The 130,906-nt window shown below is 40.6% G+C and overlaps 7 protein-coding genes, 1 long non-coding RNA gene and 2 other non-coding genes across 16 annotated transcripts in view; 4 read left to right on the top strand and 6 right to left on the bottom strand.

Moving 5' to 3' along the window:
• Nucleotides 1-26,917: 26,917 nt before the first annotated feature.
• Nucleotides 26,918-31,343, bottom strand: rpl18a (ribosomal protein L18a). Its single transcript, XM_056367657.1, has 5 exons — nt 31,262-31,343; nt 29,470-29,649; nt 28,623-28,752; nt 27,374-27,483; nt 26,918-27,070 (listed from the first exon to the last, which is right to left on the bottom strand). Exons 1-5 carry the CDS (start codon nt 31,277-31,279, stop codon nt 26,978-26,980), a joined length of 531 nt encoding a protein of 176 aa, XP_056223632.1. The 5' UTR covers nt 31,280-31,343; the 3' UTR covers nt 26,918-26,977.
• Nucleotides 27,835-27,966, bottom strand: LOC130163875 (small nucleolar RNA SNORA68). Its single transcript, XR_008826535.1, has one exon. It is a non-coding gene; the product is annotated as a small nucleolar RNA SNORA68 (small nucleolar RNA).
• Nucleotides 29,743-29,874, bottom strand: LOC130163874 (small nucleolar RNA SNORA68). Its single transcript, XR_008826534.1, has one exon. It is a non-coding gene; the product is annotated as a small nucleolar RNA SNORA68 (small nucleolar RNA).
• An 881-nt stretch (nt 31,344-32,224) lies between the features above and the next one.
• Nucleotides 32,225-43,766, top strand: xpot (exportin, tRNA (nuclear export receptor for tRNAs)). Of its 2 annotated transcripts, none has more exons than XM_056367639.1 (25): nt 32,225-32,364; nt 34,710-34,863; nt 35,358-35,440; nt 35,570-35,626; nt 35,717-35,786; nt 36,247-36,465; nt 36,919-37,103; nt 37,562-37,730; nt 38,270-38,506; nt 38,585-38,623; nt 38,705-38,767; nt 38,858-38,982; nt 39,249-39,393; nt 39,482-39,601; nt 39,700-39,794; nt 40,333-40,402; nt 40,555-40,793; nt 41,142-41,427; nt 41,546-41,735; nt 41,838-41,954; nt 42,037-42,152; nt 42,237-42,284; nt 42,375-42,446; nt 43,332-43,388; nt 43,517-43,766. In XM_056367639.1, the coding sequence occupies exons 2-25, from the start codon at nt 34,777-34,779 to the stop codon at nt 43,541-43,543; spliced, it is 2,916 nt and encodes a 971-aa protein (XP_056223614.1). In that variant the 5' UTR covers nt 32,225-32,364; nt 34,710-34,776; the 3' UTR covers nt 43,544-43,766. The 2 variants fall into 2 exon arrangements, with proteins under 2 accessions (XP_056223614.1, XP_056223613.1); XM_056367638.1 differs by having other exon boundaries at nt 32,231-32,364; nt 34,680-34,863.
• Nucleotides 43,767-47,804: 4,038 nt separating this feature from the next.
• rtcb (RNA 2',3'-cyclic phosphate and 5'-OH ligase) lies at nt 47,805-52,208 on the bottom strand. Its single transcript, XM_056367650.1, has 12 exons — nt 52,017-52,208; nt 50,793-50,871; nt 50,637-50,704; nt 50,452-50,551; nt 50,077-50,233; nt 49,835-49,991; nt 49,465-49,624; nt 49,149-49,324; nt 48,876-49,064; nt 48,664-48,774; nt 48,428-48,547; nt 47,805-48,163 (listed from the first exon to the last, which is right to left on the bottom strand). The coding sequence occupies exons 1-12, from the start codon at nt 52,107-52,109 to the stop codon at nt 48,056-48,058; spliced, it is 1,518 nt and encodes a 505-aa protein (XP_056223625.1). The 5' UTR covers nt 52,110-52,208; the 3' UTR covers nt 47,805-48,055.
• A 487-nt stretch (nt 52,209-52,695) lies between these two features.
• Nucleotides 52,696-60,334, top strand: fbxo7 (F-box protein 7). The gene is made up of 10 exons (XM_056367647.1): nt 52,696-52,830; nt 54,118-54,240; nt 54,332-54,650; nt 56,838-57,110; nt 57,811-57,955; nt 58,102-58,185; nt 58,280-58,375; nt 58,711-58,887; nt 59,333-59,373; nt 59,467-60,334. The coding sequence occupies exons 2-10, from the start codon at nt 54,119-54,121 to the stop codon at nt 59,767-59,769; spliced, it is 1,560 nt and encodes a 519-aa protein (XP_056223622.1). The 5' UTR covers nt 52,696-52,830; nt 54,118; the 3' UTR covers nt 59,770-60,334.
• Nucleotides 60,335-62,357: 2,023 nt separating this feature from the next.
• Nucleotides 62,358-91,411, top strand: kiaa0930. The gene is made up of 10 exons (XM_056367654.1): nt 62,358-62,763; nt 72,230-72,378; nt 73,849-73,953; nt 74,048-74,125; nt 74,250-74,351; nt 75,490-75,630; nt 76,345-76,533; nt 77,112-77,271; nt 78,110-78,265; nt 90,700-91,411. Exons 1-10 carry the CDS (start codon nt 62,622-62,624, stop codon nt 90,738-90,740), a joined length of 1,263 nt encoding a protein of 420 aa, XP_056223629.1. The 5' UTR covers nt 62,358-62,621; the 3' UTR covers nt 90,741-91,411.
• Nucleotides 91,412-95,152: 3,741 nt separating this feature from the next.
• nup50 (nucleoporin 50) lies at nt 95,153-103,688 on the bottom strand. The gene is made up of 8 exons (XM_056367651.1): nt 103,530-103,688; nt 101,961-102,039; nt 101,364-101,447; nt 100,976-101,189; nt 98,848-99,522; nt 97,487-97,571; nt 96,853-96,971; nt 95,153-96,086 (listed from the first exon to the last, which is right to left on the bottom strand). Exons 2-8 carry the CDS (start codon nt 102,027-102,029, stop codon nt 95,887-95,889), a joined length of 1,446 nt encoding a protein of 481 aa, XP_056223626.1. The 5' UTR covers nt 102,030-102,039; nt 103,530-103,688; the 3' UTR covers nt 95,153-95,886.
• A 1,497-nt stretch (nt 103,689-105,185) lies between these two features.
• LOC130163451 (uncharacterized) lies at nt 105,186-113,701 on the bottom strand. Its single transcript, XR_008826473.1, has 2 exons — nt 113,115-113,701; nt 105,186-108,382 (listed from the first exon to the last, which is right to left on the bottom strand). It is a non-coding gene; the product is annotated as an uncharacterized LOC130163451 (long non-coding RNA).
• Nucleotides 113,702-119,884: 6,183 nt separating this feature from the next.
• Nucleotides 119,885-130,906, top strand: part of phf21b (PHD finger protein 21B) — a 94,497-nt gene continuing 83,475 nt past the window's right edge. The window contains exons 1-2 of one of the 6 annotated variants that reach the window (XM_056367535.1): nt 119,885-119,970; nt 121,719-121,784. Coding sequence is in view for 5 of the 6 variants with exons in the window: in XM_056367533.1 (XP_056223508.1) it covers nt 120,990-121,043; nt 121,719-121,784 (120 nt within the window). In the remaining variant the exon portion in view is untranslated. Of the gene's footprint in view, nt 119,971-120,614; nt 121,044-121,117; nt 121,468-121,718; nt 121,785-130,906 lie in introns of those variants that run through there. The other 5 variants (XM_056367533.1, XM_056367530.1, XM_056367531.1 and 2 more) reach the window with 5 other exon arrangements.

The raw sequence follows: 130,906 nt of genomic DNA, 5'->3' as shown, positions 1-130,906 counted from the left end.
CGCCGGGGCAGCTCCGCCGGGGCAGCTCCGCCGGGGCAGTTCCGCCGGGGCAGCTCCGCCGGGGCAGCTCCGCCGGGGCAGTCGGGGGTTCAGGGCTTCGCTCGAGACTTCAGCTTCTCTAACTCTCACACTTGGAGCGAAGAAATCTGATCAAGCTGTTTTTATTATATTATATATTATATATTGTTATATGTGATCTTTGATCAGGTGATGCATAAACACAAAGATGTATTTCTACTGTTTGTAGACTGGACGAGTGTTTGTGAATCTAATTTCAGCTCTGGAGACTTTTTTTTATAGAAATTAAAAATCCACATTGTTCTGATGATCGCTGCTGCAACAACAGCTGTGATTAAGTGAGTTTATATGAACATTTATTTTATGTTTATATAAATATACTGAACAAACACTTTGAAGGTTTAATGAAGAGAAACTCGTCAGCAGCTGAAATCTGAAGCGGATTTAACATCAAAGACTTGATCTGATTTAAACTGAGAATCAGGATTTTAACATTTTAATCTTTATATTTCACCTTTAATATTTAGTGAATATTCTGACTTTGTTTTACTGCAGCTGAACTGTAAAACTGTGATGTGTTTGTGTGTCCCTGTTCTCCGTCTCATGGTCAACTCTTCACCCCGACACCTGTCAATCATCCTGACGAGCCGCCGTCCCGCCTGAGGCCGAGACGTCACACACGATCAGACGGATCAATCTGAGAGGAGATGAGTCAGTAGGTGAGTCATCAGGATTTATCTGCTGAGGACCAGGAGAATGAAGTCACAGTCAATCACAGTCAGACACAACAGTCTCCAGTCCATTTAAGAGCAGCTGAGTTTTGTTGACAGTAGATTCAGTTTCTGCATCTGCTCAACAGACGAGATAAAACATGGAAATCAGTTTTTAATGGAGCTAGGCTAACAGGCTAAAGCTAAGCTAACAGAGGGGGCTGGTCTTCATCTGCAGCAGCTCGTGTAAGACGACCGACCTCCGCAGCCTCCCAGGTGACTTATCAATTGTCTCTTTCTTAATCCCGATCTTTCCTGAACTCCTCGTCCCCCTGAAGCTCGTCTGATCCCCGCAGACAGCCGGGAGCCGTCCTCCGCCCTCGTCCTGCTAATATCATGAAGATGTGGAAGACTTGGACAGGTAGCGGGGATCAGGATGGCGCAGCGTCTCGGCCGTCGCTGCAGCCAATAAGTGAGTGTGAGGTGACACTTCCCAGACGCTGCTGATGAACTGTCACACCTCCAACGAGACACGGTCGTCTAAATCCGCCCACGCCGCTGGTTTTCACATCAGTCTGGGACTCAGACCGTCCCACACTGACACACACTGAGCTGCCGCTTAATCTCGGAGCCTGGAGCTGGAGGTCAAAGGTCAGTTTCCAGTCTGAACGTCTCGAAAACCAGGAGGCTTCTTTTATTCTACGAGGAGTTTGAAACATTCAGAGTGAAACTGTTTGTTGTCGTGTCCATTTAATTAGAAATATAGTGACAGAATAATATAAAAAGATCTTTGTTCATCTTTTCGTTCACGTCATGTTGAACAGCAACAACAAAAGTTCAAAGAACCGAGTCCTTTACAAATTAATTTACACGTGAAACAAGAAGCTTTATTATAAATCAAACTTTCCAACAGTTTATTCAAGTGAAGCTGAATCAATTACTTTATTAATCGATTAGCTGCTTGACAGAAAATGAATGGAAGCTGTTTTGATAATTGTTTGAGTCATGAAGTCATGAAGCTACATCACGCCTCATCCCTTTATGAGACAACAGCAGCGACTGCTTGGTGTCTCTATGGGACGTTAAAGGGGGTTTATAGTTGTCACTGCAAATTGTGCCAATATGAGGGGCCATCAGGGGCCCCTTCTCCCCCGGGGGACCCCAAGCATCGGCCTGGTCTGCCAGAGGCGGGATTGTAAATATACACCACATGATTATGGTTTGCACAATCTAAGATTAAGAGTCAAATTCATCAACAGTGTCAGATCCTGTTCAGGTTTTTAAACCTGAGATAAATGAAAATGTTCATCTTTATTCATCTGAGTTAAACAGTAAAAAACGTTTACGGTCAGAAAACTGATAAATAAATAAAGTAGGTAAAAGTGAATTTAGTTTAAAATGGACTTAAATTATTCATCAGTTGTTGCTATAAATCATCCGGTTGTTTTCTGGGGAAATGTGGAAACTGATGTGTAGTGGGGGTCGATGGCCCCGGGGCCCCGTCATGTGACAAACAGGTGAAGGCAGCGAGTCCAGTTCACGCTACTGTCGCAGAATCTTTCCTCGATGTGATGGAGGAACAGCGTGGACTCGGTTCTGGTCTGTCGGCTCGCTGTGAGCAGCAGCTGTGAAGCAGCAGGACGGATTGTTTTTCTCTCCGTCCGTCCAGATCGTCCTCGGCTCGACGGCGGAGGATCTGGACCGGCTGGACCGTGGTGGACCAGACGTGTCTGTGTGGCCACCTGGAGTCCCTCAGCCGGTTATTTTTCTTAATGGAGCTCCAGATTTTAAACACAGGAGTCCTCAGAGTGACGGGCCGGGACCGGGACTGACCTCGGCTCCGTGAACTCGACCTTTTTATTTTCAAAGACAGAAAACCACCAACAGACTCGTCTTTCTTCCTGAGCTACAGCTCATCACACACTCCACCTGGACCAGTATTTTTAGACAGGAAGTCCCCGAAACGAGCTCATTAATCAACCAGGAGCTAAATTTAGCTTGACGTGACATCACCTCCACACTGACCCGGGACCAGCTCTGGAGGACGGACTCAGACCCTGAACCCAAAACCAACACGTGTTGAATTCTTATGTGATCGCAGCAACTTTCAAAGTTTCTTAAAGCTGCAGCGCTCACACTCTGGAACACCGGCTTCTCTCATACGACCAGCGGGGGGCGCCAACGGTGACGATTTTCTAATTCTACATACAAACTTTAAATAAAAGTTTTAGTCAAAGAGTAAAAATTTTGGCTTTTAATATTTTACTTAAATATTCACGTTGGTTTCAAAACAAAAGTATCAACATTTAAAGATATTTAAAGTCTTCAGATCCCGAACTTAAAGGTCCTATGTGCCAGTTTTTTATTTAATTAGAGAATCGTTAAACATTGTTGAAAGATGAGCCAATCACAGCCTTGTACATTGCTAATGTTTCCAATGGGAGGTGCCAAGGTTCAGTTTAATTTCATACTTTTACTTTACAACTCAAACCCATGAATTTACCCATTAACAGTGATAATCCGGGATAATTAAGTGGATCGTAATATATACATTACACTAATGTATTTCTTTAATTCTTTCTTTAATTGTTCAGTTTAAAGGCTTTTAAAGAGACAGAAACCCTTAGAAATTGACCAGATGATATTCCTTAATTAATGCCATAAAAAGGCCTTAATTAAAATTTTTAGTAAAGTTGTAACCCTTATATTATTTATCATTTCCTGTCAATCCATCATGTTTATGACGTTAATCTGACAATAAAATGTACTGTGCAGAGAGATAATTATAATTATGTAAATGTATTGAATGTTTTATAATATAAAAGTGTCACAGATAACGTCTGATAAATATCCCACAGATTATAACTTTCCATCATCAACTATAAGGAGGTTTCAACCTTAAACTTCATTGTCAAACATTAAAAATCACGACAATGTTAATTTAAAACGTGGCCTTGAATTCACAGTGTTGCCCCCCTCCATCCTCTTCCTCCTCCCCCAATCAGCGGACAGGAACCTCCTGATGATTACGGCTCTTTGTGCTTGGCTCTTACCTGCATGTGTTTCTGATTTGGACATGAGGCAAAGTGTTTTCATTGGCCGGCGGTGGCGCTCAGTTTCCTGTTACAGACGCTCTTTTGTGCCTCGTCCTCTCCACTTTTATTTCCTGTAACATGGAGGTAAGAGGCCACTCCGCTTTTCTTCATCCAGCTAATTGGGAGCCACTTTACCCCCCAGCCACCCACCCCCCACCCCACCTCCCTGCTCCTCGTTATGACAGGGTTAATGGCTTTACTGAGAGGGTACTTTTTACTGGTCCTGCTGGTTTCTGCTGGGCCTCAGAGCCAATTACAGTAATCAGAGCCAATATGTGGATCCAGAGAGAGGAGCCACATGTGGAGGTTCAGGTGTAAACCAATCTGCGGAGGCCGCGGCTGCAGAATAACTCATTGTTTCTACGGCACAGTGGCAGGAACCGGTCCGTCAACCTCCGCACGACCCGGTCCTCTGACTGGTCGGTCCGATCCGAGCTTCATCAGCTCACAGACTGTGAGTCTCTGAGCTGAAATCACTCCCAGTTATAATCTAATTAAACATCCACAGCAAACAGGAAGTGAATCTGGGAACTGGTTGAACCTCTTCCAGTAGCTGCTGATCAGTCCAGCATCTCTACTGGGTTCAGGTCTGGTCTCCTGAGCTTCAGCAGGTGGACAGACACCTGGAGACCCGGTCCAGGTCCCAGACCCAGATCCTGATGCTCCCTCCACCCTGCTCCACCATGTTGGTGTGCAGAGACCTGTTCACACCTCATCAAACCAAGTGTCACAAATGGTGTCTGAAAAACATCCTACTGATTATAACTTTAAGGTGAAAACTGACAAATGAATTTCATGCTATTTGATAAATTTAAGGAAGTTTAAACCCTGAAAATCCACCTTAAACTCCAGTAATAAAACATTTAAAAAAGATGCCGTGGCTGAGACCTCAGGTCTCAGTTTCTGTCCATCCAGACTACAACACAACCCCAGAGTTTTCAAAATAAAAAACACCCCCAGAGTTTTCAAAATAAAAAACAACCCCAGAGTTTTCAAAATAAAACACCATCCCAGATTTTTCAAATATAAACTGGTCCAGCAGAGTTTCTGAAAGTCTCTTCCCGTACGAGCTTTTTCGGGGCTTGAAAACTCTGGAGTCGTGTGGACGGGCGAAGTAAACAAAGGAAAAGAGATGAGTTCTACAACGAGAACGTAGTCGTGTGGAGGTTCACTTCTACAGAGAGTATCCTCAGAACCGAATCATCTCCATTTACAGTTTATATAGTGAGGACTGATGAAGATCTAAACTCTGTGACTTCTTGAATCTGTTTCTCTTTTTCAGACTTCAGTCTCTGAGCTGTGGCAGGTTTTCTCCCTGGTTCATTTCTGCAGCGACGACGTGTTCACGACGTTCACGATGTGAAGTAAAACAGAAGCTGCTGCAGGTTGAACTGGACGACCCGAACACAAAGAGTGAGAATCTGAACTTTGTGGCTCCGCTGTGATTTCAGACGTTGCTGCTCAGAGTTCAGTCTGGTTCCTTCAGCTCTGTAGAAACGTCTCTGAAAACACATCAGAAACATATTCGAGTCCGGATCCATCCAGTGATTGATCATCGTGTTTTCACCTCCTCCACCATCGGGTTCGTTTCCATCCTCTCGACTTCCTGTGAAAAACACCCCGATGCTCCGAACCCTCCAGGTTCCCACCAGCGACATCCACACGGTGAGAGGTGCCAAATCCGGACCTGCAGCACAGATGTTTGTTTAGTCTGTCAGGTTTATTTTTAGACTGCAGCGGGGTCAAAGGTCAGCTCATGAGGCTTATACCTACAACATCTGTCAGAGAGAGAGAGAGAGAGAGGAGCCTGGAAAACCAATCAGAGGTGAGGACAGACCTTCAAAACACAAACTCTCATCCTGCAGAGATAATGAACTCTTCTTTAGCTGGAGAACTCGGAGCAGCGAAAAATCTGACTTTAAACTGAATTATCCAACTGAAAATCAGATGAGAAAATGCTGAAGTTTAACTGCAGCTGCTAAAACATATTCCCCCTCAGAAAAACCCGTTCACCTACTTCAGACCTTCAAGTATTGAAACAAAGACACCTTCTCCGAACATGCGGTTAAACTGCCACTCAACCTCGGGAGCGTAAAGCCTTTGAAATCTTATAGTGAAAGTTCAGATGCTCAGTTTCTTCCTGTTGCTTTTCGTGCAGATGAAGTTTGATGAAGGTTTTCATCCAGTCGCTTCAACGAGTGGTTCAGTCAGACTGATCGACCTCCAGCTCCAGAGCAAAGTTCAACAGGTGGAGCATCAAGCGCAGGAGTTCACCTGAACGCTGCGACTAAATATTCAGTGATTATGACTCTTCTTCTTCTTCTCCTTCTTCTTCTTCTTCTTCTTCTTTTTCTCATCAACAACGTTTACATTTCACTTAAACCACCATCTTTCCGTCACCTTCACCCAGCCAGAGAAACGCAGCACATCCATTAACCTGCTCAATGAACTTAAAAACTTGTTGTGACGTCAGAGATTTCTGAACATGACAAAACTCAGGAACACGAGGAAACGTGAGAGGAATCGAACAACGAGACGAACACCAGGGAGGCAGGTGTGATGGAGGACAGGTGAAACACATTAGGGAGGGGCAGGCAATCACAAAGGAGGGAAAGTAAAACAAAGACAGGAAGTAAAGCAACAGTGGACACACAAGGTAAGTGATTTCAAAATAAAACAGGAAATAAACAAAAGTCCTAAAATGAGTAACGGAACAATGAACACCTGAATTTCACTCTCACATGTTCTTCAGATTTTACAGAATTGAAATGGAAACACTTTCTTCACATGAAAGTCGTATCAGGCGTCAGGCAGCGAGGTCCAAGCGAGACGCTGGAAATCTGTCGCCATGTTGAATGTGACTGATGCTTCATTCACAAAACATCACTCAGTGGAAACAGAACATTCACATTGTGTTGAGTGACCATGTTATCCTGATTAAAAGATGACCTCCTCTCTCTCTCTCTCTCTCTCTCTCTCTCTCTCTCTCTCTGATCCAGTTTCTCTGTCACGTCTGATTCTCGGCCGTTTCACAGATTTTTCTCCCTGGTTCATTTCTGCAGTGACGACGTCAGGAGGTGAAGACAACGCCTTTGATTCCCGCCAAAATATCTGATTTATTATCTGCAGTTTAGAATCTGAAATCAAAGTTGAATTATGATGAGAAATCCTGGTTTTCTCTGGTTGGGATTTAAAATGTGAAGCGGCTGTGGTGCAGGCGGTGACTCAGCCGGTGTTTGTCACTTCTCATGTGCTCTCAGACTAAATCTTGTCATCAGATCCAGCGGCAGGATGATGGATCGTCGTGTTATATGTCTTTTCCACAGTTTCTGGTTGCACTTTGCCTCCACATAAAGTCAGCTGTGTTGTTTCCAGCAGATCTGTGCAGAGGAAACTTTGTGTTCTGGGAAAGCCCCCGACCCTCTGACACATGTCCCCCTCCTCTGTAATTGCGCCAATTACTTTTCCATAACAGCCCTGAAACACTTATGTATGTGGTTAGAATAACAATTTCCACATGAAACACTCGTTCATTCATGAGGTCCAGCAGAGAGGGGGGATCCTCTGCAGACGTCACGCCTCTGAGCGCCGAGCTGCAGCGACAGGAAGCTGCTGGACGACCACGGCGTTCGTTTCCGAATCTGGAAGAAAAACTGATTCAACACTGGAAGCAGAAAGTCTCTTTTTAGAGTTTCAACAGCAGCAGACTGATTAACATGAACGGTCTGTGGATCTCTGACGCTGCTGTGCAGGAACGACAGGTGAACTCCCTCGGCATTCGTCCGCCTCAGTGTCACACGGCCATGATTCCCTGTGGTCTCAGCCGTGAGTTCGTCCGTTCACCTCCACGCTCGTGTCCTGAACGTCGCCGTGTGTCACCTGGCCGTGGCTCAGGTGCTAGCGGGGGTTGTCCACTGATCGTAGGCTTGGCGGTTTGATCCCCGACTCCTCCCGCCCACGTGCCGCTCTCCATAGACAAGAGGCTGACCCTCAAGTCGCCACTGCGTGTACATTTAAAAAATATATATCTTATCTTTAAAATAAAATTGTAACATCATGAGATCCTGTTTTATTTTCTAGCTTCATCCACTCACTGATGTTCTGAGTCTGGATTCAGCAAGAGGTGATGGAGGTGATGGAGGTGATGGAGATTAGGGAGGTGATGGAGGTGATGGAGGTGATGGAGGTGATGGAGGTGATGGAGGTGATGGAGATGATGGGGGTGATGGAGATGATGGAGGTGATGGAGATGATGGAGATGATGGAGGTGATGGAGGTGATGGAGATGATGGAGATGATGGAGGTGATGGAGGTGATGGAGGTGATGGAGGTGATGGAGGTGATGGAGATGATGGAGATGATGGAGGTGATGGAGGTGATGGAGGTGATGGAGATGATGAAGGTGATGGAGGTGATGGGGGTGATGGAGGTGATGAAGGTGATGGAGGTGATGAAGGTGATGGAGGTGATGGAGGTGATGGGGGTGATGGAGATGATGGAGATGATGGAGATGATGGAGGTGATGGAGGTGAGGGAGGTGATGGAGGTGATGGAGATGATGAGATGATGGAGGTGATGGAGATGATGGAGGTGATGGAGATGATGGAGATGATGGAGGTGATGGAGATGATGAGATGATGGAGGTGATGGAGATGATGAGATGATGGAGGTGATGGAGATGATGGAGGTGATGGAGATGATGGAGATGATGGAGGTGATGGAGGTGAGGGAGGTGATGGAGGTGATGGAGATGATGAGATGATGGAGGTGATGGAGATGAGGGAGGTGATGAAGGTGATGGAGATGATGGAGATGATGGAGGTGATGAGATGATGGGGGTGATGAAGGTGATGAAGATGATGAAGGTGATGGAGGTGATGGAGGTGATGAGGTGATGGAGATGATGAAGGTGATGGAGATGATGGAGGTGATGAAGGTGATGGAGGTGATGGAGATGATGGGGGTGATGGAGATGATGAGATGATGGAGGTGATGGAGGTGATGGAGATGATGGGGGTGATGGAGATGATGAAGGTGATGGAGGTGATGGAGATGATGGGGGTGATGGAGATGATGGAGGTGATGGAGGTGATGGAGATGAGGGAGGTGATGGAGGTGATGGAGGTGATGGAGGTGATGAGGTGATGGAGATGATGGAGGTGATGGAGATGATGAAGGTGATGGAGATGATGGAGGTGATGGAGGTGATGGAGGTGATGGAGGTGATGGAGATGATGAAGGTGATGGAGATGATGGAGGTGATGGAGGTGATGGAGGTGATGGAGATGATGGAGGTGATGGAGATGATGAGATGATGGAGGTGATGAAGGTGATGGAGATGATGAGATGATGGAGGTGATGGAGGTGATGAAGGTGATGGAGGTGATGGAGGTGATGGAGGTGATGGAGGTGATGGAGATGATGGAGGTGATGGAGATGATGGAGATGATGCAGGTGATGGAGATGATGGAGGTGATGAAGGTGATGGAGGTGATGGAGATGATGGGGGTGATGGAGATGATGGAGGTGATGGAGGTGATGGAGATGATGGGGGTGATGGAGATGATGAAGGTGATGGAGGTGATGGAGATGATGGGGGTGATGGAGATGATGGAGGTGATGGAGGTGATGAAGATGATGCGCAGGCCAAACTGATGCAGAATGAACTTTAGAGAGAAACTCGTGACTCGTCTCGTGCTTGTTGGTCGTTTACTGTCGCAGCTTGTTTGTTTCGTTGCATCATGAATTCTCCTCTGGATTCATGATTTTCCATGAACTTCCTCGTTTCCTCGCTGTGACACTGAAACACGAACGACTTCAAACTGTGAAACACGGCGTCATGAATCTTTAACCGCCAGCGTGTCTCTGCTCTTTATATTTAGCTCCGCAGGTGGTCGAGTGTGAGCGGTGTGATGTCACCGCCTGTTAACACCTGTCCAGGTTCACCTGCAGACGCTGAGGGCGATGATGTCAGACTGGAAGAAGTTATGTAAGGCGGTCATTTAGCAGGTGAGTGCAGACGCAGAGTCAGTCAGCAGGATGTTTACACAGCCCAGGTTTAAATAACTTTATTAATACCCCTCTGTGAGGATGACATCATGGTAAACAGTCTGATTTGATTGGTTGATGAGGTGATAAGGAGTCTATTTATACTCGAGCTGCTTGTTGTCATGGCGAGGAGTCTGATGACAGCTGAGATCACACGCCCAGCTGGAAACACTGTGAGAGGCACGTACCCCGAGCTACACATAGGAGAGGTCAAAGGTCACGAGATGAAGTCATTATTTACTGAGAGTTTCTGCTGCCAGGTTCAGTCTGGACTTTAACGACACAGTCTCACCCCCAGGTCCATTTAGCAGCAGTTCTGGAGCTTTCAGCTGGGTCAAGAGATTCTCATCAGCATGTATGAAACAACTCAACTTTACAACTTGTCTTTAATTAATGAATTAAATGTGTTTTACGAATCAGAGTTTCTCATTAATATGATGTTTTTAGTTGATAAATAACAGTTTTACTACGAAAAATCTTCTTTCCCAGCAGCACCAACGTTGGACTCTAACAACTCTAATTTTGGACAGAAGTTAAAGGACCCTTTTGTAAGTTTTGCTATCACTACATAGCTAACATTAGCACTAGCAGCTATTTACGCAACAGTCTTAACCAACAGTTTCAGTCATCGTTGCATTAAAAAGTCAAGAGGTTATAATTGGTCCTCTGAGCAGCTACTTCTTCTGACTGGACGCTGCAGTGACTCGGTATCGGAAAGTGACAAGACAGGCTAACTGGGGCGGGGCTAGCTGGTTAGCATGCTAACTTCAGTAGAAGAGAAGACGTGATAGAGACAAGAGTTAACATTGGTGTTTCTTGTGTGAGTAAGGGAACGAAGTTAGATGCTGAACTCATAAAGTTTGTTCTGGACCGGTAGGTAAACAGCTGTCAGTGCTAACGTTAGCTATGTAGCAATAACAAAACTTACAGGTAGCTCTTTTACATTTTGGTTGGAAATGAAAATCAGGTTATGTGACATTTAGCAGACGTTGCTCAAAACTACAATGTCTGTATTTTATGTCGCTGAATATATGACGTTGAATTTTGGTCACATGACGTCACAACCTACATCAACCCAAATACAAACGTCTAACCTTCCTATGTTTATTCACAACGGAAAAGATGGTTGCTAGGAAACCTCACTGTGACCAGACTCAATTATGTTGTTAATTTATATTTGTATTTATATGTCAGACACATTGATACTGAACATATCTTGTTTTTCTTTTACTATAAGGACATATCTTTAGTATGTATGTGTGTATATTTATCTGTATTTTTTTTTTATCTTTATCTTTATAACTTAGATCATATTCTCTTTTCTTTGCTGAGGACAAACTGTGACTAATTTCTCCCTGGGGATCAATAAAGTTTATCTGATTCTGATTCTGATCAGTAACATGTTCAGTTGTTAGAGAAAGATCCTGATCTGGTTTGACACAGAAAAAGTTCACAACCTGTTTATTTACATTTAACTAGAACTTCCATCAGGCTGATCTCCGTTTCTTTCATGATAATTAGTTTTTATTTTTCATTATTTTGAATATTTCTTTTTTTTTTTTAATGTTACAAAACTGAAAAACACTTTGAGTTCAGACGTTCGATCGAGGCCTAAAAATAAAAGAGCTGAAAGTTACAGAATCAGTCCCTCAGTGAACTTTGTGATGAGGTTGTTGTTTTTCTAAGAGTCAGACAGAATCAGCCTTTTCCTCACGTCCTGTGTCTGTTGATGAGGGTCAATGAGTTTTCACTAGAAACTGACTGAGATCAGATTCACGGAGGGAGGGGTCCATTAGTGCCGGACAGACTGTCCCTCCCCAAACAACTGCAGCTCTGAGTCTAAATTTACCCTCATGTCCTAACGAGCTCATCTGTGATGTCTGATACCGCTTCTATTATTAACTGAGGAACAAGCCTTCATCAGCTCATATCTCTCCTCACCATCACCCCCCCCCCCCACCCCACCCCACCCCCCACAGCCGGAGCTCAGACTGTCCAGAAACAAAAACTCTTCAGACTGTTTCTCTGATGCTTCAAGCACAAATCATCTCAGAGTAATCAATCTGTCCAGACCCCTCCTCCACCCGTCGTAACTCTTCTCCACGCAGCCCCCTCCTCTTCCTCCTCCTCCTCCTCCTCTGATGTATAAGTTATTCATCTGAACACTCGTACTTTATTTTGAAATACCTGAGAACAGGAAGTGGTCTGTCATTAAAACATGAAATCATCCAAGAAATTATTTGTAACTAAAATCCACATAATTTTTTCTTTATATTAATTTGAGGATTCGTTCACAGATTATTAACTAATCAGAATTAAAGAGGTTTATTTTATCATTTCCTCATTGATATTTCCTCTCTGAGATGTGTGACGGGGGGGGGGGGGGGGGGGCCTGTGCCCTGTGTGACCTAGATACACTTCCACTAATTACCAGGTGACGGCGTTACAGAGGGAAACCAGGAAGTGAAACATGAAGCTTCAGATTATTTTATTCTTCTTCTATTTTTGTTCTTTCTGGAGAAAAAAGAAATAAACTTGAGATTAAATCCAGTGACTTGTATTAAACTCTGCTCGCTCCTCCAGCCGTCCTCCACCCGTCCTCCAGCCGTCCTCCATCCGTCCTCCATCCGTCCTCCAGCCGTCCTCCACCCGTCCTCCATCCGTCCTCCATCCGTCCTCCAGCCGTCCTCCAGCCGTCCTCCACCCGTCCTCCACCCGTCCTCCATCCGTCCTCCACCGTCCACCATCCGTCCTCCAGCCGTCCTCCAGCCGTCCTCCAGCCGTCCTCCACCCGTCCTCCACCCGTCCTCCAGGCTCCAGCCGTCCTCCAGCCGTCTTCCAGCCGTCCTCCATCCGTCCTCCATCCGTCCTCCAGCCGTCCTCCACCCGTCCTCCACCCGTCCTCCACCCGTCCTCCAGCCGTCCTCCATCCATCCTCCAGCCGTCCTCCAGCCGTCCTCCAGCCGTCCTCCACCCGTCCTCCACCCGTCCTCCAGCCGTCCTCCACCCGTCCTCCAGCCGTCCTCCACCCATCCTCCACCCGTCCTCCAGGCTCCAGCCGTCCTCCAGCCGTCTTCCAGCCGTCCTCCATCCGTCCTCCAGCCGTCCTCCAGCCAGGCTCCACCCGTCCTCCAGGCTCCAGCAGGACGCCGTGTGTGATCCACCCTGGCTCGGGTTTCTCTCTCGGGGTGTGGAGCCGAGCGCTGAAAGCTCTTCTTCCTTGTTTTGATTGTGAGGGAGGGGCTCGGACTCCCAGACTCGGGGTCCGGGACGCCGGGACTCTGTGGACTCCTGACGACATGTCCTCCTTAATTATTTCTCTCGTCTCCCTTGTTTTGTTGTGAAGTCTGAGCTGGTTCATGACGAGGCTGAAAAAATATGAAAAATGAATACGACAGTTCCAAAAAACATCATTTGTTCCAGCTGTTGATTGTTTTTTTTCAGTTGATTGTTGATTAATCTGAACTTCATTTGTCTGAAATGAGTCTCAGTCCCTTTCCTTCCTGCCCCTCTGTCCCCTGAGGTTTAACTGTCTGCAGGTGGGTCAGGTGGGTCAGGTGATCTCTGATTAACTCACCTTCATCTGGTCGGTGGAAACAGCTGCTGCAGGTTCAGACACGAGTCTGAACTGAGGTTTAAGATTAAAGTTTCATCATTTTCACTGAACAAACTCAATAATCAAGATGTTTGATGATTCTGACTCGTCCTCAGATCAAACTGTTGAATCAGCTGTTTCTATAATAAACATGAATATTGTGACTGTGTCTTGATGTTTCCTCAGTGAAGCTGTTTCCTGTGAAGCGGGGGGGGGGGGGGGGGGGGGTATCGTCCTGTGAAACATTTTCTACCTGTGTTTTTTTAAAGGTGAATTTTTTGGTTTTATTTCTCTTTAAATGACTGTTTTTATTCTCCTGATTGTTTTAATCGTTTTATCTGTTTTTTTTATTTTAGCCGTCTCCGTCAAACAACTTATATCATAGTCTTTGAAAAGTTTTCTAAAAATAAAGATCATTATTATTACTATTATTATTATTATCATTATGAATTGTTTTGATGAAATGTTTTTAAAGGGATTTTTCTCCTGTTCATGTTCAGTCAGTTTTTCTGTTTAAATGAAAGTTTGAACCAAAATAAAGAGAAAAACTAAAGTTCTGTTTTTCATCAGCTCAACAGGACGAACTGTTTCTGCTCCGACTCGAAGAATCAATATGTGATTGATTGGAAAACGTATTTTTTATCCAGTTCTGCTTCCACAGACTTTGAATATAAAAGCACAGAGCTGCAGGTTTGCAGGTTTGCAGGTTTGGGGTGGATCTGGTTTCTGAGAGCTGGAGGATGATGGAGTGCAGGGTGGACAGTCTCTGACCTCTCATCCTTTATTTCCAGGGGAACACAGTCTCCATTGAGCGGAGACAGGAACCAGAGGCGTCTGCAGGTCGAGACCGGACTCTGAGACAAACAGCTTCACACCTTTTCATCGAGTCCACGTCGAGGTTCTGGACCTGCACACGGACCGAGACCAGAAAAACAAAACCCCCTGACGTTAATGATGAAGCTTCAGCTTTATTTTGGCTGAACGCAGATTCTCAGTCGGAGCTTTAAAGGGACGAGCCGCGATTTTAACCAGTGAACTTCAGAAAATTCTGATCAGTAACTGACTTTAATAAAAACCTGTTTTTACTAAAGACTCTTTAAAGTCTTTCATTTTCTTTTAATTCAAGTCGTGTCATTTTGTCATTTTGTCATTTTGCAAATTTAATGTTTATATTAATATTTTTATAAAATACTTCAGTTTTTATTTTAGTTTAAGTTTTTCTATGTTGGTCGTTAATAGGCTGAAAAAATATTTATTAAATTAAACTGATCAAAACAACAAAACAAAAAAGTGGATTCCAAAAAAACACCAGTTCTTTGGAAACAAGTTTTTTACTCGTTGGACTCTTTTGTTTTCTCATGTTTCTGTTTTGTGGCTGAACATTTGTGTTACAGCAACAAACATAAAAAATCCTGACAAACAAACAAACAAACAAACAAACAAACAAAAGATTTAATTGGCTCTTGTGGCCAAAATGAGAATTATAAAAACGAACTGCGTCTCGGAGCTTCTGTATTTTCTGATCTCTTTTCTTTTAAAACATTTCTTGAAGTTGTTTCTCTTTTATTCAGGAGGTGAAGATTCTTCCCTCTTCCTCTTTAGTCCAGAGTCCAGAGTCCTGGTTCAGGTCCAGCAGAGACCGGCTTCATCCTGAGTCTCATCAGACAGAAGCTGGAACACCTGTGCAGGTGAAGAGGAAACCAAAGAGCGACTCAAACACCAACTGAAGGAGAGAGGAAACGACGCACAGCTGTTTCCCCTCGTGGTCGTTTTCTGATCCGACGAAGTGACAGGAAGTGGAACTGATGCACATTCAACACTTTCCTTTACTTTTACTTAAATATTAAAACCTGCAGGAGTTTTGTTTTGTATTTTCCAGCAGATTTCCTGGAAACTTTCCTCATAGTTTCCTAAAAGTTATTTAGGTGTGAACTACCAGGATATCTGAAGAAAGGCTGAGGAAGTTTGGTCTGAATTAAAAGTGAAATGCAGGAAATGTTCGTTTCTTCTGGAGGTTTAAAGATCATCAGTTTAGGAAATAATGAGGAAAGTTTCCAGGAAATTATCTGGAAAATATAAAGTGTAACTGAGTATTTTACACTGAGAAATCTTCTTCTGTTACTGCTGTGGACTTCCTCTCAGTCTGAGACCAGACCGGACTGGACCAGAGACCAGAGACCAGAGACCAGAGACCAGGACCAGAGACCAGAGACCAGAGACCAGAGACCAGACCAGAGACCAGACCAGAGACCAGAGACCAGAGACCAGAGACCAGACCAGAGACCAGAGACCAGACCAGAGACCAGAGACCAGAGACCAGGGACCAGAGACCAGAGACCAGAGACCAGACCAGAGACCAGAGACCAGAGACCAGAGACCAGAGACCAGACCAGAGACCAGAGACCAGAGACCAGAGACCAGGGACCAGAGACCAGGGACCAGAGACCAGAGACCAGACCAGAGACCAGAGACCGGAGACCAGAGCAGACTGTGGTCTCTGCTGGACTGGAAGCACTGGGCTGTCTGTACTGGGAGCTGCCAGTCCTCCAGTAACAGGAGCATCTCTGAGGACGTGCAGCTGGTATTTGTGGTTTTGAGCTCAGGAGTCAGCGGCGTCTCCGGGTGTCAGATGAAGAGGGGGAGAGCGACTGAAAGCTCTGGAAGAGGCGACGGCAGACGACGCAGGATTTTGGCTGCGAGGTTGAAGATTCCCACCTGACAGGAAACAGTCAAACAGGAAACAGGAAACAGTCTGAGAGTCCGACCGACACTCATCAGCAGCGTTTTTCCTTTTATTGGGAAGTTTTTATTATTAAAGATGTTCAGTTCACTTCTGTTTATAACAGTGATGGAAACTTTTATTTAAATTGTTCCTTCACCTTTTTTACGTAAAATGAAACAAGTATTCAGAGTGAAGGATGGCGGTGGGAAGGAGAGAAGGAAAGGAAGGAAAGGAAGGAAGGAAAGAAGGAAAAGAAGGAGTGACATTTCAGGGAGGAGTTCAGAGATGATTCAGAAACAGACACAAACACAGTCTGTAGTTTCAGTGACTGTGACTTCACTGTGAAGCTGCTCAGCGTCAACCTGCTGTCACTGTCATTATGTCACTGTGGGTGTGGTGGGCCGACGTCGGGCCGACCGTCAGCTCTCTGCTGGAAATCATCCTCTTCTTCTTCCTCTCTGATCTGTTGATCGGCCTGTTTGTGTCTGTTGCTTAGAGTGGAGGAGGGAGACGCACAATCTGCACAACATCTACACAACAACAACACAACATCTACACAACAACAACACAACAACTACACAACAACTACACAACAACTACACAACAACTACACAACAATGATAAACTGACTGTAGCTGCAGCTTTTTGTCCAAAAATGATTAAAACTCACAACAGAACTCAGTTTTTAGTTCATGTCAAGCATCAACCTCAGAAGCTGCAGTTCCTCTAATGGCCACTAGAGTCCGGCTCCAACAGTGAGTCAATCAAACAAACCGACATTCACTGAAGTCTCAGCTCCACCTTTTTGCCCATTTTTGGATTAGCCTGGGAGTTAGGGGGCGGAGTCAGGCACTGCCAAGATGGTGACGGTGGAGCAGCTCACTCTGAGCTTCAGAAACCTGTGGGTGACGTCACAGAGGTGGCGTCCATCTTTATTTACAGTGTGTGGTTCCTGCTGATGAACATGGTATTTGTTCAGTTCAGTTCATCCCAACAACAACAACAACAACAACAACAACAACAACAACACTTGGGTCCCAGTTCAAACACCCCAACAAAGAAGACCAGTGTGTGGTCGTGGTTTCCTAGACCTCCATCAGCTCCGCGTTGCCCTGACAACAAAGTGTTTTTCCGTCACGTTCACCAGAACTCTGGGTCCTTCCTCGCAGCATCAGGATGTTTTGCTGCAGACTTCTTCAGGTTGTTTGGTTAATCCTCTGATTAAATGAGCGTCTGTTTGTGCCTCTCTCAGACACCCACTTGGACCACGTTTAGTTTCCTTGTCTGTCTCCATGATCTGGTTTATTTAGTTAAACTCCGGCGTCAGACAGCAGCTCTGTCTTTCTTCTCTTTGTGGAAAATGTCCTGCAGAAATTAGCTCTCCAAACACCGTTTCCAAAACGCACAAATTGAATAATTCGGCCCAATTAGCTGAACAAACACACACTTTCACGCATGTTAATGGGATTAACGAGCTGCACTTAACCGTCTGTTGACATTTGTGTCTTTAAACCAACATCCTCTCTCTGTGTAACGAGGCCGCGTTGATTAACTCGTAGCGGCGCGGATGCTAACGGAGCGGGGACACGTCCAGCTGAAGTCGCTCCAAAAACAACCGGACAGTGTTTGAAGTGTGAGCGAGCGTCCGGCAGACCTGAACAACAACACCGAGGTTTCCAGGCCACCAAAGAAGAAGAAGCTTCAGTCTGAGAGAGGCAGAGGAGAGTCTGCAGTGCAACCAGCTGATTAATTAACTGCACTGTACAGAGAGGAGCTCGTCCTGTAGACGCCACAGTAACACAGTGTGAGTGGAGAGGAGCCGACTGTACGTCAGCCCACTTTCTATTATATCACTCCATTGATTCTGTGTTTACAGCTTTTCTGAGTGATGTCTGAGCAGCTCATTGACCCACATCCATGTGCAGACAGGTGGGTGTCGCTGCTGTCCTCTGATTGGCTGGTTTTTCTCTCAGGTGAGCGCCTGAGGCCTTTAAACAGTCTGTCTTTATGAAGTTTTACCTGATGAAGGTGTGACGACGATTCATCGTCTTCACAAAGACCTGGACAGGGTTCTGTGGTTTCCTGTCAGGAGTTCTGGATTCTACTCACCTGTCTCCGACGCACCTGGTTTACACCTGGTTTTAAAACTAGATCTGCATCCAGGTAATAAACGAGCCGATCGTGCCTTTGCGTTTTACGTACCATTACGGGCCGTATGAGGACCAGAGCTGGATCATGGTTCGGTGCCGACACTCAGCCACAGTCGGCCCGACTCCTGTGTGTTGTCTCCTCATGTGCAACTTTAAAATGAAGCACTAACTGTGCAGTTAAATCTTGACTTCCATCATCCTGAAGTCTCTCCTCCCTCCTTCTTCGTCCCAGCTTTCCTCGTCTTCCTGATTCCCAACCATCCTGGCGCCACGGCCGAGGCTTTTTTCCTCTTTTTTTCTCCTGTCAAAGCTCCTCGCTGCTCCGAGCCTGTGAGCCGGACTGTTGTAACAGATACGACGGGCAGAAAGTTCAAAGTCCTGCCTCCAGTTTTCAGTGAGCGTCCCCTCCACGAATAAAGCCTCCTCTGTGAGTCCGGCTCACGGCCTCATCGTGGCGTCGATGGGAGCTGACAGTGCGTTTCATCAGAGCGAGATCTCAGATGAAAGCTGTCTGGACCCGGGTCAGGACGGAGGAGGAGTCCAGTTATCGTCAAACGAAGGAGCAGCGCTGCGTCTGACAGTCCAGAGGCCTGAAAACCAACCGACCTGGAGCGGCTTCAAACAGCAGCCTCATGTAACCCCGCTCTGCTCCCACTGTGATCACGACATGTTTTATGAAGGTGAACATGACTCAGGATGAGATCACTTTACATTTCACTTGACCCCGTTGAAAAATAACAACAGTGCACAGAAGTGAAGTGTACGAGGAGAGTAGACTGGTCGTCACGGCCTGATTAACCTGCTGGGATCCTGCAAACCTTCAGCTGAAGAAATCAAGAATGAAGTTTCCTCCTTCTGATTCTGATTGGTTCCTAGGTTCCTCCTCCTCCAATGAGCTTCTCAGCTGATCGTTTTTATCTTTATTAATCTTATGAATCTAAAACTAATCACAAGAGACAAAGACTTCCTCAAATAAAACTTCTTTAAATTAAGATTTTCCTTAAAGCCTGAGTTAAGGTTTCCTGAAAACAAAAACACCCCTATCTTAACATGTTTGAGTTTAAGGTGAAAAATGAAGGAAATGAAAACCCCTTAATGATGCAGTAGATTTTAACAGCTGTAAAATCTTTCTCTGCTTAACTTTTTAACCTTTTAAGAGATTCGGTGAAACACCCTTAAGTAACCATAACGGAGTATAAAGGGCCACATTGAGGAAAAGAGACAAATCTGAAATATTGAGAATAAAAACATTATGTTATATTATGAGAATTAAAAATGTAAAATTTCAAGAGGGAAAAACACTTTTTATGAATATTACAAGCGACCAATAAAAGCTGCTGTTTGTCTGTCAACAATAGAATCTGTCAGCGTCCTGACGCTGCTGCACAAACCTGTGAATGTGATTCATACTGAGCCTGAGACACTGGAGGTAACTCCCTCAGCTAAGGAGAAATTAAACCTTAAGTGCTGTAGTTTAGTAGAAAACTTGAGGTGTTTTGAGCGACCGGCCTCAGGACTTTAAGGGGGAACTCCACAGATTCATCATCGCACTCCAACAAAACCCTGGCAGTGGAAGTGGATGCAGCAGAAGCAGCTGTGAGACGGACTGAGTCAAGAGTCTCAATCAGTCACAGTTTGATTAACGGTCGACAGAAGAGAAACACAAGGAACATGTTGAGAGGGCAACGAAGGTCCCGCTGCCAGAACCCAATCAGGTCCGTTACAACCATCTGGTTCTCTCCGTGAACAATGACATCAGGACGCTGATGTCGCTCAGTCCGTCCACCGTCTCAATGTCTCACAGTTCAGTCATGTTAGTCTTTCTCTGCCCTGTCGTTACCCCTCACCTTTCCCTGGTTCCCCTCCCCCTCCTGCTCACCTGTCACCTGCTCACCTGTCCCCTCGTCAGCTCCCGGTAGAGACACAGGTCCTGATTGCTTCTTGTGTCCCAGCTGTCGCTTCCAGCCTTCACTCTTCCTGCCTGGTTTTTTATCTGCCTTCTTTACCCCGATCACCCAAACGGAGCTTGTGAACGTGTTTTTGTTTGTTTCTTTGTCTGTTGGCAGTTTAATCACTGACACCTGCAGAGTTTAATTCCTCTCTAAACACTTCTCAAGACGTGAAGGAGGATTCATCAGGACTGAGGAAAAGACAATGGCGGTGTGGAGAGAATCCGACTGGACTTACACCGAGCAAACAGGATTGAAATGTTGAAAGAAGATGACAGGAGACGAATATACAAATAGAGAAAGATGAACTACAAATTATATCCGCACTGTAAAAAAGCAGCAGCAGCTGCCAAACAAAAACAAGTGTGTACAAGACAGTTTCTCAGTCACTTCACTCATTTACCTCTCATCAGTTTAAGCTTTAAACCAGCTGACAACATTAACACATACTAGCAACACACAGTAAAATTAGCTTCTTCTACATTGAAAAAAATGCTGTAGTGGCTAGCACGCTAATCGCGATTAGCTTTTCACTTTAACACGTTAATGACGCAGTATAAACATACATACTTAATGACATTTGTTTATCTGTGTATTTTTAATCCAAAATAAACGACATGAACACAAATAACGTCATAAAAACAATAGAGTAAATGTTTTCTTACCTGATATTTTTGCAAGATAATAAATTCACCTAACTTCTCTTAGGTGACTCACTCAGTTCATCAAAGTTAGCTCCAACATGTTGTTCACCTGTAAATGTCTTGTTCTGTGTTCAGTTGTTCTCAAAGACTCAGAGAAGTCGGCGGTTCACTTTTTTTTCAAATACATTCCAGTACTTCTAACTTTTTGAAGTTTGACTGTTTGATGTGATGAAGAAAAGTTTGACACCTTTCATCCAGAATCACACAGTTTGAATGTAGAAGTCACATAAATGTAAAACTAATAAGATTTACCCTGAAATTACAGAGAATCTTTAAATTGTTCATATGGACATTAACCTTTATAATAACAGGCTACATTTTTAATTACAGATAATTACTGTCATTTTACAGAGATTTGTATGTAATTTAAGAAAGTAGAAAAAATACTGTAGAAATAATACAGTAATTTTTCTTTACAGAAATGGGAAATAAATGTAATTGATTATTATTGGCATAATGCTTAAAATAGAAGTTTGGCTGTTAATTCACAGATCGTTTCTGTCATTTTACCGACTTTTGTTCACAATTAAGAAAAACCTGAAAATTACTGTAAAATTTTCAGTTATTTTCTGTAAAATTAGGACTTTTTTTTACAGTGCAGACATAAGTTTATAGTTTCCAGACAATTTTACACATTTGTTCATTAGAGAAAATTCATTTTTAGTGAATTCCACAATGGGAGGGCCTCTTATCAAGGCTGCTGCTGAAATACCTAAGAGACTCTTCCAGCCAGCCTCGGTCTCCCCTTCAGGCCTTTAGCGCAGCTGCAGTACCAGGTTGTGGCCACCAGATGTCACTGTTCAGACTGGATGTAACGCTGTGAAACGACAAACTTCTTCTGGCACCAACGCTTCAGTTCTTCAGAAAACTGTGTTTCCTGATTCGTTGCACAAAAACTCTGTGTTCTGGGCGTCAGAAAATGATTCACCTTTCATAACCACCCATGTGTGTGTGTGTGTGTGTGTGTGTGTGTGTGTGTGTGTGTGTGTGTGTGTGTGTTTCCATCTCTTTATAAAGCTGGCCTGTAGCTGGTCATGGTGATCCTCTGTAAAAGCTGTTAAGGCTTTGTTGATCTTTGTGATTACATGTCATCTTGGCTCCGGCAGGTCCGAAGATTCGTGGGAGGTTCTGAGAAACATTAATGCGAGGGAAAGTGTTTGGCTGGTGTGGACGGAGCTTTTAGCACATTCCTCTGCAGCAGAACGTAGACGTGGTCTGGGTTCAGTCCTGGTTTGTCCCCGCTTCGCTCTCCTCCTGCAGAAAACTGGGCAAACTTAAAGCCAGTCAATCAAACGGGCTGAATCTGAGTCAGCAGGTTGTGGATTGTGCCATGCTGCCGATAGCTGAGCTGGCTGTTACTCCTCTCTCTTTCTCCACTCTGAAGAAAGGTACTTCTGTTTTTAAAACATGCTCTGCTTTTTTTCTCTGTAAGGAAACCTCTCAGGAAAATCCTGACCTCCACTTGGAGTGTTACAAAGATTATTCAAACGCCAACTTGCCACAGTGGTAATAATTACGAGTTGTTTTAGACCTACTACTAAAATATGATGAGCTTACTGATGATTTTATGTGACAAGTCCAACCACATTATTTGGTTGACCCCCATTTTCATATAATAACTATAACATATAACCCTCGTCGTGACAGTGGAGAAACAGAACCAAGTCTAAGAGCCCAGTTAAACCAGTATTTATGGCGGAAAAATCTAGACTGAAATCAATTAATTGAAATGGACCTGCCGTAATTAGTGGATCGTATAAACAACTCTACGAACTGGTTTAAATACAGTTTTTAGAAAGAGTCTGTGCATCAATTGCGTCCCTTTCTTGACCTGTGTCAACCTGTTGTCTAGCTAAAGGCTAAGCTAGCAAGCCAGGCTGCCTGACAGGTTATTGAGCCTGGCGGGCGCGAGCATGTTCTCAGATACAGTTCGGGTAAACAACGTCTGATACTGGAAGGTTTTCTGAGACTTTGGGAGTCTCTCACTCTTTACACAACGACTTCCGTCTTCTTCTGAGGTTCAAACAACCGGAACATGATGGAGTACCTCCAGGAGAGACCGTCTGAATCCGCTCCGTTCACCACATTGACACGATTACCACGGTGGTACAAAGGTTACAGAGGTCAAGAGTCAGTCCACCACCACAGCCTCTTTGCAGCAGGTTGAATAATAACTTTTCCCTTCTTCACGACAGTCCTCTCCACCTACCACCTCCTCCACATCCATCATCCTCATCTCTACCTGCCAGCTGCTTCCTGAAGCTCTGACACTGACTGCCTTTATGCCCTGTGGATTTTGTGGCTTAAGGTCTTCGCCGCCCGGTGCCCACAGAGAGTTCTTGGAAGGCCGCGGATCCACAAAGCCCCCGGGCCGCCTCAAGCCTTCGGCCCACGCCGCAGAACAGTAAATCTGGCAGAGGCTGAGACCAGACTGTGGTCAGCACCAAGCCTCAGAGCTGGAGTCAGGAAGTCAACACAGAGCTACACAGACGTGATCACAGACAGGAGGTCACACTCTGATGCTCCGGAAACAAACGTATTTAAGTCGTCTGTTTCAGTTCTCTAACAAATCGATTCAAGTATCTGCTGATTGGTTGAAAGTTTGATTGTTATGCCTTGAGTTCCTGTTACTTACAATAACACTGTACTCACCACAGAAGAAGATATCGACTCCCACCTTTCCATCTAGAGACAACTCCCAGGTGTCCAGGTAGAGATGATATTGACTGCAAGGTGTCCATGTAGAGACAACAACTCCCAGGGGTCCGTATAGATATAATAAAGACTCCTAGGGGTCCGACAATAACAACTTCCTTGTAGAGATAATATTGACTTCCAGGTGTCCACAGAGAGACAATAACAGACTCCTGGGTTTCTATGTGGAGATGGCGATGAGTTCAGGGTGTCCACGTAGAGATGTCGAGTCCCAGGGGTCCACACAGAAACACTAACAACTGGTTACGATAAGGTGTCCCTTTGGAGCTTATAATGACTCCAAAGTGTCCAAATACAGACAATAACGTCCACGATATCGACTTCCAGGTGTCTGTGTGTTGATGATTATGACGCCAAAGTGTCCTCGTAGAGATGATTAAGACTCTCAGGTGTCCACGTGGTGACGATAACAACTGGTAACAATAAGGCGTCCCTTTGGAGCTTAAATTGACTCCAAAGTGTCCAAATACAGACGATAACGAATCCAGGGTTTTCCATGGAGAGACGATATTGACGTCCAGGTGTCTGCAGGGAGACAATAACGGACTCTTGGGTTTCCATGTGGACATGGAAACGACGTCAGGGTGTTCATGAAGAGACACTACAATCATGGACTTCCAGGTACGGTCCACACAGAGACAATGTTGAACCAAGAATAATTGCCAAACACTTGTTTTGGTGACGTGATCGTCCTCCATCTTTGTGTCTTCCGTCCTCAAACGTCACTTTTGAAACTCCACCGTCTTCCTCAGTGTGAGAGCCGTTAGCAGGCCTGCACTTCATGAGAAGTATCTCATCTGCGACGGGAAGTCTCCAGTATTTCAAACATTTGTGTCGGGCAGAAAAAGCGCGGCCAGTTATATTTAATGGCCTCTGAGTTCTCGTCGATATTGCTTTCACAATGAGCTCCACTGGGAAACACTAACTTTAACTTCCAGTGGAGTCGGAGAGCTCGAAACTCTGAGAACGTTTTAAACGTGTTTCTAAACAGTCTTTTAATTCCCACAATAAAAAGCTGCAGCATATACTGAGCGTCTTTGTATGGAATTGATTTCTGAAACTATAACCTGTTTCCTGTCAGAAGTGCTCTGTGAGGAGCTGCGCACAAATAATGGAAAAAGTTGCTGCTAAGCACTAATAGTTGGATCCGGCTCATAAACATGCGGCTGTATATTAGAATTTAATTAACCATCAGAATCACCAGTTTCAGGCCCATTTTTCTGCTGTTTGGTTTGGAGAGAGTTTCACATACTTCAGGGTGAAGTCAGCGCAGACTCTGACTTTTTTTCATGTATCTGTAATGATTTTACATGTTTATGACTGTGACTCATTGAAAAGAATGTTTTCCATCACTGAGTGAGGTCTTTCTCTGCAGCCACCCACTGCTCCGTCTCCTCCGCACACGCCCAGTTAACGCCCGTACAGTACCTCCACCTCTCTCGCAGCCCGCTCCCAGCATGCCGCCTGATGACGAGCCAAACATCATATTATTATAACGAGCTTCCACTTTCTCACTGAAAGCTGCAGGTTAAACACACGTCGTCCCACTTGGCCGGAGTCCAAATCTGACTCATCTGTACATCACCTTTAAATCCAGGTCTGTGCAGCTCCATAATAAACTTTATTCTTCAGTCATGTCAGCAGCTCTGAGCTAAATGCTAACCAGGCCTGCAGCTCAGCAGCTTTTTATAAAGTCTGTTAATTGTTTACTCCATAAAACACGAGATCTTTAATTTACTTGCTTCACGTTGAGACAATGAGAAGCAGCAAACTGTCACATCTGAGGCGGGAAACATCAACACTTTGGCTCAGGTTGAATCACGGCGGCAGAGTGGAGGTTTCCCGCTCAACTTCACCGACTTCCAAGATGCAGAGAGAGAGTCTGAAGAAGTCTTAAAAACTCCAGCAGCAGCTGCAGTAAACACAAGAACTTAATTGTTTGCAGCAACAACATTTGACGACTCATGAGACTTTAAATGTTGTGGCTCCTTCACACAGCTCCAGAGTTATTACTCTGCAGAGTCTCTTCACGCTGGTTATTTAACTCTTCCAGAGGTCGAACCTTTTCCCATCCAGCTCCACTTCTACAGAATAAACTTCTTCCACATCTTTCAATAATAAACCCTGTTTATTAACATTATTAAATGTTGTTACATGTGAAGTCTCATGTTTACTTTCTACACGTCTCATCAGTTTAAGAACTAAAAGTCACTGAAATCAAATTTAAACCTTTTTATGTTGAAATATTAATAAATGAAACAATAAAAATTGAAATGAAATATAGATTGTTCTTTTGTAAAGTTAAACTTCTTAATGAACTGATTGATTTTCACCTGTGTGAGGCTGATGATCAGCTGCTCCTCACCTTCATGTCTTAGACAACACTGCCACCGTGTGGACAGACGGTGCAACAGCAGCAGCTTCACAAACCATCAGGGTGGAGGCTGACATCCATGCCAGAGGTCAAGGGTCAGGGAGCTCCATGTTTTTGAGGCTTTCAGCTGAATCTCATCAGATGATTATTGATCTGATATAAAAATGTCTACAGGTGGAAAATGATTTCATTACAGACTATTTCCTCCTTTCAGTGCAATTATTTCTAAATAAAGATTATTAAAATCTGTCATGTCATTATTATAAAGAATAAATTATGTTGGGAGACAAACAGCAGTTAACTTATTCTGTTTAAACTGTTAAAAAAAAAACCTGTAATGAAAACTTCTCTTTCACTTTAAATCAAATATTTCTCAATTCTTCATAATTTAAAGTCAGACAGAAATAAATTTGAAACTTGCACCTTATAAATATTTAAAGTTGTATCAACTGTCAGCTTCTGGTTTTTATATATATCTTAGTTTAAGCTTCATTATAAGCTTTACATTTACATGTAATGGTTCTTCTGGTTCATTTATTCTTTTTATTTAGTTTCATGTTGTCTCTCAAAATCTTTCCCAAACAGAAACCCAGAGGTCAAAGGTCATTACACTAAAGAAAACAAGTACAAGACTTATTTCAGATCCGAGTTTAAACCACTTAGTTAACTAGTTAGTCTCATTTAATTAGTCACTTCAGTTATTTATTTCACACGTATTTCACTTCAAACTTTCCTTTATTCTCAAACTGCGTCGTTCAGAAACTTGTCTGTTGGTGTGGAGGTGCGTTCAGGAACAGTCTGGATGAATTCGATGTGAATGTAAAAACCACTCATGTGGACGTTTCTTCTTCTATTATAGAAGTTTTATTATTTCCCGCACAAAGTGAAAAAACTGCTTTAGTAGAAGGTGTTTGGTCTCTTGGTGGTGAAGCGGGGTTTGTGCTGGCGACGCAGGACCCTGTGGGGCAGAGGGAACTTGATCTTGGAGTCCTGCAGGAGGAGGCAGAGGGAACTTCAGCTTTCACACACACACACACACTCATTTTAAAACAGTCAGAAAATCCAGTTATTGATTAATTCATCATTCATGTTGCCAGTTTCAAAACCGCCAGGTTTAAAGATGGAGGCTGGAAATCTGGAAGAGGAATCTGGCTTTTTGTCTGGCGGGTTTTTAAACTGGATCTGACAAACGTGGAGGCAGACCAGAGAGAGACCCGCCTCTGTGTGTGTGTGTGTGTGTGTGTGTGTGTGTGTGTGTGTGTGTGTGTGTGTGTGTGTGTGTGTGTGACTCACGTGGAACTGCTTGATGGCAGGTCTGCGACACTTGTTGGCAGCGATGACCTGCACCTTCATGATCTGGATGGAGTGGGCGCGAGCACGATGGCGAGCTCCCATATCACGATCTGAAAGAAGACAAGACGGTTTTTACACATCTGGACAAAATGGAGGACAAAGTCTCTCAGCGGTTCACGACATGTTCATGGATCACGAGGTCGATGTTCTGGATCCTCCAACACGGAAGTTTAAGAGTCAACAACATGTCGGAGCTGAATGTTTTGTTTTGGCGGCCTGTTGGGAGGCGGGGCTAAACTACAGCTGCAGACACCAGAGTATTGACCACAGGTGATCAGTTCACTGGTTTTTAGCTGCTGGTCAAACAGACGTGAAGATGAAATGATTAATTAACTAAATGTTATTATTATCATCATCCAGCTGTTTGTCAGTCGTGTTTTCTTTCAGCTCAGGAGCATCAGACGTGTTGGTCCTTGGATTCACTTTCAAAGACACTGCGGCGTCAGAGAAAGGCGACAAGGATCTGCTTCCTGTCTGCACACCAGACAAGGTCAAACCACCGCCATGATGAGACCTTTGGGTTTGGGTGCAAGTGAAGTGACGACATTTCTGATTTTCTTACACTTTCCTGAAGTCTGTAAATATATTTAACGTGAGTAAAATATGATGTAATGTTCATGAACTTTGGTTTTAACTTCATTTACAAACAGCTACTTTTCTTTTTATTCATCACTGTATGTGACATTTAGTCTCTTTAAGCAAATATAAAAAGTTGATTTGAATATTTTGAAGTTAAAACTTTGTTTTCTTGCATAAATCTAATTCTGTTTAAATTTACTTTGGACTGAAAACTGAAGCACCGGAGATTTGGAACCTAAAGATACAAATCTATTGATTTCTACTGAGTCTGGACCGATCAGCTTCTCTCTCTCTCTCTCTCTCTCTCTCTCTCTCTCTCTCTCTGATAAATCCACTAACAGAAATGTCTGAATCCGTTTTACCTGCAGCATCATTATAAATCTGACTCCGCCCACCCTGATACTAATCAATGAATGTGGTACGACAGGAGTCAACACCAAGTTAATGATGCCTTTTTGTATTGATTATGGATCACTTAACTATAGCCATACACAAGCCTTGTGTTTTTGGAGACTTCAGGAAGTTGTTTCTTCTTCTTCGCTTTTTTTATTCTTAATCCCCAAAACTTTAGAAAGCGTGTGTGTGTGTGTGTGTGTGTGTGCGCGCTCACAGCACTGAGTGACGGCTCCGGAGGTGGTCAGGTCTCTGTACTCTCTGTACATGTTGTGGGTTCCGCTGCGAGAGTCGTAACGCAGCCAGATACCGAAGTTCTTCACCTTCAGAGGCGTCTTCTCGTGGACCTGGACCACAGGAACAGAGACCGTTAGAGAGTCCACATTCAAAACCACCACGTGTGCATCAGAGACCGTCTGGGTTCAAACTGAACTCGAAAGATTTATGATAATTCACAGGAACATGGACGAAGTCACAATAAACAACAATCCTCATCAACTCCTGTTCATCTCTGAACCAGACAGCATGAAGACAATCAGCTGACACAAAGAGTCAAATCATCAAACTGTTTCATAATTATTCAAAGTCACGTTTTAATCTGAATGCTGAACACAAACACGTCCCGGCTTCATGATGGTGATCTGCAGCTTTTCTTTGTCTCATGTTGAAATTTACTTCATTTTTCATCCTCTCAACATTTTATAAACAAAATTATGTTTAAAATATAAAAACAATGACAGATTAACCAGAAGTGGAAACACCTGTCCGCTGCAGTCTGAGTTTAAAGCTTGGACAGAATAAGTGAAGGAAAGTGTTGATGTCTCTGTTGTTCTGTGTAAAGCAGCAGATCTACACATTGTGTTGCTTCCCAGAGTCAACACCAGTAAGAAGCATTCAGACAACTGGGAACAATAAACTAACAGGTCTGAGTCCAGAGGCTCAACATCTGGATTCAGCCACACTACCCGGTCCTGATGCTCATGTAGAAACACAGTCGCCTCGTCACAGACACAAACTGGGACTGGACTCGGCCCCAGTTTGTCCTCTTGTGTGCGGACACCTACCAGGCCACAGTAGACTGTCTCTCCAGAGGCCTTCTTCATCTTCCTCAGCTGGGAGACGAAGTACCAGAAGCGGGACTTGGCCACAACATGGTTGGGGGCGAAGATCCTCATCCGGTAGAGGGGGGGGGCAGGGTTCTTGGCAGAGGGCAACAGACGCCCAACGACTTTGTACTCCCTAAGCTGTGTGCAGAAAACAACAACAACAACAACAACATCTGTCAGCAACAAACACGCGTCACGTAGAAACCAACATGATGAGGCGTTCACAGTCTTGAGTGTTGGTCCTTGAATTCACTTTCAAAGACACTGCGGCGTCAGAGAAAGGCGACAAGGATCAGTCTCCTGTCTGCACACCAGACAAAGTCAAACCACTGACATGATGAGACCTTTGGGTTTGGGTGCAAGTGAAGTGACTGGAATATGAACAGGGTTTAATACATCTGTTACATCCTTACATTTGTCTTCAAATACATTTTCATGGGAGTAAAATTTGATCTAATGTACATGAACTTTTGTTTTTAATAACAGATTTTACAAACTGCATCAGCTGCCGTTTCACGTCTTATTCATCACTCCACTTGTTTTGCGTTTTGCTCTGTATGTGACATTTAGTCACTTTAAGCAAATGTAAAAAGTGTTTATCCTTTAATATTTGAGTTATAACTTAATTCATTTACTTGCATCAATCTGGAGCTGCAACGACCGATCAATGAGTTCAACTATTTAGACAATCGAATCATTATTTTATTCCATTTTCAACTACAAATCATTGAAATGATTCTATCTCCCAGCGAGGACAGTGACCTGCAGCTCTCGAAAAAAAGATCTTTTTAAAAACCATTTTACAGACTGTACAAGACGATTTAATGATTAAATATTCTGCAGATCAACTGATGAGGACATGAATAGTTAGTTGAAGCCCTGATAGAGACTCTCTGGGTATCTCCTTACATAGTTTCACATGTATAGATTAGTGCATGGATTCTATAGCCTCATATTTTACAAATAAAGAGTATTTTAAATAATTTTTGGAATAAAACGTTGAATTATTTTTGCAGTACTGTTGATTTATAATAATCTTTTAGAAAAGCACAGGTAGTATTTATGATGTGACAAAGCTTTACAATAAAGTGTAAACAGTCCCAGCGTGCACACAGCACTTTATGCAGAATTAAACTTAACACAAGAAGAGTTAATCTACGACTAAATTATCTGTGGCAGTCTGTTTTTAACAGGTAAAAACTGGTAACCCTTTCACTAAAGTTTCCTCGGTCATGACCCACAAAACCAGAGTAGTTTTGAAGCTTTAAGTGGCTTTTTATTAAAACGTTGACATTTAAAAAAAACCAGTGGGAGAAAAGCTCATTTTTAGAAACACAGCAATTCTCCTGAGATAAACTACAAACTTCAGCAGCACATTAGCGGCTAACGTTAGCTACGTATCCAACCGTGAGATCTGTTTAACGGTCGATTTAAGAATGATTATTAATCTTGTTGCGAACCTTCACGAGAAGCAGCTCGTGTTTGACGGTAGGTGAATATTTTTAATTAGACCTCAGACTCATTGAAACACACACCGTCCCGTCTCCACACAGCCGTCCACATGGTACTGCGGACGCCATGTTGTAGCCGCAGAAGCATCGGGACGAAAACGCTTTAAATGATCACTTTAACGTGGACTTTTTAGGAATATTAACGCATATATCGGAAGAACATAACTTTATATTTCTACATCTGCCCATTCTGGTCGTGTTTGGTAAGCGGATATGGTTAAATAAAGGATTTTACGTACTGTGCCGGACGCCTTCATGGTGTCTCTCGCTCACTGCCACAGTAAAAGAGGAAGCAGAAGGGCGGAGACTGCGCATGTCAAGTGGACGGAGGAACCGGGGGAGGGAGGGGTCGCGCGGGGAGGGAGGGGTCGCGCGGGGAGGGAGGGGTCGCGCGAAGAGGGAGGGGTGGCGGGAAGAGGGAGGATCCGGTACAACGAGCCCTCAAGCGGCCTGAAGATGGTTTCATACTCGACAGGGTGGAAGCGTGTACATGTACATATCATAATAATGTGCTACATGTAAATAGTATATAATTTATAGTTTGTACAGTGGATGTTTTACAGGAATATTAAACAGGAATTTATTTATGGTGAAATATATCGGATTTAACCGTTAACTATCACAGTGATGACGTGTGGAAAGAAATGTTTTTTTTTTTATTATTACGACAGGGGAATTACTATTGGACATCAAAATAAAAGCACCAACGCTATTTAAAACCTTTTCATTTGATTAATATTTGTGAAAACTGGATTAATTTAAACCAATTTTAATCTAGACTAGGTTTCACAAGTGTGTGTGACTTGTCAGATGGTCAGCAAGTATTTTAAAACTGTACTAAAATGCAGTATTTGACGTAGTTAATATAGAATTAGGATTTTACAAACTATAAATAGCGGGTTTAAACAAAGTAAGGGCTTTTAGTTTGATGTCATTATATAACTAAAATAAGGAAAGTTTCAGTTTACTTTCCTACGAATCAGAAACTAACTTCCGGAAAGTTAGCCAACTGTAAAATACAGTCCAGCACAAATAACACGTCAAATATAAGCCTATAAACAAAAACATGTAACATTTATGTGGGATAAAAATGAAATATGTATATTTATATCTATATTATTCATTATTAAAATCGGGGGGTTTACGCCGCGGTGCGGAGGAATCTCTTCCTGCGGCCGTGACCCGGATACTAACCGGGCGGACACGCCGCACCGCCGCTTGAGTCGTGTGAGTCGAGCCGACGTGCAACTGATTTCTGGAGACTTCGCAGCGGCTCCGTGATGAGTTAAAGGGAGCGAGAGAGAGGCGGAAAAAACACTTGATGAATTAAGTTCTAACTACGGTAAGCTTCACAGAAAATGCCCTTTGTTCTTTGTTGTGATTTGCTTTGAAAAACGGCAGCGGAGTTTGTCTTCGTGAGATTTTCTAAGCGGAGGCGAGCGACACAGCAGCAGGTAACGTTACCGAGCCGCGATAAACAAGCAGAAAAACACCATAAAACTGCTCCCACTTCTCCCACACGGTGGGTGCGGCTGTAATTAACCACATCCCGGTGATGGCCGGGGTTTTAATATGTGTTACCGTGTCAGGATTACTCCAACAGGCGAGCTCTGGAGCCAGCTAGCCGGCTAACCGAGGCTAGCTTGAGTTAGCTGCAGTCAGCTATTTTGTATTGGAGTGAAGTTGTTAGCATGTAGCACTGCAGTGTCAACTTTTAGAGGAGTGGCCCGGGGGACGCTGTCTTTATTCAGCCTTCACCCACAAACCAGGACATTTCTGTGGCTGTTTACCCTCTGGTGTGTCCGGTGGAGCCTTATCATCCATGATGATGACATTATAAACAGACATGGAGGCTGTAAAGTGTTGACAGTGTGTTGCATCATGTGGATGATCTGTCCCCTCCATCCTCCACAACAACTAATCAGTGTTGTCAGAGCTGATTCTTCATACCTGAAGCATGTCAGCCCCGTGAGGTCGAGCTGACGCCGTAAGTCGATTACTCAATTAGTCGATCCACAGAAGAGTAATCGGCTGCCATTTTGATAACCGTTAATCTTTTCGTTCATTTTTCAATCAAAAATAGTGAAAAAAAAAGACAGATATTGGCAGATTTCAGCGTCTCAGGAGTCGACTTATTAGTTTTCTTTGACATGAGTCTTTATTAATGGAGTCTTTGGGTTTTCTGGGGTGTTTGGACTTCTGAAGACGTCCCCTTCAGCTCAGTGTATTTTTTATTGTCAATTAATCTGCCCCTTATTTTCTTGATTAGTCAATTAGTTGTTTGGTCTATAAAATGAAAAATGTGAAAAATGACCATCTGGGTGTCTCATAGTCCAACATGAAGTCTTCAAATGTTTTGTTTCATCCAGCCAAGAGTCAAAAACCCTCAAAAATCTTCAATTTATTATAATAAAAGACAAAGAAAACCAGAAGATAATCATATTTTTCCATAAAAGATTGTGATGACCTCTTTATCAGAATAGTTGTTGATTGATTTTCTGAGTAGTTGACTAATTGTTGCAGCTCTACACAACAGACTAAACAATTAATCGAAAAATAATCAGTGGATTGATTAACTGTACTCAAGTTGAAGCATTTTCATTTTCCGTTACCTTCTCCGTCACAGTTCAGAGGGAAATATTGTCTTTTTTACTGAAACTAATTATTTGAAAACTTTCTGACAAGTTTTTTAGAATAAAATGTTTTTGAAATCTGTGATTTAAAAAATAAATGTGACTGAGCTGTTCCCAGGTGCTTTGATTTCTATCATCGTTTAGGGCCTGAAGAGGCAGAAACCTTCACTGTGTGTTTCTTCTTCTTTCTTCTCCCATGAATCATCTGATGACCGTTCACAGTTATCAGGTGTATGTGACGTAGTTGAAGCAGCTACAACAGTAAAATGACTTGGGATCAATGATCTGATTGATCATTAATCAGTCACAGGAAACAATTTACTGCAAAACCCACTTTCAATTTTAATGCTTTAGTACTATTGATAATATTTATGTACTTTTACTTCAGTAGGATTTTAAATGCAGGACTTGAACTTGTAATGGAGTATTTTTATTGGTTCCAAGGATCTGAGACAAACCCAGTGGTTAATTTAACAAAACCTCATTTCTGACTCTTTCCTCCAGAATCCTTGTGACTGTTTGGATGAAAAAATATTCTGTTTACTGAACAATAAGAACAAATTTTAACCAGTTTCTCAGGCTGCGACTCCGTCAACTAAAACAAGTGCAGGAGGAAAACAGAGCGTCAGCATGAGGAACAGGTTGAATATGTTTGTTGTTGATCAGCCGATCAAGGTTTCATGTCAGCTCTAATACAAACCAGTGGAAACATTTAATTGCATTGAACATCAGTTAAATAATTTGGATCCATACATTTGTCATGTTTGATATTTATTCACTGAATATTTAAGGTTTCCTAATTGATTAAGATTCTAAGGAACAAACAGGGTTTAACCCCCCCTTTAAATTACCCTTAAATATCCTCATTAAATGTTTAAAGATTTAAAACTTATATATGAGACAAAGCAGTTTTTATATCTGCTTGAGCTTGTGCATCATTTTCTGTTACTTTCTCTGCTATGTAAAGATTGTGTCATCTCAGCTGCCGCTCTGGTGTAACACGGCGGAGTATGTCTGACCTCAGGTGTGTCTCGTCTCGTCCCTGGTTCTCCAGATGAGAGAGACCTGCCCGACAGCAGCAGAGAGGAGTGAACCTGCCCTGGAGGAAAGCTAACCCACGAATGGCCTGCCAGTCTGTCGCTGCAGTCATGGACGAGCAGGCCCTGCTGGGGCTCAACCCGAACGCCGACGCCCGCTACAGGCAGAGGGTAAGACGCCCCCGTCCCCCTTTGTTCGACTGGTCCATGAATGCCACACACTGTGTTTTCTCTGCGGCATCATTATTCACCTGTAACCTGGTCTTTTAGTTTTAGGTCCTTAAACATTACAGTGAGATAAAGTTAAGGTTTTATTGATGTGACAGGAAACACGTAGATCCAAGTTCATCATCACATTCAGCGTCTAAACACAGAGTGTGTTTCACATTAGTCACGGACCAGTTCCACCCACAGAGCACAGAATGCTACTGTTTGACTTTCTCTCTTTTTCCTTCAGTATTTACTTGATGGAAACTTCAGATATTTTAGTCTCGTGTGGAACAGAAAACATCAAGTTTTCTACTGACAAAAGTGTTTAGTCTGAACTCTGAGTGATGTCAACAGAAGAAGTGTTTTACAAAAGACTGATGTGTGTGTGTGTGTGTGTGTGTGTGTGTGTGTGTGTGTGTGTGTGTGTGTGTGTGTGTGTGTGTGTGTGTGTTCAGGCCATGGCATACTTTGAGCAGCTGAAGGAGTCTCAGGATGCCTGGGAGGTGTGTGCAGAGGCTCTCGCTAAAGGGATTTACAAGTGAGTTTGTTTGAACATCGTTCACATCTGCAGCTGAGTTATGACGCGTCCTGCTGTCGGACTTAATAATGTGACCTCACCTTGTCGGCTGGGGTGTGTGTGACGTTTGTGTTTGTCTGTTTATTTCAGTGACGACCATGTGAAGTTCTTCTGCTTCCAAGTGCTGGAGCATCAGATAAAGTTCAGGTAGTGAAGATGTTTTAATGTGCTGACGTTAGTTTCTACAGATGGCTGTGAACGCAGCGTCTCACCCTCACTGCTGCTGTTGTGTTGCAGACATGCTGGTCTGAGTGCAGTTCAGCAGCAGCTCATCAGAGAGACTCTGATGAAGTGGCTCCAGTGTCAGGTAAGACTCACCTGTCGGCTCACCTTTATATTCTTCTTCTTCATACGAACATGTGATCATCTTACGATAAGTTATTAAGATATTCCTTTAGAATTAGAATGACAACATCCAATACTTACAGCAGAGAAATGAGATATTTAAATATAGAATTATAACATTTATAAATTATAAAGAAAATTAGCAGCAGATTGGTGACAATATAAAATACATGTGATGTCTGTCACAGAAAAGCAGCAACTCTTCAAAGATTAAAACAGATTATTTATAATATGTGTATTATATTCAGAATTATACGACAATAAGTCGACTATTAAAGTATTATTTTTATATTATTAATTTTCTGTTCCAAATGAATTTTTAAATCATTATTTGAAAGCTGCAGCTACTAAACGTGTGTGATGTAGAATAAAGCTGGAGAATGAGTGACAGCTGTTCTTCCCTCCCTCCTCGCCGCCTGCAGCTGATGAACGCTCAGCCGGAGAAGCCCTTCATCAGGAACAAGGCGGCGCAGGTGTTGGCGCTCACCTTCATCATGGAGTACCTGACCCTGTGGCCCAAGTTCTTCTTCGACATCCTGTCCCTGGTGGGTCTGAACCCGCACGGCGTCGACGTCTACCTGAGGACGCTGATGGCCATCGACGCCGAGGTGGTGGACAGAGACATCCTCCACACGCCTGAGGTGAGACGACGCTCTGATGAAGAAGAAGAAGTGTCAGTGACTTCCTTCTCTGGTCAATGAAATATTGATGAATTATTGGAGGATGAATTTTCAGAGCTCCTGCATGTTGAGGTTCAAATATTAAACCTGACTGAACAATCACAGAGAGGAAAGAGAAGAGCTGCTGTGAGAGGACGAGATTTAATGTAGTGATTACAGGAACAGGAAGTTCAAAGTAAAACCCACAAAGTAGTGAAACACATAACTGAGATGGTTACGCAACAGAAAACTGGTTTACAAAGCAAAAGTAAAGAGACTGTTACATCAGAGGACAGCGCTCAGGAAGTGGAGAACCCAGTAAATGTTGTCATTTGATCTTTATTGTCAAATCTCATTTTAATGAAACTTTAGATTAAAGTGAAGTCAGTGTTTTACTGTGACGGTCTGATGTTGACGGTGTCGTGCTTCCTCCAGGAGACTCGTAGAAACACTCTGATCAAAGACAGCATGCGGGAGCAGTGCATCCCCAGCCTGGTAGAGTCCTGGTTCCAGATCCTGCAGACCTACCAGCAGTCCCACCCAGAGCTCACCTGCCAGTGTCTGGAGGTGGTGGGCGCCTACGTGTCCTGGATCGACCTCAACCTCATCGCCAACGACCGGTCAGTCGCCACACACACACACACACACACACACACACACACACACACACACACGAGGAACAGGCTGCGACACAAGATAACACTTTTGTCTTTTATTTTGAAATAATATAAACACTACAGAGATATCTCATTGGTTGAAACTTTTATTGTGAAAATTACAGCTCAGGTTGTGAAATAAAAACATTTGGTTGTTGCCTTTTACAGACAGTTTGCTGTGTGTATTGTTATCTTCATGTGTTTGTGCGTGCGTTCGTGCGTGTGCGTGTGTGTGTGTGTGTGTGTGTGTGTGTGTGTGTGTGTGTGTGTGTGTGTGTGTGTGTGTGCGTGTGCGTGCGTGTGTGTGCGTGTGTGTGCGTGTGTGTGTGTGTGTGTGTGTGTGTGTGTGTGTGTGTGTGTGTGTGTGTGTGTGTGTGTGTGTGTGTGTGTGTGTGCGTGTGTGTGCGTGTGTGTGTGTGTAGGTTTGTGAACCTGCTGCTCAGCCAGATGTCGGTGGAGGAGCTCAGAGAGGAGGCCTGTGACTGCCTGTTTGAAATCGTGAATAAAGGGATGGACCCCGTAGACAAAACCAAGCTGGTGGAGTCTCTGTGTCAGGTGCTGCAGTCTGCCGGCTTCTTCAACGTGGAGCAGGTGAGACTTCAGTTATACTCCGTCACTTCTCCACATTGAAACACAGTCTGAACAAAGGTTCGCATCGACCTGAGCTCCGGCTCTTCCCTGAGTCTCTGTCGCTCAGACTCCGACTGTAAATGTGTGAATTCATTCAGTGTTTTTAACGGTTAGAGTCACCTGACCCACTGACACTGAAGGAATCCAAACAACAACTCCCATGATCCCACGCTGCTTCATGACGTCAGTCTTTTGTTCTTGTTTCGATGAGAGACCCGTATAAACACCGACATGAAAAAGACGCGTGTTAGAGAAAATGTTTGACACAGCCGGGGATTATGGGAAGGTCCGGGTCGTGTTGACACAAACAGAACCAGATCAGATTAGTCAGTATGACGTCACTGTGTCTTTCACTGGTCGCTGGTCGTTTCAGGTTTTGTCGCTCGGTGCAGATGTGAGAGGAAACGGGTCCGGCTTCAGTTCAGAGCCACATGTTTATATTCTCGCCCCGAGGCGTTTCCTGCCGCTCTGTTTTCATTTCCCGCTTCCTGTCCCCTCAGGAGGAGGACGTGGACTTCCTGGCCAAGTTCTCCCGGCTGGTGAACGGGATGGGTCAGAGTCTGGTGCTGAGCTGGACCAAGCTCGCCAAAGCCGGCAACGTGAAGGACGCCACCGAGACGCTGCAGGCGGTGGAGGCCAAGGTGCCGCTGCTGCTGCAGCTGCTGGTGCACGAGGACGACGACATCTCGGCGAACATCGTGGGCTTCTGCTACGAGTACCTGCACGTCCTCAAACAGGTTCTCAGAAGTCACAATCAGATAATGATGAATCAGGATGTAATCAGAAATATCTGACGTGTATTTATTCTGTTGCAGCTTCCTCAGCTGACGGACCAGCAGAAGACCAACATCGAGGTGAGTCTGCTTCTACACGACGCAGGTAAACGTCTGTGTTCGGGTCAGACGTGTTAATAACTCTCCGCCTCTTCGCCTCAGGCCGTCATGCTCGCCGTCATGAAGAAACTGACGTACGACGACGAGTACAACTTTGAGAACGAGGTGAGACTGACGCTCCGGTGCCGCCGTTGTCGCTGTGATATCGTTAGAGAAACGGGAAACGCCAACAGAGCGTGTGGTTTGTTTTGTCAGGGCGAGGACGAGGCCATGTTCGTGGAGTACAGGAAGCAGCTGAAGATGCTGCTGGATCGTCTGGCGCAGGTTTCTCCTGAGCTGCTGCTGGAGGCCGTTCGCCGAGTCTTCACCAACACCATGCAGTAAGAGCCCGCCTTTATGTTTTCAGAATAAAAGACCTGGAGGAAGGTTCACTACATCCAAAGACCAGAACCAGAACTCCAGTAACAAGAATTAGAACAGTAGAGTATTTATTTATTTACTTAGATCCCCATCAGACTCTGATCTTCCTGGCCTCCCCTTAGATTCAAACACCTGCTGGTCCAGGCCTCCACACACACCTGGACCAGCAGGTGTTTCTGTTTCAGTGAGTCTGTGTGTAACAGTGACTGACAGCTGGTTTCCTCAGGAACTGGCAGACGGCTCCGTTCATGGAGGTGGAGGTGGCCATCAGGCTGCTGTACATGCTGGGCGAAGCTCTGCCGGCGTCTCACGGCGCCCACTTCTCCGGAGACACGGCCAAGACGAGCGCTCTGCAGGACATGATGCGGACGGTCAGTCACACGACTCCGGTGTCACATGACTCCTGCTGTTTTCCACTGTGTGTTTCTGTTCTGACGTCTCCTCGCTGTGACTCCTCAGCTGGTGTCGTGCGGCGTCAGCAGCTACCAGCACTCCTCCGTGTCCCTGGAGTTCTTCGAGACCGTCGTCCGATACGACAAGTTCTTCATCGTGGAGCCTCAACACATTCCTAATGTTTTGGTGAGAGAAACTCCCGTTTTAAAACTGGCAACAACAGTTTTCTCTGTTTCTTCGGAGCTGTGAATCCGGTCTAAACGCTGTGTTGCGTTCACTGTCAGATGGCGTTCCTGGACCAAAGAGGACTGAGACACAACAGCCCGAAGGTCCGCAGCAGAGTCGCCTACCTCTTCTCCAGATTCATCAAAACTCTGCAGTGAGTGTTTGGACCTTCTTCACCTCAGGCTCATGTTTCAGTAACTGGACGTCGTGATTACAAGATGATCATTTAAAACTTCTTCTTCTGTGTTTTATTTGAAGTGTTGATCCATCAGAAGATATAAAAACCATCTCAGTGTAGTTTTACATCTCCTCTCTCAGGCTTCTCTCTGGAGCTCTAGTAACAACAGGTCAGTGAGCCAATCAGAAGAGAGGAAGCTCTGAGCCTCTCTTCTGATTTGCTGACTGAGTGATCCAATAAAAATAAAGCAGATTTCAGGTAAAAACACTCAGAGAAACCAAATCCTGCAAGGTTTGGATGGTGGGTCCAGGTGGGCGGGGCTTGGTGACTGCTTTGTTGTGACATCACAAAGTTCCAGAAGTCCTGACGGCTGGTTTTAAGGCTCAGTTTCTGAATATGGACCTTTTATTATTTATATATTTATTTGGTCAAGTGAAGAAGAAGTTGTTTACCTGTTTCCTGTGCTGCTGCTGCTGATGATGATGATGATGATGATGATGCTCTCTACTGACAGTAAACACATGAATACCTTCATCGAGGACATCTTGACCAGGATCCAGGACCTGCTGGAACTGGCTCCTCCTGTAAGTGTCAACATGCGAATCATTTCTTTACCCAGAATCCTCAGCGTCACGCCCCTGCTCCTGAGTTATCAAATTAAATAAATAGAGAATGAAAACTGCTGATCCCCTCGAATGTCACGTGACATCATCTTCATCCTCCTCCTCGTGTCCAGGAGAACGGTTTCCTGGCGCTGCTGACCAGCGACGACCAGCTGTTCATGTTTGAGACGGCGGGCGTCCTGATCGTGAACGGGGAGTGTCCAGTGGAGAGGAAGCAGGCGCTGATGAGGAGTCTGCTGACGCCGCTGATGGACGCCTTCCGCCTGCTACTCGCCAAACTGTCGCAGGAGACGGAGGAGGAGAGACAGACGGCGCTCGCCGACTGTCTGAGCCACGCCGTCGGGTTCGCCAGGTGAGGAACCAGTTTGATAGAAATGTTTTCTCAGAAACACAGAAGAAGAGTTTACGCCTGAATCTGACTCTGAGGACTCACTTCCTGTTTGAAAACAGCTGTTCCCACATGGAAACTTCAGGGTTCAGACTGACGGAGCTTCAATCTGCAGGAAATGAATGAAGCAACACACATCAAAATAAATGAACATGTGAAACTCTGATGTTAGGCATTTATTAAGTATTTAATAATTACTCAGATTAATTTGTTATCAAACTGTTGCTAGGTAACGGCAGATGTGAATGAACAGCAGGTCGTATTGTAGGATGTTTGGTTTCTGATCCCCCCCCCCGTGTCCCTCTGCTGCAGTCGGACCAGTAAGGCGTTCAGCAACAAGCAGACGGTGAAGCAGTGCGGCTGCACCGAGGTGTACAGGGACTGTCTGCACACCTTCCTGCCCGCGCTCAGCTGCCCCGTCCAGCGGGGGGTGCTGCGCAGCTCGGTGCGCTCCTTCCTGCACCGCATGATCATCTGCCTGGAGGAGGAGGTGCTGCCCTTCATCCCCGCCGCCTCCGAGCACATGCTGAAGGACTGCGAGGCCAAAGACCTGCAGGAGTTCATCCCGCTCATCAGCCAGATCACCGCCAAGTTCAAGGTACGCAGGAAAAACCAGAACCACCATATTTCAGGATTTTCAAACTGCAGTTAAAGCGAAAAATGACAGATTTCTAAACAGGGTGATTAACAGGCTCTTTCCTCCGTCGCCATGGCAGCGGCAGGTGTCCCCCTTCCTGCAGCAGGTCTTCATGCCGCTGGTCCTCGCCATCTTCGAGGTGCTGGCGCGGCCGGCGGAGGACAACGACCAGGCGGCGGCTCTGGAGAAACAGATGCTGAGGAGGAGTTACTTCAGCTTCATCCAGACGGTCACAGGGAGCGGGATGAACGAGGTGATGGCCAACCAGGGTGAGTGACGCCCGGAGTCCAGGGCTCAGCTGGAGCAGAGGTGTCTGATGACGGAGAGCAGGTGAAGTCAGTCCATGACGTGAACCTTGTGTTTGTCTCCAGGAGCTGAAAACATCGAGCGCGTGGTGTTCACCATCATCCAGGGAGCCGTGGACTTCCCCGACCCCATCGCTCAGAAGACCTGCTTCATCATCCTGTCCAAGCTGGTGGAGCTGTGGGGTGAGACACGCTTCGTTTCCTGTCGCCCTCCCTTCTGTCTTCTGTCTGTCCCGTCCTGACGATTCTCTCATCCACTCTGCAGGAGGGAAAGACGGCATGGTCGGCTTCCCCGACTTCATCTACAAACACATCGTCCCTGCGTGTTTCCTGGCTCCTCTCAAGCCGACCTTTGACCTCTCAGACGCTCAGACGGTCCTGGTGAGTTTCTGCACCAGAGTTCAGTCTGAAAACATCCTGTTTTGAGTTTGTCCTCGACCTTCAGTGTCTCTGTTTGTCCTCCAGACGCTGTCGGAGTGCGCCGTCACACTGAAAATGATTCATCTCAAACGGGTAACAACAGATTGATGATGAGTTCACTGACGGAGGAGTTTATTTGTTCTGTGTGTTCAGCTGCAAACTGTTGTTTCATCTTTTCCTCAGGGGCCGGAGTTCATCCAGTTCTTACAGCAGGAGTACCTGCCCTCACTGCAGGTGTCACCTGAAATCTCACAGGTAAGACTCTGAACCAGCAGGACGTCTGTGCCTCCTCCTACAGTGATGTCACGAGTCAGTGACGTCACGAGTCAGTGACGTCACGAGTCAGTGACGTCACGAGTCAGTAACGTCACGAGTCAGTGACGTCACGAGTCAGTGACGTCACGAGTCAGTGACGTCACCAGTCAGTGATGTCACGAGTCAGTGACGTCACGAGTCAGTGATGTCATGAGTCAGTGACGTCATGAGTCAGTGACGTCATGAGTCAGAGGAAGACGTCATTAAAGGACAGTGGAGTTTGTTTCATTGACCCTCGTCAGGCTCTTTCTCCTTTGTGTAACTTATTTTTCTGGGTCAGAGCTGGAGGTCAAAGGTCTCGAGTCGATCTGAGAGGAACTGTTTAACACACCAACATGACATATTTTAACTGATTTTTAATATCTGTGTCTACAAACTATTTTGCTATATTTCATTTAGCATTCTTGTACTTTGCTGCAGCTCATCTTATCTTAAAAAACAAACTTCAAAAACCAAAACTGTAAAGTTTTTCTCCAGCTGTGACTGTAATAACTACATAACTACAATCAGCTCGTTTGCAGTGCCAGTAATGAATCTGAAGGAATCTCAGGAGTTTGGTGAAATATTATTGAAATCCCAGGAGCTGCAGTTTTCTGATGAAGGTAAAATGTGTGAGAACATCAGACTGTAAATGAAGCGTCACCTACAGATGTTGCTCTCCAGATGTACAGGAAACATGTTTGTTTGGTACAAAATCAAAATAATAACTTTATTCATATATCACCTTTGAAAACAAAGTGCTCTGATCCAACAACGACCACGTCAGTGTTTTTATATCTGTCTGACACGTGTTTCTAACTCTGAGCTGCTGGTTGTTTGTATCAGGAGCTGTGTCAAGTGCTTCAGCAGCCGGACATCAAAGTGCTGAAAAACTACATTAAGGTAAAGTGTGTGTGTGTTATAGTGTGTGTTCGTGGCTGTGATCAGTGTCTGGAGTTGCTTTGTATTGATTAGTATTGATTTATATCAGCTGATCGTCCTCCGTCCTCTCCGTCCTCTCCTCCTCTCAGGCGTTCTTCCAGCGAGCGAAGCTGTAGGAAATGAAAGTGGAAGTTCTCTGGGACTGAAAGGACTCTTCACAGGAAGTGGTCGATCTCCGATCTCGCCACTTCACAACAAAACAAATGGACCTTAGCATAGGAGCTGCTTTTGCACTTAAAAAGTAAATGCATAACAAAGCCCAGTCTGTCGAAGTCGGGACAGTGGACAGAAGGTCGGTCGGTGGACGGACACACCCCCCCCCCCCTCCTCCCCCTTCTCTCTCCCCCCCCCCCCCCCCCCCCCCCCCCCCCCCTCCAGCTGCCGAGAAGACGAGCTGTCCACGAGGACTCGAGACGTGAAGGAGCTCGATGAACTGTGGGACGGGCTTTGAGACATGTGGAGAGGACGCTGCGTGGCGGGAAACGTTTGGTAACGATCCTGGAAGGATAATTAGGATTTGTGTAACGATAGCTTTATCTAGTCAGACCTTCACAGTAGAAAACACATTTCACAACCTGCTAGATTTGAGTTTATTTTGAACGTTTGCTGCCACAGAACGGATGAAAAATAAGGGCTGAACTGCTTCATTTGAATTTAAAACGTGGCATTGATTTTTTTTTTTTTTACGTGTTGACGATCTGACGGTTGATTTGAAGTTTGAAGTGAAACGTTAACGATGTGCCGCCGCCGCCACCCACTCTACACCGAGTACAGTCCACGCAGGGTGTTTCTCCTTTGCTGGGAATATGACACACGATACTTTTGGCTTTTTTAATTTCAGATGGAAATGAACATAAACGGAGGAACAAAGTGTAAATAAGAGAATAAGATGTTAAAATGTAAATAAAGTTCCTAGGTTTAGTTTTTTTTTTTTTTTAAATCTTCATTCCCATCTGGAAACTAAATGTGGAGCTCGTTTCTGACAGGAAATGGAAAAAAACCAATGAATTAAAAGTTAAGAATGATAAAAAATTAAAATTGTTGCTTTGAGTATTTTTGTTAATCATAATTTTTATTTATCCTATTTTTCACTCTTGTAATTTTGACTAAAGTCTGACTTAACAAATCTCATAGTCGTGGTTTAAAGTTTTCAGTTACTGTCACATAAATGTGTTTTATCTTATTTTGCTCATAGTTTTGAAAATATTAAGATTTTGATTCTGTAGATCATAAGTTTTAGTTGCTGTCTTAAATTTTATTTACTATATTTTTGATGTGTTTTCTTAAATTTTACTTCCTGAGCCAAAATTTTGAGTAAAATTTTATAATTCTAATCTTTAAATCTCAGAATTAAGACTTAAAAAAAAGTCATAATTATGATTTAGTTTGACTTTTATTTTATTTTTTTCTCATTCTTAACATTGTGTTTTTTTTCTTATCTTGGCGCTAACGAGCTTCCGTAGATCTTAGGACTCACTCGTGTACAGATGCAGGTCAGTAAATTTTATATCGAAGCATTTGTGACAATTCAGGACGATCGACTGATTGATTGATTGATTATGCAACGCTTTACTGCGAGAGCAATACTGTGAAGGAGCCGTCAGTGAAAATTAAACTAATCAGAGATGAAACTGTAAAAACTGTGTGATGTGAAAAACAAACCGACTTCTTAACCTTTGACCTTGTACAGAAGCTTCTCTTGGTTAAGACGTTAGATATCGTGCCCCCCCCCCCCCCCCCCCCCCCCAGCTGTTTCCACTGTTAAAATCAGTTTCTGCTCTTCAGTTCATTCCTCGTTATTCGATTTATTTGCCTTCAGTTTTATTATTTTTTTACATTTTCCCAGACAAAGTGCCTGAAAGTTGCTTTCAATGACACATGGTCAAACAGGCAAAAGAAATAAACCGGTTTAAAGTAGAAGTCTGGTGTTTATTCTGCATTTTTCGGCTTTCGGCCCCAAATTTAAAAATGTAAATCTTTAAAAATACAAATATATAATTTCTTCTGGGACTATTTTCCGAGGCGGATTAATACACATTTGGATTTAGACACATTTGTTAGTAGGATACATCAATGGTTTGTTGTTGCACGTGGGATTTGTTGACAAGAAAATAAAACATCACCAGACTTTTAACTAATTAATTGAATTAATAATAAACAACTTGTCAAACTGCAGCCAAACAGGAATTAATAGATTTCTTGATGTAGAATCATTGCGTAACAACTTCAGGTGGTGTCTATGAAAAGAAGCAACAAAACCAAAATAAAATAGTTTGACAAAAGAAAATATTAAATCTTTATTTTAGAGCTGCTTAAACTCCAAATCATTTTCTAATTATTTCTGAGGAAGTTTCCTGTGCGATTAAAAAAAAACAAGTAATTTGGCTCCAATAATCGTTCCAATAAAGACGTGTAACTCAGCAAGATATGAAAAACTCATTTGTGTAAAAGCAGCCGAGCAATTCAGAATCAAGAATCATAATGTTTTCAGTCATAAATAAGGATTGATTAATATTTACATACTTGGGATTAATGAAACTCAAATTCATTGAGTTTTAAACCAGTTTTGAATTAAAACCAAATTACAGGAAACTCTAAGGACATTTCTAAGGAAGTTATTAGGAAATAATAAACCTGTTATTTTGAAGCGTTACCAAGGAAACTGTTAAGTATCTAAAACTCCGCACAAAGCTAATAAGAGGACCTTTAGTGATCGGTCAGTCATCGCTGAACTCCAGAGGTGAAACTGATCTTCTTCTTCTGTAAATATAAAGACGACAATATCAAGAGTGTAATTTTAAATCTGTTGTTTAAGTTTAGATGCAGAAAATAAAAACATTTCCAGCCTGTGATCAGGAATTCAAGGAGCTAAAAGTTGTTTTTAACAGTGTTAAAGTTTTTCAGGTTGCTTTTTTTTTTTTTTTTTTTAAAGGAATAGTTCAACATTTGGGGAAATATGAGACGTTCGGATGGATTTAACAAACTTTTACATCGTTTGAAGTCTTAATTGTTATTGTTTTCCATCCAGTGACGAGTTAATTATCATAAACCAGTTTGTTTAAAATCAGTCTCACAAAGAAACAAGTAAATTTTTTCACGAATCCTGAACTGTTCCTTTTTAAAGTTTTTTCAGTTTTGCCTCCGTACTCTTGAAATCTGTTACAACGCTAACACATTGGTACAACAGCGACACACAGTGGCTTCAGTCAGTATCTGCACTTCTCTGCACTTAATTCACCTGTTGTGAACAAAGTCCAGTCGACCTGAAACACAAACACCTGAAGTGATATTTAAGTGTGATCGTTGTACCGCTGTAATATTCACACTCCGGCCTCCGACGGTTTATTTCCTCCCAACACCAGGACGTCAGATTATTTCAAATATCACCACTAAAAAAAAATAAGTTTGTTAGATGTTTATTGATGAATATTCAGGTTGTTGCTGCCTGTTCTTAGTTTTTTCCGTGACGTCTCCGTCAGAGCGAGACGAGACCTGAGGTTTGATCATATCTAAGAGAAACTTGCCAAATGGATGAATTTGTTGATGGTGAAATGTGTTGATTTATTTTTTTTTTGATATGGCGATGAACCTTCTGTTAGAACCAATAAAGTGTTTACTCATCGAGAACAATGTGTTTTTCTCATGAACTTCAGCTTTTCTCTCTTAATCCGCTGCTGAAACAGTTCAACAACAAATGCTTTAGACATTTATATTCTATATTTAGATGTTCCAGCTGTTTTAGTTACTGAGCCTTTTTAAAAATAAAACTTTATATTTGTGAGAAGTCTTTTTGTTAAACACAAATACTGTTAATAGTTTCCAGTCACTTCTACTTTGCTGTTTAATTTTTTTCAAGCTTTGGGAGGGATCATGTGACTCACTGTTTACTTTGTTCTGTAAGTTCATCATTACACGAAGAGGAAGAAAAAAACATTACAAATCCCCCCCCACCCAAAGTTCTCCCAACAAAACAGCAAAGTAGAAAACTACAACCTAGCAAACCACAAAGGTGAAGCCTGAAACTTAAACTGTGACTTCCTCTTGACAACTTTTTGAATTCTGTGCAGTTGCTGTGCGTTTAGTGGCTTAGTAGTGATTTGAAAGTAAAGAGAAAAATTAACGTTTCATTAATTCTACTTTCATCCAGTTTTTTCAGTCGCTGTTAAACTGTTCAAATTAAAAGCCTTCAAGTGGCTAAGACTCTAATCTTTCCCTTTTAATGTGAAACTTCTGCAGGAAGTGTTGAGTTTCATTGGAAACTTCAGTGATAAAAACAACGAAGTAGAAAAGACAAACAGTTTATCTATTAAGGAGAAACTTGATGTTGATGAACATAAATCTGCAGTGACGTCACATAATGGAGAATATTAGATGAACTTCAGTTTTCAGTGATCACCTTTATTTGGACCACAGATTTGGCATAAACAGGAAAATAAAATGTTCAATCAATTATTTTCTTATTAGTGTTTTTCATGCTCTTCAACATAAATTCAAAAAAAAAAAAAAAAAATTTGAGCAAATATCTTCTGTCTTTAAAGATTCCTGTGGATTTTGCGTCTTGAGTTTTTTTTTGTCTTCATGTCCTTTTGTTTGTTGTAAATTGTCTTTAAATAAAGATCCGTGCAGCTTCAGCCTTTAATCACAGCGATGGGTCTCAGTTTGATCGCCTTCTTACTGATCCCAGCGTCGTGACACGTGTTGACGACGTCCGTCACGTTTTTGTACGATTCAGGAGCCTGAAAACAAAAAACACTTTAGAAACTCAAAGCTACAAAAACATTAGAAATATATGAAACAACACAAAGATATTAGACTTTAACTTTCCAAATACGGAAGATGTTTAGTGCTTTAAACTGAATCTTTAAGATGTTCATACAATTAGTTCCTGTAACATCTGAACTTCAGCAACTATAAAATATTCAAATAATAGCAAAAGTTTTTGTACCAAAGTAAAATTTCAGCATCACAGTCACATTTCATGATAAAAACATTGTCCTCACCTCCTCCATGACCAGTTTGGGTGAAGCCACTCGGATGGCGATGCCCTGGTCGGCCAGTTTGTCCAGAACGTCCTGGAAGTCCAGGTTCCTGCGGGACTTCGCTCGAGAGAGAGCGCGACCCTGAAACAGCAGAAACATGGCGAAGGTCGACGTCAGGATCGCATGAGGTGGAATAAACATCTTACTCAGTCTGGATTTCCCAGAGGACAAGTCTTCTGCATCAGTCAGACTCTTACCGCTCCGTGACAGGTGGTACCGAACGTCTCCGTCATCCCCTGCTCCGTCCCCGTTAGGACGTAACTGCAGGTTCCCATTGTCCCTCCGATCAACACCGGCTGACCTGTGAGCTGATCCCACCAAACAAGAAGAAAACCTTTGATTCAGATCACCAGCGCCACCTTGAGACCAGATCTGAATGTGTTGTTAAAGGGTCTGAGGGGTTCTGTACCTGGTAGTCTACTGGGATGAGGGGGTGGTGTGGGGGGAACGCTCGGGTGGATCCTTTGCGGTGAATCAGCAGAGTCTTCTGTTTCCCGTCCACCATGTGTTCTTCAACCTTGGCGATGTTGTGCGAGACGTCGTAGATGATGTGCATGTCCAGGTCGTCCGGCGTGGTGGTGAAGACCTCAGAGAACGCCTGAAAGATCAAGACATACGACCAGGGATCAGCACAACAGCTGGATCTTATTGTTTATGATCTTTATTTATTTATGAGCTGTACCTGTCTGGTGAGGAAGGTCATGGACGAGCGGTTGACCCAGGCGTAGTTTCCGGCGGCAGCCATCCCCTTCAGGTAGTCCTGACCCTCCTGCGAGGTGATGCGGGCGCACGCCAGCTGACGGTCGTTCACTATGATCTTATCCCTCTTCATCGCCTTCTCCATGGCAACAAGAGCATCTGTCAACAACAACATGTTTACAGGCTGAGTAACTGCAGACGTTCCCTGTGATGTCTGTAACATACTTGTTTTGTTAAACCAACAGTCGTAAACCTTAAGAATCTTCTTCTCCAGGTGTTTAAGGAAGTGTAGTTCCTACCTGTGGCCACCTGGTGTCCTAGGCCTCTGCTGCCACTGTGGATCATCACACACACCTGGCCTTTGTGGTCGATGCCCATCTTCTTGGCGGCATAGTCGTTGTAGATCTCGTCCACCACCTGGATCTCAGCGTAGTGGTTTCCCGCTCCCAGAGTCCCCAGCTTCAACACACAAACACACGGTCTCACACGGTCTCTACGCCGACGATGTTCAGGTCAACGTCTACATCCAGAAGTTCACCAAGTCTGTAGTCTTAGTTCTAGCCCCTCTTATGTTAAACCCCCCCCCCCCTTGTAATCTAGACCTCCGTGAACCCAGCTCTGAGTCTGGACCAGTATGTAAACCCTGGAGCACAGGGGCTGCTGGGATACCTGGGGCAGGCCTCTCTTCTTGGCCTTGGAGGAGACCTTGTTGGGGTCGGCCTGCAGCATCCTGCCGTACTCCTCGCAGTGCTCCTTGTCCTCGGCCCAGGCGTAGCCTTCCCTCAGAGACCAGTCCACCCCCATCTCCAGAGCCTCCTCCAGGTCCCTGGTGATGCACAGGTGAGACAGGTGAACAGGTGCAGAGGGTTTGTGCTGTGATCTAGTCTCAGTCTGGAGGAATGTGGTCTTACTTGGCGCCCATGGGGATGACTCCCTTGGACCCGACTCCCACTGGGATGTGGTTGAACAGGGACTGGGCCAGCTGCTCCTTCACCGGCTGCACGTCACGCTCGTCCAGGTTTGTCCTCAGGAGACGGACGCCACAGTTGATGTCGAAGCCGACGCCGCCTACAGGAGAAACCAATCAGGGACATTTAGACTTTTATAGGCTGATCATAACAACAAACCAGTTGTCAATTTTTAATGACTTTTTATCTGTTCAACCTCTAAAATGTGAGAATTTTAGGCTTTTTATGCTCTTAAATTATTATAAAAGAACCAGAAAACCAAAACTAGGAGCCAAAGGAGGTTAAAAGAAGCTAAAAGGCTCCTGGAGCATCACACACCTGGAGACACCACAGCCTCAGGGTCATTCATGTCGAAGGCCGCCATGTTTCCGATAGCAAACCCATATCCAGAGTGGACGTCTGGGAGGCCGATGGATCTCTGTGGAACAATGAGACGACCTCAGACCTTCAGCTCATCCTCATCTTCGTATCTCTGAGGGTTTATAAACAATCACGTTACTCACGTGTATGATCCCGGGCAGCGCCGCCACGTTCCCGATCTGCTTCATGGCTGGAAGGAAACCGCCCACACCTGAGGAAAAATAAAACGTGAATAATCAGAGGAGACGTCAGAGCGCGTCACAGGAAGAGAAGGTTTCTGGGTGTAACAGCTGACAGACCTCCTCCTCGACAGGCGTTACGAAGCTCCTCAAACATCAGCTTCTCCAGAGAATCGTTGACGTAGAAATTTCCTTCAACCTGAGGAACACACGTTATCAAGGTATTTTTATTACTAGTCCAGCTACAGGTTTCTCTTTAGTCCCTATTTTTAACTCTAATTATTTACTTTTAGTCCATTTAGAAAATTAAGTAAAGCTTTATTTGCAGTTAGTAGTATTTTTTAATGTAATAGTTACAACGATTTTCACAATAAAAGCATCAAGTATAAGACAAGCAGGATACTAACAAAGCACATGAAAAAAAATGGAATTTATAAACATAAATAACATCACACAAACATCAGTTAAGAAAAGTGAGTGAATATAAGTGGGTATTGAAAAGTTTCCTTTATTTCATATGAATGTAATGATACTGCAGTTTAGGTAGTAAAAGTTAAACTGGCTCAAAAACTATTTCAAATACAACAATTCTCCCTTCATTAAATTACAATATGATCTTTTATTTTTTTGGTTTGTTTTGTTGATATTTTGTGTTAAAAATAAATCAGATTTTTTGATCTTTTAAAAATCTATCAGCTTTTAAAAAACCTCTAGTATTGTTCATATTATTCTCTGACCTATATAATTTATTGATAATCTTTTGCTGAATTCAAATGGAAAATCAGCTGTACTTTAATGCAATTTAGGATGTCTACATAGTCATAGTGTATATTAATTAATAAATTTAAATATGTTACATTATTTACACTTACATTATAGCATACTTTTTAGTTTTTGTATTGATCAATTTCAGTTTTTGGTCACAATTCTTTAATAATAAATTTGATGGGATTCTTGGTTTTCAGGTTTTGACATTTCGCGGATTTCAATTAGAAAACCACTTAATAGTAATTGAGGTTACATATTTATCCACTCTGTAGATAATAATTTGATTTATTTTACATTTGTTTCATATCAGCAGGACTCTCCCTTTCACTCGGCTCACATCTTATCACTAATAGTTGAGTCATTGAGCTTCGTCATCAGGTTTAACTTCAGTTTGCAGCTGGTTCCCTGTTTATTTTAACGTGTAACACAAAGTTTGTTAGTGTCATATTTTCAGTTGGAGTCCCTGGCTGGTTAAAGTCTATATACTAGCCGACATGTGCTAACTGACTGTATAGTTAACTGTGGCTCATTAAGCTAACCAGCTAGCCACGTTAACATTAATACATTCTCACTTACCCTCATGTTGGGAACAAATCCCTTTTTAATCCTCCAGCAGTTACTGCTGATTTTATCCAGGTACTGCAGCTCATCGTTGTAACTTCGGCTCATTTTTCTGACCCAGAAATATTAAGTTTTTACGGTTTAACGCTGCGTTTCACTGCCTGTCTGATGCCAAGTGCCAGCAGGCAGAGCGGTACGGAAAGCCGCGAGCACTTAGACAGAGAAACGCGATTGTTAATTTGGCATGACGCATGAAAATTAAATATTAAATTACAAAATATGTCGACTGTGAACCTTTTGAACTAAAACTTAAACACTCAAAAATAGAGTTAATAAAGTTTTAATGTTTATTTTGTATTTAATATTTGTTTTTCAATCGGAGAAATATTCAATGCTGTACTGCTCGCTTGCCATAGATGTAGTCAAATAATATTTTGTCAAGTTTACCAATGACAGCCACAGTAATACCGGAAGGTTAGTGATCGGTGTCCAGAACAAAAGTATAACTTCTACTTTTATATATACTTTATACACTCTGAGCCATGCGGTGTATGAGCCTCAGCCTGGTAAACAATATTATATCAATGTCACTCATAACATGCAAATTGAAAAATGTTTCTAATTATGCTACTGAAGGTTTTAAAAATAAAAAATAAAAAAATAAAATAAAAACTGAATAGATTTACTTTGAAGATCTTAACCGGAAACGGGTTGTTTAGCCGTGCAGAGTTTGACGCAGTTGTCAAGTCGCTGCTTGTTAATGTTTACAGTGCGATTTATCAGAGAAGTGTCTTGAAGCTCAGTGGATATCATTACTTTAATTTATCGCGTAAGTGTTTTATGTTCGGGTCTGAAGCTCTTGAATGTTTTCATCACCGTAAACGTTGGTTAAACAAGTTAACTAGCTTACACTAACTAGCTTCACTGTTACGCAGCAACTTAGAAACGTTAGCTAACGTTCAGACTCCAGGCTAGAAACGAAAACGAAACGTTTCATTTCTAATGAAATAACAATCCAGACTTATGCTGACTTACTGAATCTGTTTCTGTCTAAATTCATTTATTGTGCTTTATTTGTCTCATGCGTTGGTGATTTTGTCCCGTGTTTCTAACGTTAGTTAACGGAAAATTAAAAGTTACCTGAATCAGAATTTTTAGCTAAATTAGAAAGTACAGTGTTGTTTCAAGCTAACTCAAAGATGGAAAACAACGGGAATGACTCATCAACAAATTAAAACTGGTAAATTGTTAATGGGATTTTGAACAGCTAAACTTTCATCCCGAATCAGAGCAAATTAATGAGTCAAATCCTTTTTGTTCACAGTGCGATCAGCAGGTCAGCTTTGTACAAAATGATGGATAATCATAATATATTTATGGCAGATTATTTAGAGTAGTAATATCATGAGAAAACACCAAAGTCCTAAAAGAAAGAAATAGACATTTTTTTCAACCAAACTCCATGAACTTTTTAGCAGATTTTAGTGAATTCTGTTTTTACGCAGTTCTACTAAAGAACCACGCTGTGTAGTTTGTTTGTAAAACAGATTTTATATGGTATAGTAAAATATATTATGGGGTATGTTATGTGGCCAAAAGTGTGTGGACACCTCTGTTCACATACTTTTCTGCCTGGGGTGTTTTTCATGGTGAATTCATGCTGTTATAGTTTCGTGAAAAACAGATGTAGTTAGTGATTATTAGGTATATTTATTATGCAGACAAAAGTATAAGGACTAATCCTGTTAACTGAGTCCAGAGATTCATGAAAACGTTTGTTTAAATATGTTATATAAATAGCCATCTTTACACCAAACTCCATTAAGTTTTTACCAAATTTTAATGAAATCTACATTTTGAAGCATCCTGTGAAAATACAAACAGGATTCAGTCTCTATCTGTTTGTTAAAGGTATAATATAAGGTATACACTGAGGCTAAAAGTATTTGGACACACCTTTAGTTCCAGTGAAGGGAAATCTTAATGCTACAGCACACACTGATATTTTAGACAGCAGCAGTTTTTCCTGTTTCAACATGACAGTGGCTCCGTGAACTTGATCTGTTTGATGCTTGATTTCTGTTGAGGGTGGACTTTGATCATGTGTTGTCCACAGCATGAAGCTGCGGGTCCGGATCAACAGACAGACCTGCAGGGTGGATATAGAGGGAGAGGAACCCAGTTTGGGAGAGCTCAAAGATCACATCAAGGAGAATATCCTGTCTTTACACGGACTCAGGTAAGACATCGACCCAGAGACACAGTCAAATACTGATTCTTCTTACTGATGAAGCCGTTGTGATACAGAATGTTTCCTGTTCATCTCTCAGTGCAGACACAGAGTTCAGTTTGTCTCTGAACAGCTCAGAGCTTCTGTCAGACACCGGTCAGACTCTGTCGTCCTGCGGCATCGTCTCTGGAGATCTGATCTGTGTCATCCTGCCTGAGTCTGCAGCTGCAGCCGCAGCTGCCGCCGCAGCCGCCACCGCAGCCGCCACCGCAGCTGCCACCGCAGCTGCCACCGCCCATGCTGCCGCTGTGACCACCTCAAACTCCTCCACCAGCTCCACCAACCCGAGGACCAGTAGCACAGAGCGCCGGGGGCAACAGCAGCAGAGGCATTTGATGGCTGCCACGACCTCTGACCAGGTGAGTGATTCATCTGAGGTAAAAATATGTTTCCAGACCTTTTTCCTCTTTTTAATGGTGTGATTAAAGCCTAACAAAGAAGATCGAACTCCACCTTCAGCAGACAAGTTTTAATTTAATAATTTGACATAAATTAGATAAAACGTCAGTGATCACTGTGGAGAAACAGCAAATACAGACTGTGTAAAAATAAAATAAAGATCTGACTAACTGATAAACAGCCAAATCTACCAATATCATAATACAGTATATATCAACCAATAAGAAAGGAGAAATGTCAATAATGTGTTTAAGGTCAGTGTCATTATACAGTTTGTCCACCAGAGAGCGCTGACGGGTTTATTTCCTCACTATAACATGTCAAATATCAATCAGTCAGACAATATTTTATATGTATTTACTTAGTGCTCAAACACACACAATATCAAATATTTACATCTATTACAGAAAGATGAAACTTATTCAGAGAAAAAGACAAACTTATCCTCACAGAAGAGGTGAAGCTCCTCCCACAGCGTCAGTGTGGTGGAACACAATAAAAGCGGGTTGTCAGTGACGCACACAGGTGATGAGAGAGTGTGTGGACTCTGGAATCTGTTACTGAAATTCAAACTGTCACTTTGAGCAGAAAATAATCTTGGTTGACAGTAAACTGCTGTCAGAGTCAGTGAAGCTCATCGTGTTTGATGCTGAGTCGTCTTTCTCACATGCACAGTCCTGTCTGGTTTGGTTGAGGTTTGGGAAAGATGGCGTTTCTGGTTAAATTAAAATGATCCAATGTTTCACAAAAAAAGCAAAGATATGAGAAAGATAAAGGTGTAAAAAAAAAAAAAAAGGTAACCGAACATCAAAGGGACCATGAAACAAAAGAAGGAAGTTAAACAGAAATGGCAACACAGTAAAAATGAGTAAAACAGTGAAACGAAAGGAATAAATAAACCAATTAAAACGTTAAAGCTAATGAATCAACTACAATAAGAACAGATGTAAGGATAAGTGAAGATTAAAATAAACATTTAAAATGATAAAAGGTTTATTAGGGTCAATATTTATAATAAAATATGATATAAATACAATTAAACACAAGATCAAAATAAGAAGTTAGTGTGTGAATATGTTTCCACTGGGAAAGGACCAGAAGGTAAAACCTGCAGCGGTGAATCAGAGACCAAAGGACAACCAGGAGAGCGTGGACAGATCCCACGTCCAGGATTCAGAGGGAAGTCGTGAGCAGCGAGTGTCCGTGTCCTACGAAAACATTGTGGGACAGGATGTGGCCAAGCAGACACTCCAGGAGATCGTCGTCCTTCCTGCCTTAAGGCCGGACCTCCTCACTGAGAGCTCCGGCTCCTGGTCTGCTTTTATTTGGACCACCTGGGAATGGGGAAGCCATGCTGGCCAAAGCGGCTGCCACCGAGTCCAAGGCGACGTTCTTCAACATCAGCGCTGCCAGTTTGGTCCATAAATATTTCGGAGAGTCTCTCTGGGTGTCCAATTTTTTTCCCACTAACTTTAAATAAAAATCTCAGCATTACATTTGTCTTCTTGCTTTTCTCATCATTTCCAGTCAAAATTGCTGCCAGTGCAGTGAAACAATACTGTGAGGCTAATCAATCAATCAATCAATCAATCAATCAATCAATCAATCAATCAATCAATCAATCAATCAATCAATCAATCAGACTGACCAAATAATAAATAAAAACAATAAAAGTAAGACAGTAATAACAGAAGCTGTGGAGCGAAGACGTCAACAACAGAAAACAATCCAGGAAGTAATCATAGAAGAAAAAGGACAAACCTGTAAAACAGCTTCAAATATTTAAATAAATAGAAAGATAAATAAATAATAAAATTCAATTAAGAGCCGGATTAAAAAGGTCGTTCTTCAGTTTGCTTTTAAAAATATAAACACTTGGGTTTTTGCCACAGTGTGTTTTTTCGTTCCTGAATGTACACGATGTAAATATGAACTTTTGTTTTTACACAACCAGCTTTTATTTTGACAGAGCATCGTTTGTGTTAAATACTGGACGTGAAGTGAGTGACAGGAAAACTCTGAAATAAAAACTCACATGAGAAGAAAAGAAGATAAAAGCTTTGTGAATCATATCACAGCTGTGTTTCTCTGCTGGTCACTGACCTGAACATTAACCCTGACTCTCTCCATGTGTCCGTGTTAACCAGCCCAGCAGCAGCAGCAGCAGCAGCAGCAGCAGCAGCAGCAGCAGCAGCAGCAGCTCTGCAGCCCTCACACAGTCTGAGGAGACCAGGGAGATGCTGGACTCCTCCGAGCCCCCGGTCCCCAGCTGGGAGCCCATGCTGTGCAGCGAGGCAGAGGAGGGCCAGGCCCCTCTGTCTCTGGAGCTCCTGTACCACTCGGCCCAGACCGCCAGCCCCAGCGACGCCATCATGGTGGCCGGAAACCTGCTGATGCTCGAAACTGGGTTCATTCCTCAGGTGAGGAATTTGGATTTTATGTCTGTTGAGATCTGAGGCTCCACAGAAGATGAATCTTAACGATTTCTTCCACTTTAATTGGACAGAAACACAAACCAAATGACAATACAAAATCAATCAGGCCTGACAAGCTAAATAAAATATTAAAGAAAAGGTAAAGAAAAGATGTTTTGAATCTTAATGATTTTAACGACGTCCTGACTTTACTCCAGCACCACCGTATCTTTCAGGGTATTTGGTCAATTTGAAGAGGTTTCAAATCACGGAGGTGATCCATAAAGAGCCTTTGATATATTATCATTCTTGAATTTATCCATTATTTACAGTAAAACCCAAATTTTGAATTTGCAACTGAAGAATTAAAGTAATTTGAAGGTAGAAAGTGAAGTCTACTGTATGTTTTTCTGTTAATCAGTTGTTGCACCTTAAATCTCCCTGATGCCACGAAGAAAGCCTCTTATTAAAATACAGTTCCTGAATGTCCCATTATTGTGGGTAAACCTTGGAAACACCTGGATTAAGGTGTTTTTAAAGGGCTACGTTTTTCAAATTAAAAGACAAATTTGCTGTAATGACTCACTGATCATCTCAGTTCTTCATTTCCTGTTTGTTAGATTGATCTTGAATATGAATCCAGACAACATTCGAACAGTTGTGATGAAGGAATGAAATGATTGAGGTTTTTATTGTCTGTGTGGAGGGCGGTGAGCTGAAGCCTGCTGAGATGCCTGATGGGTGGAGGTCAGTGGGTGGAGTCTTCAAGCTCCAGTACTCACATCCTCTGTGTGAGAACAGCCTCGCCATGGTGGTCGCCGTGTGTATGGGCCCCGTGCTCGTCATCAACGGTGAGGAAGTTTATTGTGAAAATAGTTTTATTTTCACCAAAAAAACATCAACACAGTAGAAATGAAATAGAATAAAGTGAGAGTAAAATCTATGGAAGCCCACATGTGACATTTCAAGTGTTTCTCACCCGTCTCTTCTCCCGCAGCCACTCTGAAGGTGAACGAAACCGTCGACACGGTTCGTAAGCTGTGTCTGAATCCGTCCAGCTACGTGACCGACGAGTGGCCAGGTAGGGCTCTGATTGGTCGCTGTGTCTTCGCGCCGGTGACGGAGCTTCTGTGAATGACTGAGTATGATGTCACGTCTCTGTTGTTGTCGTTCAGGAGAAAGTGCGGCGGCAGCGTTCAAGGACCTGAGTAAACTGTCTCGAGTCTTCAAAGACCAGCTGGCGTACCCGCTGATCGCCGCCGCCAGAGAAGGTACGGACCAGCAGAGGTCATGTGACGGTTCAGAGGCAGATTTTTAGAGTTTTGATCTTATTTAATCAAATTCATCTTTTTTTTATTAGTTTTTAGTCCGATGAAACTTTTCAGCCTCGTTCAGACAGGATTCATGTTTCAGCAGCAGCTGGGTGATCACTAACGATCTGAACCCAACTGTCATGCTGAAAAATGGCTCAAATTACAGCTGAGGTGTAAATGAACAGTACTTCCTGTCTGAACGGAACTGGTGGCTGAGATTTACCTCTAAAAGCTCTGTGATGACGTATGTGGTCATGAAATGTCATCATCCGTCTGCTGCCTCTCGTCTGCAGCGATGGCGCTGCCGGTGGCGTTCGGTCTGGCTGCTCTTCCTCCGGAGCTCCTCCTCCGAGTCCTCAGGCTGCTGGACGTCCGCTCCGTGGTGAGACTGTCCTCCGTCTGCAGACACTTCAACGGCGCCACCGCAGACTCCACACTGTGGAGACACCTGTACCGCCGGGACTTCACAGGTGAGGCCAGACCAAGCTTTTTAAAATCCAGAACCACAGTGACTGAGTGACCTGTGAGAACCCTGATGTTCTGTTTGAATACAGAGAGAAAATATTTATCTCCCAGGTTCTCTACTTTTTATTCCTCTGCCCGGCAACAGTCAGAGCGGCAGCCATTTTTTTTGTCAGGTTGTCCGTCTGTCCCGTTCTCGCGGACACAAAATCTCAGTAACACCTCGAGGGAATTTCCTCAAATTTGGTAAAAACATTCACTCGGACTCAAGGAAGAAGTGATTAGATTTTGGTGGCTAAAGGTCAAAGGTCAAGGTCACAGTGATGTCAAGACACACTTTTTAGCCATAACTATTTTATATGACTGTGGATAAACAGGGATGTAACCTGGAACTAGTCTGAGTAATAAAATGATAATAAAAAATACACTCTTCATATGTGTGTTGTGGTTCAGATCCAGATCCCAGCAGGTCCAGAGACACCGACTGGAAAGAGGTGAGAATCCATCAGACACAGTTACTGTGAAAATTTAATGTTTCTGTCTCAGTCTGACAGATTTCAATAAAGTTTTTTCTCTTCTTCCTGCAGCTTTATAAAAGATATCACAAGCTCCGCTGTGAACATCGACACATCGCTCGCCACCGCTCCCTCCCGCCCTTCCACCGAAACCCCTGGGACATCTTTGGCTCCGGGCCCGCCCCCCTTCACCCGCCGCTGCCCGGCATCATCGGAGGCGAGTACGACCAGAGACCGCACCTCCCCCGCGGCCCCCTCCCGCCTCACCCCCGCTACGAACCCCTCGGCCCCCTTTTCAACGGGCGACCTCTGAACGACCTCCGCAGAGCCCGGGCAATGGGACGACCTGCAGACGTCCGGCGAGGATTCATCTGAAGTGGGTCTGGATTCAGGACTGATGTGTTCTGTAATAAAAACCAAGACCTGAATGAAACCAGAGTCGTCCATGTGAAAGAGGAAAAGCTTCACTGGTTACGTGATGTGTTCAGGGTCTGTGAGGAGAAAGGGCCCCGACTGTCGGGGGCCCCTGAAGCTGCAGCTTCACTGTGAATCATTTGTGGTGATTTTATTAAAAGCAGATTTTCTGGGCGTGAAACTGAAACGTGTCAAAGTCCAGTTCTAAAATCTAGTTGTAGTTGTAGCTTCAGCGTTTGTTCTTCTTAATTATTCTTAAAATTAATTTGTATAAAATAAAATAACACACAGTCCAGACAGTAGAAAACCTGGGGGCGGGCTCAATCTGTCCGTAGGTAATAGTCATTATTATGTGTGATGTCCCATTTCAGAATAATATTATAATTTGGTTTTAATGAATGATGCATTCATGTGTTCATCACTTCAGTAAAGAAGGAGCTCATTTTAAGGAGTTTATATTATGTTGGGAGGTTTGTGAATTTCCACCCAGGGATCAATAAAGTGTTTACATTAATAACACATATAACACATTTTATGGATTATATTTTGTTTTACCAATCTGAATCTGAAAGAGTGACTAAAATTATTAAATATAAGTGCAGTAAAAAGCACAATATTTCCCATCAAATGAGTCATTGTTTAATTAATAAAAGTGCTCACTCTGTGAAAAGAGATTCAATTATAGGAAGAATAGAAATAAAAGCATTTGTGGGAAATTCAAATTATGAGATTGAAATTGTACATGTTATTTATTCTATTTTCTTATTTATACTAATTAACATTTCATTATTTCATAAAGTCCATTTTGACTTCAAACTCTGACTCAAAAACAAACGTGTTTATAAAACATCTAAATATCTTTTTACTAAGATTAATATTAATCTCAATATCTTGTCATCAGTCATGTGACTATAATATGAGTGCGAAGCAATAATTCAACCATTTTTACAAATGACTAAGTTACAATAACCAAATACTGATGAACTCTAGCATCAATAATAATGACTGAGACATAAATAAATTTATTTTATTTGTATTATTTTTTCGTGTATCCATCTTAACGTAAACTGTGTATTTATACTGCAGTATAATCTTTATTGCACTAATATAATTCTCATTATCATTGTGGTAACATGTACAGATCACATAAAGTTCTCCTTTTAAAAAAAAACAGTAAAATCATTCCCGAGGCAATGACGTCATCTTTTGTCTTAAGACAAAGGGTGCAGTCGTTTAAAGACAGCCGTTTCACCGGCGGTGCAGCCCCGTCTGGGCGGGCGGAGTTTGTATCACGGTGTTACCCAGAACGTTGTTGCCGCCATGTTTGTTTTTTTTATCACCATTTAAATTAAACTTTTTACAGTATTTAGATACATCATGATCCGTTAACGGTCAAACTGACGTAATTAACCGTCGCCTGTTTAAACCGAGCACAAGGCGGGAAAAAAACACCAGACCAGTAAATACAGAACAGTTTAATGTTTAAATGTTATTATATAAAATATGAAACATTTATTATGTCAGATTTACTCCGTAGTTCGGTGCGTTCCCTCCTCTCCCTCCACCAGCCGGGCGGGGACTGTCCTGCTCGCTCCTACCGCTCGGCAGCGACGCTAACTGGGGTGCGTCTGATTTGTGACCCGCTTAGCACCGGAGGTGTCAGACTCAGATCCAGTTTATTCATCAGCTCTTTTCTGAATTAATCACATTATGTCTGAATAAATCACATATTTATACATAATTAAACATAATAACGAAAGTACGAAAGGTACAAACACACATTTATCCAGTTTTAGTTAAAAAGATCTGAAGTAAACCAACATTTACTTTGGTAATGAACAGATTTCAGCATGTTAAACAGAAGTGGGTCTTAAAAAGGAGGAACATGAAAATATCAGTAGCAGTATTAAACTGTATCAGAGACCTACAGTTATAATCATGTCAGAAAGTAATGTATTCCTGTTTCAGCCAAGGAAATATACAAAATACTAAAATGATTCCTGATTAAAAAAACAAAACACTATACAGCGTTACACTGTTATAGTAAACTATAACTATAGTACACTATAACAGACTATATGTGGGAACTATGAGATTTTTCGAGTTACTTTTTTTATTAAAATGATTGGATTTTAAGTCACAATCGATAAAATATTAAAGCAAAAATTTGAAAATATTGAGGTGATGATCCAAAATTATGACTTTTTAAAGCGGTTTCCTTTATGATATAATGTAAAATAAATTATTTTTAAAAAATGATCTTATTTGTCTTGATGAAAATAAGTTCATAAATCTAAATTATTACATAGATTTTAATGGATAATTTGTTTGATAAAATGTAAAATAAATTAGACTGGCTTCAATTTAACCAGGTGAACGGATTGTCTGTAACACCTGTGAATATTCCAGGTCACAGTGTGCGTGCGTGCGTGCGTGCGTGTGTGTGTGAACGTGTTCAGGTGCTCTGTCCCTTTAAAAGCCTCGTGTTGTTACAGGAAGTGTGAGGGGTGTTTCCAGCTGATCAACAGAACAAGGACCAGAGTCTACCCCCCCCCCCCTCCCGCCAGCAGCAGCCCGACCTGCCCGCTCCGTCCTCCGGCGCCACAGCGGAGCTCACCGGCACCGACCCCCGGCGGCTCCGCTCCGCCGCATTAAGGATCTTACCGGGGAGTAACTAGTGGAAGAACCAGGGAGGGGGATCCTCGGTGCTCCCCGCCCCCCCCTCCCCGCTCCTCCGCTCCCCGTCAGTTAGCTGCCGTGAACCGGTGCCGTCGGTAGCTGTTAGCCCGGACTGTCATGATCCCAGCGCGGAGATGGCGTCCTTCCCCGGTTTGTGTAAAGCTGTCGGGCCCGCGGAGGAGGAGAACGGAGAGGACGGGTCTCTGCAGCAGATGCTGAAGGCCATCGCCGACGAGAGGAACCGACTCAACATCCGCCAGGAGATCAGCGGACTGGGTGAGAGGATCCGGGCTGCTTCTTCCTCACTGTGGGCCTTGGAGTGTGTGGTGGTCCGGTATCATGGGGGGGGGGGGGGGGGGGGTTACCAGGTTTATACCCACTTTATATTTATTCTCACATCATCTGATTCATGTGTATTTACATCCAACAGTCTGTCCTTTAAGGATAAGACTCCTCAGTGTTGGGCCTGGATCAGATGAGATTACAGGGCTGGATCAGCAGCCAGACCAGACCCCCAGAGGCCCCTGGGGGCCACAGGGTCACTTCACATCAACTGGTTTATGAACTGGAACCAGTGAAGTACAACATCAGCTATAATGGGCCCCTCATCACTGAAAGCTGGGGTCTGCTCTTGTAGAGCAGCCCTGTCAAAATTTAAATAATTATGATTTGAATTAGAATATAACTCTAAACACAATGTGTTTCTGACACACAGAAAACCTGGAGTAAAGTATTATTATTCCTGCTTAGTTAGGAGTTTTATTTATTAGTGTAACAATGTAGTTTTTATTTATATAAGTATAAAACATAATAGTAGTAAATAAGTCAAGGGAATGTCTTCAAACGTTTGACCAACAAACAAACAAAGATTTTCAGTTTATTATTATAGTTAAAAGAAAATTAGCAAAAATCCAGATTTTAGAAGCTGCAACTTGAAAATTTTTAACATTTTAGTTTAAAAAGAAACTTGATTGATGATTAAATGATTAATCAATAATCCGAATGAACTGATTTAATTGTCTCAGCTGTGGAGCACTGGTTGTTTCTGGGTAAATATTGAAACTGTCGTGTGCAGTGGACTTTAATGTGGGGATGAAGATGATGAGGATTCTCTGGTTTGCTCCAGAGACGTAGAATCACTTCCTCATGACGGGCCCCACTGTTCATGTTAGTGTCATTACTTCCCCAGACCCCAAATTAGTTCATTAATCAATTGACAGGAAATGAATTGGCAACTATTTTCATAATTAATTTAATCAGTTAAATCCAGTTTTAAAGGAGCTATATATAAGTTTTGCTATTGCTACATAGCTAATGTTAGCATTAGCAGCTGTTTACTCACCAGTCTAGAAGAAACGTTGTGAGTTCAGCATCAAACTTAATTCCTTTACTCTATCTCCAGAGGTGGAAATCAAACCTCTTCTATTTCTATCACTTCCTTTCTTCTACTGAAGCTAGCATGCTAACCAGCTCACTCAACATGGTCAACCCGTGTCGTCACTTTCCGATACCGAGTCACTGCAGTGTGCAGTCTATTTGAAGAAGTAGCTGCGCAGAGGACATATTATAACCTCTTGTCTTGTAAATGAAACAATGGCTGGAGCTTTTGGCAAGACTGTTAATTAACAGCTGATAATGCTAACGTTAGCTATGCTAAGTTAGCTATCGTAAAACTTACAAATAGCTCCTTTAAATGGAAAAATGCCAACAATTCACTGGTTCCAGTTGCTCAAATGTGAATATTTCCTGGTGTCTCAGTTTTCTCTTCTAGTAAATAAATATATTTACTTGAGCTTCAAGAATAATTATTTTTTTTCACCATTCTTTGACATTTTATTCACTCAGTCAATCGATTATTTAAGAAAAGAATTGTCAGATGTATTGATAATGAAAATGATTGCTGGTGGCGGTTCCGCTGTGATGGAATAACACGACCTTCCTGACGTTTTATGACTGTTTCTTATTGACTCAGATAAAAACAGGAAGTGTTTTGATAAAACAACTGAGCTCAACATAAACTGGAACAGTTCAGGTCTTAAAACTGGTTCCTCTACAAGACCAGGAGCACAAGATAATATCATGAGGATATTTTATTTCAGAGTGAAGACTTCTGATAAATTTGTGATCAATCAAATGATGTGGACTGAACTCGGGGCTGTTGTGGCCTCGGGGTCATTTCCCCCTTTGCCCCGGTTGGTGATCCGGTCTCAGCCTGGAGTTAAAGACACGCTGAGGTAATTACAGCGTGGGTAAACCGGCCTCCTTTAACTCAGCAGGTTTTAATGGGATCTGACTGATGAAGGGGAACTCTGTATTGATCAGATCGTTGGTTATCAATCAGGCTGAAGACCAAGCAGCTGATAGAAAGCTCTGGGTATGTAGTTACATCTCCTGCAGTGACTCCCTCTTCACGCTGATGGTTTCTCTATCTGTGTGTGTGTGTGTGTGTGTGTGTGTGTGTGTGTGTGTGTGTGTGTGTGTGTGGTCTGCAGATACAATCAGATCCCTGCAGACGGTCCTGCTGCTTGTTTTTGTGGCTGGTTTGTTCTGATGGTGAGATCAATAGAAGTCTGTTCACAGCCTGTGACTTCATCACAGCACATGGGCGTGTGTTTACTGTGTCGTCAGCCTCGGTGAACACATGAAGGACCTGTGTCCTCTCAGTCCTTTATTATTATTTATTCTGTTTTCAGCTTCTTCACTTGAATATTTTCTCTCTTTGTCACTTTTATATCGTCACCGACTGAATCTCTTTGGTTTTGAAAAAGATATTTGAAGACGTATTTTTTTCCACTCCAGGAAGTTGTCGTCTCTATTTTTGACATTTTATAAACTAAACATTTAGTTGAGCAATAAAAATAATCTGAAGTTTCAGGCCTAAGAATGAATGTAACTGTTATTCTGAGAATCCAGTTTAATTAACAAACTGTTATTAACATTTAATTAAAATAAGATGCTGCAAACTGAATTGATTCTGTTGATTTGTAAAAACACAGATTCTGTCACACCTGTAATTGATATGAATCAATAACCACTAGTTAAATGATAATATCACCTTTGAGTAGCTGCTGTGTGAATTTGAACCTGGTTTAAACCAAAAGCACAATTGAATTTTGCACAAATCAGTTTGTTTTTCCTGCGAAACCTGCTGCTGCAGATCAGCTGCTCCAGTTTCCTGTATGAGGTGATCCTCTCGCAGCCCGACCTCTCTGAAGGACGAGGCCTGTGCTGTGAAGTGAAACTCTTCTTTGCTGAATTCAGCAGAAAACCCTGTTGATTGGTAGAAACGCAGCGTTCTGTCTCTGAGGTTTGTGGTTGGATGTTTGATCAGCATCGTCTCGCACTGACACTTTTCTGAATGGATCTGATTTTTGAACAAAATGAAAATGAATAAACAAAATTAATCGACAATGAAAGAACTGTTTCACCCTAAAGTCCATTTAGTAGCTGTTCTTTCAGTCATAGTATATGATCTTCCTCAGCAGATGGAGTCTTCACAGTTTTCATGGAGTTGTTAAATCTTCAGATTTTTACTTTTTGACACTTTAAGGACTTTTTTTAATCACACTTTATCAGTAGAAATACAAAAAGAGAAGCAGATGGAGGAACAGATCAGAGTCTCAGGTAAATCATTCACAGGCAGGTAAAAACAGTCAGTAAGTTACAGGTGTTTTGATGCTTCGCTGAAACTGCAGTTAGAAGTGTGTGTGTGTGTGTGTGTGTGTGTGTGTGTGTGTGTGTGTGTGTGTGTGTGTGTGTGTGTGTGTGTGTGTGTGTGTGTCCTTGGTTGGTCCTCCACAGGCTGAGGGAGTGAGTCAGGTCTGAGTCTGACAGTCGGCACCAACAGTGACTCAGGTCTTTACTCCACTAGACTCTTATTTTGGTAGTTTTGTCCGTTATTTTCATCGCTTACAAATTAATCATCAATGCAACTGATTTTCACATTAAAAGCCCTCAGCAGCTCAAAGGACAGAATCATAAGTAGAGATGTGTGATGGCTTTTATTGTGGAAGTACTGAGTTTTGTTTGCAGCATCTTAATGAACCTCTGAGCCTCTCTTCTGATTTGCTGACTGTTTTCTGAGTGATCCAATTAAAATCTAGCAGATTTCAGGTAAAAACACTCAGAGAAACCAAATCCTGCAAGGTTTGGATGGTGGGTCCAGGTGGGCGGGGCTTGGTGACTGCTTTGTTGTGACATCACAAAGTTCCAGAAGTCCTGACGGCTGGTTTTAAGGCTCAGTTTCTGAATACAGGCTGTGTGCATTTCTCTGTGGACTGAGGCTTTGATACTTTCACAGTATTAATATAGAAGCTAGAGCTGATCTATAATCACACTACACATGTACACACACCTTTACTCTGGAGGAGACCTTTAACCTCCTGTAAAACATCACACCTTCCTCAGGATCAGTTTATTTCTCTGTTTTAAACACAGACTTTTGTTTCAGACGTTTATGTAAAATCTTCCTGTAACTTGGTGACGACCTTTTTTAAGAAGCAGCTGAAACAGGAGCAGACGAGACGAACATCAATGATTCAGGTTTAATTACCTCCTGATACACCAGAGACACACGGCTCTGCTATAAATACACTGACACCAGTCTGCAGCTTTAATCTGCTGCAGCTCGCCGCGCGCTCGCACACAGTAGATGCAGCTGGATCGATAGACGCAGGTAGAGACCGAGTGACACTCTACTGTAAAAAGATCTGACTGTGTGTGTGTGTGTGTGTGTGTGTGTGTGTGTGTGTGTGTGTGTGTGTGTGTGTGTGTGTGTGTGTGTGTGTGTGTGTAGGACATCAGACAGCAGGAGGCCTCCCATCTGTTTGTTGTACAGTCTGTTTGTGTGACTGCTCAGGTAACAGTGAGGAAGTAAATATATGTAATACACACTCTGAAAAACAACCCGACCCGGGTTACTGCGGGTCACGGAGGGAGCGACCCGGCCGCCGGACGCTTTAACAGCAGCGTTGTGTTAAAGTCATTAAAGACTTATTTAATGTCGGTCGACTTCTGCTGTTAATGTTCAAATTCAATTAAATTTGTTGTTAAACAAACAGCTGTTCTTTTATCGTACAACCAAAAAATATCCATCTATAAGTTCCAATACATTTAAAATGTATAAAATTCATTTCAGATTCATGTTTCTTATAGTTTTTCTTTTGGAGCCTGAGCTGCACAAACATGGCGGACTGGAGCATCGTGCAGACCGGTTGTTAGAATAACAATAACTAGAATAACTGATTCATTTATTCATACAAATATATATAAATATGATGTATGAGTGTGGAAGTTGTGACATGTCACACACATTGTGAAGAGACTGAACTGTGGTTCAGGTCTTTGGGTTTGATCCGAAGCTAAAGAATGAAACCAGAATAAAAAGCAGCTGTAACGGACCGACACCACGTGAGCTAATGTCTAAATCTGGATTAGCCGGCGCCGCCGCGAGGAGACGGCCTCAGGGAGACTCTGATCCGTGTGACGTCTTCATGTTAAAACCTGCAGCGTGTCATCGGTTCATTTCAGACGGTCACATACTGAGACGAGAACAGGACGATTCATTGATTCACCCAGTGAACACATGACGACAGTCACATGATCACAGCCGCCTCAGAGCGGCGGGAACCTCGTTTCCAGTCTGACTGTGAAGCAGCACAATGATCTGCTCACATACTCAACACATTCACAAGTGATCACTCACCTTCAGAAGCTCAAACCTAAAGAATAAATAGGCAGTTTGATGGGTTCTAGATGTTTTTTGTTAAGTTTCAAGGTCCTTTAGGTGGTTCTGTCATTTAGTGGGTTCTCGGGATCATAGGAGTTTTATTAGCAGTTGTCACTGAAGAGGTTCTACGTGCTTTAACTGTTTTCAGTCGTGCTAGTTGCATGTGTTATGTCTGTTTTTCAACATCTTGGGTTTGTGTTGGAAATAAATGTTCTCATTTTAACATGTTCTTCATCGGTGCATTTAAATCAAATTCAGGACGCTCTGAAGAACCTTTAGGTTGTTCTGTTGGTTCTTTAGGAGGTTGTTGGAGTCCTGCAGTTTTATTTGTCCCAGAGGTTCTAAGGGCGGTGCAGGTGGTTCTTGTGGACCTTAAGATGAGCTCCACAGACGTGCAGAACGTATGACTGACAGAACTGAATCTGTTCTGGAGGCTGAAGTGGAACAACAGCTAAATAACATTTATACTGTTGTTGACTTGAATCTGTCAGAGTAAATGAAATACACTAAATACTGAATTAGTGTGAACATGTTTGACTCACGACTGTGGAGTTTAAACTTTAACCTCGATGACTCAGTCACCATCCACCGCAGCCTCCACCCGTCCCTTTGTTCCTCCTTTCTTCCGGGTCGTTGGAGCTTCGACTGAGCGGAGGATTATATAACCGTCATAAAGAATCCACCAGCCGAACACGGCTCATGATATTTGTTCCCGGCGCCGGCAGAGAGAGATTTTGGGCGATTCAGTTCACTTTCATCAGATGATGAGTGATAGTGCGCCGGGCTTCATAACACAGTTGATGTATTTTTAAAATGAGATACGCAGCTATAAATAGAGCAGGACTTTTATCAACGTCTGTGAAGCTGCTGCAGAACCGTTCCTCGGTTCTCTGCTTCAGTCTGGGTCGACAAACACCGAGACACGAGCAGGAGAGATCCAAGAGGAAGATGCTCAACGCCTTTTCTAAAAACTGAGTCTTTCAAGGCCAAATGAACCAAAATAAAACAACTGAGGCTCATCAGCGTCTTCAAGGTGAACCACGGCCAACAGTTGGTCCTGGCTGCGACGTAGAGGTTCTTCAGGAGGCGTCTACAGCTGCTGCTGGTGGTTACTGAGGAGATGGTTCTAGTTCTTTAGCTTCTTCTAGTCTGTGGTTTGTAGTTTATGTTGTGTCTGTTGTTTTTAAAAGGTTCTAACGGTCAGTAACAAGGTTCTAGAGGTGCTTTAATGGTACTAGTGGTCAATCAGGAGGTTCTAAGACTCCTATAGGAGGTTCTAGTTGTTCTTTAGCTTGTTGTAGTTTGTAGTTAAGGCTGTGTGTAGTCTTGTAGAAGGTTCTAGCAGCCAATAACATGGTTCTAAAGATCCTTTTAGGTGGTTCTTGTGGTCACTGAGGAGATCCTAGAGAACCTTTTAGATGTGCTAGTGGTCATTGAGTATGTTCTAGAAGTCCTTTGGGTGGTTTCAGGTGGTTCTAGTGGTCATTGAAAAGGTTCTAAAGGTGCTTTAGGTGGTTCTGTTGTTGATTAAGGAGATTTTAGCCCTTTAAATGGTTCTGGTGGTCATTGACGAGGTTCCAGGGGTCCATCAGATTCTAAGGAACACTGTAGAGGTTGTTTAGGTGTTTGAAGAACAAGAAGGAACATGTTTTGGAAGAACACTGTTTATCCCTCCAGTTCCACAGACTTGGAGAACCTTTACCAGTACTGGTATCAGTGATCAGAACCACCTCTCTGATGTCCAGTGACGGCTGCAGGTTTGTGGGAGCTCCTCCTCCTCAGCAGCAGGTGTTGTTCTGACTCACCTCCGTCTGAGGAGAAAAGCCTTCCCGCCAAGTGTGACTGGACGGAGGCCAGAGGTCGTTTCCGGTCTCTGGTTGGCCGCCGGCCGAGACGGGAAGATGTGGTGTGAAATGTGAAGAGCTCCACTGCAGCAGACTGACCCGCTGTTCACACTCCTGATGATGGTTCTGGTTTGATGGACAGACTCCAGAACCAGAACCAGAACCAGCCGGGAGCAGCCACAGTTTTCTATTTGTCTCAGGTGGAATAAATAGTTAGAGATCCTCCTTCAGGGACCAGAGCGACTGAGACTGTAACAGCAGAACAAATCAATAATTAATAACTAGCACCTCTGGATTCTGATATCACTGTCTCTTTTTAGTTTGTGAATTCATTCTGTGAAATACATTTCAACACGACGACCTTCTCCTGAAGCTCAGGTGTTTCCACAATTAAATTACAACTGGAGCCGATCAAAGAAAACAAGGTTAATTTCCTCATTAAGTCAAAATAATTCACTTTGTGTCTGTGAAATTAAATGAATTTGCCAATAGACGAGTTTCCTTTCCTTCCTTTTCCCTTCATTCTTCTTGATTTTACCTCCAGCATCTTGTTCTCATCAGTTCAGTGAAATATAAATCCTCCTGATCTGGAGTTTTTCTTCTTCTTGCTCCTCGTGTCTCGTCACTGAGTCGCAGCTCTGATCAAGTCAAGTCAGTTAGTCCTGACGTTGTGCAGCAGCTGATCCTGGTACAGGTTCTGAACTCAGTACAGCCCGTCCTAAACGTGTCAATGACACTGAGCTAAACTCACCTTCTTCTGTTGAAAGTACTAATACTGCAGACTAGGACTTTTATTATGAAACAATGGCAGGAAGCCAGTTGGTTTTCAGAGGAGGAAGGCGCTTTATTTTGGCAATAGTGTTTTTTTATGGATCAGTTTTGGACAACGTGGTTGAACCTTCAAAATAAATAATGAATCAATCTTTCCCCAGGTTGAACCACTTCCTGTTTTACTGTTAAAATCATTACAGGATCTTTTGATCCTTTTATTCTTTAACCAGAATGTTTTCTTGAGTTAAATGTGTTGCCATGGTGAAATGGCAGCAGCACAGTCACATGACCTGAACCAACATAACTGAGGGACATTAGTTCGTCTCATATAACCTGGATCACCACGTACAGTCTGCCAGCTGTGAAAACAACTGGCATGTTTTTATGGTCAGTCAGAACTCAACAGTTTAAAATGTCCATGACTGTGATTTGAGTTTAAAGTCTGATCACATGACGAGTGACGTCAGACTCTAAAATTACAATTCCTTCTTCCATTATTCTGCTGCGGCCTCAGCTCTGAGGTCATTTCTCTTTACGGCCAATAAAACGTCTGGCAGATGATTCACACGCTGCTGCGTCGCTGCACTCACTCATCCTCAAACGCTCTTATTTTGAAGAGTGATCAAACACCATGAGATATCAGATCATAAAGACACTCGTCTGCTGCTCGACCACCCCTTCCCCGCTCCGCTACCTTTTTCCAGCCTAAGACACCTGCCAGCCGCCTGGCAACTGTTGCCAGGCAACCAGGCAGAGGATGACATGGCATTAAGTTAAACTTCCTGTTAGAGCATCTGCTTCCCTCAGGCCTATAGCGCACAGAGAGAGACCTCAACAAAATCATTTAATTAATATAATAATTCATTAAAAGTTGAAAATGAAAGAGAATACACGAGGTCTGAACCTGGAACGCTTTCCTTTCAGTTCTGTCGAGGCTCCGCTGATGATGTTTATTTCATTCAGTCACAAAACTAATTTAAAATGTTTTGTGCAACAAAAGATAAAACTTCACACAGTTGGTGATGTGAATTAGAAAAGATGAAAGTACCAGACAAACAGAACGTGCCGTGACACCGGCAGCAGTCCGACTTCCTGCTTCCTGACGGACAGGAGATAAAGAGTTAAACTCAGGACTCTGGTTCCTCCTGAAAAACGACATTTCACTTTATCGGCGTGTGTTTTCTTCTTCGGTGTTTTTCTTTAAGAGGAAGAAGAGACTGAAGACGGAACAGATTCAATAACAGATTGTAAAACTGAAACTTTTTCTTTGTTTTTATTCAGAAGTTCAGAATCAGTAAAAACTTTGTCAGAATATTAGATTCATATTTAGAAGCTGTTGGTTTGCAGATGTTTGTGGATGTTGAAGGACTTTTCTTCTTCGTGTGTTTTGTGTCTTCAGGCTGTTTTAAGGATGACCGCATCGTGTTCTGGACCTGGATGTTCTCCACCTACTTCATGGAGAAGTGTGCTCCTCGCCAGGACGACATGCTGTTCTACGTCCGCAGGAAGCTGTCGTACGTCAGCGCCGACAACACCGAGGGCAAGAAGGTGACGAGACGCTTTTTACTCTTTCCACTGATCCAGAGTCCATAACTGTAAAATCCACCTGTTATAACCTGAAACAAACAGCTGATCTGAGATCACATGTATTGGTTAAAAAAAGAAGCGAAATAAGATAAAAGAATGAAAGAGATCAAATAAAGAGAGAAACACAGGAGAAGAAGAAGAAAATAATCAAAATTAAAGAAAGTAAAAATGACAAAGAAATAAATAAAAGTTTCAGAAATAAAATTCTTTATAAACCTTCTTGTTGTTTCCTGGAATAAAAGTTTTCACCATTTAAACGAAGGAACAAATAAAACAAAGAATTTAAAATGAAACTCACTTTGTTTCTCTGACGGATCCAAAACGTTTCCAGACTCAGAACCGAACGTCAGATCTGAGATCTGTTGTACTTTGCCTGTGTGATGAAGGTCTGGTTCCTCCTCCTCTTCTTCTTCTCTATATAATTACATTCTTTGGGCGTCGTCTGCTCAGACTCTGTCTGCCTTTTGTAGTTTGTCCTACATCCCCCTCTGTCTCTGGTTGCCATGGTTACACATTATTGTTACGTGTCCATGTTGAGTTAACAGCCCCATCATCATCATCATCATCATCATCATCATCTTCATCTTCATCTGATGGTTCAGAGAAACAGATGTCAGATGTGTGATGATGATGATGATGATGATGATGATGATGATGATGAGAAGATTAAAAACAGCTGACTAGGATTTTTTTTTAACGAGTGTGTAACATGAGTCAGTGTGAGCGTTTTACTTTTGCTTCAAATGTCAAATACATGAGCAAATATAAATATATTAATACTAATAATATATTATATACAGTTTATATAATAACAATAATGATGATAATGATGATGATGATGATGATGAAAATGAAAATAATTTAAAAATATCTCTGAAAAATAATATTTAATGACATGATAATATGATATTAATATAAATCAATTCAAAGGATGCAAACAAACAGATAAATGGAATATAATATTAAAAAGATATTTTAAAATCTTAAAAATAATAATAACTCTGTAATAATAACTGATGATTCCCTCGACAACAAGCAGAAAATCTGTTGGTTTTTTCTTCGTTCTGGTTCTGAGACCAGGAGGAGTCACAGCCTCTCACCTGAGTCTGACCCCCCCTCTGATGTTAACTGAAGAGACAGGTGGCGTCCAGAGTCCTGGTCCCTGCGCACCTGAACTGAGACTGACCCCCCCCCACACACACACACACACACACACACACACACACACACACACACACACACACACACACACACACACAAACACACACACACACACACACACACACACACACACACTCCTCAGAGGCAACGTCGCTGTCGGATCTGTTCTGTTTCACCACCGAGCACTTTATTAAGAACACCTGTGCACCTGCTTATCCAATCAGCCAATCAGTGTGTCGTGGTCCTGATCCAGGAAGTGATCTGTTGCAGGTGGAGGTGGAGGTCTACAGGAGGGACTCCAAGAAGCTGCCGGGCCTCGGAGACCCCGACATCGACTGGGAGGAGAGCGTCTACCTGAACCTCATCCTGCAGAAGGTGACGATGATGATGATGATGATGATGATGATGATGATGATGATGATTAAAAAGCTGTGATGTCAGTGTTGTGATGTCATCCTCTGTCTTCCAGCTGGACTACGTGGTGACGTGCGCCGTCTGCACGCGCTCAGACGCAGGAGACATCCACATCCACAAGAAGAAGTGTCAGGTGAGAAACACACCTGCGGCACTGAGTCGTCTCAGCGCAGCAGGACGTTAACGAACTCGTTAGCAGGACTCGTTAATCCCAGCGGAGCCTCATGATGTTGTGTCTGTGTCTCCTCCCCTCACAGGAAGTGTTCGCCTCTCCGTCTAAACACGCCATGGACAGTAAAGGAGAGGAGTCCAAGATGAGCTACCCCAACATCTTCTTCATGATCGACAACTTTGAGGAGGTAACGACACACGCATCACATGACACCTGTTTCTTCAACACGGGACACGATCATTAGTCTGTCACCTGCTGATTGTTACTGAAGGAGGCGACGTCTGTAAATGTCTTTGTTCAACCAGGAAAACCAAAACCTGCAAACGTCCAGCTCGCAACGAAAAGCAGCAGCTCGTCATTGTTTCTGATTAAAATCATTAAAATTCAGTTTCTCTGAGTCGAGGGTCCAGGAAGAGACAGATGTGGTGACCCTGCAGCTGTCAAACATCTGTCTGCTGTCTGTCTTAATGTTGTCCAGCTGTGATTGAAGCTGTGTCCGTTTCCTTTGTGCATTATGGGAGAATAGTGGGAGTAAACTTACTGTTTACTTCCTGTTTGAACTCTGCAGCTTCAAAACCTGCTCATTGTTAATATTCTAATCACTTCAAAATGTGATTGACTTAAAATAATCAATAACTTGTACTTGTAATATAAAATAATCACATGATGAAGTATTTACAGCAATAGACTGAAAACATCTGGACTCCGCTTTTATTCTGAAGGGTCAGAAGGACATCAGAACTCTTACTGAGCCACAAAGATTTTTATTGAGCCCGCCTCCAAATATACATTAATATTTTTATTATTATTATTATTTTTTCACATAAATCTTTATTGACAAAAAATCTTCAACATTTGGATTTATTTGAAAATTACTTCACACGTCTTCCATAGAAATGAATTCAAATACCACATTATAATAATAACATATGCACTTATGACCTGATATTTGTTTCAGCACGTTACAAACCTTTTTCCTAAAAGATATTTCCAGAAATTAAAACTCTCTCTAACGTTTCATTCAATAAAGAATCACATGTTTTTCTCTGGGTGACTTCCTGTATGAAACCACCTCAGTATCAGCTGGTCGGGGGTCAGGTGGAGCTGGTGCTGCAGGTATAATGATCTGTGACCTGATGCTTCTTCACTCCATTTAAAACCCGCTCCTGCTCTAACACCTGCTTTTACAGGAGCAACACACATTTCTCTGCAGGAAATCAATGGACGGTGTTTGGAGCAGCCGACTCTGTTTCTGTTCATTTCCCTGTTAATAACTGACAGAAGGTGAAGGTCGAGGTCTGAATGTTGCCGTTGTGTCTGTGCAGGTGTTCAGCGACATGACGGTGGGGGAGGGGGAGATGGTTTGTGTGGAGCTGGTGGCGAGCGACAAGAGCAACACCTTCCAGGGCGTCATCTTCCAGGGCTCCATCCGCTACGAGGCGCTGAAGAAGGTCTACGACAACCGGGTGAGAGGCCGCAGTCTGAGACCAGGACTCGCTGCAGAGCTGCAGCTCAGTCTGTGGCTCTGCAGTAAAGGATGCTAATGCTAACGTAAAGTAAACTGAGGCTATCGTAAGGCTGAAATGCTAATGTACTGGACACTAATTTCTGATACACATTAATCTAATCCAATTAATTAATCCTTTCAACCTTGGAAAACATCTGCTGAGGAAGACCATGAAATGATGTCAAAAGCTCAGGAAGAAGCTGATAAGTTAATCTTCAGTTACCTTCAAATCAGTAAAGTAGTAAACTTCAATCAAAGAAAATATATTTTTCCTTCTAATTTTTTGTGCAGCGCTTCAGAGCTTGATACCACAAAATATAATGCTACTATATATCATGCTAACATGCTAAATATTAGTATGTTAATGTGCTAACTTTAGCTCAGAGCATGTTAGCGGGCTACTCCTCGAAAAGCAGTTCAGAGCACAATACCACAAAATATAATGCTAATGTATATCATGCTAACATGGTGAATATTAACATGCTAACTTTAGCTCAAAGCATGTTAGCATGCTACTCCTTGAAAAACCAAACAAACGATGTGACCTCAAGTCTTTAGTCCAATATAATTAAATCCCAATTTAATGAATACAATGCTACAATGCTAAATGCTACAATGCTTAATTGACTGCTGCGTTGACGTTAGCCGCTCATGAGCCTGTTCCGCCCTGCAGGTGAGCGTAGCTGCTAAGATGGCTCAGCGGATGTCGTTCGGCTTCTACAAGTACAACAACATGGAGTTTGTGAGAATGAAGGGTCCGCAGGGCAAAGGTCACGCCGAGATGGCCGTCAGCAGGGTCCCGACAGGTGACACCTCCCCCTGCGGCACCGAGGAGGACCAGGTGTCCCCCATGCACGAGAGGGTGAGGACAAAAAAACAAGTAGACGGTGTAAAGTGGATTTTATCACCTGATGTTTTTATGTTGTTGTTGGTCAAAGAAGAAATATTCATGTTGAATTTTCTGTAGTTAGTTGACGAAGATTCTAACATTGATTTTTATTCTCTGCTGGTTTCAAATCAAGTCTGAGGTTGAGTTATGAAGTCCTCTTTAAAGGAACTCCGAACTTCCCATGTGTCGGTTAAAGAGTCTGGTTTCACTTCTTTTGTCTGTGGTTTCCTGCAGAAACTGAAAATCCCAGAGTGTCTGTAAACAGCACAGAGACTCGTACAAAGCTCCACACAAAGAGATGAAACCAGGTCACGATCAATAATAAATGCTGCTGGACTGCATTATGCATCATTTAACAGTCTGTCCTGCAGATGTATCTCACAGAGGAAGTGACTGACTGTTGATCTGACGTCACGAACAAAATGTCTTTGTTCGGAAAAACAAAAACCAAAAAGCAACATTGGAAATAAAATTTAAATATTAAAAGCCTGAGGCTATAAATCATCATCTATGCTCTATTGAATATGTTCTAACTTCCTGTTTCCCTGCAGGTGACGTCCTTCAGCACGCCTCCGACCCCGGAGAGGAACCGTCCCTCCTTCTTCTCTCCGTCTCTGAGGCGTAAGATGCCCCGAAACCGAATCGCAGAGATGAAGAAGTCTCACTCCGCCAACGACAGTGAAGAGTTCTTCAGGGAGGAGGAAGACGAAGGTGAGAGGCGTCAGACTGGTCAGACTGGTTGGACTGGTTTTACTCTATTATTAGTCTGTGTCTGTTTTTAGCTTCATCACTGGAAAGTTTATAAAATATATAAATGATCGTCTGTAAACCAACAGCTGTTTACTGGAACCAAACAGGAAAAAATGTCATGTCTGAGAAAAAAAACACACAGGATTAAAGTTCCCAAAACTTTATTGAACTGAAGGAAAACAACATTTAAACCCAAACAGGTCTTTTATATATATATATATATATATATATATATATATATATATATACCGTATATCTCAATGCAAGATTCATCATATCCTGCCGATGTCACAGTCAAATATTCAGACAAAAGATATTCAACACTGATGATATGAGCCTGAAAATAAGATGTTTTGGAGTTGTTATTTTGTAGAAATTTTTTATTCTGCATCAGCTTGTTCTACGTGTCTATGATGTTCAAACATCATTTTGACTCATTTATTTTACACATTTCTTTAATAGATACAGTGTGACATTTTGGTGCCTGTGATTTCGATTGGAATTTAAAATGAGTTTGTGATGAGGTTTCAAATAAAAGATGGAAACAGATGGAAAAAGTGAAAGAAAACACAAATTGGACAAACACAATATGTGTTAATACATATTATTTTTCAAAAAGGGGAAAAACATGAAACAAAACCTCAGAATATTTGATAAGAATAATCTTCAAAAAATTGCTTGTGTGTTTTTAAACAAATAATTTCATCTTGACCGATTCAGATTCAGATTTGGTAAAACTTTATTTGATGGGTCCAGGTGGTCCAGTTGCATGATGGGTGTTTTGTGTCTTTGTGTCCAGATCTTCACACTACCACCAACCTTCGCTCTCGTTCTCTGTCGGGGACCGGACGCTCTCTGGTCGGTTCCTGGCTCAAACTGAACCGAGCCGATGACTACTTCCTGCTGTACTCACACCTGACCTACGTCACGCTGCCACTGCACCGCATCACCACAGGTACACACACACACTCTAGATTTTTTGTGTTGTGAGACTGAACTTTATTTATAGAGAACAAAAGTTACAAACAACTTTACAACATAAAAACAAAGGCGACTTTTAATATTATAGCTATGAAATGTTGCATGCGAAAAGTGAAATGAGAGGTGTCTTTCTATATTATGACGTTTGTTTAGTTTGTTTATAAAAACGTTTGTTTACTGTACTATGTGGATTTTATGCCTATGATGATTTTATGACTTTTTATAGTATGACATTTTTATGATGTTTTTTGCGCCTTACTATACCATACATACTATACTATACTATAGAAAGTCTATAAAGGTATAAAAACGTCATAGTATAGTACGGTATAAAAAGTCATAAAAAAGACATAATATAGAAAGTCATAAACATGACATGGTACAGTACCGCATAAAAACGACATAATATAGTAAGAAATAAAAAGTCATAAAAACGACAGAGTATAGTAAGGCATAAAAACGACATTGTATAGTAAGGCATGAAAAGTCAAAAAAATGACATAGTATAGTAAGGCATGAAAAGTCAAAAAAATGGCACAGTATAGTAAGGCATAAAAAGTCAAAAAAAATGACAGTATATTAAGGCATAATAACGACATAGTATAGTAAGGCATGAAAAGTCAAAAAAATGACATAGTATAGTAAGGCATAAAAACGACATAGTATAATAAGGCATGAAAAGTCAAAAAAATGACATAGTATAGTAAGGCATAAAAAGTCATAAAAATGACGTATAATAAAGCATAAAAAGTCAAAAAAAATGACATAGTATAATAAGGCATAAAAACGACATAGTATAGTAAGGCATGAAAAGTCAAAAAAATGACATAGTATAGTAAGGCATGAAAAGTCAAAAAAATGAAATAGTATAGTAAGGCATAAAAAGTACAAAAAAATGACATATTGTAGTAAGGCATGAAAAGTCAAAAAAATGACATAGTATAGTAAGGCATAAAAAGTCATAAAAACGACATAGTATAATAAGGTATGAAAAGTCAAAAAAATAACATAGTATAGTAAGGCATAAAAAGTCATAAAAACGACATAGTATAATAAGGCATGAAAAGTCGAAAAAATGACAGTATAGTAAGGCATAAAAAGTCAAAAAAATGACATAGTATATTAAGGCATAAAAATGACATAGTATAGTAAGGCATAAAAAGTCATAAAAACGCCATAGTACAGTAGGGCATGAAAAGTCAAAAAAATGACATAGTATGATAAGGCATAAAAACGACATAATATAGTAGGGCATGAAAAGTAAAAAAAAATGACATAGTATAGTAAGGCATAAAAAGTCATAAAAACGACATAGTATAGTAAGGCATGAAAAGTCAAAAAATGACATAGTATATTAAGGAATAAAAAGTCATAAAAACGACATAGTATAATAAGGCATAAAAAGTAAAAAAAATGACAGTATATTAAGGCATAAAAACGACATAGTATAGTAAGGCATGAAAAGTCATAAAAACAACATAGTATAGTAAGGCATAAAAAGTCATAAAAACGACACAGTATAGTAAGGCATAAAAAGTCATAAAAATGACATAGTATAATAAGGCATAAAAACGACATAGTATAGTAAGGCATGAAAAGGCATAATCACGACATAGTATAGTAAGGCATGAAAAGTCAAAAAAAATGACATAGTATAGTAAGGCATAAAAAGTCATAAAAATGACAGTATAATAAGGCATAAAAACGACATAGTATATTAAGGAATAAAAAGTCATAAAAACGACATAGTATAGTAAGGCATAAAAAGTCATAAAAACGACATAGTATAGTAAGGCATAAAAAGTCATAAAAACGACAGTGTAATAAGGCATAAAAAGTCAAAAAAATGACAGTATATTAAGGCATGAAAAGTCATAAAAATGACATAGTACAGTAGGGCATGAAAAGTCAAAAAAACTACATAGTATAGTAAGGCATGAAAAGTCAAAAAAATGACATAGAATAGTAAGGCATAAAAAGTCATAAAAACGACATAGTATAATAAGGCATAAAAACGACATACTATAATAAGGCATAAAAACGACATAGTATAGTAAGGCATGAAAAGTCATTAAAACGACATAATATAGAAAGTCATAAAAAGTCATAAAAACGACATAGTATAGTAAGGCATAAAAAGTCATAAAAACGACACAGTATAGTAAGGCATAAAAAGTCATAAAAATGACATAGTATAATAAGGCATAACAACGACATAGTATAGTAAGGCATGAAAAGTCAAAAAAATGACATAGTATAGTAAGGCATAAAAAGTCATAAAAATGCCATAGTACAGTAGGGCATGAAAAGTCAAAAAAATGACATAGTATAGTAATGCATAAAAACGACATAGTATAATAAGGCATAAAAAGTAAAAAAAATGACATAGTATATTAAGGCATAATCACGACATAGTATAGTAAGGCATAAAAAGTCAAAAAAATGACATATTATATTAAGGCATAAAAAGTCATAAAAACGACATAGTATAATAAGGTATGAAAAGTCAAAAAATTAACATAGTATAGTAAGGCATAAAAAGTCATAAAAACGACATAGTATAATAAGGCATGAAAAGTCAAAAAAATGACATAGTATAGTAAGGCATAAAAAGTCAAAAAAATGACATAGTATAGTAAGGCATAAAAATGACATAGTATAGTAAGGCATAAAAAGTCATAAAAATGACATAGTATAATAAGGCATAAAAACGACATAGTATAGTAAGGCATGAAAAGTCATAAAAACGTCATAGTATAGTAAGGCATAAAAAGTCATAAAAACGACAGTGTAATAAGGCATAAAAAGTCAAAAAAATGACATAGTATAGTAAGGCATGAAAAGTCATAAAAATGACATAGTACAGTAGGGCATGAAAAGTCAAAAAAATGACATAGTATAGTAATGCATAAAAACGACATAGTATAATAAGGCATGCAAAGTCAAAAAAATGGCACAGTATAGTAAGGCATAAAAAGTAAAAAAAATGACAGTATATTAAGGCATAATCACGACATAGTATAGTAAGGCATGAAAAGTTAAAAAAAATGACACTATAGTAAGGCATAAAAAATCATAAAAATGACATATTATAATAAGGCATAAAAAGTAAAAAAAAATGACGTAGTATAGTAAGGCATAAAAACGACAGTATAGTAAGGCATGAAAAGTCAAAAAAATTACATAGTATAGTAAGGCATAAAAAGTCATGAAAACGCCATAGAACAGTAGGGAATGAAAAGTCAAAAAAATGACATAGTATAATAAGGCATAAAAACGACATAGTATAGTAGGACATGAAAAGTAAAAAAAATGACATAGTATAGTACGGCATAAAAAGTCATAAAAACGACATAGTATAGTAAGGCATGAAAAGTCATAAAAATGACACAGTATATTAAGTAATAAAAAGTCATAAAAACGGCATAGCATAATAAGGCATGAAAAGTCATAAAAATGACATAGTATAGTAAGGCATGAAAAGTCATAAAAATGACATAGTATAGCAAGGCATGAAAAGTCATAAAAATGACATAGTATAGTAAGGCATAAAAAGTCATAAAAACAACATAGTATAGCAAGGCATAAAAAGTCATAAAAACTACATAGTATAGTAAGGCATGAAAAGTCAAAAAAATGACATAGAATAGTAAGGCATAAAAAGTCATAAAAACGACATAGTATAATAAGGCATGAAAACAACATAGTATAGTAAGGCATGAAAAGTCATAAAAATGACATAGTATAGTAAGGCATACAAAGTCATAAAAACGACACAGTATAGTAAGGCATAAAAAGTCATAAAAATGACATAGTATAATAAGGCATAATAACGACATAGTATAGTAAGGCATGAAAAGTCATAAAAATAACAAAGTATAATAAGACATAAAAAACGACATAGTATAATAAGGCATAAAAACGACATAGTATAGTAAGGCATGAAAAGTCATAAAAACGACATAATATAGAAAGTCATAAAAAGTCATAAAAACGACACAGTATAGTAAGGCATAAAAAGTCATAAAAATGACATAGTATAATAAGGCATAATAACGACATAGTATAGTAAGGCATGAAAAGTCAAAAAAATGACATAGTAAAGTAAGGCATAAAAAGTCATAAAAACAACATAGTATAGCAAGGCATAAAAAGTCATAAAAACTACATAGTATAGTAAGGCATGAAAAGTCAAAAAAATGACATAGAATAGTAAGGCATAAAAAGTCATAAAAACGACATAGTATAATAAGGCATGAAAACAACATAGTATAGTAAGGCATGAAAAGTCACAAAAATGACAAAGTATAATAAGACATAAAAAACGACATAGTATAATAAGGCATAAAAACGACATAGTATAGTAAGGCATGAAAAGTCATAAAAACGACATAATATAGAAAGTCATAAAAAGTCATAAAAACGACATAGTATAGTAAGGCATACAAAGTCATAAAAACGACACAGTATAGTAAGGCATAAAAAGTCATAAAAATGACATAGTATAATAAGGCATAATAACGACATAGTATAGTAAGGCATGAAAAGTCATAAAAACGTCATAGTATAGTAAGGCATGAAAAGTCAAAAAAATGACATAGTAAAGTAAGGCATAAAAAGTCATAAAAACAACATAGTATAGCAAGGCATAAAAAGTCATAAAAACTACATAGTATAGTAAGGCATGAAAAGTCAAAAAAATGACATAGAATAGTAAGGCATAAAAAGTCATAAAAACGACATAGTATAATAAGGCATGAAAACAACATAGTATAGTAAGGCATGAAAAGTCACAAAAATGACAAAGTATAATAAGACATAAAAACGACATAGTATAATAAGGCATAAAGACGACATAGTATAGTAAGGCATGAAAAATCATAAAAACGACATAATATAGAAAGTCATAAAAAGTCATAAAAACGACATAGTATAGTAAGGCATACAAAGTCATAAAAACGACACAGTATAGTAAGGCATAAAAAGTCATAAAAATGACATAGAATAATAAGGCATAATAACGACATAGTATAGTAAGGCATGAAAAGTCATAAAAACGTCATAGTATAGTAAGGCATGAAAAGTAAAAAAAATGACATAGTAAAGTAAGGCATAAAAAGTCATAAAAACAACATAGTATAGCAAGGCATAAAAAGTCATAAAAACTACATAGTATAGTAAGGCATGAAAAGTCAAAAAAATGACATAGAATAGTAAGGCATAAAAAGTCATAAAAACGACATAGTATAATAAGGCATGAAAACAACATAGTATAGTAAGGCATGAAAAGTCACAAAAATGACAAAGTATAATAAGACATAAAAACGACATAGTATAATAAGGCATAAAAACGACATAGTATAGTAAGGCATGAAAAGTTATAAAAACGACATAATATAGAAAGTCATAAAAAGTCATAAAAACGACATAGTATAGTAAGGCATACAAAGTCATAAAAACGACACAGTATAGTAAGGCATAAAAAGTCATAAAAATGACATAGTATAATAAGGCATAATAACGACATAGTATAGTAAGGCATGAAAAGTCATAAAAATGACAAAGTATAATAAGACATAAAAACGACATAGTATAATAAGGCATAAAAACGACATAGTATAGTAAGGCATGAAAAGTCATAAAAATGACATAATATAGAAAGTCATAAAAAGTCATAAAAACGACATAGTATAGTAAGGCATACAAAGTCATAAAAACGACACAGTATAGTAAGGCATAAAAAGTCATAAAAATGACATAGTATAATAAGGCATAATAACGACATAGTATAGTAAGGCATGAAAAGTCATAAAAACGTCATAGTATAGTAAGGCATGAAAAGTCAAAAAAATGACATAGTAAAGTAAGGCATAAAAAGTCATAAAAACAACATAGTATAGCAAGGCATAAAAAGTCATAAAAACTACATAGTATAGTAAGGCATGAAAAGTCAAAAAAATGACATAAAATAGTAAGGCATAAAAAGTCATAAAAACGACATAGTATAATAAGGCATGAAAACAACATAGTATAGTAAGGCATGAAAAGTCACAAAAATGACAAAGTATAATAAGACATAAAAACGACACAGTATAGTAAGGCATGAAAAGTCATAAAAACGACATAGTATATTAAGCAATAAAAAGTCATAAAAACGACATAGCATAATAAGGCATGAAAAGTCAAAAAAATGACATAGTATAATAAGGCATAAAAACGACATAGTATATTAAGGAATAAAAAGTCATAAAAACGACATAGTATAGTAAGGCATAAAAAGTCATAAAAATGACATAGTATAATAAGGCATGAAAAGTCATAAAAACGACACAGTATAGTAAGGCATAAAAAGTCATAAAAATGACATAGTATAATAAGGCATAAAAACGACATAGTATAGTAAGGCATGAAAAGGCATAATCACGACATAGTATAGTAAGGCATGAAAAGTCAAAAAAAATGACATAGTATAGTAAGGCATAAAAAGTCATAAAAATGACATAGTATAATAAGGCATAAAAACGACATAGTATAGTAGGGCATGAAAAGTCAAAAAAATGACATAGTATAATAAGGCATAATCACGACATAGTATAGTAAGGCATGAAAAGTCAAAAAAAATGACATAGTATAGTAAGGCATAAAAAGTCATAAAAATGACATAGTATAATAAGGCATAGAAACGACATAGTATATTAAGGAATAAAAAGTCATAAAAACGACATAGTATAGTAAGGCATAAAAAGTCATAAAAACGACATAGTATAGTAAGGCATAAAAAGTCATAAAAACGACAGTGTAATAAGGCATAAAAAGTCAAAAAAATGACAGTATATTAAGGCATGAAAAGTCATAAAAATGACATAGTACAGTAGGGCATGAAAAGTCAAAAAAACTACATAGTATAGTAAGGCATGAAAAGTCAAAAAAATGACATAGAATAGTAAGGCATAAAAAGTCATAAAAATGACATAGTATAATAAGGCATAAAAACGACATACTATAATAAGGCATAAAAACGACATAGTATAGTAAGGCATGAAAAGTCATAAAAACGACATAATATAGAAAGTCATAAAAAGTCATAAAAACGACATAGTATAGTAAGGCATAAAAAGTCATAAAAACGACACAGTATAATAAGGCATAAAAATGACATAGTATAATAAGGCATAAAAACGACATAGTATAGTAAGGCATGAAAAGTCAAAAAAATGACATAGTATAGTAAGGCATAAAAAGTCATAAAAATGCCATAGTACAGTAGGGCATGAAAAGTAAAAAAAATGACATAGTATAGTAATGCATAAAAACGACATAGTATAATAAGGCATAAAAAGTAAAAAAAATGACATAGTATATTAAGGCATAATCACGACATAGTATAGTAAGGCATAAAAAGTCAAAAAAATGACATATTATATTAAGGCATAAAAAGTCATAAAAACGACATAGTATAATAAGGTATGAAAAGTCAAAAAATTAACATAGTATATTAAGGCATAAAAAGTCATAAAAACGACAGTATAATAAGGCATGAAAAGTCAAAAAAATGACATAGTATAGTAAGGCATAAAAAGTCAAAAAAATGACATAGTATAGTAAGGCATAAAAATGACATAGTATAGTAAGGCATAAAAAGTCATAAAAATGACATAGTATAATAAGGCATGAAAACGACATAGTATAGTAAGGCATGAAAAGTCATAAAAACGTCATAGTATAGTAAGGCATGAAAAGTCAAAAAAATGACATAGTATAGTAAGGCATAAAAAGTCATAAAAACGACAGTGTAATAAGGCATAAAAAGTCAAAAAAATGACATAGTATAGTAAGGCATGAAAAGTCATAAAAATGACATAGTACAGTAGGGCATGAAAAGTCAAAAAAACGACATAGTATAATAAGGCATGAAAAGTCAAAAAAATGGCACAGTATAGTAAGGCATAAAAAGTAAAAAAAATGACATAGTATATTAAGGCATAATCACGACATAGTATAGTAAGGCATGAAAAGTTAAAAAAAATGACAGTATAGTAAGGCATAAAAAATCATAAAAATGACATAGTATAATAAGGCATAAAAAGTAAAAAAAAATGACGTAGTATAGTAAGGCATAAAAACGACAGTATAGTAAGGCATGAAAAGTCAAAAAAATGACATAGTATAGTAAGGCATAAAAAGTCATGAAAACGCCATAGAACAGTAGGGAATGAAAAGTCAAAAAAATGACATAGTATAATAAGGCATAAAAACGACATAGTATAGTAGGACATGAAAAGTAAAAAAAATGACATAGTATAGTACGGCATAAAAAGTCATAAAAACGACATAGTATAGTAAGGCATGAAAAGTCATAAAAATGACATAGTATATTAAGTAATAAAAAGTCATAAAAACGACATAGCATAATAAGGCATGAAAAGTCATAAAAATGACATAGTATAGTAAGGCATGAAAAGTCATAAAAATGACATAGTATAGCAAGGCATGAAAAGTCATAAAAATGACATAGTATAGTAAGGCATAAAAAGTCATAAAAACAACATAGTATAGCAAGGCATAAAAAGTCATAAAAACTACATAGTATAGTAAGGCATGAAAAGTCAAAAAAATGACATAGAATAGTAAGGCATAAAAAGTCATAAAAACGACATAGTATAATAAGGCATGAAAACAACATAGTATAGTAAGGCATGAAAAGTCATAAAAATGACAAAGTATAATAAGACATAAAAACGACATAGTATAATAAGGCATAAAAACGACATAGTATAGTAAGGCATGAAAAGTCATAAAAACGACATAATATAGAAAGTCATAAAAAGTCATAAAAACGACATAGTATAGTAAGGCATACAAAGTCATAAAAACGACACAGTATAGTAAGGCATGAAAAGTCATAAAAACGTCATAGTATAGTAAGGCATGAAAAGTCAAAAAAATGACATAGTAAAGTAAGGCATAAAAAGTCATAAAAACAACATAGTATAGCAAGGCATAAAAAGTCATAAAAACTACATAGTATAGTAAGGCATGAAAAGTCAAAAAAATGACATAGAATAGTAAGGCATAAAAAGTCATAAAAACGACATAGTATAATAAGGCATGAAAACAACATAGTATAGTAAGGCATGAAAAGTCACAAAAATGACAAAGTATAATAAGACATAAAAACGACATAGTATAATAAGGCATAAAAACGACATAGTATAGTAAGGCATGAAAAGTCATAAAAACGACATAGTAAAGTAAGGCATAAAAAGTCATAAAAACAACATAGTATAGCAAGGCATAAAAAGTCATAAAAACTACATATATATAATAAGGCATAAAAACGGCATAGTATAGTAAGGCATGAAAAGACATAAAAACGACATAGTATAATAAGGCATAAAAACGACATAGTATAGTAAGGCATGAAAAGTCATAAAAACGACATAGTATATTAAGTAATAAAAAGTCATAAAAACGACATAGCATAATAAGGCATGAAAAGTCAAAAAAATGACATAGTATAATAAGGCATTAAAAACGGCATAGTATAGTAAGGCATGAAAAGTCATAAAAATGACATAGTATAGTAAGGCATGAAAAGTCATAAAAATGACATAGTATAGTAAGGCATAAAAAGTTATAATAACAACATAGTATAGCAAGGCATAAAAAGTCATAAAAACTACATAGTATAGTAAGGCATGAAAAGTCAAAAAAATGACAGAATAGTAAGGCATAAAAAGTCATAAAAAACGACATAGTATAATAAGGCATGAAAACAACATAGTATAGTAAGGCATAAAAAGTCATAAAAACGACACAGTATAGTAAGGCATAAAAAGTCATAAAAATGACATAGTATAATAAGGCATAAAAACGACATAGTATAGTAAGGCATGAAAAGTCATAAAAACGTCATAGTATAGTAAGGCATGAAAAGTCAAAAAAATGACAGTATAGTAAGGCATAAAAAGTCATAAAAATGACATAGTATAGTAAGGCATAAAAACGACATAGTATAGTAAGGCATGAAAAGTCATAAAAACGACATAATATAGAAAGTCATAAAAAGTCATAAAAACGACATAGTATAGTAAGGCATAAAAAGTCATAAAAACGTCATAGTATAGTAAGGCATAAAAAGTAAAAAAAATGACATAGTATAGTAAGGCATAATCACGACATAGTATAGGAAGGCATGAAAAGTCAAAAAAAATGACAGTATAGTAAGGCATAAAAAATCATAAAAATGACATAGTATAATAAGGCATAAAAAGTCAAAAAAAATGACGTAGTATAGTAAGGCATAAAAACGACAGTATAGTAAGGCATGAAAAGTCAAAAAAATTACATAGTATATTAAGGCATAATCACGACATAGTATAGTAAGGCAGAAAAAATCATAAAAATGACATAGTATAATAAGGCATAAAAAGTCAAAAAAAATGACGTAGTATAGTAAGGCATAAAAACGACAGTATAGTAAGGCATGAAAAGTCAAAAAAATTACATAGTATAGTAAGGCATAAAAAGTCATGAAAACGCCATAGTACAGTAGGGCATGAAAAGTCAAAAAAATGACATAGTATAATAAGGCATAAAAACGACATAGTATAGTAGGACATGAAAAGTCAAAAAAATGACATAGTATAGTACGGCATAAAAAGTCATAAAAACGACATAGTATAGTAAGGCATGAAAGTCATAAAAATGACATATTATAGTGAGGCATGAAAAGTCAAAAAATGACATAGTATATTAAGTAATAAAAAGTCATAAAAACGACACAGTATAGTAAGGCATAAAAAGTCATAAAAATGACATAGTATAATAAGGCATAAAAATGACATAGTATAATAAGGCATAAAAACGACATAGTATAGTAGGACATGAAAAGTCAAAAAAATGACATAGTATAATAAGGCATAAAAACGGCATAGTATAGTAAGGCATGAAAAGTCATAAAAATGACATAGTATAGTAAGGCATGAAAAGTCATAAAAACATCATAGTATAGTAAGGCATAAAAAGTCATAAAAACGTCATAGTATAGTAAGGCATGAAAAGTCATAAAAACGACAGTATAATAAGGCATAAAAACAACATAGTATAGTAAGGCATGAAAAGTCAAAAAACGACACTATAGTAAGTCATAAAAACGACATAGTATAGTAAGGCATAAAAACGACATAGTATAGTAAGGCATGAAAAGTCATAAAAATGACATAGTATAGTAAGGCATAAAAAGTCATAAAAACGACAGTATAATAAGGCATAAAAACAACGTAGTATAGTAAGGCATGAAAAGTCAAAAAACGACATAGTATAATAAGGCATAAAAACGACATAGTATAGTAAGGCATGAAAAGTCATAAAAATGACATAGTATAGTAAGGCATAAAAAGTCATAAAAACGACAGTATAATAAGGCATAAAAACAACATAGTATAGTAAGGCATGAAAAGTCATAAAAATGACAAAGTGTAATAAGGCATAAAAACGACATAGTATAGTAAGGCATGAAAAGTCAATAAAATTACATAGTATAGTAAGGCATAAAAACGACATAGTATAGAAGGGCAAAAGAAGTCATAAAAACGACATAGTACAGTAAGGCATGAAAAGTCAAAAAAATTACATAGTATAGTAAGGCATAAAAACGACATAGTATAGAAGGGCAAAAGAAGTCATAAAAACGACAGTATAATAAGACATAAAAACAACATAGTATAATAAGGCATAAAAACAACATAGTATAGTAAGGCATGAAAAGTCATAAAAACATCATAGTATAGTAAGGCATAAAAAGTCATAAAAACGTCATAGTATAGTAAGGCATGAAAAGTCAAAAAACGACATAGTATAATAAGGCATAAAAACAACATAGTATAGTAAGGCATGAAAAGTCATAAAAATGACAAAGTGTAATAAGGCATAAAAACGACATAGTATAGTAAGGCATGAAAAGTCAATAAAATTACATAGTATAAAAAGGCATAAAAACAACATAGTATAGTAAGGCATGAAAAGTCAAAAAAATGACATAGTATAGTAAGGCATGAAAAGTCAAAAAAATGACATAGTATAGTACGGCATAAAAATGGCATAGTATTGTAAGGCATGAAAAGTTGTTAAAACAACAGCATAGTAAGAAATAAAAAGTCATAAAAATGACATAGTATAGTCTGTCAGTGAACTAACCACCGATACTCAACTGTAACACTGTTACTACAGACACATGAACTAACCACTTCTGTTGAGCCTGTGAAAGTTTAGGGCTAATGGGAAATAGAGTTTGCTAAACTAAAAACATGAATACTGATTTTAATGTGATGTCTACATTAACTCAGTTAGGTGCCTGGCCCTTTAAGAAATCTCTATTGTGTTTCCACTGTTGTGTTTGTGTGTCAGACATCCTGGAGGTGAGGCAGAAGCCCATCCTGATGACATAGCAGGGCTGGACTCCCCCCTCAGAGCATCACTACCAAGTGCCTCCTGCATCAGGCCACTGAGACGAACAGCAGCGCCCCCCGGTGTCCAGACAGAGACCGACAACCGAACACCGTCAGAGGAGACGACGACACACGAACACTGTCGGAGGGACGACGACACACACACAAACCAGCCATTCAAGAAGTGCCTCCTCTTCTTCTTTTCAGTTCCTGCTGTGTCAAAAGTCGTCTCCACGGAAACGGGCCCGGCGTCAGGATCACATGACCTCAGTGTGAAGAGGCATTGGCTGAACTCTGACCAGGAAGGAAGTGAAGAATGTGTTTTTCCTGTAAATATCCTGCTGCTTTACTCACTGAGACGCCTTGACTAAAGGTTCTGCTTTTAACGACACGTTCAGTTTCTGTTCGACTCGTCGTGACGTTTCTTTTCTCTTTTTTTATTATAATAATCTGCCACGACGTCAGGTGAGCGGGAACCTGCGTCTGACGTAACAAGTGTTTTTGTGTGAGAGGAAACGTTCCTGAGGACGAGGTCACATCCATCTCTTCGTGTTTCATAAACTTTTAAAATCATCACGACTCTGTTACAAGTTATTTTCATCAAGTAACAGATATTATTTTATTAATTTAATCTTTGAAATGTCAAAACTATTAAAAAATGTTCATCACAACTTGAATTCATGTTGATTAGTAGAACTTAAAATAACGATCACACATGAAAGAACCTGAACCAGCAACAACTTATTTTAATTAATTAAACATCAAAATATACCATAAACCATTAATTCAGTCTTAAAATAATGATTTTCTTTTCTTCAGCTTCACTATATGACTTCATTGTTTTGAAAATCTATTGATTATTTTGGGGCCATAAACTGGGTGTGATTGGAAATGTGACAAAGAAACAAAAAAACTAATAAATGATGAAACAATCATGAAAATTACTAAATCGCAGAATTAACAACAATGATCACATTTAACAAACCAGCAACTAATTGGTATTTAAACTTAATTGAATAAAATAAATCATTAATTTAGTCTTAAAACAATTAGTTTATGTTCTTCAGCTTAACAACATGACATTTTTTTACATGACTTAAATTGACTACATTTTAAGAAAATGTAACTAGGAAATAATTGATATTTTAACTGGAATAACGACTTAAAATAATGAATCAGTTATAAAAATAACTACTTGAACACAGTCATTTTCTATAGTCATAGTTCTATTTTGTTCTGTTGAAGTACTGAAGTTTAAAACTGACAAAAACAAACGCAGGAGAACAAATAAACTCAGTCTCAGTTCGTTTGGAGCCCGAGCTGCTTCGTTCACATTTTATTTTTTTCATTTTCAAACAACTAAAAAACAAACTCCAGATGGATCTGACCTCGACCGACAGACAAACATCTACATTTTAAAGCGAGTCCAGCTGTGTGATGGTTCGTCCTGTAGTCGACTTCTCTCCTGTGGCTTTTCACCACCAACTGAAAAATGACAAAAAAAAACACATCACACAAACCCAGCTCTGACTTTTTACTTTTTACTTTTTACTTTTTACTTTTTACTGCTCCAGCTTCAGTTTCAACTGCGACTCACAAACTGGAAGAGACTTGAAAAACAACAGTGACCATGATGTTAAAGGGAAACTGGAAGAAAAAGCCCAGAACTGTTTGCATCTAAGATCTACTCGGGGGCCGGCGGACATTTTGGATCCAGATGTGGACAGATGTGTTTTCAGTTAGTCGATGTTTAAAGTGACTCCTCTGGTTTTTCTCCCTCTGTGCTCCTGAAGCCTTAAACTCTGACCGTGTGACGTTCATGTTTCGTCTTTCTCTTCATGTCGTTTTCATTTTAACAAACGTTTTATTATCCGTCACGAAGAAGAGACGCCGCGATCTTTACAGCTCGTCACTGACGACCGTTACTGTAAAATAACAAACGTCCATCACAAGGTCTCAAAACCTAGGAATTCAAATTTCTTCATTTAAAGATGTAATTAATCAGCATGTTTTTGTTTTCTTTGGTTAGATCATGACTTCATTGATTAGTGTGGAAAAAACGAGTGGATTAATCGACTGATTACTTAGTAATATGGACTGATGGAGGGAAATACAGATTAATTTAACATTTTTAGAGTAAAGATGTATTTTGAGAAAAAAATGTCATGTTATTAAAATTGTTTTTTTTATAACATGACGTTTTTGTAAATTAAACATTTTTATAAGAAGTTATTTTTCAATTTACATTTTTTTTAAACACAATGCAATGTTTCTCTCATAAACTGAGTGTTCTATCAAATTTATTAAAATTCAGATTTTCATAATTTATGTGACTAAAAATGTCAATTTTCATCATTTTCAAAGTTATATTGTTTCTCACAAAATTGTAATTTTACTTTTGTAATTTTCAATATTTTCTCAAAATGATTTTGGTGATATTTAGGATAAAAGATTTTCAAGAATAAAATCGTTATTAAATCATAAAATCCTAATATTATGAGTCTATAAATACATTATTTTATATATATATCTATATATATAAACTACATTTTTCTCAAAATATTTAAAACTTTTTTCCTCCATTTTTTTGTCTTTCAATTAAGAAATAAAGTCCAGATTAAATCTTCTGATCAATGACTAAAGTTGAAAAAAGAATTGATCCTGGGAACAATTTGTGAGCAGAAGTGAAATTATTATTAATTACTGGTTAAATGATAAACACATTTTCCTCTACTATCTGGAGCACGTGACGTACAAATATTGATTATTGGCTGAATCAGTCGATTGATCGTCTGTGATCAGCTGTGAAGATTCTGGCGTCTCGTTTTCCAACATTAACGTTAAAACTGGACGTTTGATGAGAATCATTGATCTGACTGCGGTTGTGGTGATTGATCACATATTATCAGTGATTGATTTGCACTCAGAGACGAAGCCATCCTCGATCAAAGTCCGTCCACAGTGTTTTTCTGCGTGTCGTGTTTGAACAGTGAAGTTTTCCACAGGTCACTTCAGTTACCTTCAGTTAGGACGAGTCGTCGCTGCTCGTCTCTTCAGTGTTATTGATGATGATGATGATGATGATGAAGATGATGTAGTTTATAGTTCCTCCAGCTGAATGTATCCACGCTGATCAAAGACTGCTTTAACGACAAACATTTGATATGAGCAAATCGACAGGTTGCACTGTAAAACGCTTTTAGAACCTTTTTGAAAATAGTTTGTTAAAGACTTTTTGTTGTGGCGCCACTTTAACGCTCATCACGCTTTTGTACACAGACACGTTAATGTGCATGTTTTCAGTCCGTCCCTCTGTTGCTTACTTTCCAAACTCTATGTACATTTTCCTGTATTTATTTATTGAAATACACATTATCAGAAAAACTGAGGTGTGCTGGTTTTCACTGGTTTCTGAGGAAGATGATCAGTTTGTTTCCAGAGAACATGAGGTGGAAGTTCAGTCACCACAGGAAGTTTAAACATATTTGCTCAGGCGCCACCTTCAGGACATTTTTATCTCGTCTGTTAAAATCTCTCTGACCTGAGAGATTCAACACACTCATGTTTATTTTCTCTGTTACTGGTCACGGAGACAAACACAGCTTCAGTACCAGAGTCTTTATAACGTGGACATGAGGATAAACATGCTGGATCATCACTATCACATAAACTCATCACAGACGTCTACATGTCGAAAGATTTTTATTTGTTTTCTAAAGATCTTTAATTATTCATTTCTGTTGCTAATTAAATTAAATTTGAATCATTTCCAGACGTGAGCAGCTCCTCCATCTCTGTTCACTGCACTGTAGGAGAAGAGTTCAGTCTGAACAATTAACCAGAATATTAATATTGTGTAATATCCAAACCCCAGGAGCTGCAGTTTCTTTGGTACCAGAGCAGCAACAATCACATTATCATCATGTTTCAGGGTCTAGTTAATAATAAAAACCTGCTGCGAATGTTCTTAGTTTGGTTTCTACATTAAATGTGACCTGATGGTGGCGCTAGAGGAAAAGTCAGAGGGTCATTAAAGTCACTTCATTTCATCACAATCACCTGATCTGAGCCAAGATGGAGGACGACATCGTCATGAAGCCACATGGAGGATAAAAGAATAACGTTTTATTGTTCGTTTCAATATTTAATTTTTATCTTTTCCAATTGAATTTTTTTAATCTGTTAATTTGATTAATGTGAAGGAAACTACCTTCGATACAAAACTCCCATTAACTTCTGACACGTTTTAAACCCTGAATTATTACGACATTAAATCAAGATCATTTCCTGTCTGGTTCTGGTGCAGCTCCTAAACCTCTCCTCCTGAGACAGACGGACCACAACAGAACCAGGAAGTGAATCGCACATGGAGCTGGAATCAAAAATAAGAGACAGAAATTAAAAAGCAGCAGTCGAGTTGGTTTGTTTCCTTTTATTCCCCAATAAAATGTCTTTACAAATGTTCTCAGACGATGACAGCATGCCTCATCTCGACGGCCGGACCGAAGGCCACACAAAGGACACTTGGAAAACAACAGAGTCCATGTTGACAGAAAAACAACAAAAATAAAACACTTCCTTCCACGCGGCGCTCAGAAACATTCACACGAGGTTCCATCAGTGAGAGAAATGATTCCTGCCGACACAATAAATAGTTTCCAGAGCCAAAAAAAAAACAGAAACCAGACTCAGCAGACGCTCGGCTCGACATCCTCGACACGTTCATTAAAACATTAACTGTTACTGCAGGTATTTAATTTGTAAAACCAAATCGACTGGACCTTTATTTGGAGCTTTCCCCAAAGAAACTCAGTGGTAAAGATCGAAGGACGACTCGTGAAACACTGAGGCTGATCGACACACCTTCCGTCTCTGATCAAACAGCAGCAGCAGCGTCGGAGGAGGAATGTGGTCGCCGACGCCGACGCCAACGACCTGCTTCTGATTTCAAACTAAAAGATTTCACAGTATGACGACCAATTCATTGTGATGGAACAGCTGATTTACCAGGAGTTAAGTACAAGTGTGTGTGTGTGTGTGTGTGTGTGGATAAAACCGGCGTGATGAGGAGAAGGGTGATGAGTCTGGGGGGGGGGGGGGGGGGGGTCAGAGGATGACCAGGTGAAGTCTGCTAAAAGCTCGGGGTTCAGCCTTTCTTCTCCTCCAGGATCTTGTGGAGCTCGTCGGCGTCCTCGGCGGTCTTGACCCGGATGAGGAGGGGGACGGGGCTGCTGGGGTTCTTGTCGTCGATGGACGGGTTGGGGACGCACACCACCATCACGTTGTTCTTACCGACCCGAGAGCACGGCATGGACGACTGCACCATGATGTTGAGGAGGATGTTTCCTAATCAGGACGGAGGAGACGAGGTCGTTAACGGAGCCGAGACATCAATGTTTAACATACTTTCATTAATTGATTATTAATCAGATCTTAAAAGGAGGAAGAACACATTGTTCCAAGTCTTCCACTTAAGGTTTCCTTAAAATGTTCATTCAGTATTTAAGAGTTTCTCTTATCTCGGTCTTAAACTTAAGGAATCAGTTAGAAAAGGAGTCGAGTTAAAACAGAAATAAATCAGAAAACACTAAAGTGGATTTCAGTTTGAAGGTGTTTCCTGAGCTGCAGTTCCTCTGATGCAGCAGCAGGTGGAGCTGTTCGCTCAGCTGAGGTCAAACAGGAAACAGCTGTTCCTCTCTACAGTCTGTGTGTGGGAATATTCTGCTGCATATTAATGTGAATTTAAATTAAACCTGGGATTAAACACCTGAACAATGAGGAGAAACAACTTGTTTCTTTTTCTCGGGTTTTGTTTGTCTCCTGCGTCAGCTGACTGAGGACGTCGCCATAGAAACCAAGTATTTCTCCATTTCTCTGACATTTAAAGAGCAAATGATTAATCAAGAAAACACTGATTAGATGATGAGAATGGATCTTCAATTTAGAAAATCTCTCATTAATACGTATAATATAATATAATATAATATAATATATAATACGTCTCTAATCCTGTAGTTCACGTAGAAGCAGCTGCTGTCTCCTGCTGATGAATCAGACATTTTGTTTTCAGTTCAAACTAAACTCCTGCAGCTGTAATTCTTTTGTTTTTTACCCAGGTTGGTGTCAGCGCGAATGAGCAACTGAGTTTTTCCCTCCGCTGTTTGTTTGAGGTGCAGAGTTCCCACTCCTTTCTCCTTGAACTCCGAGTTCTTCTTGTAGAACATTTTACACCTGAAGGAAAAACAACAGGTGAACACACGGAGCAACGCTCATCTGCACAAACACAAAGCTCTGCGTCGCAAACGTCGACGACGCCTCGTTTTCATGTTCAACCGAAAACAGCAGAAGAAACAAAGTGATGAAACATGAACAGCCTCCAGCTTCAGGGACATTTACACCAACAAACATTTATTACAAATAAATCTTTTCTCTACATAAAAACCTTCAGTCAAACCGGAGAGGGTTTTAATTAAAGTCTCATCTATGTAACATGTATTATATAAACATATACAGTTATATCTGTGGCAAATAAAAAAATATTATCCATTTAAGTCAACGTGTGGATTTTTAATTTTCCTCTTTAGTAAACTTGATGGAAAAGCATCAAATTAAATCTGAAGACATGAAGAGACTCAGCTGCTCTCGCTTTGCAAACTCCCAGAGATGGAGGTTTTCACCAAAGGGAGCGATGACTTTACTACAGTGTTTTGTTTATTATTAAATATGATTTTAAAGCTCTGACGTACTTCTTTGAGTAGAAAGCGTCGTCCTCTTTCACCTCTTTGATGTCAGGTTTCGGCGGCTCCTCCGACTCTTCTTCTCCGTTCTCGTCTAAAAAAACAAACGACAACGTTTCATGAAGATCAGATTCACGTCGAGTCACGTGACGTCGACCTTCTGACGTCTGAAGAATCTCCATGTTCAGGAGATCAGCTTTAAACTGAGTGACGAGTCGACCGACGGGAAATTCATCAATAACAATTCTGATAATTGATCCTTCGTTAACGTCATTACAAACTTTCTCCAGGTCGTAACATCAGAATATTAAGTTTGTCTCTGCAGGTGTTTCAGACATTTTTTCTCTTTTCTAAATCAATTATCAATTAATCTTTAATGAAAATCATCAATATTTACAACTCCGAATAAAACTGATAACTGTTACTTAATAAAGGACTTGATCATTTATCACACGTTAGATTTACACACAGTAATTAACAATTTAAAGAGCTGAGCCAGTCACTTAGATTTTACAGTTTCCTCCTTTGCAGATAAAATCAACATCAGATTGACCATCAGCTGTTTTGATTACTGATTGATCATTTAAAGGTTTTCTGTCTTTGTCTTCAGTGACATGATGAAATAACAATTAGCAGTTTAATGGATAATAAGATGAATGTCATTATTTGACACCTGATGATCTAACTACAGTTCACTGCTTCTCCTCACGTCAACGTTTCTACATGTCAGAGTTTATTTCAGTTTCATTAATAATAAAACCTGATTCATCTGATTTTACCACAGTGATTAGAGCTGACACAATTAGTGAACTTACCAATCAATCATTCAAAATAAATATTCCAAGTCAGTGTCTCAGTTTCTCTCTGACAGGAAACTAAGTGTTTGGGTTCTGGACGGTCGGACGTCGTCTCAGACTCTGGGAATTAGTTTCTGACATTTTATAAAGTGAAGAAACAATAAAGAGCAACAGGAAAAAGCGATGATTCTTATCATCTGACTTTCTTGATCAACTGTTTGGTCTATGAAATGCCAGAAACAGAAAAAAACAAATGATATTTCATTTACTATCTAATTGAATTATTTATTTTTACCTTTATTTCTAATATTGAGCTACTGGACACTTGAATCTTCCCTCAGGAAGAATAAAGTAAATATCTCTCTCTCTCCATCTGATACGTGAAAAACAAGAAGCAGCAAATATTTTTTTCTTTCTTTATATTTCAGCTTTAAATCTGTTGTGATTGATAAGAATCATAATTAGCTGCAGCCCTGATCAGAACTCGTTTATGTTTCTGACACTGAAGAATAAATGAACAACTGAACGTCTCTCTCTTCTGTCTGTTTGAGACATAAATGAATTAGAGCGTACCTGCAGCCTTAGCGTCCTCAGCCTTCGTCCCGCTGAAGGACAGAGGAGCGGCGGATCCAGGAGCTCCGAACAGGGAGGTCTGACTGGAGGAGGCGCCGGAGGAGGAGAAGGAGAAGCTGGGGGTCGTGGTTTTGGACCCTAAGGAGCCGAGGACAGAGCTGTCCACCTTCTGGCCGAAGTTAAACGTGATGCCGGCGGGGATCGGAGCGGCGGCGGAGCTTTTGTCCCGGGTCGAGTCTTCTGTCGTTTTTTTACCAAAGGAGAACAAAGTGGCGCCTGGAGCCGGAGCCGCCGAGCTGCTGCTGGAGGAGGAAGATGAGGGAGGAGGAGGAGGAGGGGTGGCTGTGGTTGGCAGCATCCCTCCCTGCTTCTTCTCCTCCGAGCCCCCGTCAGATGGAGCAGCAGAGCCGGCGCCGTACTGCCGCTCGATGCTGGACAGGTGCCGCTCATAATCCCTGAAGATGGGGTTGAGATCACACAGCGGGTTGTCGTTCACGTGTTTGGTGATCCAGTCCCGCACCGAGCAGTTGAGGGCGGTGAGCTGCCGGCTGTACTCCTTGTTGCTGACACTGCTGCTGCTGCTGCCGGAGCCCGAGCTTTGAGCCGGGCTCGGGGCGGAGCCATTGGTCTGCTTGGCCGTGATGTCAGTGGAGGCGGGGCTGTTGAACGTCAGACCTGAGATGATGGAGGGAGAAATGTTACAGCTGGATGAGGCTGAGAGGAAGAGAAACGAGGAGCCCCTCCCCCCTCTGCTGCAGCCCCCCCCCCCCGCTGCAGCCCCCCCCCCCCTGCAGCCCCCCCCCCCCCCCCCCCCCCCGCCCGCCCTGCAGCGACACGACGACATGAAATGAAAGAGCAGCCAGACACAAACACACAGACGTCGCTGATTCAGCTCCATTACACCCTGATGCTAAACACAGACTTCCACACAGGAGCAGCTTTAACTCAGCTGCATGTCACAGTCTGAGGCCACTGCACCCACCACCACCACCACGATGATGATGGTGTAAGAGAGGATGAAGATTAAAATCATCTCCATCAGCTCTCAGTCTCGTTTCAACACAATCACGTCAGAAAGCTGCTGTGAACACAAAGGAACCAAACTAAAATATTCATTTGTTCGTCACTGAGAGAGGCAGCCATCTTTAAAAAAATATGCACTTTATCTTAAAATAAGAACAACTAAAATAAAATAATAAACTTCTGCTGTAACAGAGCAAAAAATAAATAAATAAATGAAAACTATGCAGAGTCAAAGCTGGTTTCAAAAATCTTCATGATCTACATTCATTCTCAGATAATGTCAGGTGTCTTTAACTGAACCGTAATAAACGCATTCTATATTTTAGTAAGAAGCTTTTTAACACAAAGTCAATCTGCTTCAAATTAAAAGCTTTTATAGTGAAACATCTGCCGGTTTCTTTAATTAACATCAGTGAAATCAACATCAACAGCTGAGTCTTAAAGAGAAATTCATTCTGATCTAGTGGTTAAAACACCAACATCCTCTGAGCTGAGTGGCTCCTTTGTGTCGTTCAGACCTCTCTCTCTTTTTGTCTCACAGAGAGAGAGAGAGAGAGAGAGAGAGAGAGAGAGAGAGAGAGAGAGAGAGAGAGAGAGAGAGAGAGAGAGAGAGAGAGAGAGACACTATCATCCCAGTCATACAATCTGATAAAAAGATGAAGAGTCCCTTTCTCGCGTCACTAACACAAAGCTGAGGAAACGCAGAAGCTGCACTCAACAGACAATGAAGACTAGTTTTCAATTTGATTCAAACTATTTCCTGTTGTTCTGAATCTTTTTATGTTTTTAAAGCAACATTAAAGGCCAAGCAGATCACACTTAACTGACACAAAAGTGTGAAAATATGCTGGTGAACTAATCACAGTATTTATATCTATCGAGACAAAAATCTCACAAAATCCAGATTCTCCAGTTATTTTGATGAAGTTTCGAACCTTTTGCTCCAGTAAAAACAGGTTTTATAATACTGAACATCGACAGCAACACAAACGTCAGGGAACACCTGTCCACGACTCCTGAACCACCTGTGTTCATTCTGAAGTTCATCCTGTTGATGAAACGTCAGGGAAACAGTAACTGGACGTCAGGTGTGACTGTGTCTCACCTGGAGCAGCAGTGGACGCTGCAGGAGACGAGAAACCTCCGAACGAAGGAGCGATGCTGTTTCCGTTGGTGAGGCCGCCGATGCCTTTAAAGCCTCCACCGTTCCCGAAACCCGAGAACAGGGTGGGAGTCGAGCTCCCACTCGCCGCTGCTGCAGTCACCGCCGCAGTCAAAGAAAAGCCTTTAAAACCTTTGAACGCTCCTGGACTCTCCCCCTGAAACACAGGAAACATTTACAACTAACTGAACCACACACAGGTTAAATGTCTTCACACTACAAATCCGTCTCATAATCAAAGACTGAAAATACAAAGCAGGTTAAAAAGAGAGGAATCTGTTCATATTTCCTAAATATTTCATTCACAAGTTGATGTAAAACTCTGTTTCACCTCAGCTCCGAGGTTTCGGCGTTTGGCCTTTTTAATGGCTCGATTCTTCAACACATCTTCACTCGCAACTGAAAACGTCCCCGCCTGATGGAGATGAACAGATTACCTGCTTTAGATTCACAGGTTAAAACATCAGCACAAACTCTGACACACTAAAGTCCCTCGGCTCTTTCTCTCACTTCATTTACATCCAGGTGGAGGTAAAACCGTGTCAATTTTATTTCCTTGACCTTTTCAGTCTCCACAGATCAAAACTAAAACTCTCAGTTTTCATTAGGACTTAGGAATTTGGAGATGTTACAACATCGGGACAATCCATTTTGGGCTGGAACACAATATTCAAATAACAACATAATGTTGTTAATCCACTGTCAGTGTCATCTTTACATGTAATGTCATAATAAAAAACATAGGAGATCAAATTTTAAATCACAAGTAGATGATGACCTGGTTTCTACTGGTTATTGTTCTTTTTAGGATCTTTGTTTTTATCTGTTTATAATCTTCACTCTCACATGTTACAGGATCAATCCAGACAATGTCTCTTATTTAAGGTTGTACAATCACTGGTCAGATCTGTGTCTGTGTGGGACTCACCTCCTCTCCCTCCTCCTCCTGATCCCAGTTCCTGTCCGTTAACTCTTTGTCAGCGATCCTCTTCGCCATCCCACCTGCTCTGTGACACAGAGAGGAAGAAAAAATAAACAGTTAGTGACAAATCATCTTATCTGAGTAATTCATCGGCAGCTTGATCTGGACCAGGACCGGGTCAGGACTCGGAGTCTGCAGGTTTCTACTGCAGAGGTGTCACTGACCAAACCTGAGCTGCGTTAAAGGAGAAACACAAGATTCTCAAGTATCATCTACGGCTGTAATTAGCTCCCATACTGCACAATGTCCTAATATAACTGACATATTAGAAACCATCAGTAAAATGCAACTACAGCTTTCAAACTGAATCAACACCTGACAAACATTAAAAGGTTTGTGGACTAGAGCTGAAACAAGCAGTCGATTTATCAATTAATCAAATAATAAAATATTAATTGCCAACAAATTTTGATAATCAGTTATTTTTATGTAAAACATTTAAGTTTCACAAATGTAACTTAATATAAATATAATGCTGGTTCTCTGAAGTCGTGTTTGACAGTAACTGAATGTCTGTGTTTTTTACCGTTAGTTGTACAAAGCAATACATTTAAGTAATATGTCTGCTTTTTTCTTTCTATCCATATAGATAAATCTGCCCAATATTTTCTTAATTAACAAATTATTTATTTTATAAGATGTCAGAAAAAATACAAATAAATAAATAAAAACAGCTTCTCAGAGGCTGAGGTGATCTTCAGACATCATTCAGTCAAAAACAACATCTTAATAACAACATGGACGATTAATAACAACAGCAACTGTAAACATCCTATCTTAAAGAATACTTTTCACTGACAGTAGAAGTAAAAGCAAAAGTAGAAACCCCAGTGTACTCCATCACGTTCAACCAATCATGAACTAAATCAAATATATAAGAAACAAAATACAAATAAAAAAGAAAATTAATAAACAAGTAGAATAGAATCTGTAAATAGATCTGAACCATACTGTAGCTGTAATTACTATTTAAATACTGCACAATGATTCTGCTCAGTAACTGATAGACGTTATTTCTGTAAATAATTAATATTACTTACAGTTACTTACAGTTAGTCTAAGTGTCGATAATCTTTGCTAACACCTACATCATCCCGTTAACCCACTGATCTGAGAATTAAACCCCAGGTTGCTGTTTCCCACTCAGCTCCATGGTTACACATTAAAACCTGTCGTGTAGACTTTAAGTTAACTAACAGTTAATTAGCTTTACTCAGCTAGCTCTTCCTCCAGGCTACCAACCGTTAGCGAGATAAACACCAAGATTGAGGTCAGATTAACAGTTAACCGGGTAGAACAGTATAACCGTGAGGGGATTGTGAACCTTTGTTAACAGGTTCACTGGGTACCCAACGTCCATGTTCGGGCTCTTAGCCGGTGAGCTAACGGCGGGCGTTCAGGCTAACCGGGCCCGCACGTTAGCTAGCTAGCAGCGAGCGGCTAACGTCATGTTAAACACCGCCTCGGCGCTAACGTTAGCTCCTCATGCGGCCAGGTTAATTAAACCTAACGTACCTTTTCTAGAGGGTAAATCCGGACTGATTGTGTGATAACTCCAGGTGACGCAGGCCACTTCAGAAACGTGAGTAAAACACCTTCACAGGTAAAAATCAATAAACCGCTGTGATTTGAACGAGCCTCTCTCACGCCGCCATTTTACATAGCGGCACATCCGCATGGGCTCACGCGGCCCACCTCTTTGCTCATGCGCAGCAGAACGCACCCTCTAATATGGGAGTTGTAGTCCATAACAACTAGCTTTTGAGTAGAGCCACTTAGAGATCTTAAAAATAAGGAAACAGTAGTTTTGGAGACATCGTTTTAATGTATTTATTTATTTTATCTTTTTATTGGCTGACTATACTAAATTATATGTATTTATTAAAATATGAACAGTTTTGTTTTAGGCTACATAAAGTTTCATGTAGATAAGATGCTGATGATTTTTATTTTATTAATTTATATATTTAGCATATTTTATATTTATTATATATTATATATTCTATTTATTTTATTTATGTTTTACTTCTATTAGTTTCTTACCTACGTCATTTGTTTTTGTGATATATGTCACTTAGCTTTATTTGGCTCAGAGCTTCCTCTCTTCTGATTGGCTCACCGATCTCTTGTTACTACAGCTCCAGAGAGAAGCCATGTTTGTTTTTTACATTTTTTACAGTTTTAAAAATGAATTATTTGGTATATATTTTTTTATAAACTGTATTTCCTGTATATTCAGTGCATTAGAAAACTATATTAACAATCTTTGTAATGCAATAATTCCTGTCTTTAATTATTCTATTACACTTATGAAATAGCAACACAAAGAGTTAAATTAAAAGAGTTTAAGTGTTGGGATGGACCCTGATAGTGTTTATTTGTGTTTGTTTGGCTGTGAACCAGCAGAGGAGAATAATCCTTAAACTCAGAATGAAAACCATCAAATCTGGAGACACCTGTGAGGTGTTGTGCTGGTTAATACAGGATTTGGTGGAATTTTTTTTTGTAGCTTGAAAGTGTCTGAATTCACCCACATCCCTCATTCTTATAAACTGGAAACGTAATTTTTGGCTGAAGGCATTAAAAATAAACCGTTGCTGCTGCGTCAAGGTCAGAGCAGCTTTCAGTGTTTGAGATGAAAAGTGACAGTTATCAGTCACTGCACCTGCATGGGGTAAATGAGCTCCGCCACACATGTCCAGCTTTGATTTAACCTGCCTTCTCACAGCTTTCCCCTTCAGCTAAATGGTGATTTTGGGATTTACCAGCCAGTCCATTTCAGCTTCTCCTCCATCCTTCAGCAGCGCTGTGTGTTTTCAGAGAAGAACTCAGGATGCACGCAGAGACTCGAGGGATTGGGGGGTAAAATGGTGCAGAGTTGGGCAGCAGATGGCTCGTCTCCAAGCTTTCAGGATCCCGGTCGGCCTTGCCAAATAGGAACAGGTGCTGGAGAAAGTAGGAAGTGAGCTGTGGGCCCTAGCGGCAGCAGGAGACCCTTGACCAGCTGGCGAGGAGAAAATGGAAGGACTTGGCAGCAGAAAAAAGAGAAAACCTGTATAATGTAGAAGGAACAGGCCGGCCAACATGTGAGGCTGAGAGAGGCAGGGGTTCTCTAAAGCCTTTAAACACAAACACATGCAGCACTGACACATCACACTGAATCATGGGAGATCATTTTAAAGGATCCAGAGTTTTATTTAAATGATATTTGACCATTTTTATATCAGTGAAGGTCCCAAAGGAGCCACAGAGTTTTTAATATACAACCAAATATCATCAACAACACGTCAGGAAGACAAGTGTTGCACATTTTAAAGATACAAGGAAAAAAGAGTAGAGAAACATGGTTCCCCACACTTCTACAGATCATTTTCCAGGGTCTTTCCAGGACTTTTCCAGGACATTTCCAGTAGTATAAGAGACAGGTATCACACCCTCTCTGTGGACGTCTGATTTAAAAGACCTGCCGTCTGTGTCTATAACTTCTCTATGGAACCATCTCTCTGATCATAGGACATATGTTTTAATGTCATTACTTTTACCACTGTCTCCTCATTTTTATTCCTTGTTTTAAAGCTATTTTAATATTGTTATTACAGTTTATTTTGTGATGTTGAAATATATGAACGAAGCATCCAGGACACTGAGCTGGATTTAAAGGGGGACGTACTAAACCTTTGTAATGGAAGGTTTAAAGACAATAAAACTCTCCATTTTAACTGATGAGCTCCTAATGAAATTCCAAGAGCGTCTCCTTTACATAAACAATATATATATATATATATATATATATATATATACACACATAATTCTGTAGCTGTTCTGTGAGGAAGAATCAGCCTTTCTCTGTCTTACATCACTTTGACCTGAATATATTATTATTATATTATTATATAGACAAACATTTAATGGATTTATTAGTGTGTGAATCAGTGTGTGAATCCTCTGCAGATGCTGTAAATGCTGCTGTGTGCAGCACTTGTGTTTCCCCTCCACCAGCTGCAGCTTTAACAGAAGCAGCCTCTTCCTGCTGTGCAGAGAATTACTCTGTGCTGATAAGATGGAGGGGCCCTCAGCCCTGGGGCCCCTCTCAGCAGGGGTCCTCTGAAGCCCGCAGCCGCCGGGGCTCGGAGCGAGTCGAGCCCGGGCCCTCGGAGCTCAGCGGGGCCGGTTTGTACGGGGGCCAATCTTCAGAGCTGTGAGCAGAATCAAAGGCGGCGACTCCCCGGAGAGAACCGATAAACTATTGATCAGTGGCCGTGAAGGGATGTTGAACATCAGCAATTATTGCAAATGAGGAGACGGGGGGGGGGGGGGGGGGGGTGTCTAAAATTAATACAAAAACACACTGAAGTTCTGCACCACAGTCTCTCACCCTCCATAGGTCTATACTGCGAGACAGCCTGATATTCATTCATTCATTCACCAACTGGCTCATTAATTAATTAATTGATCCATCCACCTACTGATTCATTCCTTCATTCATTTATCTACCTGTTTCTTTGACCAAGCAAATGATGAACGGATGATAAATTCATCCAGTCATTCTTCAATGTAAAATGAAACATATATCCTCTGTGATTTGCTGGTAGATTAAAGGTTTAACATCTTGTGTTTCCTTTTCTCTTATAACAATCTCACCCTGTAGTTTCAGACCTTCTCATTCCTTCCTGTAATTAATTATTATATTTGATTAAATCATTAAGATCTCGCCATCATTTTATTTCATGCATCTCCTCTCTAATTGCCCGTTCAGCCGACAGATCCACGTGTCAATTAGGCTTTTGCAAATGGAGCTATAATTAAGTTGAATTAATTGACTGGCAATGTGGACAGCAATTAGTACAGTGACAAATGAACAGGAAGCAGAACTGATGTTTCGTAATGATCCCGAATACCGTCTCCGTTTGAAAAAGGTGAGATGACAAGTTTTAAACATCTGATTTATCTGGATTTAATTATTCTCTGGTATTTACTTCCTGGTTTCCTCTCTGGGTTTCTGTGTGGACTCTGAGCTTCAGGAAATAACCTCCTGCCTTCTAGTGGCTGAGGAAGGTACTAAACTGAACAAAGACAAATCCACCAGATTAACTTTGAAAAGCTTCTGTGTTTTTATATGAACTATTCAGACGAGGGGCGGAGCCACACATCGTAAACATTGTCATTACATCATGTAATTTTCTCCCCATTCACAGCAGATACGCGCTCCATTCACTGTATCATGTACTTCATGTGGTGAAAACATGATCGTTGCCCAGGAAACAATCATCAGGAGCCTGCATCATATTGTGACTCTCATTGTTCTTCTGGAAACACAACACATTCAGAGAGAGACTCATCTTCACTACGGAGGCAAAACTTTTCTGATGTCACTATTTTAATTCACATGAAGTTCATAGATTTAATGTTGAAATGATGAATCTACATTTTAAATCCAGACCATAATAATCTGCGCTGCTCTGACTGAGCAGACGTGGATCCACAGAGGAACATTTACTCTGATGATTTATCATTTCTTTAAGGAACAGCATCACAGGATGAACAGCATGGACTGTTTTATCTGCTGTACTCCAGATCACTCAGTTCTCATGCTCTTCTTCTTCTTCTCTCCCTCGCTCAGCTCCACTCCAACAAAATATAAAACAAAAAGCGTTTTAATATTTCTCATCATAAACTGAAGATGTAAAAATATTAAACGCATCTTATTCTCTTACATCTGCATCATACCTGAACCCTCCTTCTGTGGCACAAACCTTCACTTCTACTCAAGGATGAACTGATTAGATTTTGGTGGTCAAAGGTCAAAGGTCAAGATCAGTGTGACCTCACAAATCACAGCAATTATGACAAAATTTCTCACAAATGGTTCAAGTTTTATATGACCTTGGATAAACGGACGTAACCTGGAACTAGTCCGAGTGGCGGAGGGATACGACCTCAAGGAGAAGATTCTACTTTCTTTTATTTTCTCCTCTTCTTCCATTAATAGAAGCAAACTGGTTTCATTTAACGGACCTTAAATATCTAACAAACCTATAAATATCTTCACTACACGCACATCTCAGCAGGTTTTCTTGGACCTTCAGCAGCTGAGGTGAAAACCCTTGAGTGGTACTAAGGTAGTGAACTGTCAGAGGAGTTGAGACCCTCCGCCCTCTGACCCTGGAGGAAGACGCACGGTGAACGGATGAATATTCAGGGAACAGCAGCCTGTGTGATCCAGATTCAGCAGATATATGAACTGCGTCTTTGATGTGTCGCTGCTGGATGCGGCACCAACATCACGCCGTCTGATGTGTTTCGGGGAGTCCGTCCTCCCCGCTGCTCCGGATCACAGCTCATAACAGCCAGCGAGGCTGAGTCTCCACCTGGGGAAATATCCATGTGATAAATGAATTCGCCCGTCAGACTCTTCAAAGCCGCCTGATTACAAACTGTCTGTTTGGTTTAATATGAAGTGGCTTGGCAAACACTGAAGGGAGTTTAGAACAATCAGACTGAGATGATTGAATTATACTGATTAATAATTCATTTCTATTAAACCCTCAAACTTAGAACAAGTGAGCGGCTGCTGCCAAAGAGCTGCAGCGTTGACACGGAGCAGTTTTTGAAATCTGTCAGTGTCATTAAAACACACAACAAAACACCTGTCAAACACCTGAAGCAAACATGTCTGAAGGATAGAGACATTTCCTCTTAGTGTTTCCACATGATGTGTCCACTTCAGGAAGACGGTGTTCAAATGTGTTTCAGTTCAGCAGGAAAACATTATGATTTCCTCAGACTGACTCTCTTGTGCTGGAGAGGAGATCAAATTGCTCAGATCTGTTGTTTGAATAACAAAAGGAAAACCATCATGTAATTAAAGTAAAAGTTCTGTATTGAAGATTCAACTTATTATAAACTATAAGTTCACATCATTGTCCCAGTTCAGTGTTAAATTATGGAGCTGCTGAGATCCTGAACGATGATTTATTAAAAGCACAAAGTTATTATTCTTCAGGCCTTCAGGATGTAATATATGTACATAAACTGAATTTCCATGAATGAAATAAATGTAGGTTACATATAAAATAACAACATATTCCTAAATATATAAATATAAACTAAATATGTAAATATAACAACATAACTGAGTACATACACACATGTGATAACAATATATATATATATATATATATATATATATATATATATATGTGACATATATGACAACATCAGTCCTGATATTGGGACATATATATATATACATATATATTTCTGTATGACTCCTGTTAGTTTTGTTGTTCTTCTTATTGGTGACCTTAACATACACCTGAGCAGGTAGCTGCTAACACCTGCACATGTTTACTTATATTGTTGGAATATAATAATAATAATAATAATAATAATAATAATAATAATAATATATAAATGTTTTATTTGCCAATATTCAGAAACCAGAAAACAATGGTAATAATAAGGTTTAGATTATTAACTTTCATATGATCTATGTGGCAAAGAGAATCATCCAGTGGCTGAAATGTTTCCATGAACCTTTAGAAACTGAAGTAGAACCAACAAACCAAAGATTATTTTCATTATTGATGAATCAGTTATTATCTGGATTATTGGCTGATTTGTGATCGTCTGATTCACAGAGATGTAAGAAAGTAGATGATTTAGATTGCAATCATCACTGAGGCTTAATGAGTCATTACAATAGTTGCTGATTCATTTTCCGTTGATCAATTGATCACTATGATCTCATGACGACCTCTCTGAGCGATTATCCAAACACCACGTCTTCCTCTGCGTTTAATCCAGATTCCACCTGTTGTTTGTTGCTGAGGTGATTGCTAGTTGTGCATTTGTGTATTTGTGTATTTGTGTATTTGTGTTGGTAATAATACACATACATTCTAACACAATAGTTAACTGTTAGCGTGTGTAGCTCCTCTGGTCTGTTAACGATATGCTAATTATTGTTTGCAGCTTGTGAAAGTCTAATCACAAGCTGCTTGATGTCCGTTTAAACGAGAGAGAGAGAGAGAGTTTCTTTTTTCTTTGTGAATCTTTGCAGCTCCTTAAAATAAAGAGATTTCCTTCAGCCCTGCCTCCTCTCTGCTACGCTGCTGTTCTCTGACACACACAAACACACTGAATCATTATTATGTCAGCACATTATCTCCGCATGACAATTTACAGCTGAACAATGCGTTTCTCTCCCATTCACAGCAGCAGAATAGCACCACAGACGCCTTATTTTTCTGTTCCAGTACAACTGGCTCGACAGCAGCAGCGCCGCTCGGTGCTGCAGAACTGTTTGGCTTGAAGCCAGAGCCGGGACCAGTCGCCTGAGAACTTGTTTGATTTACTGTTGGTGGAGTGAAGGAGGCTCCGAGGGAGAGAACTGGGTCACAGCCTCAGCACAGCAACAATTAACTCGCAGAAGTTTGGAAAGAGCAGCAGCCGACTGTCGCTGAGAGACCGTGAACCAACGGGCCCCAACCCTCCGACAGCAACACCCCAAGACTGAAAGACACAGAACGACTGTCTGTGTCTGTGGTCGTTTCCTGTCTCCTTGTTGTTTATCTGATTCTACAACTCACCCCTTCAGCCCCTGGTCCTGCACCCAGTATAGGCCTGTTCAGTAATCAATACATGTTGACTGCACCTTTTCAAACTCATGGCCCACTTGAAAATCTCAAAACTGTTGGTGGTGTGATAAGGGGAGGGGTGATCATGTGGAACAGTCCCCCTCTCCAGATCTATGAGTTACCATGGGCCTGTGAATATCTCATAACCAAAGATAATAACACTGTTTATGTACTGAAATAAATATATAAAAATTTTAATGACAAAACAAAAATATGGAGGCCAAACAGAGCACGTTTTATTTTGATAATCTGTCTCTTTCCTTTTAAGTCTTCCTGTTGCTAACCAGCTGTTCATATGATTCTCCAGTGTTTGCCATGGATGTGATGTTTTAGTGGAATCAGACTGAGATAGACGATGTGATGATGATGATGATGACGTGGTCCGGCCAGCAACAACATGAGAGTTCCTATCATTGGTTTATCACAGTGATGGGCTTTAACACAAGAAAAAAACAAAACAATCAAAAGGAGTTTTTTATGGTTTTAAAGATAATTTTGTTTTAAATCACTTAACACCTCTTCACCAAAATTATTCTGTTTTTGCGAATGATTTCTCGGCCCACTTGCAATACCTCTGCGGCCCACCAGTGGGCCCCGGACCAGAGGTTGGGAGCCACTGGTCTAAAGAGATGGTGTGGAGGTTTTAGTTTGTTTGAATCTGTTTTCTCCTGTAGCAGCTGTGTACACTGTGACTGCAGTTCATCAATAAACATGTTTTCTCTCTGTGATCCGGACTGAAACGTCTCTGCGACCGAGGGTCAGACGTTCATGGTCCCCTGAGGATGACCTGTGAAAACTCAGACTTTTCCTCCAGCGCCACCATCGGGTCACATTTCAATTTGTCCAGGACTTTGGTTTATGTCCAGCTACCTTCAGAACTGATGCCATTCAGCCTCAGCTGCACTGGTTTTCAGTGGTTATTAGCTAACGCTAGCATGCTAACACGCTCACCACAGAGACATATTGTTGTGTCTCTCAGTCTTGGGTCTTGCTGTAGAAGGACTGGGGGCCCTTCACCTGTCTGTGTCCAGGGGCCCTTTGTTTGTACTGCGTCCTCTTCCTGCAGCACAGCCTGGTATCAGGCCTGTGTTTGTAGGTAGGGGAATGCAGTGTTCTCTGCTCTGATCTCTGCTGCCAGCTCTCTGACTGCACTTGGCTGACATTTATGTCAACCTCTCATAAGCCCAAAGACACAATCCTTACAAATGTCAGTGTATCTTTTCATCAGCAGTGAAGGATATGTTCTTGGCTCCTGCTCCGTCTGCATGGTGCAGCGATGCAGTTTGCCAATCATCCATTTGGAAGACCAAATAAAAATGTCAGAGCACCACTCCACTGATGGAGTGTCTGTGCTGATATTAGGCCACGTTTAACTGAACCCTGCTGCTGTTGCTTATACATATTACAGACATGTTCATATCAATGCTGCAAAACACACAGCAGACTGTGCAGCAGGTATTTCCACCGGCAGGTAAATGAAGAGCTGTAGTGAAATAATGAGACGGTTAATGGCTGAATTTAGAAATTACCATACTGACTTTTTTCTCTCCCTTGTATTAATCTATCTGTTAGGCTATGTGCTTTTCTATCCACTCTTAATTATGCTGCAGAGTAGAGCAGACGATATTCAGGACAAATAATGAAAAAGCTTCTAATCTCTCACCCTCCGGCTTATCATCCTCACTAAGAGCTGCTCGTCAATAAAGACAATCTACGGCACAGAGCCGTGATTTCTCTCTCCAACTTCTCAAACCTCGTTTAATACAAACTGAAATATTTAAAGAAATTAGTGCTTGCGTGCTACTTGAGAATAGTTTTATATAGTCTCTATTCTACTTTTACCTTTATATTTTATGTCTTTTCTTTTTGAATATTTGGACAAAGTGTGTTGCCTGTGGTTTTTCTAATAAACCAAAATTAAACCAAACCAAACCAAGAGCAACATTAAAACTTCAAATTTCTATAGCTCCTATAGTTTTGGTTTGAACTGAATTCCTCTCATTGGAAAGCATCCATCTTGAAACTTTTATGTCTTTCCAAAATATGAAAATTAGAAGAAGCTTTTAAAGACTCAGTTGGAACCAGAAGGGATCAAACTCATGGATCTTCAAGGAGTTTTTACAAGAAATCCTGGGAATGGTGTTTTGAATCATATTTTAATTTACCTGGGTTGACAACAGCAATATAAGGATTCTTATAATAGATAATGCTCCATATTGTTGCAGTTTGCCATTAAAACGAAGAACTGCAGTTCCTCTAACGACCACTAGAGTCTGGCTCCAACAGTGAGTCAGTCCCCATAGACTCCCATGTTAAAATGTCCAACTTTACAGCAGAAATAAACATGTTTACAGCCTGGTACAAAAACTGTTTTGGTGTCTAGAGCTAATTTCCTCCTTCATGACACCTGTTTATATAACTCACCTGTTTACATTTTATTCAGGACTAAAGTTGTTCATACCTGAGTGCCAGGTGGGTGCAGTCTGAGCTGTCTGCCCGGTCCTTGAACGTGACCTCGGCCGTGTTTGTGTTGTCGGTGCCCTGGAGGATTTCACACGGATGTAACGGACTAATAATCCCGCTTGTTGTACGGAAGTCTGTGCTCCTGCTTTTAGAGGTGAGTGAAACTCCAGCATCATATTATTTACATGTTAGCTCTAATCCGTAGGTATCGGCGTCTGTGCTCATCCTACCTGACTTGTTAGCTTAGCTTGTTAACTAGCTAGTTAGCCCTGGTTAGCCTTCCGGCAAGACGCCCGGCTGTGCTAACGATGCTAACAAGTCTGTATGCGCGACACAGTTATTAAACCGGAATGTACTGAAGTCCCGGCCCACAAACGCTTCACCTGTTTGCCTGTGTTTGGATTGGTCGGCAGTTAGGCGGAGTCAAGCACTAACAAGATGGCGGCGGCGGAGCAACTAAAATTAGCATTAGCATTTAGCAGAGCTACAAGAGAGGGAATACTGAACTTAGAGTCAGTCATCAGGTGACACAGACAGCACAACACATTGATCATCATGTTGATCAGTAACTGTTGGATGTGGAAGCAGCTGTTTACAACATTTACATTTATATAAGAATTTCCAACGGCATATAATGTCTCCTGAATTAGCCAAGTCAAGACAAGATGTCAGATGTGGTGTTTGCAGCTTTTGTGACCTCCCCCCACGTCACTGTTGATATTTTAAATCTCAACTGTGATGAGTTTTAAAACCTCAACAGTGAATTTTTGGGCGACATAATTAAATATAGATTCAGGTTTGTGTATTTGGTGCCAAGGCAGCAGCACCACCACATTGTTATGTGGACAGTTCTTCACAGTCCTAATTTACATTCAGGGACAGTGTCAACAAAGTGGATCAAAATGGACAAAATCAAAACCATCATATCTGCCCATTGTACCTGTGGCGTGGTGAAGGCTGGGGAAACACTGTGGTTAATGTTAATAAGTCCACTTTGTCAGTATAGTACTGTTTCTTTATTTACACAGTTTTTAGAAAACACAAAATTATTTTAAAAGCTCATTAATATAACCCTATTTGTATCTTCCTACACTTTAATACCAGGGTTTCTGCAGAATTTACCAAATTAACTTTGACATTTTAATACCATATACAATTTAATACCTTTTTAATGTTTAAACAATAAGTCCTATAACTGTTTATTAACTATATGAATTTATTGACATATCACATTTCTGTCAGCACAGTACATAAAAATAATTCTTAGTAATATAATTAATCAATTAATGACACATGGACCCATGTATGGATTATTGAACAGGTTTAAAGCGCACAGGCCCAGAGGCCTGAGGGGTCAGAGGGCCACTGGTCCAGAGCCCCTGTATGAAAGGGCTGTTAATATTTTATTTTCTGAAATTCACACAGCTCAATTAAAAAAAAAACACACACACACAAAGAGATAACGACCACATATTTGTTCAAATGGACTCTCACCATTATGAGTCCATGAGTTGTTAAGGAATCTGAAATCAGTACTTTTCAAAACCTGCAAAAACCCTGAATAAAAAATAAAAATAAGATTGTATGATGTTACCTTTTAGAAGGCAGCAGGAGAGTATGTTTACCACATAGTTAATCTTATTTCAGTTACAGTTAGAAGAAGACACGCAGGAACTCAGACAGATTTGATATCAGCTGGACATTAGTTTTTATCTTATAGTCTACCCCGGGCCAGGCCTGGACCGGCCATCTGTCAATACTGGCAGAAACCACTGAAGCCTGGCCGGTCCTGGACCCAGCCTGGGTCGTCACCCACAGGAAATGTTTAACAAGGAATATTTGGAAAACAAATAACGTGGAGCCGGCTGCTTGACTGGCCACTGAAAGTGAAGCACATAACTTTTATTTATCCTGCCCCGAAGTTTACAGAAACCAAATGAAAACAGAAGTGTCAGAATTACCAGTGTCCCTGAATGCAACACGAAAAAAATGGAAGGAAATTCTAAGACACAACAGGCCAATTATATTGAATAATTTCCAGTGTAATATCAGTGTGTGACCTCAGTTTGACTGCGATCAGACAGTAAACGTGTCTTCTGAGGACCTGATGTAAAAACTGAACCAGAGGTGAGTTCATTATTTCAGCTGCTGGTGAAATTAGTCAAAGATGAAAGCAAACAAAGCAAATACTCTCCACGCTCTCTGCTTAATAACACGTTCATGTAACACCGGAGCAACAGCTAGCAGCTCTGAGGCAAATCCATGAATACTGATGAAGACCTCATGTCAGCTGTGTGAGGTGAGATCATGTAACTCTGAAGACTTTTGTGTTACAGGATTCGAAAAATTAATAACAAGAATTTCAGTTGTTGTTCAGTTACAGGATGGTTTAGATATATGTTTCTAGTTGTGCATTATCATAACAACATAATAAAACCACACACTTTACTAAATGATAGAAAAGCTGTAGTGTTGGTACCAACAATACAGTTGTATTATGAATTCAACTTTTCATTAGTAAGAGGAAGAATTAGTTATTCATTATTGCTTTAAGGCTCTTCCTGCTTTATTAACTATATTCTTTATGGTCTAGTTTGTTTAGATTACTGCCCAGTACACCTGCAGCCAGGTACTGCTCAAGTACAGGAATAATGGGGGCTCAGCAGCTAAATTTTGCCCCTGGGCCCCGAAGCATCAAAAGTGTATTACAAACTTGGCAAAGTGGGCAACTGCAGACCCAGGGGGGGCCCTTAAGGCCACAGTTTTGCACATAGGCCCTTAATCTAACTCTAGTTTTAAGACCTGTATTATTTTAGTATTTTGCTTACATATTCCTCTGTACTGTCTCAGCACATGAGGTCCTTTAGCAAAGGACTTAATGTGAACTAGGAGGTGGCAGGGACAGGGAGGGGGGCACATCCACCACTTAACCATGCATGGATTAACCTCCTGGAGGGCTCTGGGGTAAAAACTTTAGTTGAGCCCCCACTGACCCTCACTAGACTTGACAGTTCCATTATTTCCTCATGCGCAGAGAAACCAACCAGGACTCTAGAGCTGAAATGATTAAGATGATTAATCCGTTAGTCTATTGACAGAAATAATTATTTTGATAACTGATTAATTGTTTGTTATTTTTTCAAGCAAAAAGGCCAAAAATTCACTTGTACCAGCTTCTCAAATGTGAATATTTGTTATAGCGTATGTTTTTGTGATGGTAAACTCAACATGTTTTAGCTTTTGACTGTTGGTCAGACACGGAAAAGCACTTCAGGGAATAATGAGGATATAGACATTTTATACACTGAACAATCAATTAATTATTATAGAAAAGAACTGTCAGATGTGTTAATGAAGATATTCATTGACTGCAGCTTGTTTCCCCAGGTTTCTGTCTGATAATTAGCTACTTGACAAACAAAATCAATGGAAACACATTGATAAAAAAGAGTTCTAAAGCTAGATTTTGACACCAGAAGATGGAGGTTGGAGCACCTGCTATAGTATAAAATAATTCTTAGGATTGGGTTGTACAGGAGAATATGGATTCATAACCTCAGTAAAGTCCTGGTTAGGCCCTAAAACCCCCACAAATATAAACCCAGCTACAGCAGTGAGTACAGTATATCTCAAGTATGTGTCCATTCAGGCCAGGGGGAGCTTAAGACTCGGAGCAGCTTGGAATCGAAAGCCACCACAGAGAAGACTTCAAGAGTTTCACCGCTGAGCCGTGAAATGAACAGTAGCAGCTGATGTAGCAGCAGACCTGGCCGGGGTGGGGGAGGGTTGCAGCGGGCAGGCGGGGCGGCGAGCAGCGGAGGGACTACTTTCTGCCAGCTGCCTATAAACTATAACTTTACTGTGAGGTTTCATGTAGGATTCAGGCCTGCGTTATTTGTGAGTCTTGTTTTGGGGGAAATCCTTTTGGGATTGAATTGTTGTTTTAATAAACACACTGGAGTGTGGCTCAAGGCTGGCGCACTCGCCGACGTGAATTAAAATCTCCATAGCAGCGTCGAAAGAATTGTAATGTCCGTTTGTGAGTCCCTGGAGCTGCTGCCTCTGTCCATGGTGCTACTTTCTGTTTCACTGGTTAAGACCCTGGCTTGTATTCGGCGTAAAAATATCCTAAATAACACATATAACCGCCATATTGTGATCATAATGTGAGAATTCGTGCTTAAAACTGTGTTGAAGTAGTTCGCTGTCGAGTTAACAGTAATTTCAAACACAAACTGCCATCTCTGTTCTTCATCAACTCTCCGATCACATACTCCTGCGTGCAGCCCAGCCCCCTCCGATGCCCCTCTAACGCTCATTGGTTCGCCCGCATGTCCATCCGCGTTCGCAACTCCTGATTGGCTCATCCTTCCCGCCTCCCCCTCGCCTCTCGCGCACTGAAGCAGCAGCTTTGACCAATAGCGGCGCGGCTTGTGTCCAAAGGGCGGGAAGAGGAGGAGGAGAAGGAAAAGGAGGAGGTGGTGGGGGTCAGGCTGACCGACATGGGGAGAAAGAGGCAGGATTTCTGAGAACAAACTGCCACATTTGGCCTCTTTGTGTTTGAAGAGGTAAAAAAAAACTAAAACTGGGCAGACTGGGCTGGAGCCTTTCATTTCTTTCGACGTGTGTTATGTTTTCTAATCTTTCACATTCCCCCTGTTTTGTTTGTCTCTGAGTTCTGATTGTAGCTGTGGAGGCTGCTGCTGCCATTTTTCATGTCAATGCTGGAATCCACAGCAGATGATTCATGAAATATCCAAACACTATAGTTTATTTAGAGCATCACTAGCTCTGAATCTAGCTCAAGAGTAATCTGAACTTACATTTAAGTTTATAAACATGATGAAAATGAACAGATGTGGGTCATTAGTATCATCATAATACATTTTAAATATGAATTTTGTAGAGCAGTTCTCATTAGCAAACAATAGCAGTTAAACATTATTCAAATCTATAGATATTTATTTTAAATGATAGTGGAGATCCAAAAGTTTCCAAAGAAAACAAATATGTCAGGCTGAGTTTTGGGTAAATATGTATAAAATAAAGCATACATTTCCATTTTTAGCCATAAAAACATGTTTGTTTAGGTTTGTAAAGATCATAGTGAACTGATTAAAGTACAGGAAATAATATCAATGACTTAATACATACATAACATTTAAAAAGCGTGATTAGATTTTAAAAATAATGTGAATTAAGGTTTCTTTGCTTAAAGGTATGTTCATATGACAAAATATGAGTCATAAGTCAGTAACTATGATGTATAATATATGAATTATCTTACTAATGATGTAAGGAACATTATGTTCAAGGTATTTTAAACCTTAGCTGGAACGCTTAATGCTTAGTGTAAAATAATAAAGTTTTGGTTAGCATAAGTTCAAGGCTTTGATAGAGGATGACATACCAGAAAATCAGATTCTCAGTTTTGGTTAATTTACCATGCAAGTTCCATCAAAGTACAGAGAACTAGTTTAACTGAAAATACGGGCATTATTATACATTATACTGTACATGTTGAAGGAACTTGATGGTACAGTATCAGACTATAAGACCGTGGTGTGGAGGGTACACGGATGCACTTGTTTATACATTTAGTTAAAAGATTTAAGTTTCAGTAGTTTGGTGCTTGGTGCAAAACTTATTGTTATACTCTTTAAATTGCTATATACTATTACACTGGCAGTTTAAAGTGAAGTGTTTTAACAATGAGAATTGGTTGAGAGACTTTGTGGACTTGTCTCCAAGTCTATTAGAATAGAAGGAGTTTTAATGATCCTTTGTTTTAATAAAAGTATCAGAAATAAAGATCCAACACATAAATGCAGTACTTGTACTAAATGTACTGATCTCTACCAGAAAAAGGCACCACTTTGTCATTAATGTTATTAATTTAGTGTTAAGTAAAAGGCATATTCATGAATCTAAATTTGGACATAATACGTCGGCAATCTTGGTGTTTGATGATGAAACCATAATTTTAAAATGATATGTCTAAGACACTTTTGTAGAACTGAAGTTATGTTTGAATTAGTGTAGCAGTGTTGTGACTAGCCTCGTTTTTGCTCCTTGAACTAAAGATGAAATAACATACGACTTTATTGATCTTCAAAACAGAAATTCATATGTAACATCAGACAGGAAACAGTCTAAAGAGTCAAAGAACAGAACTGTTTCCATGAATAAAATAATTCAAAATCAGAATATGTTATATACATTACAAAACTTAGGCCGTATACACACATTTGCTGTATTATTAGGTACACCTGTGAAATCTAATACAACAGCTCAGGGTTAAATCCTGTTTTTACAATAATATTCAGGTTTGATTGATCCTGTCAGGGATGTATTCATTTAACTCTATTATATTCAGATGTGTTTCTAATGTGTTGTCCACCACATTTGGAAAACATGAGTGGTGATAATATTAGAAACATTTCAATATAATTTCACAGGCATACCTAATAAAATGGCCACTATATGGCAGATATATAGCCTATGTTTTTTTTTGTAGTAAGGTTTTTATAAATACACCTGCGCATTATTTAAAGATGCTGGATTCTGTATATCATTGTGCTTTATGTTTTATTTCTGCCTGTGTTATCTTGTTACCACAGTGCACCACTGCTGAGAGGCCTTCACTATTTGTGCACTGACTCTCCCACTGGTTTCATATATAATAAATCCATGTTCAGACCCTTTCCTCCTGACCTGTGTTCATATATGTGCAGAAATATCAACATGGTCTGTGTTCTCCTGATGTTTTACAGATGTTGGGACACAGCTGGATGCACATTTCTCCTGGAACAATGTACAGATGGAGCTGAAACTGTCAGAGCTGATCACTGCTGGTGAGTTAAAATCAGCTCTTGTTCAGTGTTTATGCTTTTAAATGTATTATTCTGACTTTATTCCAGATTGTTTTGATATTGCGCCTGTTTCTGCATCTTAGCTGGATTTTAAGTCAAGTCACATTCTATTTACACAGCTCAATATCACAAATTACTTTTATTTCATATCTACTAGATATTTGTTCACTTTTATCACATTTCAGCTGGATGTTGTGTTTATTGTCATGGTGTGTGACACCTGCCATGCTCTATTTGTTGTTTGTATTTATAGCTACGACAGTAAACAGGCATCTCTTTTTAAAAAATGATTTTTTTTTTTTTACCAGGTTAAATATGTGAAAATGAAGACTATACATGAGATAAATATTAGTATAGTTAGTTATTTGTGTAGGATAATAGGCTGAATGTAACTCAGAATGAAAAATATTAACATCTAGCTTTAGTTAATGTTTTATAATGTAAACAGTAGCTCTGTTATTAATCCTGTTTGTGTTGTTTTATCTAAGTTTTTATTAGAAATGCTCTGCACTGTGTTCTTGTAGTTGTGGCTCCCCCGACCTACTGCGCATGCCCGATTTACGGGGGGTGGGGAGAGGGGAGGGGGGGGCTCTCTGCTCCATCCGGGAACTTCAGAATTACCATTGACAGCCGAAGCGCAACTTTTCCCCAGGCAAAGTGAAATCAAGCCGCGGACTCGGACAAAATATAGTCCCAGTCTTTCAACTTAAAATTATCGACAGAAAAGCTACCCCGCTCCCCCGTCGGACCCCTCGACGTTCGGCCGTAATCTGGAGAGGCCCCGTCCGGGTTCTGAGGTCTTTTCGCCGGGTTTGGAGCACTTTTGAAGACGGGCGGAAAGTGGGTGATGAGTCCTAGCCTGTAAAAGAAGCGAGAACTTGCTTTGCAGCCTGAGTAGTTCTTCTTTCAATTGTTATTGTCGCTTTAAAAAATCTTTAATTCACTTAAACTTCGTCTCGGCCGCGTCGAAAGTGGGAGAAAAGTGCTTTTCTAGTCGGAACATGGAACTACAAGGCCTGCAAGAGGCGCTGAAAGTAGAAATCCAATGTCATCAGGTAAATGAAACATCGTGTTATTCCAGCCTTATTGGTGTTATGAAGCAAGTGAGAGCAGGAGGCTGAAAATCTGAAGGGATGAGAGGTTAACACTCCGGGGAGGAGGAGGGGGGGGCATGTCGCTTTGTAATATCTACCGGCGACACATCGTCCACCTCCAAGTCTGATTAAGTGCACTTTTCGCGGTACTTTGGCTAATTGTCGGCGGTGTTTTCTGCGAAGAATTCGGAGTGGTAATGCGGTGGTGGTGGTGCTGTGTGGCGATCAGGACGCGACCTGAATATTTATGAGGTGCCGGAGTCGCTGTGGCTATCACCCCCGCTTTGTTCCTCCCTTCACATACTAACTTGAGACACTTTTCTAATCCACATTTCGCTCCTCCATCGTCCACAAACTAGTTGCACAGATGAAGCAGGACCCACAGGTAAACGTTATATTTTGCTGAGAGCTCCGGAGCCTCTCACAGCCCGGGCTCGGGTTGGATCGGTGGAGTGTGTGCGAGAAACTTTATCAGCATAAATCTCCTCTCCTCCTCGGCTAGCCCCTGTCTTTATGTTATGGTTTTTTTTTTTTTTGGCAGCTTCATCGTGACTTTGCTGAAAATATATACGATTGTGAAGTTTCATTGTTGTGTAGGAAGATTTTCCACTGACAAAATGTTTTGTTCAATTGTAGGATGGAGAGCTTAAGAGACAGCTGCACGACAGGCAAACAAGAATAACAGCCCTGAGCGATAAACAAGTAAGCTCCAATATGTTTCGCCTCTCAGGTTGTCACCATTGTTTTTCTGCCTCTTTCTGTCTCAAGCTTTTCTCTTTAACCTCGACACCGTGCTGGATGTGTGTTTAAACCCCTCTTTTATCGGTGTCCTGGCCGGGTGTGCGGCTGGGCTTCACCCCGGCTCTTGTCTCGACACTCAAAGTTGTGTAATGTTGAAAAATTTTAGCGTCCATTTTGAGTAGGTCGACATGTTTCTGGAGAGTAACGTTGGAGGCTAATAAAGCAGCAGCCTGGCTAACTATCCGACTCACACTTTTTTACAAACAACACTATTGAAGTTTAACGGTTGAACTGGGCTTTAATGTGAAGCTGGAGTCTCTTTTTATCGTCTTTTACACGGTTAAACAGCCCGGTTTTGTTACTTTATACTTAGTCTGGTGGTATTATTTCTTCTCGGTCACATGATCACAGCGGTGCATTTGATTCGCCCACGATTACGCTTTCACTTTTTTTTTTTTTTTTTTTTTTTTTTTACTATCTCTACGGCCTGCAAACGGTGTCTTTATATCAACTTTTACAGCAAGTGCTTTTTGAAAGCCAAGCCGGAGATGGAGGCCGGATGGAGGCTGCAGCAGTGTTCAGCACCGCGGCCAGCTCCTCCGGCTCCTCCGGGCTGCTGCTGCTGCTGCACCGCCCCGCCGGTCGGTCCCAGCCCGACAGCAGCCGCACACAACTTCCCCACATTAGCAGCAAGGAAGATGAGGAATTCAAGGAAAATAGGTCGATATGTATTTAACCACTCGTTGTGTTGTGTTTTAGTTTAATAGTTAGAGGCCCGTTTTCCCCTCTGCGTGACTTTAATCGATGTCATTTCCCGTGGAATTGCAGTTTACAAGCACTTGATTTGTTGCAGTTACAGTTAAAGCCATTAAACTTGCTTTATGTAAAAAGCCCACACAGCAGGACAACAATGAGACCGAGCAGCAGCAGCTCTGACAATAATCCAGTTTGTTGTCTTGATGCTGGCCTGGATCCTGAGGCTGGATGTTTGTGTTGTAGTATTTTTCTCCATCATTCTTCTTCTTCTTCTTCTTCTTGTTTCAGTTTGGTAGTGGAAGCTTCCATTTTGAGAGAGAAACGGGGGGTGGCCCCCCCCCCCCAACATGGAGAGGAAAAAAAGTCTGCAGAGTTTCGTGCAGGAGGAGGAGGAGGAGGAGGAGGGGGGATGGGCCCCATTCATGCCTAACATTACCATTTTGATTGCTTTGATGCTGTTTTTGGTTTGGAGGGGGGGAGGGGTGGCAGGGAAAAGAGAGAGAGAGACAGAAAGCCCAGTCAGCACTGCACAGCGATGTTTTTAATCACTGATTTTTTTTTTCTTCTTCTGTTTTAGCAGCAAAATGTGACCTTTACTTTTCTTCGTCTGCACATACATGAACTGCCGCCTCCCTCTCAAGCCAAATTACTCCTGAATTATCATCCAGATCCACAGATTTAATGATGATCTTGGCTAAAGCTAAGCACACGTTTGAGTCTGTGTCAACATTTGCTTTGCCCCAAAATAAACTTGCCTTGAACTTTGAAGCTGAGAGCGAGTATTTATCAGTCGGAAGCAGAAATAATTAGATAACTGCACGAATGTTTATCAGCGCGAGCGAGTAATGTCTCGGAACTGGAATAAAGCCTGGAGGTCATTTCATGGTCACAGTTTGAGGCCTGTGGATGGAAGTTTTTATTTCCCCTGACTGGTTCAGTTTGGAGTTGAAGCTTCAGCGTCCATGTTGTTGAATGAGAACGTGTTTTAATAACAGCATGTTTCTGCTCCAGTGTTTACGAGTGGGGGGGGGGGGTGGCTGCTCTCTGGAAGTTGACGGATGTAAATGCAAATGAAGAATCAAAATGACTTAAACTGGAGATGTGGAAAAAAAACAGATGGACTGTGTTTTCATTCTCCTCCTCATATGTTCAAAATCAGCATCCAGGTCCGTGTGTTTCCATACAGTCTGAATTGACTACCTGTATACTTGATAGCTGTGTTCCCGGCCCTTGAAGAAGAATGGATTCATTGATTCTGTTTCATTCTGCTCCACTTGCTCTCTGTTGCGTCATGGCACCAGTTTTTCACTGACTTGTCAGGTGGAGAGAAGTTGTTTTTGTTCCTGTTCAGACAGATCTGCTCCACTTACTGTTTCTGCGGGCTCTTTATTTATTCCTTTAAAGCAGATCAGCATCAGTCAGGATGTTTGCAGCTTCTGCTGAAAAGTCTGGAGTGGATTTATCTCTGGAAAAATGTGCCTTTTAATACTTTATTTTTATTCCGTTTCTAGAGTGAAACAAAGAACACAGCTACTGGACTTGAAAGATTTCCAATGGCAGTAGTAAAGTCCTCTGTGAGGCAGCATCTGTAACCATGGATACCTCTGCTTCTTAGCACGTTCACAGTGTGTAAACCCCATTAAGGCTTTTCTTAAAAGTTTCACTTCTATACAGGAAGTGTTTGCTCAGTTAAATGAGATTCTCTGCAGAGGAAGTGATTGTTGTAAAAACCGGTTGTATTTGGATTTGTTTTGAGGAAAGCAGCCGTCTGATTGGTGCACACTCCCTGTGTCCCTGTGTCGGCTCCTGTGATTGGACGAGGTGGAGGAAGAGGCGGGTGGAGAGACAAAGTGAATGTTTTAATGAGAAAGGAGTGTGTTTCTGGATGGTTGGATATCCAGGACTTAGTCGTGTTTAAAGGTCATGACTAACGTTGTCCTGATTCCAGACTGTTGACTGGTGCTGTGGAGTGAACGTCACATGCTCATGTTGCTGCTGTCGGTGTCAAACACTTCACTGTATATAAAGGTACAGTCACGTTACTCGTGTGTTTGTTGTCTGGGTGTTTAGTTTGAGAGCGACGCTGCAGTTTGACATTGTACAAAATAAAAAGCTGGTGACGCGTTGAAGTGCCTCTCAGCCTGAAGCGGAGGCAGCCATGTTTTTGGTCCTGGGAGTTTTACACCTGAAGTCAGTAACTTTCATCAGCCTCTGTGTTTTTCTCTGTTGTAACTGGCTTCACGTCTTTCAGTATGAAATATGAACCAGACTCACTGTGTGTCTGAGTGAAACTAATGTTACGCTGCTGGTGTTGTGGACTTTGTCTCTGTGTTTGTCACATGGTGGAAAAGGTTTGTTGTGTTTCCTGTTGTCGCTGCTGTTTATCCAGCTTTAAAATCACATGTTGTGTGACCTGTTTGCCACAATATCCTTGTTCTTTCCAACAACAACGTGTGTTCTGTCTCTTGTTTTGGCCTCAAACGAGTCAGCTACGTAGCACTAGCCGTGGTGCTAACCTTGACATGAATATTTGTGACTATTATCGGCTCAAAACACCTTATAGTTGCTGTTTATATTGGTGTTTATAGTATTCAGTCTTTTGATTTGAGCTTTTTCATGCTTCCTATGTTTACAGGGGATGTTCATAATAAATAGCACTCTCTTTTTTATCTGTGTTTTTGTTCTTCTGCTGTGACTCCTCAGGTTCTCTGCATCAGTTCAGTCTAAATGATCTAAAATCAAATTGCAGCTTTGGGACAAAATCGATATGAAAACAAAGAGACAGTATAATTATTATTATTTTTGGGGATTTAATAGTTTGTTTTCTGAGCTGTTGCTGCTCCAGTATTTGACAGTGAATATTCCACTTTGTTTCCAGCTGTGAGCAGATGTTTCCTTTGTGTGCGACACTGTGGGACAGCAGTCAGTGTGTTTACAGGCACATCAGAGACCAGGTAACGTGAGGAGATGAGTGCACTGTAATAGGCCGGTGACATGATCCCTCACTCCTATAAAACTTATTTTTGTGTCTAAATTTTATAAAAAGTCAAAAGTTCATTTGTGGAAACTGATCTGCTCAGATTTATAGTTTCAGTCTTAGTTTTTTAATCAGTTACTTTGAGTATGAGAATCCATCTCTCCAGCCAATCATTATTTTCACTGTTGATTAATCTGTCATTCATTTTCTCAGTTAATCAATGAGTCGTTTTGTCCCTAAAACATCAGAAAACAGTGAAAGAGTCACTTTCATTTAAAACCATCAACTTCTGACACGTGGGAAGCTGAAACCATCAAACGTTTTTGCTTTTGATTCACACAATAGTTGTTTATGGACTGATCAGCTGATTGATCGACTAATCGTTGCAGCTCTAATGTGTAATAATAACCTCCCTGTCTGAGGATTTAAACACCAGGTTTCCTGCGTCCATTAAATCATCTTCCCACAGGAAACATCCGATGTCTGTCGGCCCCTGATCTGACTCCAGGTCTCTCACGTGAAGCTGTGTGTTGAAGTGGATGTAAACATAGAAATATAGATCAGCTTTATTATCTCTGCTGCAGAAATAACTTTATTAATATTTTCACATAACGACCGGCAGCAGAGAAGCAGATGTGAGGCAGAATATCTGAGGTAAACATTAAAATCAGAGCTTCCCTTAAATACCAGACGATAACATGATGTAAACAACAATAACTAATCAATTAACGAAACGTTTCTAATCAGATTTTTATTATTAGTCAAACTGACATTAAACAGAAAAATCAAACCAAACATGAAAAGAAGTTTCAGATGTTCAGACGACCTCCATCATTGATACGACCTCCTCCACATTTATCACGACTCAAACAACCTGAATGTTTTCACAGAGCCAGCGCTCACCTTTGATCATGTGACTGATCTTTTCCACAGGTGGAGTCACGGACGTCTCTTTAATCCAGTTAATGAACTTTGTTTAGTCACATGGAGGCGGAGCATCTGCAGGGAAACAAACTGGGATGTTTTTATAAATATGTAAATGTGTAAAAACATCAGTTTAAAACAGGTTCAGAGAAACATAAAGAGTCACAGATGTTTAAAGTTAATAATAAATTCATGTGAACTGTTGATAGTGTCTCCGACTCGCTCCGTCATCTCAGCTCCTCCATAGTAAAGTTATTTAACGAGCGGCCGCTGCTCAGAATTAATATGTTCAGTTCCAGAGAGAGAGTTTCATCAGACTGGAGCTTCATGACTGAATGAACCGGATGAAGTTCACAGTCTGACCTTTGACCTTGACTTTTGCAGTTTAGTTTAGCTTATTTATTTAATGGGGACGATGCAGTTTAACACAGTTCCAACACAGAGCATGAAGCTGATGTGTGTCTAAGAAGAGACAACAACAGCAAAAACTACACAAAACAAACAAACAGACACAACACAGTCATAGTGATCAGAATGAGAGTTACTGTTGTTTCATTATTGATCAATCCGCATGTTATTACTCCAATGTTTGGTCTGTGAAATGAAAGAAAAGCCGATCACAGTGATGTCATCAGAATAGGTACAGGTTAATGTTCTGTGGATTGATTAATGATTAATTGACTAATGTTTGATATTGTTGTGGTGGCTGATGTTAAATGACAGATTTCAACATGAACAAACATGATTCATAATCAAAGATTTCAACGTCAAATTCTGAGTACGTCTGAGTAATATTAACATTTCAGAAAATAAACTGTCCAAAACTGACAAAGCGAAGCTGCTGTGGCTCCGTCAGCCTCCTGCCTCTCTGCGTTTTGTTCAGTTTTCTATGAGACTGTTGTCAGGCTCCAGATTTGCTGCATCACAAAGAGATTACACACATTTCTCCAGGAACATTCAACTTATAAACACAGAGTTGAAATAATAAAGATCTTAAAACTAGTTTTCTGACGCAGGGATCTTCGATGTGACTTTGTGCTTCCAGTAAAAATTAGTACATTACAAGGTAATCTTGAAGCTGGGGGCAGATTCAGAGCTTGTGCTATAAATTTATTGTCAAACCTCAGTTTCAAGGTCAATAATAAACCTGCAGGCTCTGCTCTTTAGTTGATTTTGCAGTGAGTAACAGAAGAGGTCTAGTAAACAGTGAGCAAGTATAAGATTTACTCTAGAATAAAAAGTAGAGGTGAAAGCTGAAGTCTGTGTTTCGCAGGCGACTGTGAAGCTGCTGTAACTGAAAACGTTTTCAGTGAAAAGCCTTTTAAAAACGACACCGCCTCTTTTATCCTGCATTAATTTCCTCTTTGCTCGTACATTAGTCAGTGAGGGTCGGCCGTCGGCCCGCGCCGCTCAAACCGCTCTGTGTCGTACATCAGCTCTCAGTAATTGGACATTTGAGAGGCTGGAGAAGCTGCTGGTCGTCTCCGGTGGGAGGCAGCGAGGCCGGCCGCTCCCTCTCCTGCCGGGCCGGGGCAGAGGTTTCAGGAAGTGTTGGTCACGTTTGTCCGTGTGCAGACGGAGGACGGGGCTCTGTTCTCCGACGGCGGCCGGAGAGCAGCTGAACTTTCCCAGAAACGGAAACCGAACTGGGACTAATCCCAGGATGGCTCATTACAGGCTCCTGCAGGGCTGATTAGACCAGGGGAAGGTTTGGGGATTTGTGCTGGTTTTACAGAGACAGACTGGAGCAGAGGACCGAGGCTCCCTCCAGGCTCACACACTCTTTCTCTTTGAGGACGATCTGTAGGTGTAAAGAGCCGTCGCCCTCAGTTCATCCTGCTTCTGCTTCAGCTGGATAATGATGTGAGCCATTCACAACCAAACATTTACTTAAGCAACAGTAATAATACTACACGTAACAATTCTCCGTTACAAGTTAAAGTCCTGAATCCAAATGTACATATCAAAGTTTAAGTTCTCCTAAAGTGCTCTATTATTATGTTGTTGGATCATTGTTATATAGGCTGGTGATCGGTAATTTAATGTTGTCGTCAGTTGTTGTTTTTGGCTCTTTAATAATTATAATGATAATAATTAATAATAACTTTATTTTGTAAGTTACCTTTCATACAAGAAATGCAGCACAAAGTTCTTTAGAGCAAAGAAATCAGATGCTCCGAGTCCTTCACATAAAATAAACATAAAAACATTCAAAACATTCATGTGTAATGTGATGGAATAATAATAAAGTAACATGGAAATAAATAAGTAATAAAAGTTAAAAAATACAATATTTGAGTCTTAAATAAAGTGGAATAGGAGCATAAAGTGGCATGAAAAGGAAATGCTAAAGTAAATATTTTGACTTAAATACAAATATAGTTTTCCACCACTGTTTAAACCTAGAAACTCTGTGTTAAGCTGTTGATTGACTGTTGACAACTGACTAACCACGTCGTAGGACGTGTCTACTTCCTGCTCTCACTCGTCCGTACAACTGGTTCAATCTGTTTCATAATGTCACAGAAGTAGTTGAACGCAGCCTGAAATCCTTGTATAGCTTTGCATAGTTGGAGGGTTTTGCATGTGAGGGTGAATCAGCTCTATTAAACACTGTCTCAAGAATATGATGAATGTAAAGGACTCACTGGCTCCACTGTTGGTTTTGCCCCTTTTGTATAAACATCAACTTTTGGTGTCAGAAAGCATCAGATAGTTTTTCCTGCAGGATTTGAGTCAGTGAGTCTCATTGTGGCTCCTCCTCAGTTTCCTCCAGGCCTGAGTCTCTCTGATGTTTCCTCTCGATACAGGTGGTTGTTAACAGTTTCGTTTTCTACTGAGACTTTTATATCGTCCGTTGGTGAACACCTTTATCGCTTTCTGTCAAAATAAAACGCTCAGATACGTAAATTAAAATGGAAAATTAGACCAGACTAGTTTCAGCAGGAAGTGTCTGAGGTCGGTTTCCTGTTGGGGTCCGTGGTCACTGACTCGTCATCAGTGTGAACCAGAGCGTCTCCGTCTTTGTTCACTCTGAGATGAACTGGAGATCTGTCCATGGTGCTGAACAACTGAACGGCTTATCAATAACTAATAAAATGAACAGTCGAGCCCAAACAAAGTGTTTATTTAAATCAAACTTCTGATCATCAGTGTAACACCGTTTATTTTAAAGTTTGAAGAAGCAGCTTTTATTTTGTCGTCACTTCCTGTGGCTCTGTGATTGGACACCTGACAGGAAGTTTATTTAATCTCATAGAGAGAAAATAGTGACTTTACAAGTTTAGATCCTCTGTGTGTGTGTGTGTGTGTGTGTGTGTGTGTGTGTGTGTGTGTGTGTGTGTGTGTGTGTGTGTGTGTGTGTGTGTGTGTGTGTGTGTGTGTGTGTGTGCTCACACATATCAGTAGCATGAAGCAGCAGATCCCCCTTCAGTCTCAGAGGACTATAAATCTGCTCTCTTTTGTCCCGCTGCTCTCAAGGCTGCGGAGACTCGTCCCCCTTTTTTTGTTTGCAGACTCTTTTTAATCATCACTGGAAGGCACGCTCAGCTTTAATTAAGAGCAACATGGCAGGAAACCCTGCGATGACTCTTCCTGAGGGAGGGCAGCGCTGCTCAGCGACACACTAACTGTCTGTCTGCCAGCTTCACTTGTTATTCCATCACTGAACCACTTCACCAGGCGTCTGCAAAGTCTTGAAGCTCCTCCAGTGTAAAGGTCTGTGTCCATGTGTAGTGTGATTATAGATCAGCTCTAGCTTCTATATTAATACTGTGAAAGTATCAAAGCCTCAGTCCACAGAGAAATGCACACAGCCTGTATTCAGAAACTGAGCCTTAAAACCAGCCGTCAGGACTTCTGGAACTTTGTGATGTCACAACAACGCAGTCACCAAGCCCCGCCCACCTGGACCCACCATCCAAACCTTGCAGGATTTGGTTTCTCTGAGTGTTTTTACCTGAAATCTGCTATATTTTTATTGGATGCATTTGGTGCATTTCTCTGTGGACTGAGGCTTTGATACTTTCACAGTATTAATATAGAAGCTAGACCTGATCAATAATCAAACTACACATGGACAGAGACCTTTACACTGGAGGAGCTTTAAGACTAAACAACTAATCAATGAATCAAGAGAATCTCCTGCAGATTAATGGACAGAGCCGATGTGATGCTCTGTAACATGGAGCCTGTGTGGTGGAGTCTGCTGGTAAACAGGTTGCAGATCACCTCGGGTTTTGTATCATCCTGCAGCCGTGGATCTGTGTGACAGCTCCTTATTACCGAACAGCAAACAGTCATTTCCAGAGACTCAGAGAAAAGTGCTGATGCAGCGGGGCTGGCAGGCGGAGGGAGCAGGAGGCTGGAGATGAATTAACCCATGTTGACTGCCACGCTGCTGTTTCTCTCCCTGAAACACTCTGTC

This window comes from Seriola aureovittata, chromosome 22 (assembly GCF_021018895.1).
Source record: "Seriola aureovittata isolate HTS-2021-v1 ecotype China chromosome 22, ASM2101889v1, whole genome shotgun sequence".
In the NCBI taxonomy this organism is placed as follows: Eukaryota; Metazoa; Chordata; class Actinopteri; order Carangiformes; family Carangidae; genus Seriola; species Seriola aureovittata.
This window is presented reverse-complemented; position numbering and strand designations above follow the sequence as displayed.

Coding starts and splice junctions, on each gene's coding strand:
- rtcb (XM_056367650.1), bottom strand. CDS start 52,109: ATGAGCCGAAGTTACAACGATGAGCTGCAGTACCTGGATAAAATCAGC. Junction 50,234..50,451: donor TGAGGCTGTGGTGTCTCCAG/GTGTGTGATGCT, acceptor TTTCTCCTGTAG/GCGGCGTCGGCTTCGACATC. Junction 48,164..48,427: donor CCAAACTGGTCATGGAGGAG/GTGAGGACAATG, acceptor TTTTGTTTTCAG/GCTCCTGAATCGTACAAAAA.
- nup50 (XM_056367651.1), bottom strand. CDS start 102,029: ATGGCGAAGAGGATCGCTGACAAAGAGTTAACGGACAGGAACTGGGAT. Junction 101,190..101,363: donor GCCGAAACCTCGGAGCTGAG/GTGAAACAGAGT, acceptor CCTGTGTTTCAG/GGGGAGAGTCCAGGAGCGTT. Junction 97,572..98,847: donor TGAGGACGCTAAGGCTGCAG/GTACGCTCTAAT, acceptor TTGTTTTTTTAG/ACGAGAACGGAGAAGAAGAG.
- rpl18a (XM_056367657.1), bottom strand. Junction 27,484..28,622: donor CGGAGCCGTCACTCAGTGCT/GTGAGCGCGCAC, acceptor GTCTTCTTTCAG/ATCGTGATATGGGAGCTCGC. Junction 27,071..27,373: donor CTGCCATCAAGCAGTTCCAC/GTGAGTCACACA, acceptor CTCCTCCTGCAG/GACTCCAAGATCAAGTTCCC.
- fbxo7 (XM_056367647.1), top strand. CDS start 54,119: ATGAAGCTGCGGGTCCGGATCAACAGACAGACCTGCAGGGTGGATATA. Junction 58,186..58,279: donor CGTGACCGACGAGTGGCCAG/GTAGGGCTCTGA, acceptor GTTGTCGTTCAG/GAGAAAGTGCGGCGGCAGCG. Junction 58,888..59,332: donor GTACCGCCGGGACTTCACAG/GTGAGGCCAGAC, acceptor GTTGTGGTTCAG/ATCCAGATCCCAGCAGGTCC.
- kiaa0930 (XM_056367654.1), top strand. CDS start 62,622: ATGGCGTCCTTCCCCGGTTTGTGTAAAGCTGTCGGGCCCGCGGAGGAG. Junction 72,379..73,848: donor ACAACACCGAGGGCAAGAAG/GTGACGAGACGC, acceptor GATCTGTTGCAG/GTGGAGGTGGAGGTCTACAG. Junction 75,631..76,344: donor AGAAGGTCTACGACAACCGG/GTGAGAGGCCGC, acceptor TCCGCCCTGCAG/GTGAGCGTAGCTGCTAAGAT.
- xpot (XM_056367639.1), top strand. CDS start 34,777: ATGGCCTGCCAGTCTGTCGCTGCAGTCATGGACGAGCAGGCCCTGCTG. Junction 34,864..35,357: donor ACGCCCGCTACAGGCAGAGG/GTAAGACGCCCC, acceptor GTGTGTGTTCAG/GCCATGGCATACTTTGAGCA. Junction 39,394..39,481: donor TGCAGGACATGATGCGGACG/GTCAGTCACACG, acceptor GTGACTCCTCAG/CTGGTGTCGTGCGGCGTCAG.